Here is a 135,659-nt window from a genome sequence, read left to right on the forward strand (position 1 = left end):
GCTAAAGGGCAGGAGTGCAGGCCATAGAATATGTAAACGTGAGGCCCAGCTGTGCATGAATATCTTGAATGAATTATACAGTTTGCCAAAGATTAAGCTCAGATATAATTACTACATAATAGGGAAGAGATGGAAGTGTCAAAGTATAACATGCTACATTACACAGATACAATCATACTAATGACAGCACTTTCATTCATAGAGCCATATGATATGAGGTTTAGATTAGTTGATGTGGGTCAGAATATTCCAATGACAAAGAATTTTGCCTTACTTTTGTGTGTTTTATTCTTCCTTTTCTCTTCCATGGGAGGATTTGTAGGCTAACTTTCATTTGATTGACAAATGTATGTGCCCTTGTAACCCTCTTATTAGTTAAATGCCTCCTTGGAGAAGCCTAAAATCCTTCAATAATGACTGGTATGTATACTTTAGAACGTAGTTGATGGGTTTTGCTTTAAGATATGCTGAGGGCTAAAATGAGCTCAAGTAACATATTGCTTAGAAATCCACCTTTTCTTTACAAAAGCAGGCTTAGAAGATATTTTGGAGCACTCAGGAGCCTTATCCCTTTCATTGCTCAGTATGGTTGATTTCATCCTAAGGTTGCAGTAGACCAAGCGATAAACACTGTATTTTTTTTTAAACGCTTTACATTTGTATTCTTAATGGTGAGTAGCCTTGAAGTCTGAGTTAACTTGGTTCACCAAGTCACAAATGTACCAATAAGCAAAAGCTGGTCAATAACATATGTTTCAAATACATTAGTGAGACAGCTTCCAGAACTCCTGCTTATTTCAAACAAATGAGGAAAACATGAGGTAGCAAGGCTTGAAGACTCTTCCCAGATCTTGAACGGCAATGGGAAAAATAAGGCCATATTTTTAAAGAGCTGCATGATACCTCTGATAAAAATTACAAAATACATTGTATTTAGAAATAGTCTGCATTATATAACATATCTTCTGTGCTTGGCTTCCCTCAGAGACTAGATCCACCACTGGGACTGATCTGTACTGAGAAGACAGGAGCTATTTAGCCCAATGTCTTTCAAATTAACATATTTTTCAACACCACTTAGTACCTAATGTAGACAAAGGTGTTTTAAAAAGTGATTGCTGGCCATTCTTAACCCCAGGATGGAGGGTGTTACATCAGGTGTAAAATTAGGCCAGTGTCTGGTTTTTGAACAATTCATCTGCTCCTGCTGGTTAGTCTATAACCAAAATCATAGTCCTTTGTGAATGAGTGCACACACATGCACAGGTCTCCACTTTTGGTGGCTGCAGAAAATAAAGGAACGCTACAAGCAAAATTATGACTTCAGATGAGGAAGAAGCAAAAGATTAAAGTTTCCACTGATACATTCCAGAGAGCAATTTTCACTGTGTTCTGAACTCAGTACTGAAGTCCTTGCTCATACAAACTCCCACTGAATGGGAATTTTGCCTGAATAAGGACTTCAGGAATGAGCCATGTACAAGAGGGAAAAGAATAGTTACATCCAGAAAAGAGAAGCAGGCTAGCAGCTATGTAGGGTGATCTCAGATTTCACTGCAGAGTATATAGAAAGAGCAAGCAGGGGAATAAATTGACAGATTGTATGATATGGCAACAAAGATTTTCTGTTGTCTGGCTGACAATGAGATTTTGGAAGTTTTTATCCACATTAAAGACTATGCAGCACAGAAAGCAAGTGGAGATTTTACACAATGAGGATCAAGTGTGCCAGAAGCTGTTCTAACTTAGTCCCTTCTTATCTCGATGAGTCTGAAGTCCATTACAGAGTGGGAATATAGCAACACAAAGCAGAGTCTAATGTAATCAAGTAGACTGGTGATCAGTCCCTTTGAGACACAATCAGAATTGGTTTTCTTCTCAATTAATTGCATTGGGCTGCCATCTTATTTACAACCCGTATGGGAGGAAAAAACTGTCAAAAAAAATGAAGGTGTCTTTGACCTTCATAGTCTTAGAAGGAGGGAAATGGTGCAGCTGTTTATTTCCCATTCCATCCTAATTTCCATGACATTGCACTGCTCATTAGGGAAAATATGAAAGATGGAGGAAATGAATCAACCCTAACTTATTCTTGCAGACTTTGGACTCTTGGTGAGACACAAAGTGATTTGAAATTCTATAGTGCCGGTGGTTATTAGAAACAGAGAGCTGCCAGCTGCAGAGTTCTGGATAAAGTATAGCATGCTGGCAGAGTATACTACACTTCAGTATTTTCATCGCTGTTAGCTGTGTGTTTTTAACCCATAATATTTATATACAAGACATGTTATGTTCACAGCATGCGCACAGAGAAGCTTTTTGCAGGAGAGATACTCTTTCTGGAAGGCTGCAATGCTATGCTAGCTTTAGAATTCAGAACCCTACCACACAACCACCATAAAAAAAAGAGACAGACATAGCAAGCTGCTAGCTAAGGCAGAGAGAGACATACCAACCCACCTTGCTCTAAGTTGGCTCTTTGCAGACTGTCACTGGTAACAGATGCAGATCACATGACTTCCCCCAGAGGGACCCCCCCAACATTCACATACAGCCTGCAAGCAGTAAACCCCTTGCAGTTTAAAGGGATAGCTTGTAATTTTAACAGTCTCCAATAAATCACAAGATATATATGGTGAAAGCTTGTATGCTTACATTTGTGCACACAAAGGTGCACACATGCACATACACCCTTAAATGTGTTAAGGTGAGACATAAACCAATAAAAGCAAAGAAATTCTGTTTGCTGTGGCAATACAGACTTAGCTCTATTGTGCCCAGGACATTAATTACCTATGGTAACCCATAAGATCATCCATTGTCCTGAGAGACAACTTGGTGTAGTTCAGCACAGGGGGCTATGTTTAAAGTGCTGTGATGACATTTACAATTTCTGGGTGAATTGTGGCCCCATTAAAGCCAATGGCAAAGTTATATGGACCTCAATGGGGCCAGTATTTCTCCTATGATTTTGTCAGTGTGTCTGTCATGGGGTGTACAGACCCCATGCTGTCTAGGCCACTAAAGATTTACTAGGGCATTTGTTTTCTTTTAAAATGGTGAACATTTAGGTTCTGTCCTCCAATGAGCTCCAACCCCATGCAGAACTCATTTCAGGATTGGATCCTTAGTGTTCTTGAAGATGAGGAACTAGTAGCGCTGACTCCACTCAGCTAGGGTAGATCTTTTGCAAGCAACCCACACACACCACAAAGTTTAAGATTTCCCAGTTGGAAATGGTTCAAATTCCATCTATCATGCTGTTCCTTTAGGGCTAATGAGTGGGAGAAAGTTTGAGTGATTGTCCTCTCCCCTCAAGCTAGTCAATCAGCTTGCAGCGAGCACATCAAATAGCTGCACAGTGGGAAGAATAAAGTGATGTTGTCAGGCATCTGAATGTCTCAGCTGCCCTCCACCCACTATATATAATGACCCTGTGTGAAACCTTCTAGCCCTACCTTTAGAAAGCTCAGTTCTGCACCCTGTCAGAACTTTAATTGTGATACTAAGAATGAGCTCAACACACAATGTTGTTTTGTTAGATAATTAAGCACAGGGTGATAGAGATACAAATCCCAAGTCACATTATTGCTGTATTTTGGGAAGATTTGCAGCATGTCAAAAAAGGAAAGAGCAGTGTCTCATAAGTCATCCATATTAAGTTTTATGCTCTTATGTGAAGGTTGCTAATCTTAGCATGCTCAAAGGAAGCTCTGAATTTTGTGTCCATTAAAATGATGGGCTGAAACATACTGAGATGGGTTTGAAAAAGGGGATTCATACCAAGGGCAGCTCTACCCTTAAGGTCTGCTACTGCTTAAGTCAATCTAACATACTTAGCTCAATGATGTGAAAAAGCCACCCCCGTGAGCAACACAAGTTACAGCGACCTAAGCGCTATCCACACTGGCAGTATTCAGCAAGAGACGCCTGCCAACATAGCTTCCGCCTCTTGCAGAGCTGGAGTAATTACGCCAACGGGAGAGCACTCTCTTATTGGCATAGAGCATCTGCACCAGATTCTCTACAGCAACACAGTTGCATTGGTTCAACTGCTCTGTTGTACTGTTTCCAGTGTAGACCCGCCCCAAGTTTTGAGGCTAAAAGACACAAAACAATTAACAAAAAAGGGGGATGGTTAGCATTTTAAGTTATTAAAATATCATTCTCTCCTATTGTCTCTACTCCTGTGATTCATTGGAACCTTACTGTCATAAACAGATAGCTAAGGGTTAATGTTCTTTTACCTGTAAAGGGGTAACAATAGTAACCTGAAACACCTGACCAGAGGACCAATCAGGAAACAAGACTTTCTCAAATCTGGGTGGAGGGAAGTTTTGGGTGTGAGTCCTTTGTTCTTGGTCTGTTCCTTTTCTCGTCTCTGAGAGTGATCTTTCTATCGCCTGGCTTTCTAATCTTCTGTTTCCAAGTTGTAAGTACAAGGATAGTAAGACAATAGGTTTATATTGTTTTCTTTTGTATTTACATGTGTGTAGTTGCTGGAATGTTTTAAATTGTATTCTTTTTGGATAAGGCTGTTTATTCATTTTTTTTCCTTTAAGCAATTGACCCTGTATATTGTCACCTTAATACAGAGACTATTTTTAATGTCTTTTTCTCTCTTTTTTTATATAAAGCTTTCTTTTTAAGACCTGTTGGAGTTTTTCTTTAGTGGGGACTCCAGGGAATTGAGTCTGTAGCTCACCAGGGAATTGGTGGGAGGAAGAAGTCAGGGGGAAAATCTCTTTGTGTTAGATTTGCTAAGCCTGACTTTGCATACCCTCTGGGTGAGGGGGAAGAGAGATTAGATCTCTCGGTACTTGTGTTTCAAGGACTGGAAGCAGGGAATCTCCTAGGGTCGTCCAGGGAGGGGAGCCTGGGAGGAAGTAACAAGGAAACAAGGGGAGGGGGTTATTTTCCTTTGTTGTAAGACTCAAGGCACCTGAGTCTGGGGGTCCCCCAGGGAAGGTTTTGGGGAAGACCACAGTGAGCTAGGCACTGTATAATTCCTAGCTGGTGGCAGCGATACCAGGTCCAAGCTGGTAACTAAGCTTGGAGGTTTTCATGCTAACACCCATATTTTGGACGCTAAGGTCCAGATCTGGGAAGAAATGTTATGACACTTACTATGGTGGAAATTCCACAGAGTCCATTTGAATCTTCCCACTGACCTCTGCTTGTTTCATCTGGTCCTCGAGGCTGCTTGCTCTTTCTAGTCTTTCATGCTAGGTGCAGCAGCTACCATGCCTTTAGGAGACTGATTCCAAAAGGCACCAACCTTTTGCAAGTCCCACTGTGTTCAGATGGAGATACAGGCATTCAGCATCTCTAAAGAACAGGCCTTAAATTAGCTGGGCTCAGGGCCATCCTTAGAATTTATGGGGCCCTATGCAGTATTAATAAACTGGTGCCCCTATATTCCATTGAAGGCAGTCCCAAGCCGCTGCCGCTGACCCCAGTGAGTCAAGGGGGCACAGCCACTATCTCTGCTCACGACCCCCAGAAGCCCCCTGCTTCCCTTGACCCTCGGCCTGCGCCACTTCCAGCAGCTCCCATTGGCCTGGAGCAGCGAACCGCAGCCAGTGGAAGCCACGATTGGCCAGACCTGTGGACACAGCAGGTAAACAAAATCGGGCCGACCCGCCTGGGGCTTTCCCTACACAAGCAGCGTCCCAAGTTTGGGAAACACTGATACAGTGGCATAGGTAGTTCATGGGAATTTTCACACATGCCAAACTGCCTGCTATGAAGAGTTTACCGTATGTATTATGGTGAATAATAGCCCTAGTAATGTGGGCAAATACTGTGCAAATTTCCTCAGATGCAACACAGTCAGCAGTCTGGCTCCCAAAATCCCTTACCTATGTGTTCAACTTTAAAGTACCAGTAGCTCCATTAAAGTCAGAAGAGCTACTCACATGCTTGAAGGTGAAGTATGTATGTAAATGTTTGCAGGTTCAGTGTCTTTATTTACAAATTTTCCTGCTGTTCCACTTCTGGGTCTCCAACAGATCAGTTCCCAGCAATCCTAATGCCCATTTTTGGTCTTCTCCTGTAGAAGAGATGCATAAATATGGTCTTGGAACCCAGATGAGACTTGAGATTCATTTACACATGTAGCCAAAGTGCAGTTCTAAACCCAAGTCTCCAGAGACAGCACAGGTGCATTAACCTATTACACCATCTAGGCTTTTACTAAACTTGCTATATTGTTGATCTTTCTGTCTGCTATAAGTATACTAGAAGCTTTACTATTTCCCATAAGAATGCTTCACTATTTATTCAAGCAAAACAACTTAATCTGACCTTGAAGACTGCAGGCAAGAAGTAAAGTCATGTAACCAGTGACAGCTAAAATTAAACAAATGTTAAAGAGGCAGGAAGAAGACATGCAGCACAGGAAAAAAGGCCTTCAACCAAATTGGCTTCTCAAACTGGTAAAGCAAGCACCTCCTTTCACAGCCCAGCATGGCAAGACACAGCAGTTTTTCTCCCCTCCCCCACCCCCTGGTAAGATTGCCTATTGCAGAAACAACATTCAAACATAAGCAATTTTATATATAAAAATATAATTTCTGTTTAATATCATTGATACATATATACATTTAATTGATATTAAAACAGAAATTATCTTTTAAAAACTTAATTGGCAATATAACTCAATATTGTGCTACTCAAGCATTATTCAGACACATGCCAGTTGATATTAAAATACCAAGCTTCACTCCTAGACCAATGGACTAATTAAAATCGCTATTATGTGTCAAGTTCATTTGTTCAAATCTATCTTTCAGGGCCTGAACAATGTGATTTATCATCCATAAGCATAAAAAGATAACAGTGTGAAACCAAATGTATTAGGGAAGGGGTTTTGGGGAAGGGGAAGTATATTTTGCAAGTCAGCAGTTTTTTCCAAGGAAAATAAAAGCCTGTTTACTATCATTGTGTTTTTAGAGCATTCGCCTGGCTGGCCTAACTCATAAATAATTATGAAGCCTTGGGAACACTGACTTTTGTTGCAGCCAGCTGGTTTTATTTATGAGCAATTCAAGCAGCCAATCATTGTGCACACGTTAATGCAAGCTTATTGCTCATGAGGAGGCACTAGGGTCACTGGAAAAAAGCAAAGGGACAAGATGTTGTACCACCAGGGAGCTCAGATTTATGAACCCTGGTGGCACATATTTTATCATCACCATGAGAAAGCAACATGGCATTTGGCATTTCTCTCTCATTTCCAGATGAAACCTTTTAGTATTTGCATTTGCCTCCCACATCGAGCATTTGAGGGAGGATGGTTGCTCTTCGAAAAGGAGGTGAATTACACCACCGGATAGGACATTAAGCAACATCCCTGCCAGTCACATCCCATGTGGAGAATCACAGCATAGATGAAGATTAAAAACATTAAAAAACCAACACAGGGAAAAGCAGCTGCTGCTCAGGTGCAGAAACCACTCCGCAAAGTTAAATTCTGATGTACATGCAAACAGAGATGCCTGTGCTAAGTGACTACTCAGAGTACTGACAAAAAGAGGTTGATAAATGGAGAGTTTGGAAATGCTTTGGGGCAGTGTTGTAAAATGGGAGGCTGCCTAATAAAGATCTCTTGTGCAGGTTTCACTGTATATAAACAGACCAGGTGGGTGAAGTAATCTTTTTAATTGGACCAGCTACTGTTGGTGAAAGCAGCAAGCTCTCAAGCTACACAGAGCTGCTTCTTCAGGTCAGACCCAAGTAGGGTGACCAGATGTCCCGATTTTACAGGGACAGTCCCGATATTTGGGGCTTTTTCTTATATAGGCTCCTATTACCCCCAACCCCTTCCCGATTTTTCAAACTTGCTGTCTGGTCACCCTAGATCCGAAAGCTCAAAAACTTGTCTTTCACCAAAAGTAATTGGTCAGATAAAAAATATTACCTTGCCTGCTTTGCCTCTGTAATATCCTGGGACCAAGCCAGTTACAACACTGTAAAACAACAATGTATGAACACAGGACTGAATGCAAAGTAAGCTTTATCCAAACTTTTCCAAAGTTTGTGAGTTTTCATAGCCAGAATTTTGGTCGAGATCTCTAACACACTAGGCTAAGACAAACTTATTAAGTCCTGAAAATAGGGCCTCAAGTGATGCATAGGTCCCATTCCAGTTCTCTGCTCCTGGAAGAATTTCAACCATATTGAAGAGCACTTGTAATAATTATGGCTTAAAAGAAAACAGCATCAGGAATAATCATTGTTTTATTCATACCAGAGCAATACTTTGAACAGTTGCCATCAAAACTGAGAGGTACAGAAAATGTTTGAGACAGTGTCTCAATGAGAGAGACATGCACTCAAACTTTAATCATTTATCCTTTAAAACTTGTTAATCTCCAAAGTTAACCCCTCCAAACCAGCCCATTTGTAGGGGAGAGAGGAGAAGCACATACATCTCTATACATTTAATAATAATTTGATGCCAAAAAATACCATGCATGTTTCACCCAAAGTGGCCTGCTTCTTTGTTAAAGGGCCCGGGCATGTTTTTTCCACCCCCCGAGCTAGCAGCTGACATTGATATTGACAGGGCTTTTACTGTTTCTCCCTCCTGTGATTATATATATGACAGAGTGCATTAGGATTCTTGTTTAACTTGGTTAATTCATCATTTCGGATCTTACAAGGGAGGCCATGCAGAAAAAGAGAGTAAGTGGCCAGTAATAGAGAAGCAATTACACCAAAAAGAAAAAATATACACTTGGTAATCACTATCTAACATTAGAGGAAATACAGTTATAGAGCCAAATCACCCTATTTTTTAAACTGAACATTTATGAAAGAGAGAGAGAGAAATATTTGACACTAATATGTTTTCCATCCTCGGGTGCCCGTCTAATGAAATATGGACAGTCCCAAGGAAAAAGTTTCAGTTCTAATAGCCACATCAAGTTTCCTTTCTTTCAGAAGATCATATATGAAGCTGTGTCATTGTACTTCGAGGGGATTAGGGGACAAAATGTGGAGAGTGACAAGTATTGCTGAAAGAGAAAGGCAGGGATCATTTGTTTGCTTCTCCATTGTAGAACATGATGAGGAGTCAGAAAGCATGTTTACAACTCATTCTATTAATTACCCAGATATAAACTAGCCTGTTAGCAGGGTTTAGGGAAGCACTAATTTTGTACAAGTTTCTAACACACATGAAAATATGTACATGGGAGGTTTCCACACAGGAAAAGGGCCTGTTTTCTATTGGGAAGATGGTGGTGTGCATCCTGTTTAATTGCAATTAAGATGGCCCTGATTGTCTCCATCTAAACAACTGGCAGCCCACACAAAAAAAAAAAAAAAGATACTGTCAAGCAGCTGGTGCCATTTTCTTAGAGGCATCATCAGTTTGTGCTGTGTGGGAGATATTTGGAGAACAGAGTTTTGCTGTAAGTGATGTGCCAAAGCCTTCACACAGCAAAGTCTTAAACCCAGTGTCAATTATTGTCATCTTTTGTCAATTACTCAGCCTGAGTTGCTTGTTCTCTCCGGTGACAGCTTCATTCCCAGTAACACCATAAGTGCTGCAAACTACTGTTATGTTACCACACTTCTGAGAGGAAAGGGAAGATGTGGCACTTTGCAAAGCTTGTAGGAGGAGAAGTCCACGGACCTGTGCCACGTGTTTCAGAATGCATAATGCAGATGCCGATGCCATCAAAACAATGGATGATAATGGGCTCTGTTGATAGCACTCTCAGCACAAAGGTTAGGGACTAAGTGGGCCATGATGTCTGAACCTTACAGCTAAAAGCCGCTCATGTAGGTTATAGGTAGGGAACACTAGCAGGACAATTTGTTGCGTGGGAAGCTTGTTCTTCTGTTGCCCATGCTGTCTCTTTTTGTAAATTAAGAGAGGATTTCAGCCTGTAGCCCAGCCAAGCCAGCAATACTCAGATTAATGCAATAAAAAAAAATTAGAAAAAGGAAGAAAAAGGTGGGATAAATAAATGCGTGCATAATGCACACACAGAAATACATACACACACACAAAGATAGTCACAGGAAAGCGGCACCAGCAGCACTGAAAACCCTGAACTCCATGGGGAAAATTCAGAACCACAAGAAAATGTCTTTACCAATATTAGGAGGCAAAAATATGAAAACCAGGCTCTACACACCATCTCATTCCCCAAATCTCTAGCAAGTGTCAAAAGTAGATTATGGTTAAATGGGGTATGAATCCACCAAAGCCTTGGAGAGCATTGGGCGGACTCTTCCAGTTCAAACCTCATTTCAGACAAAGGGCGGGTCTACGCTGCTGGTTAAGTCCATCTAATTTATGTCACTCAGGGGTGTGAAAAAGCCTCCCTCCTCCCCTAGCGACACAAGTTTTACGCTGTGTCAGTGGGAAACATTCTCCTACCAACATAACTTACACTTCTCCCTGATCTGGAGTACAGTAACTCCTCGCTTAACGTTGTAGTTATGTTCCTGAAAAATGCGACTAAGCAAAATGGTGTTAAGCTAATCCAATTTCCCCATAAGAATTAATGTAAATGGGGAGTTAGGTTCCAGGGACATTTTTTCCACCAGACAAAAAACTATATATTATATAGATATACACAAAGTATACATTTTAAATGAACAATTTAATACTGTTCATAGCTGATGATGATTGTGAAGCTTAGGGCTTGTCTACATCAGAAAGTTGCAGCGCTGGTGAGGGAGTTACAGCGCTGCAACTTTGAAGGTGTACACATCTGCAGGGCATCACCAGCGCTGCAACTCCCTGTTTGCAGCGCTGGCCGTACTCCCGTTTTGTCTCGGGTGTAGAGGATCCAGCGCTGGTGATCCAGCGCTGGTAATCCAATGTAGACACTTACCAGCGCTTTTCTTGACCTCCGTGGAAGGAGGAAGCCTCTGGTAATCAAGCTGGTCTCCTTTCCCGGTTTGCTCTCTCGTTCCCGGAACCCCGAGCAAGCAGGTCTCCTTCCCTGCGGTTTGCAGGGTGGCTCCGGGAACGCGAGAGCAAACCGCGGCGAAGCTAGTCTCCTTTCCCGGTTTGCTCTCTCGTTCCCGGAACCCCGAGCAAGCAGGTCTCCTTCCCTGCGGTTTGCAGGGTGGCTCCGGGAACGCGAGAGCAAACCGCGGCGAAGCTGGTCTCCTTTCCCGGTTTGCTCTCGCGTTCCCGGAACCCCGAGCAAGCAGGTCTCCTTCCCTGCGGTTTGCAGGGTGGCTCCGGGAACGCGAGAGCAAACCGCGGCGAAGCTGGTCTCCTTTCCCGGTTTGCTCTCGCGTTCCCGGAACCCCGAGCAAGCAGGTCTCCTTCCCTGCGGTTTGCAGGGTGGCTCCGGGAACGCGAGAGCAAACCGCGGCGAAGCTGCTCTCCTTTCCCGGTTTGCTCTCGTGTTCCCGGAACCCCCCTTGAAGCCGCCCAACAGCGCTGCAGTGTGGCCACATCTAACACCACTTGCAGCGCTGGTTGCTGTAAATGTGGCCACTCTGCAGCGCTGGCCCTATACAGCTGTACTAATACAGCTGTAACAACTAGCGCTGCAAAATTTTAGATGTAGACATGGCCTGAGTTGAGGTGGTGACGTTAGGGAGTGGAAGAGGGAGGGATATTTCCCAGGAAATGCCTTGCTGCTAAATGATGAACTAGCACTCAGCTGAGTCCTCAAGGGTTAACACATTGTTGTTAATGTAGCCTCTCACACAAGGTAGTACGAACACGAGGGAGGGGAGACAGCATAGCAGACAGAGACAGACACAGCAGACAGAGACAGACACACATCTTGTTTGTGGGAGAGAGAGAGAGAGAGATGCACATTACCCCTTTAGGTAAGCTGACCCACTCTTAAGTGCATTGTCTTTTTAAGTGGATCAGGAAGTTGAGACAGCAGCTGCTGCCCCAGCTCTCTGTCTCTCTCCATTCGTGTCCCCTCTCTGCTCTATATGGAGAAGGGGTAAGCACAGTGCAGGAGCAGTGGGGAGGGAGGACACCCTGACATTAGCCCCGCACTTTCCCCCTTGTGCAGCAAGCAGGAGTCTCTGGGAGCAGCTCCAAGGCAGAGGGCAAGAGCAGCACATGGCAGTGTGGGAGGGGGACAGCTGAACTGCCCGGCAATTGATAGCCTGTCTGGTGGCTGCAGCACAGGGAACTTAGGGGAGCGAGGAGCTGATGGGGGGCTGATGATCCACCCTGGTTCCAAGCCCCTGCCTGCTAGCTCCAATGGGCTGCTCTTCCTGCAAGCAGTGGACAAAGCAGGCGATTGCCAAACAATGTTAGAAGGGAGTACTGCACAACTTTAAAAGAGGATGTTCCCTAATTGATCAGCAATGTAACAAAGAAACAACGTTAACCGGGACAACTTTAAGGGAGGAGTTACTGTAATTATGCTGATTGGACAGCTCTCTCCCGTTGGCACAGCACACCTTCACCAGATGGGTTACAGCAGTGTCAGCATACTACTGTAATGTAGACTTGCCCAAACTCTTCCTCCCAGATCCCCATTCACTCTTATGAGCAGTTACTTCTCTCCCATGCCTGAGGTCTTGATCAGCTACCCCATAAAGCAGCCCAAACCACATTAGCAGGCGTCTGTCACAGGAGAGTTGCACTGCTGCCCATTGCCTTGAATCATTGTTTCATCTACAGCCCCTGTGCAGGCTGCAACCCAAAATTCCTTCTTTAAACCCTGTTCTGTATTTATATACTATCCAAGGCTACACTGTCTAGGCACTGAGACACAGAGTTTGCAGCTTTTGTCTTGAATTTCCAGGCTTTTATCAACAAGTTCTTCAAATCTTCCTTAGCCTATGAGGCAGCTTTCTTTTTACTAACTACCTGTAATTTTAATTTAGCTCACTAGCTGGGATCCCAGCAAGAGCTTTAATGGGCTACATGCCATTTGCTGTTTGGAATAGTGATTAGTGGAACAATGCTTTTCAGTATTATATGCTGCAGGACTTCATTTCTATTTCTCTCTCATAGAACACAGGTGATTTAGGCAAGTTTGCTTTTAGTTTTAGGTTAATGGAAAAATCACAGGAGGATTGATCTAAAATGACCTGACAGCTACTTAGGCTGGTAAATGCTTCATATTGCTCTGGCATAATTAATATGTCCTTTCATTAGGCTTTTCCATCCAAAATGTTGGGGGCATGATATTCCACTATTCACTATCCAGTATTGAATTAACCACTTCCCTGCCTATGAATATGCACTGAGAAAAGCAGTAGCCCTTGTACAATCCTTCAGTTACTACCTTACCACTTTGTTCAATCCAACAAACCATTCATTTTTAAGAGATTGGGAGAGTGGGGTAGAATAATCAGGATTAGTCCTGGAAGTTTCCATGTCCTAAGCCAATGGAGGATGCGCTCTATGGAAATCAGGACCTAGAGATACATCTACACAACCATAAAGACCCGTCGCACAGCTGCAGCTGTCCCAGGTCAATTGATCTGGGCTTAGGCTGCAGGCTAAAAATTGCTGGGTCGACATTTGGGCTCGGACTGGAGCCCAGATTTTGGGACCTGTGAGGTGTCAAATTCCAGGGTCAACATGCCTTAGGTGACCTGAGGAATGAGATGAAAACTGAAGTATCCAAAGTGAGTGAACACTTTGAAGATTAGGCACTTTTCAGAAGTGATCTCTAGTAATTTTAGCTGCCTCATACTGGGCCTGATCCAAGGTTTACTGAACTCCGTAGAAGACTTTTCATGGATTTCAATGGTCTTTGGATCAGGGCCATTTTGGGTGCTCATTTTTAGACACAAGGGTAAAATTTTCAAAAGTGATGAAGAAACTTTAGTCATAGAATCATAGAATATTAGGGTTGGAAGAGACCTCAGGAGGTCATCTAGTCCAATCCCCTGCTCAAAGCAGGACCAACACCAACTAAATCATCCCAGCCAAGGCTTTGTCAAGCTGGGCCTTAAAAACCTCTATGGATGGAGATTCCACCATCTCCCTAGGTAAACCATTCCAGTGCTTCACCACTCTCCTAGTGAAATAGTGTTTCCTAATATCCAACCTAGACCTCCCTCGCTGCAACTTGAAACCATTGCTTCTTGTTCTGTCGTCTGCCACCACTGAGAACAGCCTAGCTCCATCCTCTTTGGAACCCCCCTTCAGGTAGTTGAAGGCTGCTATATAATCCCCCCTCATTCTTCTCCAGACTAAATAAACCCAGTCTCTCCTCGTAAGTCATGTGCTCCAGCCCTCTGATCATTTCTGTTGCCCTCTGCTGGACTCACTCCAATTTGTCCACATCCCTTCTGTAGTGGGGGTAGCAAAACTGGACACAGTACTCAAGGTGTGGCCTCACCAGTGCCAAATAGAGGGGAATAATCACTTCCCTCCATCTGCTGGCCTTGCTCCTACTAACACAGCCCAATACGCTGTTGGCCTTCTTGGCAATGAGGGCATACTGCTGACTCATATCCAGCTTCTCATCCACTGTAATCCCCAGGTCCTTTTCTGCAGAACTGCTGCTTAGCCAATCAGTCACCAGCCTGTAGCAGTGCCTGGGATTCTTCAATCCTAAGTGCAGGACTCTGCATTTGTCTTTGGGCCAAAAGAAATCTGATGAGGTTCAACAATCCTCCAATTTTCTAGGTCACTCTGGATGCTAGCCCTACCCTCCAACGTATCTACCTCTCCCCCTATCTTAGGGTCATCTACAAACTTGCTGAGGGTGCAATCCATCCCATCATCCAGATCATTAATAAAGATGTTGAAAAAAACCAGCCCCAGGACCGACCCCTGGGACACTCCACTTGATGCCGGCTGCCAACTAGACAGAGACATTGATCACTACCTGTTGAGCCCAACAAGCTAGCCAGCTTTCTATTCACCTTATAGTCCATTCATCCAACCCATACTTTAACTTGCTGGCAAGAATACTGTGGGAGATCATATCAAAAGGCTTTGCTAAAGTCAAGATATATCGTATCCACTGCTATCCCCATATCCACAGAGCCAGTTCTCATCATAGAAGGCAATCAGGTGAATCCATGTTGACTGTTCCTGATCACCTTCCTCTCATCCAAGTGCTTCAAAATGGATTCCTTGAGGACCTGCTCCATGATTTTGTTGGGGACTGAAGTGAGGCTGACCAGTCTGTAGTTCCCCGGGTTCTCTTTCTTCCCTTTTTTAAATATGGGCACTATATTTGCCTTTTTCTAATTGTCTGGGACCTCTCCCGATCGCCACAAATTTTCAAAGATAATGGCCAATGGCTCTACAATCACATCAGTCAACTCCCACAGCACCCTTGGATGCATTAGATCTGGACCCTATGACTTTTTGTGCATGTCCACCTTTTCTAAATAGTCCTTAACCTGTTCTTTCACCACCGAGGGCTGCTCACCTCCTCCCCATACTGTGTTGCCCAGTGCAGCAGTTTGGGAGCTGACCTTTTCTGTGAAGACCAAGGCAAAAAAAATGCATTGAGTACTTCAGCTTTTTCCACATCTGTCACTATGTAACCTCCCCTATTCATTAAGGGTCCCACACTTTCCCTGACCTTCTTGTTGTTAACATACCTGTAGAAACCCTTCTTGTTACCCTTCACATCCCCTGCTAGCTGCAACTACAATTGTGCCTTGGCCTTCCTGATTACATCCTTGCACTCTCTAGCAATATTTTTATACTCCTCCCTAGTCATCTGTCCAAATTTCCACTTCTTGTAAGCTTCCTTTTTGAGTTTAAACTCGCTGAAGATTTCACTGAAAAGCCAAGCTGGTTGCCTGCCATATTTGCTGTTCTTTCTGCACTTCGGGATGGTTTGTTCCAGTGGCCTCAATAAGGCTTCTTTAAAATACAGCCAGCTCTCCTGGACTCCTTGCCCCCCCCATATTAGCCTCCCAGGGGATCCTGCCCATCAGTTCCCTAAGGGAGTCAAAGCCTGCTTTTCTGAAGTTTAGGGTCCATATTTTGCTACTCTCCTTTCTTCCTTTTGTGAGGATCCTGAACTCAACCATCTCATGGTCACTGCTGCCTAGGTGGCCACCCACTTCTACTTCCCTTCCCTGTTTGTAAGAAGCAGGTCAAAGGAGGACCATGGCCCCTAGTCAGTTCCTCCAGCACTTGTACCAGGAAGTTGTCCCCAACACTCTCCAAAAACTTCCTGGATTGTCTGTGCACTGCTGTATTGCTCTCCCAGCAGATGTCAGGGTGATTGAAATCCCCCATTAGTACCAGGGCCCATGATCTGGAAACTACGGTGAGTTGTCCGAAGAAAGCCTTGCCTGCCTCATCCTTCTGATCCAGTGGTCTACAGCACATGCCCACCATGACATCACCCTTGTTGCTCTCGCCTCTAAATTTAACCCAAAGACTCTCAAGAGGCTTCTCTCCAATTTCAAACTGGAGCTCTGAGCAATCATACCGCTCTCTTACATACAATGCAACTCCTCCACCTTTCCTTCTGCATCCATTCTTCCTGAACAGTTTATACTCATCCATGATAGTGCTCCAGTTACTAGGCTGTTGGGTAAAAGGGCACCATCACCATTTTGTGCAGATTTGAACTAGTAGACATGCTCAGAGCACACCTGTGGAGCAGGCCACATAGGCAAGATAGGTGTGGCCTGCATAGTTTTAGGATTCCACTGGGGCTTAGGTGCCTGGGTATCAGGAGTTAGTTAGGTATCTGTGTACATGCCCAGAGGCAGACATTTAGGCACCAGTGGAAACACAGGTAAGTGAGGGACTAAAATGGCAGTTAGGCTCCTCAATTCCTTTGTGGAGCTAGACCTGAGTCACTTTTGAAAATGAGACTTCAACCCCTATGTTATCTATGCACTTTTGAAAATGTTACCCTTAATGCCTCAGCACCCAAAGCTGCCACTGACTTCTGCTGGGACCGTGGGTGTTCAGCAAGTTCTGAAAATCACTCAGGCTGGGCAGGAAAAAAAGGGGCCAAAGTTAGAAACTGCTTTTGAAAAGGTTGGACTGTAGCTTCAGCTTAAGTCCATTATCAACAGAGTAGCAGAGGATCAATGCGTTACTTAATAATTTGAGACTCCAGAGAGGTTTAAGCTCAAGCAAGGGGGGAAATGTTCGCTATTTTTTAAAGGAAAAATGAGATTTGACTTGAAAGAAATGGCTTTACTGTACTTCAGATAAAATGAGATATATTGCCACACTGCACACAAAAATGCCATTAAAGATCAGTTGTTTTGCAGAAAGCTTCAAACTGTTACAATTTTAATTTGCCTTATCAGGAATTTATAAGTACAGTTCAGAGGTAACCTCTATGGGCCATATGTTGTCTTGGTGTAAATTCTGACTAACTCCACTTGAAATTAAAAGCGTTATTCAGGGATCATACCAGTGCCACACAGAGATCCAATGCTCCTATTGTTCAAAAAGTATTTGTCATCTGCCACATACACACCCCCAAATAAAGAAGCTAAGAAGTTGAAAAGCTAAACCTAATTCACTAGCAAAGAATCAACATGGAGCCCATAACTGGCCCATAAATCCAAGCTCTAGTACTAAGTATTTATTGACATTATTAAAAGGTCTATTTCCCCTCCTATCTCTTATATTATGGCACCGTAAATTCAAATTCCAAAGTTTATTCCTACCATTTTACAATCCTGAGAGGGAGCATAACGTGGCCAGCTGAGGTTGTTGTGTAGGGAACAAACCAGAGGGTGCTGACTTAACCCTGGATCCTGCATTTCGCTGCAGGCAGGCACACTGCTGCCCCTGTCCCGAGCCTCATTAGCTTGAGCAGCGTGCTACACAGGTACATTGGTAGACCCATGTACAGTGAACTGTGGCATCAAGACTTTCTATTTAGGCAATTATCATCCACAGTTTCCAAATGGGAAAACTGGGGCATGTGAAGAGATCAACTTGATGCGAAAGCCAGGAATAGAACTCAGGTCTCCTGACTTCCAGCCTCATGCTCTAAACACTAGGTTCATTAGCTCGCTGACTTTCACCAACGAGCTAGTCTATTCACAAAAACTGACCTCAACCAAGCATTAACAAATACCATTTGCTTTTGTAGTGGATATATTATCCTGCAAGGATTGCTCAGCCTTCCATTACTTGAGCTTTTCATGATCTTACCTACAACAGGCTCCATTAAGCACAATAAAAGTAGCCCCCATCCTGCAAACTATTTTATTTCTTAATTGCGGCACTGTAGAGAACCACCACCAATGCAATCTCATGCTGCATGAGGCCAAGAGTAGCATCTGTCGATCTCCTGTGATTATGATAATTAGCAAATAAATATATAGCATTTCATACCACTCACTCCTTTCCCCTCCCCCCCCCCAATGATAGCCCTACACTTCTGCATTACATGTAATTTAAATTAGAATAAAAAACTTCCACCTTGTATGGGAGTGGCCGATTAGATATGCTCTTCAGGGTCCTGTCTATCTTGAATGTACCTGTGGTAAGAGATTGAGAAATGCTATCAGTGTGATGAAGTTTTTATTTAGCTGTCCAATTCATCCGTAAAACTTGTGTCTGTGTGCATTTGTTCCACTCCTTCCTGCCTCCTGCAATCAAAGGGATCCAAAGCAGAGCTATTTATCACAGTGTGGTCAGAAGAAATGTAAACACAATTACTAGAACCTGTGCATTCCCTAATTGCTATATTACAGAGTCCAAACCATGTTACTACACAAATAACCATAGGCATACTATAGCATACCACTGCTCCAGTCGCACCATTTACATTATCCTTGAAAGGTTAGAGACAATGAGAACAAAGGTGAAAGTCTCCACAGTTGATATTAAGATGCAAAAAGCACAGTAGGTAATTGATATATAGTTTCTACTCAGTACAACTCCATTTTACAAACACATTATTCATACAATATTACAGCTGTAGTCGGAACGTATGTTGTAATATGGTAGAATCAGAAGGCCTGAGAGTAGGTGGGCCAGCAGTCAAGGACAGTCATAAGTGGCTGATAATATTATTTGCTGTTGTGGTTGCAGGCCAAGTGGAAGAAAAAAAAAAAGGAGTTGAGATATCATTGTGGTGGCTAGATTGGACCCAGAGTTGGTGAGGTGGCAGTAAAGACGGCAGAAGGGACAAACTCATGGAGCGAGAGCGCATAAAGAGGGTAAAAGGAAAGATCAGAACCTGGAAGCAGATGAGGACTTAAAAAGAAACACCACAGGGTATAACTGTATAGAATTTTTTCTAATTATTGTTTTACGTCCAGTTAAGAGGCTTAAAAATGTCATAATTCCCCCACCGCCAACTGATTTTGGCTTTTTTCCATTGGGAACAGATGTTTTCCCTCTATGTTCAGAGTTGAAATCAGCATGGCTATTTTGATTTAACAACATCATCATCTTCTGAATGTCTTTGCACCAGCATCACAGATTAATGTCTGCATAGCTCTGGAAATGGTTGTGTCATGGCGGCTGAGAACACAGGGAGCACAAAATACTTTTCAAATAGAAGTTCCCCCCTCCCCAATGTGTCTAACTAAAGAAATAGCCAAGAACAAACGTTACTGATTCTTAGCCTGCTGTTTATTTGGGGTTGGATTGATTGACACCTTGCAAAGCAGGCAGGGTAAGAGGCAGTATGCAGCTGCATTGCTCCAGGAGTTAGAGCACTCTGTCACAATTCAGGCCCATCTTCCTCCTTTGGGGTGTGGGGGGAGTAGGAGGAAGGGGAGAGAAGTAATCTACACTAGTCCTTTTAATGGTGCCACTTACTTCACCCTCCATGCTGGCTCAGCTATTTTGGCAGGCATATAGGGGTGGGGTTGCAGTCAAATATCCACCAGCCACCTGCTTACCTGTACTTGGATGGAAAGTAGAAACCTAGCAGCAATTACTCTCCTCTGCCACCCACCCACCGAGCAATGATGAAGGTAGTACATTAAGGGGAGTGAGGAGGTGTTCAAAGCCTTTTACTCCCCTGGAGGGCATGTTACAAATGAGCCTGTCAGTCTTAACCTTTTCAGTTTACTGATCCATTACTATTATGAGGTCACTACATTATCTTAGTACTGCTATCTTCCTTCCTCTATTCTCCTCATAGTTTGGTAGGTGGTGTCACTCATTGCATCACATATCAAAGCAATCCCTTTTCCTGCAAAATGACCCATGGAACAGAGTCCTGCACCATGCTGAGCTCCCACTAAAATTCACTAAAATCTCCATGTCCATCATTTTCCACAACTGGGGCCTTAGACTGTAAGTGCTTCAGGACAGCAACCTTGTCTTTTAACTTGTTCTGTAAAATGCCCTTCAGACTTTCGGCTGCTGCAAAAATAATAATGATGTGTTACTGTCAGCAGTTAGTAATTGTAACATAAAAAAAGCTAACTCCCATGTTTAAGAAAACCCAGTTACACAGAAGGGAGCCATAGACATATGGGCCCCAATCCTGTCCCATCGTACATGCAGATGATTCCCGCACCCACATGGAGTCCCATGAACTTCATAGTCAATGAGAACATTCATTTTGTCAGAAATATTATATAATTAAGATATTTAGTTATGGCTTTGCATAAAAAGGGAGGAGTATTATTTTAGGAAGGATTTCTGGAATTGCTCTTAACCCATCCTAAACCTAAAGGGTATTTTTTAAAGATTACTTGACTAAATTAAATGTTCATTTGAAATATAGCCCATGTTCCATATCTCGCAAAGAACAAGTCAAAAGGAAATCACTTTCTGTACCTTGCTAGGAATTATGCGATGGCTCAATGTTAACATGGCCAATGAAATTCATTCAGCTGATCAGCATAGATTACACTAAGCACATAGTGTAATTTTCTCTAGGGGACATTTTTTCTATGAGTGAAACGAAAGAATCTCTTATCTGGTGCATATTCTTTGCTTGTGAACATGAAGCACACTCTGAAATTCGATATTAATAGAATTTTGAATGATCACCTGCTGCAGCTGAAAGTAACCCCCAGATCACAGGCTCTCTTTGACAAAACTCTTTTCTTATAGGATGAGCTCTGATCTCCAGTCATTACTGGAGGATTTTATGTGAGGAAAATTGAAGATGGCAGAATCATTATTTAAATCATGATCTGGCCTCTCAATTAAAGTGATATTAAAAAGCAGTATAATCTTCCAAGAAAGAAAAAAAGTGATTGCAATTCTTTCTAAAAAGAACAAGAAAGAGTTCATTATGTTGTAAAGCTGCAACAAGTGCAAGAGAATTTGAAGATGAGATAGCGGGAGAAAGACTTTTACATGTATTTTGCTGATTCTACATGGAATTTTCTCCTTGTCCAGGGCAGAATAAAAAGTGGTGGTTTAAAACTCTAATCTGCAAGAAGAGTAAAGTTTTCCCTATATGTCATAGGTTAATGATCAGAGCACCATGCTTCCAAATACAGAATGGAATCATTTGGAACTAATGCCATTTAAGACAGCAAATGACAAGAATAGCACAACGGAGCTAAAGGTGGCACTCAAAATAAGGGGACCTGCAGGAAACCAAGGTGAAAAGGACAGTCACAGGGACATAGGAATCGCCAGACTGGATTAGACGTTATGGCCATCTAGTCCAGTATCCTGCCTCCAACTGTAGTCAGTGCCAGAAGCCTCCAAGAAAATATATATAGGCACCTTACAATAGGCAGATACATTCTAGGATTATACACCTCCTCGTTCAAGCTGCTGTTACCCCTTTATACTAGCTGATATAAACAGAGATATGCTTTCTCAGTGACTATGACTTTAACCAAACGAAAGCAGCACAATCTCAAGCCCTGCTTATGTTCTCATTTACAGAGATGCAGCTCCATTGGCTTTAAGGGAAGTATTCTAGATTTACACCTGTGAGATACCTCAGCCTAGTCGTTGGGTGTTGTCATCCTTTGCTTACCCAGTGATGTCTCTGTCCCCCAGTGTGACCAAGAGAGAAGGTGATAGGATGTGTTCCTGCTGGGATGGTTTGTCTGAAAGTTTTAATATTAATTTATCCCTTACTTAACATTTTACAAGCTTCAAAACTAATACCTAAAACTTGTCAGTTAGTGAACAATGCCCATCTTACAGATAGAGAACAGCAATCCTCATTTTACAGATAGAGAAACCAAGAAGAGAGGGCCTGATGTGCAGTGGACCCTCAACTCATCTTTTGCTTGTGTGTTCATAGCTTTGCCTGCATGAATATCTGAGCACTTCTACTGTCCTAACAGATGCACAGGCAGCAGAAAGATGTTAAAACGGGGGAAGGCAGGTAATAGGTTTTGTATATGCAGAGCTCATCTGGACAAACTGGATTAGCAGAGACAAAAACCTGTCACTTGAATGTTCAGATGTTAGAATTTTCCAGTGTCCAAAGAAGGTGTTCATGCATTAGGACTGTGCAGGCTAAAGTGGAGGATAGAGTCTGAAGAAAAAAAAAATCACCTCAGAAGACCATACAGCAATAAGATTAGAAGAACTGAGACTAGACCTCAAAAGTTACAGATTTCCCTACCCTGTGAGCAATTAATGGAAAACAACTATTAGAAACCTCCCTCATCTCCAGTATTGCCTGTTCTTCGGCATATTTATTGAGTCTTGTGATGTTTGAATTTTTCTTAAAGAACCCAGTTACTGGAGTCCTATAATTATGTGACGATCTTAGCTTTTGTTTGATTTTTTTTAAAAGGAAGTTTCTAGACCTTATGGTTGCTGAGAAAAGCTTGAAAATGTACAAAGCGGCTACCTACCTTTTGTAACTGTTGTTCTTTGAGATGTGTTACTCGTGTTCCATTCTAGGGTGTGCATGTGCGTGGCCGTCAGAGATTTTTGCCTTAGTGCTAACCGTAGGGTCGGCTGTAGTGCCCTCTTAGTGCTCTGCCCCTGTGTCAGTATATTAGGCACTGCCGGCCCAATGCTCTCTCATTTCCTTCTTGCCAGCAACTCCGACACAGGGGCAGGAGGGTGGGTAATGGAATGGACATGAGCAACATCTTGAAGAACAACAGTTACAAACAGTAGAAACATTTTTTCTTCTTCAAGGGCTTGTTCACGTTGATTCTTTCTAAGTGACTCACAAGCAGTATCCCTGGTGGTGGGCTCGGAGTTCATGGTTGTGAAGCTTGCACCACTGCTCTGCCAAAGCCAGCATCGTCTTGAGCTTATTGGGTGAGCACATAATGAGACATAAACGTGTGGATAGATGACCAGGTAGCAGCCCCGCAGATATCCTTAATCAGCACCTGGACCAGGAAAGCTGCCAAAGAAGCCTGCACAGTATTGAGTGGGCAGTCAGGGTCACCAGTGGAGGTGCCTTTGCCAGGTTATAGCAGTAACCAATGCAGGCCGTAATTCATGACAAAATCCTCTGTGCCAACACTGGGCGACCTTTCATCCAGTCTGCCACTGCAACAAACAATTGCGCTGACTTACGAAATGGCTTGGTCCTATCTATGTAGAAGGCAAGTGCCCTCCTGACATCCAGAGCATGCAATTTGCACTCCTTTTCAGATTTACGATGCTTTGAACAGAAGCCGGGTAAGTATGTCTTGGCCAGTATGAAACTGTGAAACTACCTTGGGCAGGAACGCTGGATGTGGCCTCAGTTGGATCTCGTCCTTGTAGAACACTGTATAGGGTGGCTCTGAAGCATCCAGATTTCATAGACCCTATGGGTGAACATTACTGCAGCCAAGAAAGGAACTTTCCAGGAGAGGAGAAGGGAGCAGGAAGCTAGAGGCTCAAAGGGAGGACCCATGAGCTGCAGCACGAGATTCAGGTCCCAGGGAGGGACAGAATCCCTGACATGTGTGTAGAAACACTCCAGACCTTTCAAAAACCAGACCATCATGTCATGAGCGAAGACCAACCTGCCCTGGAGCAGAGGGTGGAAAGCCAAAATAGCAGCCAAGTGGACTTTGATTCATGACCCTGGAGCTTGAGCTGCAGAAGATAGTTCAGGATCACCTGCAGCAAGGCCTGCTTAGACAGGATACTCCAGTCCGAGACCCAGTACATGAATCTCTTCCACTTGGCCAGGTAGGTTGCTCTGATGGAGGGCTTTCTGCTACCCAACAAGACCTGTTGGACCCAGGCCAAGCACTCTCATTCTTCCACATTTAGCCATGCTGTCAAGTGCAGCGCTGCCAGGTTCAGATGCAGGAGATGGCTGTGGTTCTGGGACAGCAGGTCCGGCCAGAGAGGCAGCTGCAGTAGGGCGACTACTGAAAGGTCCAGCATGTTGAACCAATGCTGCCAAGGCCACACAGAAGCTATCAGGATCACCTTCGCCTTATCCTGTTTGATCTTCATAAGGACCTTGTGGATTAGCAGCACCAGTGGTAAGGCATACATCACAGCCCCCAACCATGGGAGCAGAAAGACGTCTGACAGGGAGCCCCTGTCCAATCCCCAGAATGACCAGAACATGTGGCATTTCCTGTTCTAACGGGACACAAACAGATCCACCTAGGGAGTCCCCCACCTCAGGAAGATCACACTGATCGCTTGCAGGTGGAGTGACCACTCATGGTGAGATGAGAAGGTCCTGCTGAGGTGATCTGCTACCACAATCTTGACCCTGGGCAGATGTGCAGCCATCAGATGGATGGCATGCTGCACACAGAAGCCCCAAAAGTGGAAGGCTTCTTGGCAAAGGGCTGACAACCTGGCTCTTCCCTGCCTGTTGATATAATACATTGTGGCAGTATTGTCTCTTAAGACCTGCACCACCTTGCCCTTCACATGGGTCAGGAAAGCCTGTGAGGCCAGGTGAATCACTTTGAGCTCCCTGACAGTTATGAAGAGGGACAGATCATCCCACTACCAGTGGCTCTGTGTGCTGAGTTGCCCAGGTGGGCTCCCTAGCCAGGTCTGAGGCATTGGAAACCAGGGTCAGCGACAGGGACCGGGACGCAAAGGGAACTCCCTCCAACACTGATTCGGGGCTCAACCACCAATCCAGGGACGATCGGATGTGAACCAGCACCCTGACCACTTGGTTTATATCGTGTCTGTTAGGGATGTAGACTGATGCCAACCATTCTTGCAGTGGCTGGAGATGGAGCCGGGCATGCTGGACCATTTACATACATGGAGCCCAACAACCGTAGGCAGGTGTGTGCAGTGGTGAGCAGGCCCCTGTCAAGGCTGCCAAGGCCTTGATGGTGGAAGTGACTGGAACTGCTTCCTCGCCAACTGCGAGGTATGCAGATTCAGCGAGCAAAGGGTGGCCCAAGTGTCCTTCAGTCTGTGCAGCCTTGCATCAGTCTGCTCTCTGAAGAGACCATTCCCATCAAAGGGAAAATCCTGGATCAAGGTCTGCATCTCCTGGGATCTACAGGCCAGCAGTCTGAAGACAGGAACTGTAACTCATGACCACCGCAGACGCGACCACTCTAGTTGCCGAATTGGCCATGTCCCATGCCAGTTGGAGGGAGCACCTTTCAGCCATTGTACCCTCCTCCACCAGGGCCCTAAATTCCTGGGCCAAGTCCTGGGATAATGAGTCCTTGGACTTACATATGGAGTCCCATAAGTTGAAGTTGTACCTTCCCAAGACAGCCTGGTGACGGGCCACCCGGAACGGAAGGTTGGCCATCGAATAAATCTCTCTCAAACAGTTCCAGCCTCTTGGCCTCTCTATTCTTGGGTGTCAAACTGGTTTGCCTCTGTCTGTCCTTCTCATTGGCCAGTGAGATGACCAGCAAGCCTGGAGTAGGGTGGGTATACAAATATTCAAACCCCTTGGCCTGGACGGAATACTTTCTCTCATCTCTCTTGGAGGTGAGAGGGAAGGAAGAAGAAGTTTGCCAAATGGATTTTACTATTTTTAGGACCCCATAGTGTACTGGTAGAGCAACATAGGCAGGGGTAAACACTGAGGTTTGACCAGGGTGTCCGCCTGTTTGGCCATCTCCTCCACTTCCAGCTCCAAGTTCATAGCCACCCTATAAAGCAGGGTCTGATGTTCTTTGAAATCGTCTGGCGGGCTGGCACAGGAGGGACCTGCCACTGCCTCATCTGGCGAGGAGGATGATGACTGGGTCACTGGGGGAGGCCCCAAGGGGGAAGAGGGTTTTGGGTTGGGCACTTGCTCCTCTACCTGAGCCTCTGAGGGCATCACACGGATGAAGCTCAGTGATGCTGGAGACATTTGTTGCTGCTCTGAGGCGGCAGTCAAGGAATGGACTGACTGAGGCACCAGCATCACAGGCATGCCCCAAGCACTCCAGTAGGGCCATTGCACCAGCCAGTGGCATTACTGCCACGACAGGATTGCGGAGGTCAATGCAGCCTCAGGTGCCCACTTACATCGGTGGTGTTGCAGTAAAGGACTGAATTCCCTTTCTAAACCAGAGGAAGCACCTTTCGGTGACCGTAGAGGGGCTATCTTAGCTTGCGTCTCACGGTTAACCATTGCATTGGAAGACCAGTGCCTCAAGTAGGAGAATCAATGCTGGGCCGGGGCTGGAGGGAGCTGGGAAATCAGTACCATGACAGAAACCGCTCTCACAGTGGGGATCTGCACCAAGAAGACAGCCGGCGGGAGGATATCATTGCCAGCGATATGGTGACCGGCATCTTACTCTAGGCAATCTACGTTCAGAGGGTGGAGATCATGAGCATGGTGCTGGTGATGTAGGATGTCCCACAGAAGACAGAGACCTGAGGTGTGGAGATGGAGAGCGCTGTCTCATCTCTGGAGACATGTCATTTGCCTGCCTTCTTGGGGGGTCTCTATGGCTGACTTGCCCTCACCAGTAGCCTTTGCCATGAACCTGCAATACATGTGGTGCCAGCAGCACTGGAAAAGGCCTCTGCTCTCTAGGCACCGGGAGATCCTGGGAAGGCATTGGCACTGCCACCAGTCTGGGTCCCCTACTGCTCCGTGGAGTCGGGGAGACATCCCCATGTAGCTCCGGTGTGGGCTGACAGCCCACACTGGGTCTTTTGCACTTCTTTCTCGGTGCTGGAGAGTCACTCTTCTTCGACTTCTACTTAGGCACTGGTGACCGGGAGCAGTTCCAGGTGGAGCTCGGTGCTGGGAATGAGCTGAGGCCAAGGTGCTCAGGACAAAGTGGCTGGGAAGGCTCGGACACTGGGCAGAGAACAGCCTTCACAAGGAGGGCCCCTCAAATGGATGTCTCGCTTTTTCTCAGTTCTGGGATGAAAGTTCTTACAGATGACACTTCTCCTTCATGTGTGATTCCCCCAAGCATTTGAGACAGTTGCTATAGGAGTCACTAACAGGCATAAGCCTGTTACATCAGAGCAGAGCTTAAAAACCAGAGACCCAGGCATGCCCCACTCAGACTTTAACTACAAGTACTCTAAACAATTTACAAAGCCTTAAGGCTCCAAGACTGAAGTAGAAGAACTGCTAGCCCTTGTGAGGCAAGGGAAAGGCACTCCAACTAACCACCACAGGCAGAAAGAAGAAATCGAGAGGGCATAGGGCCTCAATAGGGCACTACAGCTGATCCTACAGATACTGCTAAAGCCAAAATCTCCAACATTTGGAATTGTAAATAATGCATTTCTTATCCAAAGTAGAGTTCTAGAATCTATTCATTATAGTACAATCTTAGGCCATCTAACAAGCATGCTGTGTCCAGACACTAATCTCCCATGGTACTGACAGAGCTGTGCAAAAAGTAAATCTGCATTATGCCTGGCTTACGTAAGTGCTACAAGCCTGCCACTAGAACTTAGTTTATATGTATAACTACCAACTTGTTAGGTCCTCTCTGGAGACATGATTCTGGTCTCAGTTATGCTGAGGTAACTATGAAGTAACCACACTGAAATTGATACGTACAACAGTGTAAGTCAGGAGTAACTGAGATTAGAGTCCAGTGCTTGATAAATTATGAGGTAGTTAGTGGTGTCAACTGATGGGGTGGGGGAAAGAACCATCAGAGACTGTTTTGGGTCAAGTTTGGTGGAGAGCAGAAAAGAACAGCATGCAATAAGGCCAGTTTCACCATGACATATGCAGGCACAACTCCATTGTAGTCAATCAAGTTGCACTCCTGCAGTGAACATAGGTCAGAAAGTACAAGAGCAAATATTTTGCTAATAATTTAACAAAACACACAGCAAAAGAAAGACAAAAAATAAAAGCAAATTAACCTCTTCTTGTGAGAGAAAACTGTTTTCCTCCCAGCTACTTTGTGGGCTAGCAAATCAAATTAAATAGGCTTAAAAGCAGCTGTACAAAATTCATTCAAACACGGATAAATTCCCTAACATCCATAAAAGTGTGTTAGCTACATTCAACTTTTGTTCAGTCTGGTTTTCTTTTCAGATGGATATTTGCCATCAAGTTAACAGCTTAGGAACTCACTCTTTAAAAACATGATTATAATTGTATAGTTCATATTCATAGTTGGTTTTTGCTGGTTATCGGTTTAAAAAAATATGTTGGGAGGCAGCAAAAGGTAAAGCTGGATTTAGGCCTTTTCAAATCCTTCTTTTGTTCACCTTTAGTTTATCTGCAATTCCACTAAAACCAAAATCCCACACCACAGAGCAAAAGTGATATTCCGATGACATCTAGAAAGGCATTTCAAATCATCTCCTACAAATCCTCCAGCCTGCTCTGGCTGACAAAGGTGCTAGAAAACATGCTGTTAGGAAGCTATCTATCAATAAAATCAGAAAACCACGCTGTTCACTCTCCTGATTTCTCAAGTAAAAATAATGCACAAGTGCACTCCATTGCTGTCAAATCAGCAGCACTACTCATATCTCCCAAAACCAGATGCCACTGGCTTTCGGTCTCATTTGACTAAGTGACTGCTGTTTCTTCTTCTTCTTCCTATCAATATGATAGGCAAAGAGAGTTCTCTGACAATATTTGCCTGTGACACTGCAAAATAGCACTTATGCAGCATTTTACATGTTCAGGACACAGTACACACATGATCTAATTAATCCTCCAACCATCCCTTGGAAGCAGATGAATAATCATCCCTGTTTTCATAGCTGGAGGAACAGACAGATTAAGTGATTTTCCCAAGGCCACATAGAAAGTGATTGGTAGAGCTGGGCTTAGAGCTTAGGACTTATTTACTCCCCAGTGTCTGCTCTCTCCTATAGACCACATTTCCTGCCAGTACTGTGATCTCAGCACCAGCATACAACCCACCTCTTGAGCCATGGCTGAGAAACATGCAGCACAAGATAGGAGAGAAGAGTGTGGTGTTAAGTCACCTTTTCACAGTTCCCAGAACACAACCCAATCTGTGGCTTTACTATGCCAGCCCAGAGTTCAGGCACCTTGAGTGACGTAGCCCATAACAAGGGAAGCACCCCATGTTACACAGGTTGTCAAGTGTTTCTAGCAGCTATAAACATTTGCTATATAAGGGCCCAGTCCTTCCCCCACTGAAATCAATAGCAAAGCTCCCATTTCCTTAATGGGAGCAGGAGCAGGCTATTTTATGAAGTTTCAGTTGGATACAAAAGTTCTTCACTGTGTGTCCTAAATTGTTTTGTAGTGTTGCTGTGTGCTGTTCAAGTGGTTGTGCTCTGCCCCAGAAGTAGGTGCATTTTAGGGGTAGGTGATGCCATGCCTGTACATTATTCATAATTTGGTAGGTGCTTTAGGATCCTTCAGGATCAGAGTTGCTACATGGAAGGGAAAATTGTTAAGATATTAATTCACAGGATAAGCAACTAATAAAACACACCAAATGGCTTCATCTTTAAAAGTTCATCATTTCAGCAGCAGATAAGGGTAGGGTTTGTGCAATATGGCCCCTTTCCCAGAGGCAAATTCTGTGCCATCCCATCTGTCACCCCAAATGTTACGTTCTTGAAAAGCTACCATGAAAGGGTATTAATGAGAGAAGAGACTATTATGGATTTAGCTTAGATTAAGAATTGAAGGTGAAAGAATGACTATGGGGAGGGAATATACTGAGAATAATTCATATTTAATTAGATCCAAATCAAGTACATCTCCTTAAAAAAAAAAGCTCTTAAACTTGGCTGGACCCTCTCTCTGATATGGGCCCATCCAAAGATAATGTGTTTTGCTTATAGCATGACTCACACCCTAGCTTTACTTCATGCCAAGGCAAAAGTGATAGCCCAAGACTACAAAGAAAAGGAAGTGGGACAGATTTTAAGTCATACAGAGGGTAGCAACCCAACTGTGGGGAGCAGTGTTTTATTATATATTTGTACATTAACTAGCACAATGAGGCCCTGATCCTAAATGGAACCTCTAGGTACTAGTGATATGCAAATAACAAACAAAAATGTTGTGCCTTTAATGACTAGTTAGGGGACTAATTTGGGGGGGAGGGACTGTAGGACATGTGCTGTAGGACATGATGTGGGTGATTCTGAACTCATGCCAATGTATAGTGTTTTGTGGCATTATGTTGCTGGATTAGTCATCTTCTGGAAGAGACACGAACAAATACCAACTATTTTTGGTCTTTAAAGAACTCATGACACTTTCTCAAGATTGCGTGTTTCTCCAGTGCTCTGGCAGAGTGCATTCTGCTGATTGAAGTGAAGTGATTGCAAGCTTTTTGGGGCAGAGACTCTCTTGTCTTTTCATTCTGTCTTTGTACACCACTTAATACAATGGGGACCTGCTCTGTGACTGGGGCTCTTAGGCCCAACATTAATATACTTTAATACAATGAAACACTTTGATTCTTCAGGGTGATATCAGCACAGTGTCAGATATTTGTACTACAAGGAAACATTAACATAACATAAAGGGGATGAACATATAGGAAACATGATACTGCATGTCAGGTGTCTTCAAGCACTGGAGAAAGACCTGAAGTATAGTGGTTTTTTGGTTATGCCTTTTGTGACAGGTAGTTAATGAGCCCTGGATGATGCCAGATAGACATATGGGCAAAACCTTGATGAGTTCACCTATACTGACTTATATCAGATTCATGTGTTATAGCAGATACGTGCTTAGGTAAAACCTCTCTCAGCCAGATTCGTCCTTCAGTAATATATATTGAACAATAGATTAGTGTCTTTGCCTATGGAAGATCATTTGACAACCAAACTAGCAGGTGAGACTTTCCGTTTTACCTTTCGTTTGCCTTCTGAGCTATGAGGGTAATGCAACCCTAGATTTCACAGTATTTTCCAAAGTGACAAGCAGCTGCAGTCAGTGCTGAACAGCTGCAGTTTTAGCTCAGTGTAAGAACAAGCTAAGCAGATGCCAATGTTTCTGTGTAATCAACGTCTGATGAGATCTATGTCCCTTCTCTGAGAGGCTGTACAATAGCGATTCCTGTTATGACAAGAAAATGGAACCCATGTTAGCAAAAGAAGGGGAGAAAATTGATCCTTATAGCCCAAAAAGCGAAATTCTCACCCAGTGAATAGGTTCCAAGTAAATTCATTGCTAAAAAAGCTCCTGTATTGTGAATCCTTACAGATGATTTGAGCATCTGCCTTATTTTTTGGCATAGACATTCGTTATTGCCAACTTATTGTGGAGGGGGTCAGTGGTCCCACTAACAAATTTGAACTGTATACAATGTGTTTAAAGAGTCCCAGGTGTCTAAGGACTGTTGTGGTTTGGTTTTGTTTCTAAACTTATTCCAGGTCTTATTGCAGGGAAAGGGAAATGCATCTTGCTAATGAGGGAGAAAATGGCTACAATGGACACACGTAGGTAAAGGGTACAATGCATTACTTCTGCCACCTGGAGGCCTTTCATAAAAGTGTCACCAAGTGATTTAATCTCCAGGACTGTCAGAGCCAGTTAAACACATAAACTTAGCTTCTAAACCATTGCTTTCCCTCCCTCAGTTCATGAAGCAGCGCAATGTGAGACACAGATAACCTTTTAACACAAAGCTCTGATTGCTTGTTATAGCAAAAATTTTGTCTATTATAGACCTGTCAAATTCTCCTCCATTCCTTCGTCTCCCCCGAATCACAAGGGATAAAAGGTGAAGACACTTTATTGTAACTCTTGCTCTTTTCTGAAGGCGTTAGCTGTTTGACATTGGAATAACGGGCACTGGAGGTGGGGGAAAGCGGGGAGACCTTCCAAAATCAATACAAAAGCAAAGCTAATTTGCAGAAGCTCAGCTTGCATTTTATTCTTTGCTACAGCCATGATTTAGATTTACATGTTTCTCTTAGCATTAGCACTGATGCATGACTGCAACGTTATTGCTCTTTTAAATTGGCAAAATTATTAATATACTCACTATGGCAACTCAGTGTTGCCTATGAATGAAGATTTATATGTCCACTGATTTTGCCCCCTGCTAGTTTAAGTAGGAAAGGTTTCAGGATTCTGAGTACTGGAATGGGATTATAGACTCTAGCTCACTGATTACAACGAGAGGGAGCAGTGACTCTTCAAGACTTCTACAATCTCTCTGCAAAGGATGGAACCGTTAAAACTAGAGATATACTATGGTGTGAGGTTTGGATCCAAATCTGGATTATTTTGGGGTGCTCAGATCCATGCTTTTATAACCATTACGTTCAGAAGCTGATATGTATTTCTCTCAATTGCAATGGTGTTTGGCTCTAGCATTTTGGCTCATTATAAAATCTCTAAGAAACATCTACTTCATAAGGGTTCTGTGAGGCATAATTCATTAATTAAAGCACTTTGTCACCCTTGGTTGAAAGACTGGCCTCTAGCACAAGGTATTTTAATCATAATAAAGAAGTCACAGGAAGAAAGTCCACCTTTCCACCCATGCTGATGATACTACCCACTTGCCTGTGCATCTGTCTTGAAATAAAGATTGTGATTTTTGTGTCCATGCCAGACAGCATGCTATCTGGATCCATAGTCTGTAAATGGCTAAGCAGTATAAGCTACATACAGTGAAGCTATCAAAGTAGCTGGAGCTACTGAACCTCATGTAAATACATTATTGATTTTTCTTCCTCCAGATGGTGCAATTCAGAAAAATTGTTTTTAAATTATGCCTTGCAGAGATGCTAAAAAGTGCTGCTAATAACAGGCATATTTCAGGTGAACACTGACCTCCTTTTCCTCCCCATCAAGCTAACATATCACAAGTACTGCAAGTATTTTATATAAATTACCTGCAGTGTATGCATTTAAACTGGAGGCAACTGTTTAATTGGAACTAGTTAACTCTTGCCCACCACTCATTTGTGCTTCCAATAGCATTCAAAGATGGCTACAGAAAACACCTCTGATGATTTGTAAAAACACAGCAATTATAACGCTGTTTTATTTCTCAAAAGAAAAATAACTAAATGCCAGGGCTGCGTTTCAGCAACATACCTGACATACGAAATATTAATTTCATTGGCAGACCGGACACATTTCTCCTTTAAAATGATTATCTCAATTTCACTGATCAATCTGAAAAAACCCACTAGCTCAGAGCAGAAAGCAAGCGCCCTATGACAACTCTCTGGGGCAGATGTTGTCACACAATGTATAGCAAAAGCCCTATAATGTGCTAGAGGGGTGCCTGGAGCACCGTTTCTATTCTCACTACTACAGCACGCAGCACAAAGTGTCAGCAGTATTGTTCTAGTGGGTCATTATTTAGGAATTACCTATTTAAATTTCCTACTGCCAGAGCTAGATTCTCATCTGACCAATGCAAACCTGGTATAACTCCATTAACTTGAGTAGAAGTATACTGTAATTTTACCCAGTTGTAACCAAGATCTGAATCTGACCTCAGTTTCTACTCTCTTAGGGGACAGGAATTTGCCTTTTTTTGGTTCTTACTTCACTTCGGATAAATTCAGTCCAGAATATTCTGTTGCTGTTGGCACAGTCAATGGTTTGATCGGCTCATTACCCACTGAAATTAATGGAGACTTCCCCACTGATTTCAGTAGCTGCTGAATAGGCCCTTAATCACCACCTTCTTCAGAGAAACAAAGACAATGTGGAAATGGCACAGAGGTGTTTCTGAACCATCTCAGAAATCGGGAGCTACTTCTGAATTATAAGGTCAGGCCTAATAAGCTAATACTACTTTACTATAATTGTAAGAAAACACTTGTGCAGCACTTTATCCCAGATTACAGACATTGAGCCTAGTCCTGCTTTCATTTTCCATTGACCAGACTGAAATTCTAAGAAATTAAAGGCTTTGCTCAATTGCCAAAAGCAAAAATGAGTATTATAGCCATTTTACATATTGGTCAAAGTTACAGTAAGTTAATATGATGATTCCACATCAATATAAATAAGACATCAGCCAAAGTCCTTTCCCCAGGGAGCTTCCAGTAGGGCTGGTTGAAATTTTTCCATCAAAACTAGTGTTTTGATGGGGAAAATGGGGTTTTGGCTAAGTGAAATTTTTACTTGAAAAATCAGTTTCCTATGCAAAAAAATTTTTGTTTATAGCTCCAATCTGAAAAAGTTCGATCTTCAAATGACACTGCAGTGCTTGATGCCCCCAATCTCTATGGGTTGGGTTTGCCAGCCAGATTACACCATGACACACCATGGCTGAAGACCCCTATGATGTATTGCAGCAACCATGCAAGAAGGGACCCAGTCCATAGAAGGGAATGTGGGAATGAGCACAGCACCATTTCTGAACATATTTTTTTTTTGTCAGAGTCTAAAACTTTTCCAGGGAAATGAAATCATTTCCCAAATAGCTCTAGCTTCCAGTCTGAGGAAGACACAGTGACATGGTAACAAGAGGATGTGGGGAGAAAAGCGTGGCCATGGGAAAGCATTTTCTTTTATCAATGAATTACTATGGTTAAGGTGTCTTGTTCTGAAATATTATAATTAAAGTAGGATTGAAAAGGTGATCAAGAATCAAAATGAGAAGACTGTAGCCAAAAGAACCTACAAATCAAGGAATCCCACAACTGGCTCTAATATGTACATGGCCACTAGGAACTTCACAGCAACCACAAGGATAGAACTCAGATCCTACTCCAAACAAAAAAAACACCCACAACACAGGTGGGACAACCATTTCAGTTAAAGGGGAAATCGCTGTTAGTGAGATACAGCATATGAGACACAGTTCAGCAGTTCTGATTCCCTTCAATAGAGGGCAACGGTACACATAAACTGAAACAATTAAACAAAGCTCAGCCTCTAGCATCTGCCAGTTCTTCATAGTCTGCTCTGTAAAATGCTTTAGGATCCTGCAGTAGGAGAGGCACTAAATAAATGTAATTTTATTACCACTATTATATAAAGATGACACTGATTTTTAAAACCATTTTTTTCAAAGCAATACCACTCCGATGCTTTATTAATTTCTTTATGTTATTTGGTAGAATAATGGAACTATGTAAATTCAACTGACAATCAAAATAAACTTAAGGCTTCTCTCAATGAAACCTTAATAAATGTCACATCCAATATGTGAATGCTCCAAGCCAATGTTATCTGATATAATTTATCATTATTCTAGCTTAGTGAATGCTGTCAGCACTACTAAATATATCCCAGCCTTATGACCAACATTTTCTCCTTCTTTCATAAATAATATTCAGGATTAGTCTTTAGACTGGAGTGATCACATAGTTCTTGAGTTTAGTTTCTTCCCTGATGGGAACTGATGATTTGAGTAATTTTCTAAATTATCCCTAATTTTTTTATTATTATGATGAGAATAAATTGGTTAAGAATATTCCACTTTATGAAAAAGAACAGTGGATGGCTCGGGTAATTGATAATGACATCTGCAGCATTTCACCTCAACCCCACTGATCTTAATATGACCTAGCTACTGAGCTAATAAATGATGCTCATAGACAGCTGTGTTATTAGGAAGCCAGTCATGTAGACAACTCTCCATTGTTACACATTTATTTCTTAGGAGTCTATCACAGATGACTTTTGCCATCCATAAATCTTTTCCCTGTACATTCAGTTAAGCCTATGAAATATCCAGGGAAAGTGAACAATTCTCTGTGGATGGCCTTCACACTGCAATTGCAATGATGAAATTCTACATAGATTCTACACAGAGGTTTCTACATAGAAATTCTACACAGCGATTGCTGGCACACCCTTATGGTCTGGGAAAGCCACTTTCTAGAGTCAACAAGGAAGGAGGGGGAGGAAATCATACCCCTCATAAACATAAGAGTGTCTTAATACCCAGTAGGTGGTGTGCAGAAGTTGTCTACAACTTGCTCATTTTGATCCTGGGACAGTTTCTACTTATAAAAACTTTAAACTTTCTGATGGGGAAAGTTCTCAAAGTGCCAAGTTACTGACTTTTGGCCATGGTATTTATCTTTATTATTCCCTGTAGATTTGTCTTGTGGTGAATAATAACAGTTTAATTCTGGATTAATTAAAATCCAACAGCAGCAGCAGCAGATTTTGAATGGGAAAATACCAAATGATCTGTGAAGAGAATATATGAGACCATTCCTTCTTTTAGTGACTGATAGGACCCCTGTTAAGCAGAATGAAGTGACTGCTATATTTTCCATTTTTCAGATGAGCTCAGAATTCAAGATCCAAATACACCAAAGTGCATCCCTATCATTGAACATCCTCATATAAACCACTTGTCTCAAGTAGTCTAACTAAGTTTACCTGCCTTGCAGCACAACAAACTTGGGCTTCATCAAATCAGGAGTGAATTTTGGAATTGAAGTCTCTTCACTGAAAGTGCCCTTTCTGCAGATCCCTCTGCATCTCCCCAGTATTATGCGGCTTAGAGGCAAAATATATCAAACATCAGCTACTTGTCCTTCAGGTAGGGTGACCAGACAGCAAGTGTGAAAAATCAGGATGGGGGTTGGGGGTAATAGGCACCTATATGAGAATAAGCCCCAAATATCAGTATTGTCCCTATAAAATTGGGACATCTGGTCACCCTATCTTCAGGCCGCTTACAAGGTCCTTCATGACCTATCCCCACCCTATCTCTCACTCACTATCAAAATGTCAATGCCCACCTCTGATTGGCCTATGATGCCAGCTTCCATTACCCAGTTGCTAAATCTTCAAATATGCACTGTCATACTGTCTCCCCTGGTACCTTTCATGCTTGTGAGGCACCACCTCTTGCAAACATCCACATCGCCATTTCATTATCCTCCTTCAAATCCCTCCTTAAAGCTCTCCTTTGCCATAAGGCCTACAAAAAATGACAATGGCAAGGCTGCTTGGGTATGGAGACTACAGCCTAACATGCTGACTCATTGTTTCCTTGTACTCCTCTGTATCTCTTATCTTATACTGAGATTGAAAGCTTTGTGTGGCAGGTACTGTCTTTGTTCTGGATTTGTACAGTACCTATCACAATGGGTGCAGGTCCATGATCAAGGCTCCTATGGTCCATGATAATACAACCTCACCACCTGTTTCATTTTTATAAAATAAAAATGAAGCTAATGGACCGAAAATAATAAGCATTAAAATTTTTGGCACCCCACCTCTTCCTGTATTTTAAAAATTCTCTAAACAGGTTATTGTACAATAAAGAGTTTTCCAAATATTTGGACCTCACCACATACTGGCAGCATGTTACATATACACTGTCAGAGGGAAAGGATTTATGCTATAAGTAAAAAGAACTAGTTCACCTTTACCATGAGTACACAGACCCTCACTGCTCCCTCATCTGAGCTCAGCGTTTTTAGGTGGACCACAGGAACAGTTTTTTCCTATAGCGTTCCCGTTCCCACCCTAACTGGCTCCTCTTCACCTTAATCCCTCACTGTGCACATGGCAAGTCTGAGGATTTTGGCAAGGGTTAGTGAAAACTTCCCCCAAAACTTCACTGCTTTATGTTATATAAGAAGATATTCAGAGACCTCTGTTTCATTGTATCTGATCAGATTTAAAATCTGTCCCCAAGTATTCTCAGCTAGATCTGAAATCTGATCAACCAAAATCATGGAGACATTAATACAGCTGAGCAAATATTGATTCAGAATACATTAATTAATTTAGCCTCTTTTTTGTTTGTGTGTTGCCCACACAGAATGACTGTTTTATTCATTATTTCAGCATTGTTTGTGAATAATCCTTGATCAATAACTGCTTTGAGCAGTTCGTGGCAAATATTCAATATCCAGCATTTGAGCTATGTTGTTTAGTGTGGATTGAACAGTTGGGTCACCTGGTATTATTTCTTTATTGTAATCAGATAAGAATAACATATAGAGTCAGCTTTCTATGGCAAATATTTGTGTTTGGGGTCAAAATTCACTTTGTGAATATTTTTTAAAATGAGCTGAACTATATGAACTTTCTTGCCATAAACTCAGAGACTGAATACAGCATGAAAACCCACAGGTGAAGTGAATCCCCCTCACTTCACCACAAACCAAACATTAACAGAAAGCTCTTTGAGGTACTCAGCTAACTGTGTTCTGTACTAACTCTCCCCACCCCCTACACACACACACACTTTTTTCCCCTCTTCTTTTGAGTGACAGTAGCAACAAAGATCACAAATCCTGTGAAATTAAATTTCAGTCTCTTTACAGAGCTATCCCGGGGAGCCATGTATTTGTATTGCTGCTCAGTGGGGTTTTAAATAATGCAGTTATAAAACCAAGTGCCAAGATATATTCTTAAGTACAGTATATTTTTTTAAATGGAGATTTTTATTAAGACTATAGAAAGTCAGGTTGATTTATAGCGCAATCAGATTAAAAAAGAGAAAATAAATGGTTTATAATAGCAAATGATTAATATATTTCAAGAATAAAAAAAGGTGAAACAAGAATATTTGGGGAATAAAAGCCTTGATTCTCAACATAGTGTGCCAAATGACACAGCTGTGCTGAGTGGTATGCACACAGTGTTTTGTGTACCTTTCTGGGTAGAACAAGAAAAGCATTTATCTATCCAGCCCTCATGTACATTTCAGTTCAATCATAATATATGCAGAGAGTCTGTATCCATATTGTACTTTGAGAGATAGCAGACAAGATAAATAACGATACAAAAGATATCACATTACACTAGATGCTTCATCCAGCAAAAAGCAGTCAATTTAAATGTACACACTCTTTTGAAACAGTAACATATACAAAGACTGGAGGACGACTTAGTCAGTAAATCAGTCCTGTAATCCCCCAACAAATATTATGAAGAGTAAATTTGTATAGCTATTTTTATCTTTCCATAGTCAAATGTTTTTATCTTATTTTTAAAGGGATATATAGAGAAATATGGAAGATACAGCTCTCTAACAAATGATTTTCTGGGATTGGAGATTATAAATTTAGCACATAAAGTAATTCAGATAAAAATGTAGTTTAGGAATGCTGATAACTGTGTAAATTACATGTGGAGTGCAGGTGCTATGGTGTGTGACCTCAATGCGCAAGATTATTCTTCCAGTCCTTACCCAAAGCACACAGCTCCCAAGACATAAGCAAGCCATCTCCCATTGTTTCAATTCACCAACCAGACTAAGCACTAAAAATATATCTTGTAGGGAGGGAATTCTGGGCTGGCGGATGAATTGACTAGATGGCCTAGTAATAGGTCTTTTCTTACGTTCTAAGATTTTTAATACTAACCCATATATCATACTTAAGACATGATTTATATATTTTTCCATTGGGTTTTTGAAGTGAAGAGACACCTCTGCAAATCTAAATACTGCCTCACATTAAATTCTTTGCTACTCCCTTCTGTACTTCTTTGTCATCCCCTTCCCCCCCCCATATCCTTAATAATAGAATAAAAATAATAGATTCTTGCTTAAAGTAGTCACCCAAGAAGCAAAAGATTTACTCACCCATAAACAGAAAGGTAAGAGGAGGTGAAAGAGTCATCCTATCCTGGTATCTTGCTTCCCAGAGTGACAGTCATGAGTATTCCCTAAATGGGACCAAGGAGAGCCTGTACCCTAAGTCACAGAAAGTGCCACATTTCCTGTCCTGGATCTGTGTATAGAGTTTCTAAGATGTAAACAACCAGTTTGAACAAGGTGAAGGTAAAGAGAAAAACCTGATGCATTTAAGCTCAATCCTTTCAAGTCTGTCTGGCCTTCAGTGCCTCACCGATTTTGTCCTTAGTTGTCGGTGTTGTTCAGCATTAATTTATTACACACAGCTTGCCCCCATAAAAGTCTACCCAGGTTGATTTCAGCTGGCATTAGTTTACAAACAAGTGCTAGTTGCAAAAGCAAGAGTTTTCTTGCAAATCTAACTAACTTTGCATCTCTCTCTCATTAACTCCTGCAAACAAGGAGTTGTACTCTCATTTTTATTCAGGTTGCCAAAACAGAGAGGCTTTAACACTCATGGAACAAGACAAACTGCTCACGTCACTGAACCTCCACAAACACTGCTCATAATATTTTAAATGCAGAATGAAAGCATGTACTTGCTCACTAAAATTACAAAATGCCTTTCAAGCTGGTTGTTATGACCACCAATGCTATAACAATAAAACATTATGTAGACAGCAAGTGACACTGTATTAGGTTTACTTATCAGAAATTCTGGCAGCAGTTTTGCACATGTAACAAAAACATTCTTCAGGAAGTAGTGATGTGGATACCCACATTTTGGGGACTGTTGAAACCTTAAGATGTGAATCCGAAAGACCAGGGAGCTGTAGAATGATCTCTTTTACCATTCAGGGGAAAAAGCCTTGAGAGATCATGTTCAGTTATACATTTGCTTTTAACACTATGCCATTCCACTCTCCTACTACCAATATCTCCGCACAACACACACTTTCATTAACTACTACACCTCCCAGCATATGTAGGAGATCCCTATCTTTTCCTCACCAGGCTGCAAGTTTTTGCAGGTAAACCCCCTCCAGATGAGAAACAAAATTATAGGGCCATTGAAAATGTCAAGCGTCAGAACATACATATTGACTCATGGGGATCTAGAATTAAAGATAAATCTCTGATGACAGGGGTGACAGCACTTTCAGTAAATCTGTGTCTTTAGGGGAAAGACTGTTAGACAAATAAATGCCATTATATGGTATCTCAGAGATTATTTCCTCCTCCAAAACTTGTTTGTTATCTAGAATCAGAATAGAACCACAGCTGCAGAGTCTTCCTCTACATAAACCAATAAAAAAAAATGTCTAGGCCTCTCTCTGCTTAGATTCTTCTGCTTCCCTGTGTAAAATATTAATATAGTTCTCATGGGAAAATACTACTGAAGACACAGGAAGTTAAAGTTTTTTTTTTTTACATATCCATGTAACATGGATACTAACATTCTTATTATCCATTATTTACAGCAGGCAGTGCCCAAAATGTTGTAAGGATATCACAAACATAAGACAATTGATCACTACCATAAAGACCTTACCCTCAATAAAAACAGAAACATATTGTAACAAAGATCCTCTTCTACCTTGGTGGGTCCTGCGCTTATTGGTGGATTTGCTCACCTGAGAGATCTTCCCTTCTGGTGGAATCCACAGTCCGGGTCAACTCCTCCTGTGTCTGATCAGGAGTTGGGAGGTTTGGGGGGAATCCGGGCCCACCCTCTACTCCAGGTTCCAGCTCAGCGCCCTGTGGACTGCAGCTGTCTATAGTGCCTCCTGTAACAGCTGCATGACAGCTACAACTCCCTGGGCTACTTCCCCATGGCCTCCAAACACCTTCTTTTTCCTCACCACAGGACCTTCCTCCTGGTGTCTGATAATGCTTGTTCTCCTCAGTCCTCCAGCAGCACGCCTTCTCACTCTCAGCTCCTTGTACCTCTTGCTCCCAGCTCCTCAGACATGCACCACAAACTGAAATGAGCTCCTTTTTAAACCCAGGTGCCCTAATTAGCCTGCCTTGATTGGCTGCAGGTGTTCTAATCAGCCTGTCTGCCTTAATTGGTTCTAGCAGGTTCCTGATTACTCCAGTGCAGCCCCTGCTCTGGTCACTCAGGTAACAGAAAGCTACTCATCCAGCTACCAGTATATTTGCCCTCTACCAGACTCCTGTACCCCACTGGTCTGGGTCTGTCACGATATCTAAAGTGTTACAGAAAGGGATACCACATACAAGCAAAATGTTACATTTTGGGGGGTTGGTATGTTTTTAATTATGAAGGATGGATGTCTAGTTGGAAGGGCAATGGCTGGGAATAAATATAAAAAACAAAAGAAAAAAGTAAGAGGATCATTCAGAGACAGGTGAGGAGAGGAAGGCGAGGAATACGGAGACTGGGGAAGGGAAGTTAGCAGTGGAAGGAGAGAGTTGGGGAAAAGTCAATCAGCAGACAAAATAAAAACTAAACTAGTGTTCAGATTGTTCTATTGCCGAATGCTGATGTCTCTGGCTTCCAGGTCATCTAAAAATATGGATCCAAGGTGCTGCAGTTGGATCTCACTCCCTGTAGTAGCTGTTGCTTGGCCTGGAAAATCTCCGGGAACTGGGGTTTTCTTTTTCAATTGGAACTTCTGCTCCACCAGTGCTAGCTCATGTGGCTAGGGGAAGAAAGGGGTTTGTGGTCTGGTGCCCCTTAAGGGAAAGTGTCCCCAGATGGGAGTCCCCCTGCTCTGGTCTGGCAGATGATGGAGACCCCCAGAAGGCCTCATCCTCTGCCTGATACAGCACCAAAGTAAGATCGCCCTATGGATATTCCTCAGCTGTGTAACTGTGGGATCATTTATATGGGCCAAAGGGCAATTCAGTCTCCAAACACATTCACCCAGTGTCCCTTCAGGTGAGAACACCACTTGGCATCAACCAACACTCTGGTGGTGGCTTTTGAATTGGAGGCACTTCTCACTAGAATGGCGTAAGACCCACTGTAATGGGGAAGGGGAGCACTCACCTCTTGAGTGCTGCCTAGTGGGTGGTGCATGCTGCACTGCAGTCATTTTCTCACTCCTGGCACCACTACAAGCTGCCAGCTGACCTCGGTGGATCTTCAACAGCTCGGTCCTGCAGCCAAGTCATAAAGTCCAAACAAACACCTTTGGGCAGCTAAAGTCAAACTGACCTGCCTACCTGCTTTAACCACCTTCTTCAGCCCCAGCTCTGGGCCCTTTAAATTCAGCCATTCACTCAAGCTTTCAAATGAGCCATATCCCCTTCTTGGGGTTTAAACTGTTTAGCTAGTGGTTGGTGGGGGAACCTGGGCCTTCCCACTCACTATTCCAAGTTCCAATCCAGGGACCTATAAACCTTTCTGCTATTTTCCTGGGCCTCTTCTCATCTGGCCCCTTAAAGGGTAAAGTGCTCGGGTCCTCTCTCTTCCAAATTAAGCAAATGCAGACTAAATAAAACTCTAGTCATCCCTTGAGCTCCCTTATCAAGAGAGGAGCACCATTTCTTGCCCTTCAGCCAGGAACTGAACTGCCAAAACCCTGCAGCACCTTTTATCTGAGCCTTCTGGGCTCTAATTGCCTGCTTCCATGAGGTCTGTAGGACCCACCTGCACTGTTCCTTTCCTGGGGTGCAGCAGGACTGCATGGCCCCCTGTAGGGACCCGCAGAGGCTATGTACATTCTGTTACACACAAACACACACACTTCAGCAAGGCCAAACAGACATGATAATGGTAATTACCTTTCGTAATTTCTTACCTAGGTCAGATCTGAGCCTGTTGGGACCTACTTCAAAAATGAAGGTCTCCATTGCTTCCTAGCCCTCCCACCACACTGACTTCTTCAAATCCCATTCACTACAACAGCTGGAAAAGTTTTGCAGTTTTTATTTAAGTGAGAGAGGTTTTGAGCAAAATAATTCATTTAACAAATTTCCACTCAGCCCCACAAGGCAGCAGCACAAGAGTCTACTTTGTTCATACATTCCACCGAGAAATTGAGAAATATCTAGGAGTTGTGAAAAAACTTTAACCAAACTAAATTCCTCTCAGATACTGAAATCAACCAATACTTTTCAAACCAGCATTTTAAAAACATCCTTTGTTTTGGGGTAAGGATTGGAAGAGCGGAATAGGTGCAACTCCAGACCTTTGACTAAAAAATATATATTTCTTGTCATTCAATGACAGCCTGAAGGCAGTTCTTTCTTTCCAGGCGTAGCATCTCAACTTCATGTTCTTTTGCAATCTGTTTCTCATTGGCCAGCAACCAGAAGCAGTTTCCTTTTGGAAAACAATGGCGTTTACATTTGTTCCTTCTTTTTCCCTTTACATATTGGAGGTCTAACTCCCTTGTGCCTCTTCCAGCTGCATTGCCACCAGTGCTGCTCCGCTGGTAGGAGCAATGGTTTAGACATGCAGCTGGCATTTTTACCACAGTGTTGTTTACATCTTCAATACAGTGGCAAAAAAAGTACCAGCGGCCAGTCTACAGCACCTCTCCCCTTCTATCGTATGGAGCTGCACCTGCAGTGGGGGATCTTAGTGAAAAGTTTGCATCAAGTCAAAGCTGTGAAGAGGAGGTTTTAAAATCCTCACACAAGTCAGAAGTGACTACAATCTGTTACCATCTCATGAACATCTGGTGAAATGAGTTGGTAGTCTGTGTCCAGTTCCTGCAACAGAGATGGACACACGCTCAAAAGGTGGCTCCCTAAATCTCTTCCCAAAGAACTTTTAAGACACAGATGTCTGACTCACAAACACACACACTTTAGTTATTTATTTATTTCTAGTGGTAGGGCACTTTATATAACAGTGGAGTCAGATGGGTTAGATTAGGTCAAGGAAAACATGAGCAACTGAATAAAATCCACATTTTTAGGCACAGTAAATGTTAGTAATTTACTGCTGTGCTTTTGAACATGATTGTTATTCATGAAGTTGCCTTGCACTCCACCATCTCCTGCAGTTCAAGCTCTATTGCTATAGTAGATGGAGCAGATCTGTATTTAAAAACTCACTTTTCAACATTTCAAAACAGTTATAGTCATTCCAGATTGTTATTAATTACCACACTCATTTATTGTACATTTCTTCATTGTACAGGGCAATTAATGAATCTCTGTACTGCCTGCAGAGGCAAGCAAATCTAGACTCCTTGTTTGACAGGTAGAGGGGAATGTATGGAGCGTCCTGAATAAAATGTATTATGTTTACTTGCTAATGAGATTTATTCTGGTATTTTGTTTTATTTATAGGGCACTGATTCAGAGCCTCCATAGCCATTAAATGATAACTTTTATCTGGTCAGTTTTAAATATTTAAAATCCCTTCTCAGAGCTGTTAAGAAGGAGAAGGTTAAATACATACAAGGAAAGAAAAGTTCAGCTATGGACAAACTATAGAGAATTACAAATAAGTAACTGTCTCTTTGAGTGTGTGGCTGTGTAAACTCATTTGGATTTAGGCACAAATATTCAAAATATATTCTCAGAAATTTGACTGGAAAATGGCAAGAGAATCAAAGGCTTAAACAAGTTCTGATGCTTCTCCACAGAAGCCTTGGGGCCTGAGCATATATGATGTATAACTCCAGTCACATCAATGGGACTAATGCTGATTTACCCTAGTATGAGTGGGAAAAAATTAAGCACTTCAGATTTTGCCTCCCTTCCTATGTATCACCCTCGGAGACCTCTGACAATTCCAATGACATCCTACTCAAAATAAAAACTTACACCTGTTCCTACCTTCTGGCCTCTCCCTCATAGCCTTTGATAACCTGGCTGAAGAATTGCTCTTGGTATCAAAAGCCAGTCATTCACTGTGGAGCTTCATGGTTCTCTCCCACCTCTCCTTTCTTCCCGAGGCTGAAGAAAGAACAAATTGCTGATGGCTTGGTGCATCCAACAGCTTCTAGCAGCCTTTTTCCCCCATTCTTTTTCTGAATTAAGACTTCACACGCCAGAGTGCTGTATATTGAACTTCCATTAAACACATATTTGGCATTCCTGACAATTAAAATCAACGATTTTTGTAACATACACAAGGGATGCATGACAACTTCTAATTCAAAGCATAAATGGAGGCCCCTCGAGGGGTTTGGTTCAATTAAGCATTCAGCTCAGCAGACAGAGGTGCTGATAGATTTTGTGGAAGATCCCTCCTCACAAGGGACAATAACTTACACATAGAACTGTTGAACTCAGAGGTCCAACATTGACTTTTCCATTCCTATCTTCGATTTCAGCAGCCTTCCCACTGGAATCTCCTTGGGACGGGGAAAGGGAATAAGAATTATTACAATCCCAGAACTCTGAGCATAAGAATTTTTATATGTTGTTATATTCTGCATAGAGTAGTGAGGATAACAGGATGGGGAGAATGTTGGTAAGAGTCTAAGGAGTCTTTAGGGATTCTGTGCACATAGGTGTGCTCCATTTCCATAACGTCTGAAGAGGCTGGTAAAGTGGAATCTACAAAAGAAGGTTCAGTCATATCCCCTTCTTGACAATCCTATAGAAAGAATAACCCTTGACCTAGGAGGCAGCTTATAAGGAAAACCTACATTACAAGAGAAATGGTAGCAGCCATTAAGATTAGAAGCTAAGGTACACACTCTATGTGAGAGCCACACTCTTGAGGACATTCCCCACACACATTTCCTTTGATGTCAGTGTAGACAGAAATATGTAAAAGCAGGGTAGCTGTTTGAATAACTTCTTTCCTATTAGCAACTAGGCAGCAGTTAACATGAGCCATCAGTTTCCTCCTCTACAATCTTTGTCCTATAAGAGCACAAAACCCACCATTGGCCAAAATAAGCAGAAAGGGTGGGGAAGACAAAAGGGAAGAGGTTGTTTCTGGCCAAAGTTCAATAAACGGAGGTGACCAAAGAAAGGGAAAAAACTTTAGACTAAGCTCTGGGTAGGCAGGTGCTCTGAGACACTGGTTTAAATAAACTACTCCCAGCAGAAAGGATTATGTTTGCTCTTTGCGTAGCTGAAATTGAATGAAAAGAGGTGATATCCTAATTGTTGGCAATCTAATGGCCTAATTATGGCAATCTGAGTTTCACTAAAAATCTTATTCTCTCTCTCACACACACTATTTAAATAACCTACTTCTCATAATCTGATGAAATACAATTTCATCCAACCTGGTCTGTAATATCTTAAATAGGTCTATTGACCATGGGAGTGATGGTGCTTATCAAACTAATCCAAATCATCCAACAATTCTGAATTCAGCCTACAAGAGGGTTTAGAATAAAATAGAATTGGGTTTTCCATAAAGCCTTTTGTACCCAGTCCATCTCAGAACACTTTATGAAGCAACATTACATACTGGCAACACCATGACTATGTAGGCAAACAAAGCATCCATCGTGTTGCTAGAAAGAGCTCAGACTTTGGTAGCAATTGCCTCAGACTTTAGTAGCAGTTTCATTGAACCTTAGCGTCCTCCTGACCAATACTATCAAGAGGAGAAGTAACAAGAGAGTTTGAATTTCTACCTGGGTAGCCACCAAAGACACAGACAAGAAACTTCAGTTTTAGATTTCACTTATGATGGTGAAACACATCTTGGTTTTGATATTTACATATATAAAATGTCTGTAGGCTTTGAAACAATGCTGTACAATACAAAGTTCAGCCTGTTAACAGACAGCTCAAGTGGATTCATGTAATGTTTATGGGAGTGTGTTTTGTAAAATTTGGTGGATGAGAACTTAATTGGACTCTTTTGAAGGAGTTGCTGACTCAGCAGTGGGATATGAAATATAACTAACTGAAATTTTTCTATTGCAACTTTTTTTTTTAAATGGAAAAGCTTATGGCTCAGATTTTTTCCTAACTTTTGAGGTTTGCTCAAAACCAAAAAAAGATGTTAAAATGGAGTTTTAATTTTTGTTGAAAACCTGATGAAAAATATTAAAAATCTACAAGATCAACATTTTTATTCTGATTGGAATTTTTGGTGGAAACACAAATCTCCCCCTGACCAGCTGTAGCAGAGACACTAACTTTTTTGAGAACAGGTTTGCACCCACCTCTTGTCAAAAGGGACCAATGTTTATCATCTGATGGCTCGGATAGTTAAATCTAGTTCCCAGGGGACAATTTTCCACAATCATACTATCAGAATTGGCCCTAACTGTAAACCTAGCTGACAACCTCTGCCCAGGAACCAAGGACAGAATAAGCCAGTATGACTAAATTGTCCTATCATACACAGAGATGGCTTCTTCCAAGACACAGGCAAAAGGCATTGATGAGGCACCATGGGATAAGCTTGTAACTGCTGTGGCCTGTGCGGCACACAGTTTTCAACCAAACACAAATATTACATCCATACAAAAATATACAATTGTTTCTTTTTCAAATGAGTCTCATTACTTATTGATGGTTTTTCTTCATAGAAGCATTTGCAGAGACCTTTTTTCTGTTTTTACATCTTTCTCCTTTAGTGCCCAGAAACCCAGCTTTTTATTTACACTAAACATGAAGGAAATGCTGTAGGCTAAGAAAAATAAAATAAAAGCAAAAATGAACATGTACCTGATTATGGCTCATTACATACCTATTGTGCTCTCTCATGCTAAAAATAAATAGCTTCATATTAGAGACCAGATTACCCTTCCATTTGGCCCCCAGAGAAATAGTTGCATCATAAGATGATTTGCTTGCAACAAGAGTTGGGAATGAAGAAAACATAAGATTTCAAAGTTGCAATACGTAGCTTCCTGTTCCAAACTCAGTATTTTCATTGGCAGAATGCATGATGGGGGAAAACAGCTGTAGTTGCTGAAAGACTGTCATTTTAAAGACAAAATTAGAGGGATCTCTATGGGGTTTTTTCAGCCTGCAGGACTACACACTTGTCAGACTGAAGCATAGCTGATATGATACAAGCTCACCAGTTCACAGCTCTTTCATATACATTCATTCACATTTTTATGGGGATTGGAGTGGAATTGTCCTCAGACAACAAGTGAAAGTCCAGAGTCTCCTCTTGTTCCAAATCTCTGATGCACAGTTCACATACAAGAAGATGTTCAAAGAACTTAGAAGTTAGAGAGTGTGATCAGATGACTAAAAAGGTCTTTCCCTGTGAATGCCAGGTTCTTCCGCCTAAAGAGAATAATCATAAATAAGCATCAAAAGAATCAGCAGCATAGCTGGAGCAATGTCAGTGTAACCTTTCTGCTAATGCCTTATGAATTCAAATTCTTCCTGATCATTATTCATCCTTGGAGGATGCCTGCTTGTGACAACAACCAAAATGCCATTGAAACTGGTCTAAATGCACACACAAAGACCCACATTTGGCAGCCAAATGCATATGTACAATTCCTACTGAGGTTGACAGGTGTTTTGCAGACAAGTCTAAGGACAGAAACTGAGCCATAATAGAGGCTATGGTCTTTGGATGGCAGTGGGGGAATCACCATTGACATATTTTATGATTATTTCAATGCTGCTGCAATTTTCACATACTGTATTAGTAATGAAGATGTCAAGGTGTCTAGAGTCTTGGATAGCTTTTATTTTATAGTTTTAAATATAAATACATATAAATATTTGAAATCCATCTTTCACCCATATGCAAATTCACCATAGGCACATTGCATCATAGGAGCTTAACATTCAACAAACAGTATGCAGTCCTTATGCACAAGACCCACAAGGAGTGGGGGAATACATGTGCCTAAGGAAGAAAACGCAAAGAAGAGTTTTCACATTGTCCTATCCATGCCGATATACAAAGGATACTCAGGTGGCTAATCCAGAGGTGTTGTCTGTTCAAGTCCAGCTCCTAACTTTTGCCTATGTTGTTTTTTTCTTCTAGGATAATGTGAGAAGCCCTCTCTTAGGGCATGTCTACACTGCCCCGCACTTTGGACTATAGATGTGAATAAGCATGTGCAACAAAATGCTTCACTGCAATTCCCCCCAATCCCACCCGTGGATGGTACCAGTGCACATTAACACAGTCTTGTCTGAAAAAGACTGCATTAATGTGAAGTAGGAACACCATTTAGCTGGCATCCACAGCATCTCCACATAGGAGTTATAGAGCAGAACTTTGGTGAGCACTACTCTTCACACATCCCGTAGTCCAAAGTGTGGGGCAGTTTAGACACACCATCAGCATGTCAGTAGAATAAAATACCCCGAATCTGGTAAAATTATAGATCAGGAGGAGTGTTTGTTCAGCTTTAAAAATAAATTTTAACCAAAAAAAAAATTATTTTCAGTTAAATCACATTTTGTTCGGTGTCCTATGATTTTTGTTAAAGTACATCATCATAGAACTGAGTCATTTTTATGGCACTAGACCGTGATTTGGTCTAATTTTCCTAATATTTTTCCCATTTGTTCCCTCAGTCCAGGACAAATTGCCTCCCTAAGAGCTAAGGACAAAAGGAAATGAAATAACTACAGATTATTTTTAACTCAAAATTCATCTTACCGTTTAAATTCAGTGATGAACAATACCATGAAATAGCCAGAAAAACAGAGTAATCTTACAACTGAGTTTATAGGGGAAACTGTAGTACTTCTTATCAGCATCAATGTACTATTAATAGTTAATAACATAATATAGCCTAAATTGCAGAGGGTGGCATGGATGATCAAAAGGACTTTTCCCTCACTAATTTGTACGATAATCATGGTAATTCAGCTCAGTGATATGTTTATCTAAACAGTTAGGCAATCGCCCAGATACTGGAGGACATGCTGTGCAAGCATTGATCACATTAGGAGTTATATGGGCGGAGACAAATGGAATGAAGCTAAAAGCCAGGGCCGGGTCCAGGCACCAGCTCAGCAAGCAGGTGCTTGGGGCTGCCAAGGGGAAGGGGCAGCACATCGGGCTCTTTGGCGGCAATTCAGCGGCAGGTCCCTCGGTTCCTCTCGGAGGGAAGGACCTGCCGCCGAAGAAGAAAGCGGAGCAGTGGAGCTGCTGCTGATTGCGACTTTTTTTGTTTGTTTGTTTGTTTGTTTTTTCCGCTGCTTGGGGCGGCAAAAGCCCTGGAGCCGGCCCTGCTGAAAGCACACAAAAAAAGAATCAGATATCCCACAGAAGAGGAGCTATGTCTGTCGAAGACTACATTTATTAGAGAAAGCTGGGTTTAAGAAATTGACAATGTACTGTAAGAATAATCTAGCCTAACTATTATAGTCATGTTCTGCTGCCTCCAAAGTGAACTAATCTTAATAATCTTGACTTAATGGGAAGGTGACTATCAAACCTCCATTATTTACTATAACTGGTTGGGGGGAACGTTGCTGTGCAAGTGATTAACATTAAGGTAAATGGATTCTTATGGTGAGGTGCTTAAGTATTTTTCGTCTTTTCTTTTCTTTTTTTTGCCTTTTGAGATGTCAATCAAGAGCTTTCCTGGCCTTGACACTTTAAGTAGCTTCCTAGAGTTGTTTACGTCTGCACTAAAACCTGCTTCTGAAAAAGTTTTCCCTTTACCAGCCACTCAGAGTATATTATTTTCTTGTAAGAAAAACAACTGTATTGTGTCTCTAATTCAATAGTACAGTAAGCACAAAGAGGTGTGTGTTAGCCCCTGTGCCTTGGCCAGTTTCTCAACTGGGTATTTCCATTATGCCTGATTCTCCTAGATAAAAAGTATAAACTGCTGTTGCATTGTGTTACTGGTGAGGAATACTTGCTCTTTTTTCCACACCAGCAGCTATGGGAGCATTTCTGCAGGACAACATGATTCTCTGGAGATAGTCTAGTACCATGCTGTCCCTGGAAAAAATAAAGCATTAGGATTTGTCCAAAGGCTATTAACTTAATCCTTTCTTTTCTGACACATTTCTCTCAGAGATACTCACCCACTACCGTTATTTCCAGGTTCTCTCTCGTCTTGGTTTGCTGCAGAGAGATGGAATAGGAATAAACCTGGGAAAATAAGGCAAGAAAAAGAAAAGTGTGCACCAACAATTTAAATTAAAAAACAAAATGCAAAATTGGTTCTGAAACCATTTTTCTTGCATAAATATTCCTGAAAAGCAAATAAAAAGGCCTATGAATGCCATTGAAGCAAATGTGTTTTTAATTTAAATGAAAGTTTGTGCACACTTTTTTATTGCCAAATTTGCTCAGATCTACTCCTTTTACACTTTTGTGACTAATTTCAGCAAATAAATGGTTTTCTATAGTCTGTCCAGCTCTAACTTGCATCCAAGTTTTAAAAGACTGGCCAAAGAGCTCTCTAGACTGTTAATGTTCATTTTTAATAAGCCTTGGAACACACAGGCAGTTCCAGAGGACTGAAAGGAAGCTAATGGTTCACCAATATTTTAAAAAGATAAATGGGATAATCCAAGTAATTATAGGCCTGTCAGCCTGAAAGATCTCATCAAGCTAAATATTATTTCCATGAGATTGCAAATTATTTGATAAAGATAATAATACTGATGTAATATACTTAGACTTCTGTAGTACATCTTACTAGATACCACAGGACATTTGATTAAGAAAATAGAATACAAAAATCAACATGGCACATATAAAACTGACTAACTGTAAACAGGGAATCATAATGGAGTAGCTGTGTTTTTAGTGGAATCCAGCAGGGATCAGTTCTTGACCCTTAGCTACTTCACATTTTTATCAATGACCTGAAAGTTTACAGATAAAATTTGCAGATGATACAAGGAATGGGGGAGTGGTAAATAATGAAGATGACAGGTCACTGCTCAGAGCAATCTGAACTGCTTGATAAGATGGACACATGCAAATAATATGCGCTTTAACACAGCCAAATGTAAGATCATACATAAGAACGGCCATACTGGGTCAGACCAAAGGTCCATCTAGCCCAGTATCCTGTCTTCTGACAGTGGCCAATGCCAGGTGCCCCATCTAGGAACAAAGAACACAAGTCATACTTACAGGATGGGGGACTCTATCCGGGGAGGCAGAGACTATAAAGAAGACTTTGGGAGTTGTCATGGTTACAGATGAAGATGTGTTTGACATATGGTGATAGAGTTGGCTTCCTTCATCTCCCTCAGAAAAGGTGGAACCCTGTGGTTCAACCATTCTTGGACTGTTTCTCTGGATTGCAGACTCCTGTTTCCAAACCACATAAACACAAGAACCCATGATGGACAGTTCTTACCGCAAGCATTGCCTAGTGGTTAAGACACAAGTTCTCTACTTGTCCCTCCTCCTACATCTCTCAGTAGCCACTATTCCACACTATGGTCTGCATTTTGGTGGGTATTGACTTGTCCCTTTGATCAGCTCACCAATTAGCCTTGTTCCTCTTTGCAGCAACAGAGTCCCAAGGAAAATATTGGGTCCCATGCGTCACGACTGGGGGGAAATTCAGACTAGTCACAGCCATGGCATTTTCAAAGTCTATATGGAAGTGAGGGTTTTTATGCTCTTTGTAACAAGGACGACTGGTAGGAGAGCCTGGGCCCTCCCACTCCACCAGGCGCCTGCATCCTAGAGTACCTTATGGCTGCCTTCCTAGGCCATTTTTTACCATCTACATTCTAGCCAAAAACTCTTACAGCTTGACACAAACTGGTAAAGAAAAGGAGAACAACTGAATCTTTAGCCCCTCTAGGCTCAGCAGTTAGGGTTTTCTGCACAGTCCTTCTTCTGAAGCTCCCAGGACAGGTCTTTCTCCCTGCTCTGTCAGCCTTCATCTGAGCTGTCTGTCTCCCTTTTAAGCTCCAGCTCCAGCAGAAGCATGCTCCAGCTCCATGGCAGTGAACCTGGAAGCCTTGAAAGCCCCAGTGCAATCAGGCTCCCTGTGGCAGGGATGTTGGAAGCCCTGAGAGCCTTGCTCCTGGAACAGTCCATATGCAGAAGATGACCCAGACCCACAGACCCAGGGCCCCTGAGTCCATTGGGACCCCACTAATGCTTCACTGGAAGTTTATCAAAACAAATGTGTTTTCAAACATTTCATTTTCTACAAAATTGGCATTTTCCAATTAAAATCAGTTTCTTTGGAAAACTCCTGACCAGTTCTACTGAGTAAAGTGATTCAAAACAGTTTTGTCAAAGCAAATGTAGTGTTTATTCTCCCAAAGGTACAAAAGGCCTACATGCCTGGTTCTTACCAAAACTTTATCTTTCCTTGCAATGTTTGATTATGTTTGATTGCAAGGAATGTTTGATTCCTTGCAATGCCACTCAGTCCAGGCCCCTTTCTAGGCTGGGAGAAACAAACCATGCGGCTCCATTCTCTCGGTGTCTCTCTGATAGAATTTCACCTCCAACAGCTGCTGCTGCCTGCCTCCCATCCAGGCAGGTGGGCATTTCCCAATTAATAGTCTCCCACTCTTCCTCCAGTCCTCTTAGAATCCTTGGGGATTGTCTCTAGACTAGACAAAGGTATAACAAGATCCAATGACTGGAAGTTGAAGCTAGATAAATTCACACAGGAAATTATGCGACAAAATCTTAACTGTGACGGGCAATTATTCGAGCAAATTATCAAGGGCTGTGGTGAGTCTCATCACTGATTTTTTCTGTAATCAAGATCAAATATTTTTCTAAACATATGTGCTAGTTCAACCACAGGTGCTGAACTTGAAGAAGGAATGAATTCAGAGAATTCCTATGGCCTGTGCTCTGCTTAACAGAAGACTGAATCACACAGTTATAATTTTGTTATGATCAATAGAATAAGAGGTCTGTGCAGAAAAGGTACTCTATTAAAGATCAATTCACTTTCCCACTGCCCTAAAATGACCTTTACTTTACACCTGTGTTCCTGGGAATTGGTCTATGTTTTCCCTCTTATAAATATGTAACGCAAGTACCAGCTTGTCAGCATGCTTGAGCTCCCTTGAAATCCATCAGTGAAGTCAGGAAATAAAATTTAAGCGAGTTAAACATTACTGCATTTCAAAATGTGGAAACAGATTTATCCTTTTCATTCTCTTTAATTTTTAAGCAAAAAAGGCAAAAACAAAATTGTATCCTCACTGCAATGCCAGTTTCTTTGGGCCTCCTATTACATTTTCTAAAACCTTTGGCAGGGAGGGGGGTAGAATGCACACCAAGCCACAGGATTTTTCCACAGCTTGTGGCATTAGTAGGTTCCTTAATCTGTCACTATGCTAACACAAATGAACAAAGATCACCCGTTGCCTTGGAAGGTTAAAAGCTTTTCCATTACCAACTTTTGCTGAATGCTTTTTGTAAAAAGATAAAGTGGCATGAGAAAATAAAGCCTTGTCATTTACTTCAACAAATAATACAAGGATGCTAATGAGAGTGAATCAATCAAGGCAGAGCTATTATATGGCAAAGCCCTTTCAAGTGGGATCAACAAAGCATATAAAATCCTAGCACTAATTGTTTCGTCTGTATGGCCACACTGAAGACCAAGGTTCAAAAACAGTCTTTCCAATTCTCTTAGGAAGAAGACGGTGGGAGGTTTAAAAAGTAAGGGAATCGAGGGGAGAGGAAATCAAACAACAGCCTGAAGGAACCCCACAAGACAGGGTGAAAGAAAGAAATCAAAAAAATATCCACTGAAAGAAAAAGGGCTGTTTGAAAAGGCAGTTCCATGCATCATGTAATCCAGGGATACTCGGACTGAGGCTCTTTAATGTGTCTCTTGTGGCTCTTTGAAGCATGTTATTAAAATACTGTGTGATTTCTTATTAACCAGTCAGGAGGCTTTTACTATGTTATTAACCAATTGTAGTTGATAAAATAATAATACTTGGCCAGTCATTTTACTGTGAGAATTATATATATAAAAACAGTCAATGAAACAATGAAGTCACACTACTGTGGCTCTTTTGGGTAATCTTGAGTGCTAATTTGGCTCCTGAACCACTGAGGTCTGAGTGGTTGTAAATAGTTACCAAAATAAGTCAGTTGCCTTTGCCAAAGCCATGAGAGAGAGGCTTGGACGGCAGCTGTCAAAATTGCCTGATGGAAAATTTGAGAAAGTTACAAAAGGATGGAGACTGTTACTTTTAAAAGGAAAGAATCTTCACATCAAGAAAGCTAAAATGTGTGAGAGGCCAGTGCAAATGTGTTTCTCTCTGACCTGGAGCAGCAAACTGATCATTAGAGCCAACCACGATGCTTCTGGAAAAGTAGAAATTGAAATCTTACCTAAGAGAACTGAAGGTGTCAATGTAGTGGAGTTTTTCAGAGCTTGGGTGCCAGAAATTCTTAAAGCTAGATTGTAAAAAATGGCCTCGTCAAAAGTACGAGATCTAAAAAGAATTCCTAAAGAACTAAGGGTGCTCTAGTGCAGTGAACCTGATACTGCACAAATTCCATATACAGAACTCTATGGAAATTAAATCCAACCTTACCAGCTGTGCATTTAATGACACCATGATTTACTTCTGCATCAAGATCACGTAGTCAAGCTGCAAAAGCAAATGAAATCCTTTTTGGAACTACAACACCAACTATGAGAAAACAACCACGTCTGTGCTCTGCTTTCCCTTGCCAAACTCAGATGGATCTGCAAGAGCCCCTCCTCAGACTCCCCAGATACAAAGGAAGCTGAAGAATTCATTTTCCTCCTGTTAATTCTGAAAACGGATTCTTCTTTTCAAGTTTTCTATTAGCAAAAAGTCATAAATCTGGGTTCATGTGTTTTCTCTTATAAATTCTGACATAAAACATGCATGAAAACTTGAGTTCAGGAAGCAGATGCAGCCTCTTAGGTTTAATATGATCTGACAAAAATAAGTTGAAATATAGACACATCAGAGTTTAGCTCTTCACATACTTCATTAACGTAATTGCAAAATTAAATGCTTGGATCTTTGTAGATCCTCATGTCTTTCTGATTCCCTATAAAGACTAACCAGGAAAGTTTTATAGAAAGGAGGAGGTAGGATATGTTCAGTAATTGGTGGAATATTGCAGGACTGATTGTGACATGTACTAAGTATAGAAGTAATGGATGCTCTAGGATTCTGCAGAAGAGATGCTGAGCCTATTAACAACATTATAAAATGCATGTGCTCAGCACTTCAGCAAATCAGAACATGGGTAAAATTTTCAAAACACAGCTAAGTCCCATTTTCAAGCTATTTAAGCACTTGGAAACCTATGTGTCATTGAATGTCAATATGCTTTTTCTTCCAAGTGCCTTTTGAAAATGGGATTTACGGATAGATTTTAAAGGTATTTATGTGCCTAAAGATCCCATGAGGTACATCATGGGATTTTTTAAAGTGATTTCAATGGGAAATACTATAGGCACCTATCAGCATTTTAGGTGTCTAAATACTCTGAAATTCTGTCTCTTAAATACTTTTGAAAATTTTACTCCATGTTTATTTAGGTACCTAAATATGAATATAGGTGCCTACCTTTAAACACCAAGTTTTAAATTTTTGGCCAGAGTCGCTACACTTCCTACACATCATCCATTTACACAGCTACTGGATGCCACCTTTTGTAAAAGTTGCCAGAAAAAGAAATCACGAGTATTAATAATCTACACAGGGTAGGGACCTGAAAACAGAAAGTGTGAACCTTTAAAGAATAAAATATTTGATACTTGCGGCACACAGCGAAAAGACATTTTCTGACATTTAAAACACTTTATATTTCAAATGCCTGACATCTGGCGATAAAATCAGTGGAAATGCACAGCCTCTTCACTACAAAGACAATATTTTAGTGACCCGAGATTAGTGATGTCACCTCAAATGCCAGTAACATTTTAAAGTATTTTCTGTTGACAAGGTAACAAAGAATGTGATTTTTTTTTCTTCTATAAAACATGGCAGAATGTCTTTCTGAGTTCATCTTCATACGAGGGTGTCCTTTCGATGAATCCCTTCTAATTGGCTCCATCTAAAATGAGGAGAAGTTACTTATTTTCCTCAGGATTTACTGTGATTATCCTTTACATCTTCTAAAATACAAGAGAACTTTTTGTGAAAGAAGATGCATCACTTACTAAGTGGCAACACCACCACCCCTTTTAAACAGGTTTTCTAAATGATACAAAGAACAGTGGCAATCCACTATCTGGCCTCCCTGTTCCTCATGTTAATACAAAATGTAATGCAATGGCCCTTCATGCTCTGAACACCTATGTCCCACAGGTTTCATTCCCCTTCTGTTCCATGGATATTATCACATCAAGCCACCATGGGGTAGTGTCCTAGTCACATCAGTTATAGCTCTGAGGCTATATTATGAGACAAAACTATGTTATAGCTCTGGGGCTAGACACTGAGCTCAGTTACTTTAGTGTCAAGATGGATGCTGTCACAGTTCAGGGCAACTGCACCTGTATTCCCCCTTTATGGTCCAGCAATGACACATATTCTTTGTCCTGGTTTACACTGCAAGGGAGAAGGGGGGAATCGATCTACGTTAAGCAACTTCAGCTACGTTATTCACATAGCTGAAGTCGACCTACTCAGATTGACTTACTGTGGTGTCTTCACCACGGTGAGTTGACTGCTGCCGCTCCCTCGTCGACTCCCCTTGCGCCTCTCGTGTCGCTGGAGTACAGGAGTCGACAGGAGAGGACTCAGGGGTCAATTTATCGCATCTAGACTAGATGCGATAAATCAATCCCAGATGGATCGATCGCTGCCCGCCAATCCAGCAGGTAGTGTAGACATACCCTTCGACTCCCAGCTCCTCAGCCATCACCTTTCTTGGGCCAAGAACTGTGTCTCCCGTCCTCCTGATCAGGGTGTTTCCAGGCTGCATAATTTCTTGCCTACATTCCTTGTGAATTCCTTAGCAATCAGACTGCCTCAGCAGACCTGCTTTGTCTTCCTTCCTCAGTGACTATAAACAGCATAATTGCCCATATTCAAGTTAACAAACAGCTCTAAGAAAGCACAATTTTTCTTAAAGTAAAAGAAAGTCAAAGAACACATTAAAAACAATAAAAGAACCTACACACATCCTAATAAACTTACCGGAGATCACCCCCAACTCTGACAAGGGCTCTGGCAGGTAAACAATTCTTTAAAACCTACCAAGGGGGTTTCCTGCAGTTACAAGTCATAACCACCTCAGCTCAGAAGAAGCACACCCCTGAATCTGAGAGTCACTCCTTTATACAATCTGGGTCTTTGATCTGCCCTCATATAGCAGCTGGTCAGCCCGCAGAGGATCCCCCTTTAAGGGCAAAGGTTCAAAAGGCTGAGTTATTGCATAACCAGAGAGTTACATTTGCATACATCTCCCTCTAGAGATTTCCTGGGAAACTCATTTAGCTTTAAAAGTTCACATTGTTCCAAATAGTCCTTTGAAGCTCATAACACTTCTCAGGATTTTCATTAGTCACATCTCCTTCCTAGAGAGGTTACACACAATCACACAATAATACATACACATTTGCATTTTTAATCAAATGAATGCCTAAGATACTTAAACTTAATTCAATAAGGATTGTCGAGGATATTGCAGGAAATTGCCATATCTATCACAGATGCCAAGATATTTTTAAATGGGCGCCTAATGTGGATTTAGGAACCCCACTTTAAAGCACCTAAAGTAGTGGCCTGATTTCACCAGGAGCCACTGGAAGATCAACACTTTTGAAAAATTAAGACACTTATTTAGGAGCTTAAATAAGATTTGGGAGCCTAATTTTAGGTGCTCATTTTTTAAAATCTTTACTAGAGGGTTTTACTGACTATTGATATACTCCAAATTTACACCAGCATAACTGAGACCAGAATCTGACCCCCTATACAATAGTATAATTTCCTAACATGCTTATAACACCGTTTTATCCTATTCCTATTAACAAGATCTGACAATGTTATAAAATGGTCAGAGCATTACCATCTTATAGCATGATGCTCTGGTACAGTAAAGTTTGTAGTACAGTAGCCCCTTTACAATGGATCTTTACACTTGTTTACTAAATCATAGAATATGCTCAAGGCGCAGGTACCTAATCTTTGCAGGCTCTGAATATGCAGCTCAAGGTAGCAGTCTCCCAGGCTTACATTTTCCTCATAATTACTACATATTTCCACACATATACTTCAGTCAAAGGATTGCTGCATTCTTAATCAATCAACTAGTTTACTTTTCTTCTTCTGTTCGGGATTGCAATACTTGCAGTGACTACAGTGCTGATTCAAGAGCATGTGCCAGTACAACTCCCAAGACTGAAAGGAGAGCAGAGAATGGCCGAGATTTTCCATTCAGTGCACCCTTTTCTTATCAGACATTTTAGTTGCTGAGTTTTGGCACACTTTGCCTATTCTACTACATCAGGGTCATTGTAATAGAGTCTTAATTCCTTGTTGTATTTAAAGCACTTCCATGGTCTCAGGTGCCAGGCTCCTCTAACGTATGAGAGTATTCAATTCATGACTCTAGCAGGGGGCTGGCTAAGTAAGGATTTCAAGGTTTGGCTCTATGTGGCATTAGAGGGTTTTAATCACAACTCGGTCACCAGGTTGTTTAAAACATTGAGAAAAGTAAGCGCTTTAATCATTAAACTTGGCAGACATTTGGCACATCTTTTGTCTTCAGAAAGGTACCTCGTTATAAAGAAGAGAAAAAAACATTCAACCATTACTAAGAAACTCAGCTAGTCAACATCTAATTAACAGCTAATGGATGGCAGAATGAACATTACAAAATGATTAATTTTCCTACAGTATAATAAATGCTGAGACATGGCCAAGATGTTCATTATATTAAAGGGAGCATGATTTTTTTTTTCTCTCTGGAAGTGAATAGTAAAGAATGTAGTCATAGAAGAACAGCTTGTGTGCTTCCAAGCTGGACATTCTTGGTCATGTGAATACTACAGGTGGGTTGTTTGAGAGCAAGTCATCTGCCTGAAAATGGGCATTAGACAGACAAGGTGGGCAAGGTAATATCTTTCACTGGACCAACTTCTTTTGGAAAGCGAGAGCTTTCAAGCTACACAGAGCTCATCTTCAGGTGCAAGATGACCAGTCTTGGGACCAGCATGGCTACAGCAACTCTGCATATGAAAATGGATAGTACGTAGGCTCTTAAGACAGCCCTGTCCAATCCTCCTTGCTACTGCCCTTATCCCTTTGTGCCAGAACAGTGCAAACAGGCCAGAATCTGGACAGTTCTGAGCTGGAGTAAAATATTATAGAGGAAGTGCAGAGCAGTCTAGTGGATAGGACTGGGAGCCAGGTGTCTTGGTTCTAGTCCCAGCTCTGCTACTAACCAGCTGTGTACTCTTGGATAAGTCATTTCACCTCTGTGTGCCTCTTTCTCTCCCATCCTTTTCCTGTCTTGCCCACTGAGACTATAAACTTGTTGGTATAGCTCTAGCCCCCCATATACCATTTGTACTTGTACAGCACCTAGCACAGTGGGGCTCCCAAGCTCAGTGGGGGGCCTCTAGGTGTTACTGTAATAGAAATAATAAAACAGTAAGTGGTGGGGGAGTAAAGGGGCGTGGCCAGAACAGTACTGGTGCACTCCATCTGTTCTCAGCTGACAGCTGGCTGACCCTTTGGGAAAACTGGCATTGCTGTAGATAAGAGCCAGGCTTCTGTATCCTATGCTGGATCTAAGGCCAAGTCAGGCAGAAAAATAACAGTGTATTGTTGCCATAGCAGAGAATCTGGTCTGGTAGCTGCAACACAGAGCATGGGCTAAGTTAACAAGGGTAAAGGTTGAGGATCCTATACCTAACATAGGGATCAGAGCAAACCTCCATCTGCCATCACGAATAGGAAACTGCAGGCGAGGGGGGGGGAGGAAGAGGCTATCATGATCATTTTAATTTGGTGTTAAAACTTCTTAGGCCAGTGAAGCTGTAAACAGAATATGGGTTTTTCCCCTCATCTGCCTTCTATTGAAAGGAAGAGTTCTTCAAAGCCATAAAGGTAACTAGATATCCAATTTTCCCCATGGCCCAGGTAGAACTCGAAATAAGGTAACTGATTAATATTAAAATACCAAAGTGCATTAATCTTGGCAATGCCAAACAAAACAAGTAGCAGAATGTGCAAAACAAGAAATAAACAAAAAATACATATCTGAGTGCTGGGAATACACACAGCTTTAAACACTGGCTATCACTTAGATTGCTGCAAAGCAATTGTAGATTTAATTAATTTTCTATACTTCAGAGCTGTTGGCTTGTCAGAATGAAAATGAGCACTGAGGCTGGGGAGTACAAACTTCCACATCTGTTTTACTGTAAACACCACCACCACTATTAAATCAGATATTCAGAACATTGACTGAATAATAACAGCAATAACAAGGTTGAGCACTCGGACAGCACTTTTCATTATTGTTGTCAAGCAAACTTGGTATGAAATTGATTTCTTATTCTGTCTCCATGATGTTTCTTCCTTTATCTGTTCTCCTCCTACACGTCAGCTATTCTTCTACATTTTATGCATATTTTTCCTATGTTTACCTCAGATTAATTTTCTGTAATTTTTATGCTTTTCAATATTTTCCCCCTCGAAACTCATTTCTCTTTCTTCAAGCCACTTCCTGTTCTCCAGTCTCTTTTTGTAAGTGCTAGTGCTTTTCCTAGTTCTCCTTTCCCAATTTCTCCTCATCCTCTTTTTCTCCTTTATTGCTACACTACTCTCTCACCTCGCTCACCCTCCTTCCCCTGCCCCAGTTCTTTTCTCCTCTGGCCCGCTCTCCACAGGCAGTTTTCTACAGTGGAAGCAGGGAAGGCTCCAGGTCCTGGGGCGGCAAGCCACTGGGGGCGCTCTGCCAGTTGCCGCTAGGGCAGCAGGCAGGCTGCCTTGGGTGGCTTGCCTGCGGAGGGTTCACTGGTCCCGCAGCTTCGGCGGAACTGCCTGCGGGAGGTCCGCCAAAGCCGCAGGACCAGCAGACCCTCCGCAGACAAGCCACCGAAGGCAGCCTGCCTGCCGTGCTTGGGGCAGCAAAATGTCTAGAGCCGCCCCTGAGTGGAAGAAGCACTACAGCATATGGAATCAAAGCACTTCTTAGCCTAGTCAGTACCATTTACTGCAATGGAGGAAGAAGTAGACATGTCCAGTACCTCCTAGCATTGCAGATAGGGGTCAAAATGTGGCTTGTATAGTCTCCAACTTAGGGTAATTATGGACTATCAGAGGTGAAGAGTGCAAGTACCAGCCACCATATCTTAGTGAGCTATCAGCCTGGACATAGCTAATGACAGGCTTTCTAGCTTTCAGATGGCACCATCAGGAGAGAGGAGTGGTGGTTATACAAAAGATGGAAGGTGCTACAAGGCTGTCTGGAAATTGACAATATTACAAATACAAATTCTGTGCTATTACATAAAGGTAATTAAGGAGTAACTCCACAAAATAGAGTGGGGTTGCTCTAGATTTACACCAGTGTAACAGAACATGAAAGCATGGGGGCAAATTAAGGGCACTGTGCTGTGATTTTCCTAGAAATATGAATTCCCTGGCATATCATTATAGAATGCAGATAATATGGCCTAGACCAGTTATTTCTCAAATGTGGCCACATGTGGCCACCAGGGGCTTTTCTTGAGACCACCACCTCCTGGGCAGTGATGGGGAAAGGGGCAAAGCAGTGGCTCCTCCTCCAAGGCCACCAGCAGGGGTTGAGTCCTGCCCCCCTCTGGAGACACAAATGCTGGAGGAGCAGGCTGCTAGTGAGTTCCTCACCTTCCCTGGGGTGGCAGCAGGGCTGGCACTACCATTTAGGCAGCCTAGGCAATCACCTAGGGTGCCAGAATAATTGATGGGTGCCGTTTTGCCGGAGGGGGCGGCAGGCGGCTCCGGCGGAGCTGCCGCAGTGGTGCCTGCGGAGGGTCTGGTGCTCCGCTGCTCCAGTAGAGCTGCCGCAGTCGTGCCTGCGGACGGTCGGCTGCTCGCAGGCACCACTGCAGCAGCTCCACCGGAGCTGCGGGACCAGTGCTCGGGGCGGCAAAATTGCCATCCGCCTAGGGCGCTCAGACCCCTAGCGCCGGTCCTGGGTGGCAGGCAGCAGGCTCCGGCCCTGTGCTTACCCCCATCTATTCCCCCCGGCTCTCACTGCCTTCCCCAGCCCCTCATCCATTCTCCCTATCACCTCTGGCCCCCACTGACACCATGCCCACCTCCTCATCCAGGGCTTAATTTGTCCCTGGGCTTACTAGAGCAGAGTAAGTCTGCTGCTATGAAAAGTGATATTTGTATGTTTATTATCATATTTCACAGCCTCAGACTAACTAGCTAGCAAGTCTTTAAAAAGCAACCAACCAAAAAAGCAAAAACAAACAACAAAAGACAAGAACATGCAAAGCCCCTTGTTTGTGTTTCTATTTTGTTTAGGTCCAGTAAAGAATAGAGACAAGTGTACATTATTTTTATTATCGAGCCTGCAAAAAATTCCAACATAAATAAATTGCAATGATTTGGACATGTATATGTGCACATTTATTTGTCTTTCCTAAACTTAATTAAGAATTGTACTTAAAATTGTAATAGCGGCCACCAACAAGAGTTAGTGGCCACACTCTGAGAAATTTGTGGCAAGAACCCCTGGCATAGACTTCCCGCATTATGTACTAATGTTAATACTTCGCATCAGAGATCTGATCGCAAAGCAGACTTAAAAAAATGTCTGGATTTGCATGGTGTGATGGGAAGCCTGAAGTGACCTAGGACAGGAACAGATATCCTTACACCACCTCCTCTTGCAGCACTCACCGAGAGGGTGTGTCAAGAAGAGGGCATGGCCGGAGTACTACTGCACTTCATTCATCTCTGACTGGTTTACTGGACCTCTGAAGGCTATTGTAGTTGGTCTTAAATTAAAGGGTTGCTCTAATTTACAACAGAGACCAAACCTAGTTGCAACAGCCCCGGCACCTTGGTCTACCTCCCTTGGGCGCTTAGTGTCCAGCTTAGTGGGACACAGGGATCAGAGCCCAGGAGTTTAGTTTTCCTGACAACATGTATTGCCTGAATTAAATGAATGAACATTCCCAAACACCAAGGATGTTGGAAGGAAAAGTATGTGTAATACACATATCTGTACCTATTGACTGAAGGGAGAATGGCTCCATCCTCTCTATTTCACCATGAGGTTTTGTTTGGTACGAAGAGGCCTTCAAAATAAATAATCAGTTTTATAGCTTAAGCAAAGAAGAAAAACAAAATATCAAGCATTCAGGTACTGCTGAACCTCGACATGTACCAACAGAAGAGATGATCCTTTCACAAAATGTGTTTCAGTCACACAGACAAATAAACATTCTCAAGGGAAAAAAATTCCCAATGACACTGGCTTTGTCTGCTGATTATTTGCTTTGTCTGCTGTAACTTGCATGTGTGGATGCTTGGATAATTTTTCATGCACATTCTATTCTATTCTAGTAGAAAGCCTCAGTTGTTGATGGAGCCGCTTTTCCATGCCTAGTAGTTGGCAAGGGGGGTTAGGGGAGGGACTGTCCCTCTGTAGTTACAAAACTTAGTCCTGTAAAGTATCCACAGAAGCAGCAGGAGTGAATTCAGTGGAACTAAAGCATGAATAAGATGTACTCATGCAAGTAATGACAGGTTTCAATGTAGCAGCTGTGTTAGTCTGTATCCGCAAAAAGAACAGGAGTACTTGTGGCACCTTAGAGACTAACAAATTTATTTGAGCATAAGTTTTGGGGGCTATAGCCCACTTCATTGGATGCACAAAATGGATGCAGTGGGCTGTAGCCCACGAAAGTTTATGCTCAAATAAATTTGTTAGTCTCTAAGGTGCCACAAGTACTCCTGTTCTGCATGCAAGTAAGAGTTTGCAGGATCAGATGGATTGAAAACAAAGTTGGATCCCAATTGAACTTCAAATATGCATTTTACAAAACAGTAGCACCCAGCCCTGACAGACAGTCTTACGAGGCCAGTTTCAGTGCATCACCTCCCCTAAGACGTAACCTAGAGTATGCAGACGAAAGGGAACACAGGTGGTTTTACATTACCTGCATAGCTTGCAGAGGCACAGATCCATGGCTGGTGTAAACTGTCATAGCTCTATTGACTGCTGAACGGAAAAGTGTTTTAAACTGAAAATTTCTGCAGCAGGCAGAAACCACTTCCTGCAGAGCTCTTCAGCCACTCCCCCTCCCTTCCATCTCACCCTGCACATGAGAAATTTCCTGTGAGTTGTTTAAGGTCTGTTTACATTCCCAGAGCCACAGAAAGGCGCCTTAACAGAGCACAGGATCGACCCCACTGAGTTTGTGTGAAACAGACCACTGAGCCATTCAGCAACTAGTGAATGTTTGCAAATCAGCCTTTTTCTTGTTTTCTTTTTTAAAATTCAGACAGTCTCCCTAAAGACTCCCCATACAATAGTCTTAACTTACACTTCATCCTGGGGATTTGTTTGGATACACTATAATACAATCAATCATGCTTTTTTTGTTTCAGAAAGTGAAACATCTTTTATAAACAGGGATTTTTTAAGACCTATAGAGAGATGGCACTGCCCACTGCTTTCATTCAGGCAGCATGGTCAAAAATATTCCATCACAAATGACTGACCATGCTCTTCAAAAGGAGACAAGACATTCACAAGGCTGACAGTTTGCTTACCAGCCAATGCTTTACACAGAATTGAAGAGTTAGGTCAATCTTGATGACTGATTTGGAGGACAGTGAATTCTTCTGGGTAACTAGTGTCCTAACACTATTGAAGATTTACTTATCCCAGCCGAAAAAAAAGAAAAAGAAAAATCAATGGGTGATATTTAAGTCACCTGTGCAGATTTACAAGTAAATAGACTACAAAGTTTGATTCATTTGCCCCAGTGAACAAAGGAAGAGAACAACTAACAAATGTAACAAGCAAACTAAAGGCAGCTATAAACATGGTGAAAAAAACTTAACCTAAGAGCCCTTTCTTTTCCCCTTTGGGCTCCCCATCTATTTGAGAGGCAAACTCCAGATTCAGAACAACTTGCCCCCTCCCAGCCCCCCCGTGATGCTTAGATGCCAAGGTGATGGTGATGGCAATTTCAGAACCACATATACACTTCCAAACACATTCCAGGCACCTCTCCGCTAAATAAGTGGCAGGACCCCCATTGTCCTTACATGGATTTAATCATAGTTAACTTACACAAAGCTGAACCAGGCTTGCCCTTGCCTTCACTCAACACAGCCATAGTCAGCAGCAGGTCAACTATTGTTAAAATTAGGTCCCAATTCATACACAAGAATGATTGCTTAGGTAGACCAGGAGTAACATTTTCAGAAGCACTGAAGTAGCTGAGGAGCCTAAGTCTCATTTTCAAAATGGATTTAGCCACTTAGGAACCCAGATCTCATTTGAAAATTTTACCCCAGACCAAAATTAGACTAGACTCCATACAGCAGGGAGAGGGGGAATAGTTGAACAACAGTCAAAGATCCTGAGATGTGCTTCGTGTTATTTACATTCAGTTAGTTCCGCTTGGGATTTTTTAAAATAAATATATTGAGGTTCATACAGTGTCAGGAATGAAGGTCAGCAAAGATGTTAAAACTAATCTCAAAGTAAACAGGCTGGGGACTATTTTTAGAAACACTTTTTGTAAACAATAAAAATGCATTCTCTCTGACAGCTGGTATCCAATATTCATCTACAAGAGATAGAAGTGTCAGATATTAGACAAAGACAAGGATATTTGAATGGAAATGCTGATATCTATAATAGAACACCAACACCACTGTAATTAAAAGAATGAAATATGAACTTTCTGTATTTTAATTTATTTTTACCCTTTTGAGACCAAATATACAGTAGTTCTTCTCACAAATTTTTATAGTCTACCCTGAATTAGACAGCTGTGTATCAAGCTGCTTAAGAAAGCAGTGTGAATATAGATGAGATTGCCCTTCTTCACTTGCCCTGCCATTAAAAAAAAAAAAAAAAAGAGACTTTGGGATCACAGGCCTACCTTCCCTATCTCTTGTCAGCAAAACATTTATAGCACATGCTTAACTTTAAATGTGACACTTATTTTTTAAATGTGCCTAAGTGACTTGGAAGCCTAAGTGTCGTTTTCAAAAATAACTGAGGCATGTAGGAACCTAAGTCCCGTTTCAATGGGACTTAGGCAAGTAAGTGTCTAAGTCACTTCTGAAAATGAAACTTAATTCAGTGGTTCTCAAACTTTTGTACTGGTGACCCCTTTCACATAGCAAACCTCTGAGTGCAACCCCCCTTATAAATTCAAAACATGTTTTTATATATTTAACACCATTATAAATGCTGGAGGCAAAGCAGGGTTTGAGGTGGAGGCTGGCTCGCGAACCCCATGTAATAACCTTGCAATTCCCTGAGGGGTCCTGACCCCCAGTTTTGAGAACCCCTGCCCTAAATCCTACATCCCTGTTATAAACAGTTAAGGATTAATTCCTCTTTTACCTCTAAAGGGTTAAGAAGCTCACATAACCTAGCTGACACCTAACCAGAAGGACCAATAAGAAGATAAGATACTTTCAAAGAGGGGAGAGGGAAAAAGTCTTTTGTCTGTTTTGTGTGTGCTTTTTGCAGGAGTCTGAGGTCAGAAAACAACCATCTAACCCTAGTTTAAATCAGTGAGCATTTAGATAAAAATGTGGTAGATTTTTTTATTTTTGGATTTGGACATACCAGGAATTGGTGGGGGAAATTTTCTTGAGTCTACCCAGGAAAAAAAGTAGAGAGACTTGGGGGTGGAAAATTAGTCAAATCCTGCCAGGAAAGGGGGGATAAGGGCTGGGGAAAATTGGGGGAAGGCAGAGTTCCCAAATGGCTCTCCCTCAAACATTTTTTAAAAAACATTTGGTGGTGGCAGCGACTGTTTTGCCTAAGCTAGCAAAAATAAGCCTAAGGGTTATTCCTGCAGGTCCCCACATCTGTACTCTAAAGTTCACGGTGGTGGGGAACACCTTGACAATCCCCATACAGGGTCAAGTCCCTTTACTATATGTACACTGGCTCTGTATCTATAACAAGTTAACTGCAGTTGCTCACACTGTTTATATATAAACAAACAGATTTACTTGAGTCTCATGTACTACTCCTTATTGAAGGGAATATAGGTCTTATCTGCAGAAAGAATATTCTGGATACTGCACCTATGTAAAAACATGCACATGCTTGCAGAACACCTGAGGAATAGCGGGTGTAAACACTTGGTTCCTAAATTAAGAGGGACTGATTCTGTGGAAGAAACATGCTGCAAATAAGTGTTCCAGTTAGATCCTTTAAAAAACAAAAAACCACACACCCATCTCCCCGCCCTCTCACTCAGTTCTAGTTACAATACTCTCTAAGCAGAAGACTAAAAGTTTACTCTTCATGTTTGCAATCATTATAATGAGACAAGCAGATTTACCGAGCAGTTGAGAGGAGAGAACGATATTTACACATTCACTTCCCTCGATTTATCTCAAAATGTTTGTCTTTGTCTTGGACTGGCAATATGACTCAGACAGCCCATATAAATAAATTTACAGAGAAAAATTTGTTCCTGAAATAAGCCTCGCTGGGTTATATTGACTGAATTGTTCAGAGAGACTCAAAAATATTTTTAAAATAAAAAAAAAGTAATACTAGTCTTCAACACTCCTTAAAACTATAGTTTCCAAATGTGCTTCACAAGAGACTCTCTATCTGCTATGGCCACCAAAAATCTTCTCTATTGTTTTTCTTTGCTCCTAGCTTTATGAAATCCAGGAATTGCCATCCCTGCTCCTTAAATTATTACCTGTGAAAATATGGAAGTTTTATACCATTCACCCCACACTACACTATACTAAATGTGACCTTCTATATCCACCCCACTCCCATCTCTAGTTCCTCAGGGAAGCTACTTACAATAATCGGTCAGATCCACTTTTCTGTTAAACTCACTTTGTGGAGTCTTAAGGGACTTCTTCAGACTTGTTGACAAGAGTTTCTTTGATTTCTGTGTGACTAATGATTTTGCTCATCAGAGAAAAGGCAAAGGGTAAAGTTACAGCAAGAAAACGTTTCAACCTGCGCACTGAGGGATACAGCATTCATGAAGTCCGTCAATGCAGAAATTGTAGCAGCAGATAAAATGATAACTTTTATTGATGCACAGCTGTAAAAATTCTGAACTGTATCTTACCCATTGTTTTCATGGTTAAGAGTTCATATAGGCAAAACACACAAGCTGGACTAGACTGCATTGGCTCTATGTACTGTACATGGCTTAGATACTTTAGTAATGTGTATGGTAGAAGTGTTTCTGGAGAGATTAAAAATTAGTGTTTCTCAACTCGAGTTGTCAAGTGATTAAAAAAATTAATCGTGTTTCACAGTGCGATCAATCAATAAAGGATTACCATTTCTTTAAATATTTTTGGATGTTTTCTACATTTTCAAATATATTGATTTCAATTACAACACAGAATACAAAGTGTATAGTGCTCTTTATATTTATTTTTATTACAAATCTCTTGTTTTTTTACAGTGCATAGTATTTTTCAATTCACCTAATAGTACTGTAGTACAAGCTCTTTATCATGAAAGTTGAACTTACAAATGTAGAATTATGTACAAAAAATAACTGCATTGAAAAGTAAAATAAGATAAAACTTAGAGCCTATAAGTCCACTCAGTCCTACTTCAATTTGCAGGAGATAATGCTGCCCGCTTCTTGTTTACAATGTCACCTGAAAGTGAGAACAGGCATTTGCATGGCACTGTTGTAGCTGGTGTCGCAAGATATTTACATGCCAGATGCATTAAAAATTCATATGTCCCTTCATCTTCAACCACCATTCCATAGGACATGCGTCCATACTGATGACGGGTTCTGCTTGATAACTATCCAAAGCAGAGCAGACCGATGCATGTTCATTTTCATCATCTGAGTCAGATGCCACTAGCAGGAGGTTGATTTTCTTTTTGGTGGTTTGGGTTCTGTAGTTTCCGCATCTGAGTGTTGCTCTGAAAGCATGTTCCATACCTTGTCCCTCTTAGATTTTGGAAGGCACTTCAGATTCTTAAACCTTGGGTTGAGTGCTGTAGCTATTTTTAGAAATCTCACATTGGTATCTTTGCATTTTGTCAAATCTGCTGTGAAAGTGTTCTTAAAACAAACATGTTCTGGATCATCCAAGATTGCTATAATATTAAATATATGGCAGAATGCAGGTAAAACAGAGCTGGAGACATACCGTTCTCCCCCAAGGAGTTCAGTCACCAATTAACACATTTTTTTAATGAGCATCATCAACATGGAAGCATGTTCTCTGGAATGGTCGTCGAAGCACGAAGAGGCATATGGATGTTTAGCATACCTGGCACATAAATACCTTGCAGTGCCATGCAAATGCCAGTTCTCAGTTTCAGGTGACATTGTAAATAAGAAACAGGCATTATCTCCCGTAAATGTAAATAAACTTGTTTGTCTTTGCGATTGGCTGAACGAGAAGTAGGACCGAATGGACTTGCAGGGTCTGAAGTTTTAACTTGTTTTGTTTTTGAGTGCAGTTATGTAACAAAACAAAAATCTACATTTGTAAGTTGCACTTTCGCGACAAAGAGATTTCACTACAGTACTTATATGAGATGAATTGAAAAAACTCTTATCATTTTTACAAATATTTGCCATAAAAAAATAGTGAGCACTGTACACCTTATATTGATTTCTATTACAACACAGAATACATTTGAAAATGTAGAAAAACATTCAAAATGTTTAACAAATTTCAATTGATATTCTATTGTTTAACAGTGCAATTAATCCATTAATTTTTTTAATTGCGATAAATTTGAGTTAATTGCCAGAGTTAACTACGATTAATTGACAGCCCTATTCTCAACCTTTTCAGGCTGGCGACCCCGTACCGAAACTGAGAATTTTTCACAACCCCTTCACGTTTACTATAAAATTGTATCAATGATAAGCCTGTACAATTTATTGGTGTGTTTTTCAAGAGGTTGACCTGGAAGGGTGTAAAGGGGGATAAGGAAGCAAGATTTTCTTTGCTTTTGATTGCAATGCAATTGTCAATGGCTCACAACCCCTCAATTGCCTTTCATGAGCCCTCTGAGGGGTAGAGATTTTCTATGTCTCTTGCACTACAAAGGTCTAATTCTGTCAGTTGATAGATATTCAGCTGGATAATGTTCATATCAATATTTTGCAATTTGTCTTTGCAGCTATCTCAAAAATGACAATAACTGGAGAATACAAAAATATAACTTACCTTTATATTTGGTCTATTTTCCTGACATACACTGCAAGAGTTTTAAACCATCTACCTCCAAGAACAAAAATGTTTCAATGCACTTGTGCAGACTGAGTAACAAATGAAAATTTGGGGATTAGATCATGGTATCTGGTTTTTTTTTTTTACTCTGAACTCCCACTGATGTGTTCTGCTTTAAAAAAAAAATCCATTGAAATAATATGGCTATTGATCGAGAATCAAAATGTTAGTCACAAATTTCCAAGCAGTTGTTCTAGTCAGTGAAGGATTTTAAGTTATGAGAAATATTTTTATTGTTTCCTTCTAAGCAATACAAAGAATTAACACGCAAGAGAATACCTATAAATATTAGAAAATTGCATTTTGTGTTTGTCATTGCCTGCTTCTCACATTTCACAAATGCTTACTATTCAGTGCTCAAAGACCAAAATTATAAGAGTTCAATTAACTAGCAAAGTGGGAAACAGAACTAGAGGCAATTCAGTCCATTGTGCCAATATCCATGGATTGGCCAGGGTTCTTTCCATACAAGACATATTGGGGCCAAATTTTCAACTGATAAACTGACTTAGGTCTACTGATTTAAAATGGAGCAATGCAAATTTAAGCCAGCTGTGACTCTAGCACATGGCTTAATCCTGTAAACATGCATACACATAAAAAACTTTGCTCACACGGGTAGTCCCATTTGACTTCGGTGTAAGTACTCATAGGATCAATGCTATAGTATCCAGACTGGAAAAAGGCAATTCATGCATGGAAAGCTGATTCTCTTTGGATGGAAGAACTGGAAGGGAACCGCCCCCCCCTCCCCACACACACACACACACGCCAAGTGGTGGGAACCTCCAAACAGAACAGAACATAGTCTGGAAACAGGAGTTCTAATACATTTTATTTTATTAGAAAATTTCAATGTAATGAGGTGCACTATTTCAAGGTTTTACAGAAGCGTGATGTCATTTGCTGTTGTAGTTAGCTGACATTTTACATTTCCTTTGTGTTCAAGTAGTCTTTGTATAATCACACAGCATATGTACAATGGCATGATAATACATTCAGTATTCACAGTACAATAGTTTGCATATAAAAACACTGTATATCCAACAGTTAACATACATTCATACACACAGCATATATATATATATATATATATAAAAAAAATACAGCACCTTTCCTCATCATATGGCTAAACTGATAATGGATCACCCGGCTGAAATAAAGTCCCTGAAACATTGTTCCACATTCATGATTTTCTTTTATATGCTATAGTAGCAGTTGGCTTGGCTAAAAATTTGTATCATATTATATATACACACACACACACACAAAATTGATTGCTACTGCTTCCATAAACTATTAGCTATCTGAAATATACTAATGAGTGCATTAGCAAAAAGGACTGCTACTGCTATGTCAGGATGAAAATTTGTTAATCTATCATGATAAAGCTCATAACCACAATATAGTTAAAGACAAATGATCTACTTCATTCTGAAATACAATTTGCCCTTCCTCACCTCCAAAGACTCTCTCATTGCTGAGAGCTTAGTCATCATTTTACCTAGGAGTCTTCCAATTAGTTTTGAGTTGTTTGTTTATCTTGTTCCTTAACAAAATTTGTTTTTAACTGTGTATAAAACTTCCCCCCCCCGAGCATTAGAACAATCTACAAAAGAACAAAAAAAAAGATTTTAAAAACCAGTAATAAAAACTGCAATAAGCAACGCTTAAAGAGAATTTCTAAATTGCCTATAAGCATAGATGTAATCTAGAATGACAGAAAGTTACAGAGAAAAAATAAGCAAAAATTATTTTGTCCCAGGTGTATTGATCTTGAGTAAGGAAAAAACTTTTAACTTTTATGTAACTATTAAAAGGTGTCACTGGATGGCATATGCAGCACTATCTAGGAGAGGAAAGTTTACAACTATGAGGGAACATGACTTTAGGGGGTCCTTATGGCCAAGATTACTAAAACTGTGGGCCCAACCCAAAGCCCACTGAAGCAAATATATTACTTTCCCCTGACTAAAGTAAGCCTTCAGTCATACCCTGGAGTGCATAAAATTAGGCTCCTTGGAAGAAAAAAAAAAAATTTCCAGCCAGTTATTTAGGGACCTACTAAGGACACAGCAGGACTTTGACAATCTTGGCCTAAACATTTATAAAATAATCTATGTATTTATATACCACTACCACCATGATATATCTGAGCAACTATTCTCAATCATTAATCAGTCATTGACTACATCTAGAAAAACTTTCATATCGGGACATTAGACTAAACTTACTTATTATTTGGATAGTTTTCCCCAACCAGTCCTTTGGGTGGTTAAAGAAGGATTTTCTATCAGATCCCATATACTCTACCTATTTGAATCTCCAGAAAACATTTAATGCTGCACTTCTAAAAGAATGTTAGTTTATTCAACAAACTGATGTTATCTACAGGATTATGATCTCAGGAGATAAACAGTGCCAAGAGGGAAAAAAGCAGAGCTGTCATCCCCACAGATTAGCTCATCAGAAGCATCACTATCATTGAACCTAACAGGACACATAAGTGTCTTTTACTATATTGGTCTCTTTCTCCTACGTCGTCCAGTCCGAGTCATCCTCTAAGAGTTGGTTTGCCCATTGTATGTAAATTATTCATCCATATACTGCAAAATTACATAGGGACAAAGCCAAAATATGCACTAGTAAGATCAACAGTCTCTCTGAAGAATATAAACAATGCAAAAACTCAAAATACACCATTCCAAAATGAAAATCAAACAGAACAATTAGTTTACAGAGGTGTACTTACTATACAAAACATCAGGGTTGTATTCCAATTTATCAACCCACTTTCTCACTTACAAATGCTTGTCTTTTTAGGTCTACATTTTCCTCAGAAGTGTGCTATATGTGCTATATGCCTTTAGTACTATGAGCAATCAGATTTCTGTCATGCCAAAATATTGACCATACGAATTATAGGTTAAGGCCCAGCTTTTCAGAAGTGTAGCTTTTAGTGTTTTATTTTTTTTAAAGCGTTTGCAGAACATGTTTGTTCATTTCTGTTTCTGTCTTCACTTCATAAAGACTGAGATCCAGGAAAGCATGTCTATAACTCTAGGCACGAGTGGTCCTATTGGAGACACTGGGGCTACTCGCCACACTACTCATGTTCTTGAGTACTCTGCTGGATTGGGGCTTTATATTGTCTAGGTAGTATGATGCCATATGCCATCAGGAATCATTCATCAAACTTTTAAACATAAGAGCATCCCCTTGTTAGCAAATTCCTTTTCGGCTCAATCACTAATTACAAAAGTTGACTAAATTTTGTTATTGGACTCTACTACATTGGATTACATCCTGGGGTGCCTTAAAATTAAATTTTCCAGATAACCAGACATGTTGATTAACCTCTGAAAGCAGTGAGTTAAACATGCCTTGATATACTGATTGTAGACAGCAAATGGGATTATATTCCATGCTGCTTTAGCCATTTTGATCAAAAACTATATCTGATAGGGTTAAATTACCTATTCCAATTTTCCTCACACTGAACAAGATTTGGCTCCACACTGTTGCTACAAGAACTTTATTTAACTGACTGTTAAGCATCATTAACAACAGCTCAATATCTCCCTAATCAAATGATTCTATTGCTAGTTGATCTTGCTATTAAAAAGTGTGTACTAGGTCTACTTCCCCCCCCCACCCAAGCTGTTCCAACAAGGTGTTAAAAGAGGAGGCCCAGCCTGTTCTGCATGGATATTAAAGATCCTCTGGCATGGTACACAGTAGTGTGGATTTGCCAAAAATGCTCCCCTCCAAAGCCTCAGTAGTAAAAACAATCACACTCACGCTCAGCTGAAAGCACTTAGTACCACCTGACACCCATTGACTTCAGTGGGACTCTTTGTGGATTGAGGTATTGTTCAGCATGAGCAATGGTATCCATATCTGGTCCTAAATTACTTGTATTTTTAATAAGAGGTTTTAAATAAAATTGCTCTTTCAATATGAATCCTTCATCCACGCGAGCTCTCTTTTCCCTTAAGAATTTTACTCAGAAATCTTCTAATCCCCTTAAACTTCTCCACAGGCTCCTGTCAGGACCAAAAAAAGAAAGAAAGAAAGAAAATGTTTTGGGGACAATCAAATATTTTCACTTTAAAACTTGTAACTTTATAGCGATGGGACATCCTTTGAAATGAATCCAACCACACTGGCACGGGCATGTTAGATGGATGTTTCTGCTAAAGTCTCAGCAGTGAAATAATTAGCAAAGTTGACACTTAAATTGCCATTGCTAGGTTTCTCCTCAGTGGGGTGATGAATCCAAGTGGGTGTACAGTACAGTAGTCTTATCTCCCAGAACTACTGTTTCCGTGTTTCTATAGGCTCAGCAGGGAAGCTTTGCATTAGTTCACATTCGGAAGGACTAGACAATTTTTCTCAAAGGAAGCTTTAATTTGTTGTTTGTTTTCAGGTTTTGCAGACACATTGGAAATACCATATACCTGCAGAGAGATGCTGAGTCCACACAATTGATGGCACACATTTCCATTGATGCTTCCTTTTAGATTATGCATTCTGTGAACAGAATCACTGTCCCTAATAACTAAGCTTCAAAATAAACTATTAAAATTAATAGAGGATATTCACACCTCTCTTGGCAAGATTCAAGATAACTGGTTGACATGGTAGAAGATCTCTTCACAGCAAAAAGGGCTATTTATGTTTTTGCTGATGTTGGTTCTCTCAGTGAATGCTTAGTCTCTGGAAATTTCACCAGAAATCCACATGAAAACATTATTTCCACATTTACATCTGCTTCTTCAGGATCTCTCGGGATCAGAGTCCCTTTAAACAGCGTATCTTTCCTTAATCTTATCCAAAAGATGTATAGACTATTGTCATCTTTTCTCCAAGCTGTGCATATTAAATACTCAGTTTCCTCAATAAAATGGTACCAATAAAATTTGGATAACTTCCCTGGAAATAGTGACAGTAATAAAGATACATTGCTCTGATGACACTTTTCTTCCTGTAAAAAGCATAGAAGAATATTTATTAGGAGCTAATCAATAGCCATTTGCTCTCATTCTGAAGCTACTTTTAAAGTCGGCCAAATCTTGCCTCTATGGGCAATCTCTGAACAGATTACTTTCCTGCAAGCAATAAAGATCTCCAGACTAAGCAAACATCTTGTTTTATTAAGTCTGACTATCACTCTCATGGTCTAGTGATAGATAAGTTACGGAGGAGAAAAAGACAGCCCACAAAAGAGGTCTTAACATGATATTAAGGAACACTGCTGTATTACCAAGTTTTACAAAGCAGCAGTTCATTATTTTTTCCTGTAATCAGAATGAGTAAGTGTTGGATATAATTCAAAATGGATGATAAATTCTATATAAAGTCTGTATGTACTAATATGTGGAGTACATTAGTTAAGAAATGTATATAAGCAAAAATAACCAATTAAAAAAATCTGTTTTATAAACACATTTTGTGGGTGCAAATATATACATATTGTATTTTGAATCTTTAAATTGATGACACTTACAGTTCCTTCTCAGGAAAATGGGCACCCACACTGTTCCTGAAGAAGAGTCTCCATTATTCTAATACCCTGTAAAGAATACAGACAAATCACAACTTACATATATATCACATATATTAAAACAGACACTACAACATGCAAGCAGATGACTTGTTCAGATCATCCAAAGAACAGGACAATGGTCAAATCTGGGAAAAAAAAATTTACTATCTTATTATAAAACGGCAATAACTCCATTGTAATTTTGTCTGCAGCAATACTGGGGTAGCAGTGCAATTATATAGCTTGGTGTGTGCATATGGGGTAGTGGGAAGATGAGGAGGGGGAGGGTTTACATCATATTGTTCCCACAGCATTCTATTCTAATGGAAGGCACCTTGGCCTAGCAGCTGGAGCACTGGCTTGGGACTCCACACATCTGGGTTCTAGTCCCAGCTCTTCCGCTGGGTGAACTTTGCCAAGGCTTTTCACTTCCCTCTACCTCCATCTGTAAAATGGGGATAACACTTACCTTTGCTGTAAGGAGCTTTGAACTCTATGGATGAAACATGCTGCATAAGAGCTGGGAATTATTTTTAATAAAGGAGCATCAGATAAACACTGCTGGAAACTGGGGTAAGCGCTGCTAATACATATGACACTTGCTTTATCTACACTAAAGGACTACACCAGAGCAAAACACACAGGTTACTTGTCACTGACTGCTGAAATAGGGGTTAATCCTCAGGACAGGCAATGTCTTAGGCAACATACATTAGCCTGTTCTATTTATTGATTCATTCAAACTTTTACTAAACTATAATAATCCAATATTCTGGGAGCCCCTGAAACATTCAGAAAGAAGCTAAATAAGCAAAGAAACCCAGCTCAAGTCAAACACGTCAGTGACAAGAACAGTAAATTGGCCTCCCCATGTCACCACTAACGAGCCCTAGCCCAATATCCAGGTCCTCCCAGGCAAAGGATAAAAAGCAGGCCTTACAGCGCACCTGTATGCTAACCAACTCAGGCTGTTACAGTGCTAAGGAGGAAGAAAGCAGTAAAGATGCAGGGCCCTAATGGAGTACGCCCTGTCAGACTATGTATAATGTTTGCTACTACATGTTCAGATCCTGTTGGCGAAATCTTGGCCCCACTGAAATTAATGGAAGTTTTGCCATTGTCTTCAATGATGCCAGGATTTCACCCTGTGTATTCTTCTGTTCAACAAGCTGAGAAAATCCTTGCTCAGGTCAAGCTGCTGCGGGGGGAATGAAAAGCAATTACTAGTTTTAATAAAAAGTTTAAGAGCACTTCTTTACACAGCTCTACATTAAAATCAGGTGAAATTGTTGACTTGTATATAATAGCTCGCCTTCCATGGACTATTCTTTCTATAGGAAGTGAGAGCTGGCTAGCTTAGCCCACCAGTCTAAATTAAGCATGCCACCATTTATAGAATAGAGCACTAATTGACATAAGTGAAGACTCCGAGGTTTGCCTTGGGAATTTAAAAATGTTATTTATTGAATCAATTATGTTCACAGTGTGACAGCTGCTTTTTCTTTTCTCCTCATAGCATTGCAGTCTTTCAAGCAGAATTGTTGAGAGGTGGGGAGAGAATCTACAAAATGATTTCAAAAAACAATATATACTAAAGGGCAGGTACAAGTCATTACAGAGTAACTTTTCAGTGGAGAATGACTAAATCAAAGACTAATCAATATATGCCTTTCAACTAAAGTTCAAACACTTAAATCTCAGCCCCAGGAGATCAAGCTTAAAAGGGCTAAATTTACACCGCTTACAGTGCAATGATGCACTTGAAATGCAGAACAAACATTGCTTACCCATTAAGCTGTCCACCTTTATAGATACAGCTTAAAAGCTTTTCTGATTGACAAGCCATAGAATAGTTTTATTTTTTCCAAGGTAAAGATTCCCCTCCCCCCCCCGGCAAGAATCTCTCTTTTCTTGCAAATATCCAGATACTACTGTATTAGTTGGCATAGGAGCCAAGAGCTTACAGAGTTCTATGGATTCCAAGATGCAGAAGTGTAACTTTTTGGGTGATATGTTCTTTTAGAAGTCTCACACAGGACATCTGATATCAAAGAAGGTACAAAAACAAACCAAGAAGGTGGTTGACAAAATAAATAAGGAAAGTCTGATGAATGGCAATCTATGGGATTCTCCAACACCATAGAAACAACCACGTTAAGGAACCTTAGCTAATAATATAATGTATGGAGATATACCTATCTCATAGAGCTAGAAGGGACCCTGAAAGTTCATTGGGTCCAGCCCCCTGCCTTCACTAGCAGGATCAAGTACTGATTTTGCCCCAGACCCCTAAGTGGCCCCCTCAAGGATTGAACTCACAACCCTGGGTTTAGAGGCCAATGCTCAAACTACGGAGCCAGCCAGCCAGCCAGCCCTTCCCTTCCTGGCAGTTTATAACCTAGGTGGAAACTAATATAGTCTCCAAGCTACTTTGGACAGAGATCATGTCTGTAATGTACCACATACAACTATTGAATGGTATAATATTAATAAAATATGAGATTAAGTGGCTGTTTGGAGAATTTTATCTTAAGTAGAAACCATAAATTTGATTCTGATCGGGAAAAAAAATCCAGGTCTGAATGTCAAATTCATCCCCACTTCCAGTACAAAGATATGTAACCTAGATGTTTTTGATTAACTAGCCACTTCTTACAATAATCTCCTCTATCATGCTAAACCTCTGAAAACAGCATCCTAATATCGTGTGTTCTTTTTGTAACCACAACAAAAACATTTGAGATTAAACAAATATTTGGTTATTATTTGCATGCCAAGTACTGTAATTCCATCATTTTAGATTAATTATATCAATGAAAACATTACTCATTTATTTTTCCATCTTATTATGCTTTTTGGTTGTTCTTGGCATCAAAAATTAATCTAAAAATATATTCCAGGAATGGGAAATACTACAAATATTGCAGGGCTTAAGAGACATTGGATAAGACTCAAATCAACACACTGGTATGCATGGTCATTTTATAAAATGGTCTTAAAAACAGTTTTACTTAATATGCAAAAGGCAGATTGTGTACGAATAGCTCTGCAGATGATCAGCAACGAACCTACAAACCAATTAGATCACTTTTTTTTTGTAAAGCAGGATAAAAATAAGATGACTTGTTGCTCACCAATTCCCCTTCAAGCTAGTAAGCATTTGCCAGCTGCTATGTCTATGTCTACACAGTATTTAATAAACTAGAGACAAGAGTTCTAATATTGAAGATGCCTTCTGTCTGACTAGTGCCAGAATGACATATGATATCTGGGATGCCCAGAGCATATCTGTCCAGATTTTTGAATTATTCCTATAGATAGTCTTATTGGCTACTAGGCAGAGGCACACTAGCCACAGAATTATTTTTCCCCTGCAGAGAAATGTTCAGGGGGAAAAATTATTTACATTCTTTACTTTCTGCATTGACTGTAATAATAGGAGACATACCTATCTCCTAGAACTAGAAGGGACCCTGAAAGGTCATTGAGTCCAGCCTCCTGCCTTCACTAGCAGGACCAAGTCCTGATTTTTGCCCCAGATCTCTAAGTGGCCCTCCTCAAGGATTGAACTCACAACCCTTGGTTTAGCAGGCCAATTCTCAAACCACTGAGCTATCCCTCCCCCCTGTAATGTAGCAACTACTCAAGCAGATACACCAGCATTCACTAGATTATAAAGAAAGATTTCGGCCTCAACTCTCCATTGCTCCAATCCTGCACTTGGTGCTTTAAGCCACCTTTGCACTCCCCGAGTCTCAAAACTGCCATAACTTACACTCTGGTTGCCCATGGAAAGCAGAGAATAGCAGGAAAGTAACTCCAATGACTTCCCCTCTCCCTTCCCCAGCATGCACCCTGTGCCACCTGGTCAATTCTGTGCTAGCAACCATTCATGGTTTGGGGCTCCTTTACACTGTCAGAGTATTATAAAAAGAGCCTTAGGGCAGCAATAAAAACCCAGGCCCTCCTGCAACATCTCTCTCTTCTTTTAAGTTCACTTTCCTGTTAAAGGCTAGTTTTCAAGCTCCAACTCCTAACTTCTACAAAACAAAAGGAATAATTCTGACACATCACAGCTTATTTCCCATCACAGGGTACAATTTTTGGTCAACGTTTCACTTAAATCGAAGAAGAAATTTTAGAGGTAGGAGTCAAAGATTTCAGTCATTCCATTTTTTTAAAAACACAGTTTAACAGTTATTGAGATCATATCTCAGTAATGAAACCTACTGAAAAAAAAAAAACAAAATCACCGTCTCTAGTGCTCCATGAATAGAGAAGTGCCTTCTATTCTATTACGATAGGAAATTCAGAGACACTGAATACTGATTGTGTGGGAAAACAGACACCTGATTGTCGTCTATTCATAACTGTAAATATTAAGACAGCATTTTCTGTTGCTCCATCTGAAGCCTATGCTCTCTCTCAATGCTTTCCCCTCCAGTCCCCTCAATTCCACTTCCCACGACCCCACCATAATAACCTCTCTCATTTTAATCCCTAAAAATGTAGGATTTAAATGTGGACTAGTGGCAGGGGATCGGGGGTAAGGATGGGTATGTTCTCTGTAAACTCTTCAAAATCCTGACCGTATTATACTTCTGTTTTTTATAAGCACTACAAATACCAGGTATAATGAGGAAGTGTCTTTCTGGCTACATGATATAAGTTTGGTACAGATACAAATCTGCATCTCAAGAAGATTGATTAGGTCTTAATGAATTATTTCATACATTTCTTCTTCAATGCAGAAAAAGGCAATTCATTAGGGGTAAAATGACTCTCCTTATTAATAGTCTCAAGATTGTGTCTTTAGGATTAATTGAACTACTACTGGCACAATTCTGAACAGCAGATATTTCTATATGAATTAATCTTCACCTAGTGCTGCCTTTGGGAATACAGCAAACCCAAAGCTATAGGAATCTTTCTAACACAAGAGTGCTCATTTATTAAGTATATGTTGCTTTAACACTTCAGAAGATTATCTTTCTATCGCTGAAAGTGAGCATATATTTTAGCTGAGTATAAATGGAACTCTCTCATTCTCAGCTCTTTCTAGTTAAAAATCCCCAACCAAGCTGTGATATACTAGTAATGCGCTTAAAGTTTAACCCATTACAAAATAAAGATTTATAGTAGTTATTTCAAAAGAATAAGGCTTTTTAGTGTAGCAATAGTAACCTAAGGGGGGAAAAAAAATGAAAACCACAGTTTGAAATATTTCTCTAAGTGTAACACCTGGAGCCATATTTTTCAAATCAGTCTCTCATTTTTTTAATCAGGTTCCTGAACCACCTCAGCAGGCTCCTCTCAATCCGGAGGAGTAGAAGCTGTAACTTGAGGCTCTCCCAAATAGCCAAGCCCCTCACTGTGTCTCAGAGAGTAAGCCCAGCCACCCTGCGAAGAAACCTCATTTCCGCTGCTTGTACCCACAGTCTTGTCCTTTCAGTCACTACCCAAAGTTCATGGCCGTACGCGAGGATGGGGATGTAGAGTGATCTGTAAAGAGAAAACTTCATCCAAGAACTAAGCTTCCACTGCTCCACCACAGATAGGTATGGCGCCCACATCACTGCTGCCGCCACACCAATCTGCCAGTCGATCTCACACTACCGCTCACCGTCACTCGTGAACGAGACCCCTAGACAGCTGAACTCTTCCACTAAGAGCAGCTGCTCCCCCATCACCTGGAAGGAACAGTCCACTCTCTTCTGGGAGAGGACCATGACCTCCGATTTGCAGTTGCTGATTCTCATCCCAGCCACTTCACACTCGGCAACAAAAACATCAGAGATCACAGTCTGAACATGCAAGAAGGACATCATCCTCCACGTCCCCATACTACATACACTCCACAGCTCAGCTGTGCCTTGATATCCTATCCAGGAAAATCACGAACAGCAGTGGGGACGAGACACACCCTTGGCGGAGTCCAACGCCCACCCTGAATGAATTCAACGTAATGCCAAGAATACAAAACACTGCTCTCACTCCGAGAATGGAGGGACCTGATAGCATGCAAAAAAAGTACTTTTGAAAATCTTACACCCCAAAAGTCTATCATTTTTATCTGTTCCTAATTAGAAGTCAGCTGAATACACCTTTGACAATGCGGGTCCTTTAAGTACATTTAAAAAGTGAAATTACTCCTGGTAAAGAAAAAAAAACACTGTACATAATGGAAAATTTAGGTCAGTTACATTTTTTGCGTTATGTAAGATTTATATCCCAATATGAAAATGCAGCACCACTGGTCACCCACCCACATTTATGTACATCAAAGCAACATACCTGTCAAAACACTCAAGATGTGTATTTTTTCAGTGAAAAGGCTTAATTAAGCATCTCTTTCGTTTCTAGCTGATGAAAAATTGCATATGGAGCCAGTTGGACACCAACATTTCCTCCTCCTCAAAACCCCCACATCCAACGAATGTAAGAATTCTACATCATTCAATTTCATGGTGAATAATTTGCATGAGATTTTTGTTTGTAAACCCAGATCTTCAATATGATATGCCTTCCTCAAGCTAATGATGTTGGAATATTATTTCCTTTGGGATACACTTCTGTATACCAGAGTGGCTTATTTCCTTTCATAATTCTTACCAAAAAGACAAGATTATTGATCCATATAAAATTGTTACAAGAAGATTGACTGTTGCTATTGTAAATATATTAAGATGCCTGAAGCATCCAGCATTACGGGGGGGAAAGTGAGCCATACATGCATGTTTGTTAAGTACTGTAAGATGACTGGATGCCAGAGTGCTATAAAACGATAAGCTATTATTAATTAGTACACTGAAATGTTAGCAGGAAAAAAGTTTCAACATCTAGAGGAAATGAGAATAACGAATTTAACCAAATGATTTAAAAATACACTCGGAAAATTACTATTACATATTCAAACTGTATCCCATTTCTTGTTCTATTATTTACAATTAAAGGAAAAGACCAAAGTTATTTTTATATGATGGGTAAAGAAGCCAAGTTTCAACTCCTTAAGATTTTAAAACCAAACTGGATTATTAGGGATTGGCAGAATTTGACAGGATTTCAAATGTAATTTTAGGAACAAATATAAATAATAAATTAAACCTACCTTCTTGACTCCTTGATTTAGAAAGGTTTGAGCAAAAGCTTCCAATACACAATTGAGCAACCCTGCTCCAGTAATGGATATTCTCCCTTTCTGGATGAACTCTGTCCTATAAAACAGGAATGTAACGATTGTAATCCTCTCTTTAAATGCATGGACAGTAATTCTATTATGAACTATATTTTAGAAACAGGCACAAAAATCAAAATTCACTGCTTAGATTCAGACAAGTGGATCAATGAGGGTACTATTGTGGGCAGGGAAGAACAGTGTTTTTGTCCATCATCGGGGAAGACACATTGTTATTCCTCAAAATGGTTTTGTTATTGTTGTAAAATTAATGGTGGTGAAAGGTGTAGCAGGAATGGTGGGTGAAGCCACCACAGTGAAAGACACACACCCCTTTTCTTGGTGAGGTTGGGCCATACTGACAGCTTTGAACACTAAAGGTCCTTTGCATCCGCAAACAAGCAGCAGCAAAACAAGCTTAACTTCCACACTGGCAAGCCAGCAAGCCTCAATCCTAACCTGGATATTTCTCTTCTAAATGTCTGAGTGTAGTTCAGTCTCTACGACCTTGCTGAGGCTGACCACCAGGTAACCAATTGTGGTGATGTGACCTCGCTCAGTGTCTCTGGGTCTTAGTTCCACATCTGTAAACTGAGCTGAACCAAGCTCGTTTGCTTTTGTCCTTCAGATTGATGCAACTTAATATAACAATGTAATGGAGTCAAAGAAAGATAATTTTGGAGTGCCGAGGTGCTGCCACACCCCCTGGCTGCAAGTGGTTTCCATCGTATTCAGGGTTGACAGTTTGGTTCAACGGCTCTCAAGCTGGAACAATTTCTATAGTGTGGATGCTGAGTGTGTAGGAAAACTGTTCTCAGAAACAGGAATGTGGCCACAACAGACAAAGCCACCATGAAGACTCAACCCCATAAAGTTAAGATTTATTTATTTTTATTTCTTTTTCATGACTCTGGGAGACAACAACAAGAAAAAAAGCTCACGGAAAATATTGATCACTGATTGATTCTTGTTGCACACAGCTGGCAATGCCACATCATTACAACAACACAGTCACAGCGAGAAGTCTATTAATGAGATCTAGCTACTAAATTATTGACTAGTTAAGTATTGCAAATTTGGCCTAATTGTTTTTGTGATGGAAGTTTAATTAAAGTGTCTTTAGTACAAAAAGCCTAGCAATATTCTTATTCAGACAGTGTCAAGGAATGCTCTCACAGCTTGCTTGGGCTTTCAAAAGTAAAATTAAAATTTAGACCATGTGAGGTCCTCTAGCGAGGAAGCTTTTGTTATGTGAGAATTTATGAAAAGTGTCTACACATGGAGCAATGAGTGCATTTGAAATGAGTTTAGAGCCCTTCATTTTCAGTTTTTATTTAAATTTAATTTTTCCCAGTGTTTATTACCACAACAACAAAAACAGATGAAAAATCAGTGCTAAAAACTTAATTTTTCTGGGGAAATATCAGCATTTATTGTGGTGGATGGAAAAACATGGGGAAGTATTCAGTAGATTAATGCTTTGAATTCTGTTCATCAATGTGGTTTGCTGGAGAACTAAAACAGAATGCCACCTCTGAATAAAACACTCTCTCTAATCCCCAAACAAAACTTTTCATTTGAATAAACAAACAGTTTACTGTTTTAGACTTAGAACTATTATATTAGAACTATAATATTTACATTTAATAATTGGACCACACCATTTGCAGCACATACACTCAGCTTTATCCTTTTCTCCTTTTTGTTTTTCAATTTTTGACTACTTGTGTTCTGAAACATTCTGATACAGATTTTCATTTTCTTCCCATTTTAGTGTGTCAAATCTTTAAACCGTTATCTGCTAACAGCTTGAAGTGTGTACGTGGTGGGCATGAGATTCATCAGTACATTTAGATGTGCACACCCTTCAGAGTTTGTGTATATGCCTGTTTGCTTATTGTGTGTATCTTCTAATACATAGCCTTACTTCAACATGCAGCTTTGCATATACACAGAGACTAGTGTATTATCGTAAAACAACACATTGCATGATGTATTTTTCCTAATAAAACCAGTTTATATATAGATAAATAAAATGATATAGAAGTAGGGTAAAAAAAAAATCAGGGGAAAAAAATGAACACTTTTTGTAAAACCCAGGAATTTTTAGGTAAAAACTGGTTTAAACTGAAAACGAAGGGGCTTGCAAGTATGTACATCTTAATGGAACAAGTGTGGTTCTCCAGCCATTTCTGGGCCAAATAATCCCAGTAAGGTTCATCTGAGGGGATCTGGATACTCTTCTTGAGAGCCAAACAGCAAACAAAGTTTGTGTCGTGGGATTCCGTCCCCCTCTCCTCTTTCAAAAATCCTTCCACATTCTGGAAACTAGCAAAGCTCTTAAAAGCAGAGATAGAAGGTCAAAGTGTTTGTGCTGTCTTGCATTTCCAGTATTTATGGACCTGGAAAAATTCTTTCCACAGAATATAGACTAGGGAATGGCTCTGTAAATCTAGCAGTTCAATCCAGCACTTTTACAAACTGTAATTTCAAACGCAAGCAGCCCCATTTCTGTAATAACAAGGACAGTTTTCAGATAGTCTGTCATAAACTGATGCCAAAGTATTTTAAAATTCAGGGTGGGCAGGGGCCAAGAGATGGAAGAGAAATTAAAATTGTGAAGTCTGAATCTTGCAAAGTCTACCAGACGAGTGGTGTCCTTGATTGATTAGATGGAATACAAAACATTTCAAAGCCTTATAACATTTTGTTTTAGGAACATATGAACAACCATAGTGTAACAAGCCAGTAGACCATCCCCTGTCCTCTCTCTGACAGTAGCATATATTAGGTGCTTCCAAGTATTGGGCGGGGGGGCTTGCATCCAGCCAATTCTGTTATACAGTAACACTGAAGAAATTTCTTCCTGAGTCCAGCTGCTTACCAACTTGTCACCTGAAGCACAACTTCTCACCTGAAGCACCTGAACCCCACAACACAATCTTAATAGCCCTTATAATTTTTGTCCTGGCTGTGCTGCATATTTCATAGATTCCAAGGCAGAAAGGACCATTCTGATCATCTAGTCTGACCTCCTGCATAGCACAGGCCACAGACCTTCCCCAAAATAATTCCAAGAGCAAATCTTCTTAGAAAAACCATCCAATCTTGATCTAAAAATTGCCAGTGATGGAGAATCCAGCATGAACCTTGGTAAATTATTCCAATAGTTAATTACTCTCAAGGATATACATTTACCCCTTATTTTCAGGCTGAATTTTCCAGCTGTTCGATTGTTTTATCCTTTCTCTGCTAGACTGAAGAGCCCATTATCAAATATTTGTTCTCCATGTTGATACTTACAGATTGTAGACAAGTCACCCCTTATCCTTCTTTGTTAAGCTAAAACAGACTGAGCTCAAGTCTATCACCACAAGGCAGGTTTGCAGCTCTCCAATTTCCCAGCATCCTTCTTGAATTGTGGACACCAGAAACAGACACAGCATTCCAGCAGAGGATGCACAAGTGACAAATACAGAGATAAAGATATATCTCTATTCCCACTCAAGAGTCCCCTGTTTATGCATCCCAATATTGTATTAGCCCCTTTGGCTGCAGCGTCACACTAGAAGCTCATATTTGGATGATTATCCACCACAACCCCCAAATCATTTTCAGAGTCACTGCTTCGCAGGATAGATTACCCAATCTTGTAAGCATGGACTACATTCTTTGTTCCTAGATACACACATTTAGCTGCACTAAAAACATGTATCATTTGTTTGCACCCTGTTTACGAAGCAATCCAGATTGCCACTTGCCCTCTTCATTAATTTATCACTCCCCCAGGTTGTCTCTTTTGCGGACTTTAAACAATGATGATTTTATGTTTCATCCAGGTCACTGATAAAAAAAATAAAATGTTAATAGCGTAGTACCAAGAATGGATCTCTATGGATCCATGCTAGAAATACACTCGGCTCAATGATTCCCTGTTTACAATTAACAGAAGTCTAAGTATATTGCATCAGCATTATTACCTTTAGCAACCAAACTTGTAATCTCATCAAAAAAAGGAAATCAAGTTAGTTTGATAGGATCTGTTTTCCACAAACCTATGGTATTAATTATATTACACTCCTTTAGTAATTGAGTCCCATATCAGCCATTACATTATCTTGCCTGGCATCAATGTCAGATTGACAAGCATTTAATTACCTGGATCATCTTGTTTACCCTTTGAAAATACTGACACAATGTTCACTTTCTTCCAGTCTTCTGAAACTTCCCCCGGTGTTCTAAGACTTATTGAAAATCAACAATAATGGTCCAGTGAGCTCCTTGGCCAGCTCATTTAAAACTCCTGGCTGCAAGTTATCTAGACCTGTTGATTTAAAAGTGTCCAACTTCAGTAGCCACTGTTTAACATACTCCTTTGGATGTTAGTGGAATGGAAAGTGTATCATCATCATCATCTGGAGACTATATAATCTGTTTTTTCCCCAAAATACAGAACAGAAATATTTATTGACCACTTTTGACTTTTCTGCATTATTACTGATAATTCTGCCACTTCCGTCTAGTAAGAGGGCAATACCAAGGTCAGGAGTCTTTTTGTTCCCAATAGACCTAAACTCCTTGTTGTCCTGAACTCTGCTGGCAATAGATTTCTCCTTGTGTCCCTTTGCCACCCTTATCAATTTTCTACAATTCCTAGCTTTCAATTAATATTCACTACTATCAACTTTTTTTCTTCCATGTTATATATATTTTATTTTTTATAGCTACCTTCTCTTCCCCTCTAAGCCAGGTCAATTTTTTTAAAACTATGTGGCCTTCTTCCTTGGCTGTGGATTTTTTGGCATCTAGTAAACTTTTCTTAAACAATTTCTAAGTGTTCACATTCTTCTGATTAATTTTTTTTCCTCTCACTTATACAGTAACACAGCATTCACTGAGAACAATAGCAGGGCAGCATTTTGGGCTTTAGTTCATTTTAATGAATTGCAGAGGTTAGGTTTCCAACACTGTATTTACATCTCAGTTGGCTAGTTCATTGACTAACTTATTTCTTCTCCACAAATTCACATTAATGACAGCATATTCACCTAACCATCTGTCACTGTTCTGATGGCTTCGGTGGATTGACAAGAGATCTCAAAAGACACCAAGAAAAAAATCAAGGCTAGCCAATAATATGGTATTTCTGTACAGAAATACCAGAGAGTGTAGACTTCAGAAAAAAGAGAGGCACAGGAAAATCTTTTTCCAGTGCCCAGGAAAGCAAAGCAATGCATAGATACCATGTGTTGAAGCAGATACCTGTTGTAATTCAAAACAGGTACAGTAATTCATTTCACAATGTCTCACTCATTTGCCTGATCATGCCATTTTAAATGCTCTCTTATTTACTTACAGTGGTGCCCAGTAGGTGCTAAAAAGCTTTCCAAACTCAGGGTCCTTGCGAGTTCCTCCGAGCATGAATTTACTTTGCAAGAAAATAAAAAAAAACAGCAGTACTTAGCATAACTGTATCCATGTGTACCTGAACAGAAACATCACCTTTGCTTTTGAGAGGAAGTATGGTATTGTAGGTAAGGCACAGGAGGATCTGGGCTCAATTCCAAGCTCCACTACAGACTTTACTATTTGACCTTGGACAAGTCACTTAATCTCTTTATGCTTCATGCTTCACTTCCCAATCTGTAAAATGAGGATATATCTTCCTTACCTCCCATGAGGTAAGATAATTAATGTTTGTGATTCTCGGAATGCCTCGAAGACTGTGGCCTTGGCTACACTGGAGAGTTGCAGCGCTGGTGGGGGCTTTACAGCCCTGCAACTTGCAAGTGTGGACGGTGAGTAAGACACATACAGCGCTGTATCTTCCTGGATAAAGCGCTGGCTGTACTCGTCCTCTGCCTGGGGAATAACGACTGCAGCGCTAGTGATGCAGCGCTGCTCCGCCAGTGTGGCCACCAAAAGCGCTGTTATTGGCCTCCAGAGGTATTCGGAGGTATCCCAGAATGCCTGCTCAGCCACTCTGCTCATCAGTTCGAACTCTACTGCCCTGGCCTCAGGTGACCCGCCCTTTAAATGCCCCGGGAATTTTAAAAATCCCTTTCCTGTTTGCTCAGCCAGGTGCGGAGTACAATCAGTGAATCTTTCCAGGTGACCATGCCTCCACGCGTCAAACAAGCCCCCGCATGGAGCAATGGCGAGTTGCTGGACCTCAGTGTTTTAGGGGAGGAAGCTGTGCAGTCACAGCTGCGCTCCAGCTGTAGGAATTACAATACCTATGGGTAGATATCAAGGGCCATGCTGGAAAGGGGCCATGACCGGGACGCGGTGCAGTGCAGGATTAAAGTGAAGGAGCTGCGGAGTGCGCCTATTGCAAAGCCCGTGAGGGAAACTGCTGCTCTGGTGCTGCCCCCACGACCTGTCGTTTTTACAAAGAGCTGGACGCGATACTTGGGGGTGAGCCCACTGCCAATCCGAGGACCACGATGGACACTTCAGAGCAGGGGGGGGAGGGAGGAGGAAACCAAGAGTGAGGGTACTGGGGTAGAGGGAGACATCCCGGGGTCCCAGGAGGCATGCAGGAGCTCTTCTCAAGCCAGGAGTAAGGCAGCCAGTAGCAGCAGCTGGTACTTGGTGAAGGACAAACAGAGGAGTGGGTTCCCAGTGAGTGGCTTTTATTTTCAGGATGGAAGTGTTTCAGGAGAGGAGGGAGGGTTAGGGCTGCATGCATGCATGCCTAGATGTGGAATAGTCCATTGATGTGGTGTATCAAGTCGCAGGAATTAGCCTCGGTAATCTCTTCAAAAGTTTCAGCCAGAGCATGGGCAATGCACTTCCGCAAGTTTACAGAGAGAGCCACTGTGGTCCTTGTCCCAGTCAGGCTAATGCGTCCGAGTCACTGTGCCGCGAGGGGTAGTGGGGACCATTGCTGCACACAGGCAAGCTGCACAGGGGCCAGGGCGGAATCTGCATTGCTGTAGAAGAACCTCCCGCTCTTCCCAAGTGACCCGCAGCAGCAAGATATCTTCAAGGATTAACTCCTGTGGGAATGTTGGGAGAGTGTTCAGTGTAGGTGCCCCCCCACAGCTGTTTGCTTTCCCCCAATGACAGAAACCCCAGCACAGCCCTGAAGCAATCAGTCCCCTTACTCACCATTCAGGACTCCCGTAGGTATGTGCGCTCTATTTGGTATGGGAAAATTATGCTGAAGTGTGGGAATAACTTTCTGAGATATAAACAATGCTGGCCTCTGTTAACTGTTGCCTTTTTTTCCTTCCACAAGCGACCCTGAGTTCTCAGCTGCCCATGTTAATAGCAGCTCAAAGAACTCCAAAACCTGCGGAAGAAGCCGCAAAAAAGCAAAAAACGACCTGTAGCAAACAGTTATGGATCACTCTGCCAGAAGAGAATAAAAAACTGCAGGACTAGAGGGAAGGGAAAGCAGGATCCGCCAGAGAAACACAGTGCCAGGAAGAAAAAGTACAAAGCAGCTGATAAGCATCCTGGCGCACCAAGCGGACTCTATCCAGGCGCTCGCAGCTATGTAGCCAGAGCACTATCGCACCACCCCCTCCCCGTCCCAAAGCTCTTTCTCTTGTGCCCCAATGTCAGCTCCAAACCCCACTCCCCAGCATCCAGGTTCTTACCTCCATCAGCTGCCTCCAACACCTGTACGTTCACCAACCAGCCCTGAGAACTACGACCCTTACCCTCTGCACTCAACCCCCATCACCATGCAGCATTTTAATCCTGAAGTGCAGCAGTCATTGCACAGCACTCCAGACAGGACATATGCAAACCTGTAACTGTACAGTTCCCCACCACACCCCCCTGCCCTTTTAGGTTCCCAAAATGTTGTGTGTCTGTGAAGTTATTTTCTTTTCAATAAATGAATTCTTGACTTTGAAAACAGTCTTTATTATTGCAAAAGCAGCAAAGAATCCTGTGGCACCTTATAGACTAACAGACGTTTTGGAGCATGAGCTTTCGTGGGTGAATACCCACTTCTTCAGATGCATGTGGTGGAAATATCCAGGGGCAGGTAAGATATATGCTAGCAAGCAAGCTAGAAGATAACGAGGTCAGTTCAATCAGGGAGGATGAGGCCCTGTTCTAGCAGTTGAGGTGTGAAAACCAAGAGAGGAGAAACTGGTTCTGTAGTTGGCAAGCCATTCACAGTCTTTGTTCAATCCTGAGCTGATGGTGTCAAATTTGCAGATGAACTGAAGCTCAGCAGTTTCAAGTCAAAGATACCTTAGCCCAGGAAAGAAACAGGCACTGCAAATCAGCTTAGGAAAAACAGATTCCTACTAACACTGTAACCACTGCACTTCACTCCCATGCAAGGCATCAAACATTACTGTTGGTTTTCAGCCTCAAGTTCGTCCCTCAATGCATCCCTGATCCTTGAAGTCCTGTGCTGGGCCTCTCTAGTAGCCCTGCTCTCTGGCTGTGCAAATTCAGCCTCCAGGCGTTGAACCTCAGAGGTCCATGCCTGACTGAATGTTTCACCCTTCCCTTCACAAATATTATGGAGGGTACAGCACACAGATATAACTGCAGGGATGCTGCTTTCCCCCAAGTCCAGCTTCCCATACAGAGATCGCCAGCGCCCTTTTAAACAGCCAAAAGCACACTCCACAGTCATTCTGCACCGGCTCAGCCTGTAGTTGAACCGGTCCTTGCTCCCGTCAAGCTTCCCTGTATATGGTTTCATGAGCCAAAGCATTAACGAGTAAGTGGGGTCTCCAAGGATCACAAGGGGCATTTCAACAGCCCCTACTGCGATCATCCGGTCTGGGAAAGGAGGCCCTGCCTGCAGCTTCCTGAACAGGCCAGTGTTCCGAAAGATGCGTGCATCATGCACCTTTCCAGGCCAGCCTGTGTAAATGTCAATGAAACGCCCACGGTGATCCACAAGCACCTGGAGAACCACAGAGAAACACCCCTTCCGATTAATGTACTCGGATGCTAGGTGCGGTGGTACTAGAATAGGAATATGTGTCCCATCTATTGCCCCTCCACAGTTAGGGAAACCCATTTCTGCAAAGCCATCCACAATGTCCTGCACGTTCCCCAGAGTCATGGTTCTTCTTAGCAGGATGCGATTAATGGCCCTGCAAACTTGCATCAAAACGACTCCAACAGTCGACCTTCCCAATCCAAACTGGTTCCTGACCGATCAGTAGCTGTCTGGAGTTGCCAGCTTCCAGATTGCAATAGTCACCCGCTTCTCCACCGGCAGGAGGAGCTCTCAATCTCGTGTCCCTGCACCGCAGGGTGGGGGCGAACTCAGCACACGGTCCCATGAAAGTGGCTTTTCTCATCCGAAAGTTCTGCAGCCACTGCTCGTCATCCCAGACTTCCATGACGATGTGATCCCACCACTCAGAGCTTGTTTCCCGAGCCCAAAAGTGGCGTTCCAAGCAACGTGGTGTCGTACGCATCAGGCGACTCGCAATCATCGTCAGACTCCTCATCACTTTGGAGCTTAAGTAATAGCTCAACTGCCAAATGTGATGTGCTGGTGACACTCGTCAGCGAAGTCCTCAGCAGTTCGGGCTCCATTTCCCACAGAAATCACGCTGCACAGAAACCATTGGGAGAGTCACAATGGCACCAAACGTGGACGGAAAAACTGGGATGCAAAGCGATGCATCACGGGGCGTTGGGACAGGAAGCAGAATGACTCGCACCCTTCTGTCCCCTTCCCACAACCCACGGTGCCAAAATGGGATGAGGTGCTCTGTGGGATAGCTGCCCATAATGCACCACTCCCAACAGCGCTGCAAATGTGGCCACACTCCAGCGCTTTCCCTACACAGCTGTATGAACACAGCTGTAACTCCCAGCGCTGCAGACCTCCAAGCGTAGCCAAGGCCTTTAAGGCCAGAAGGAACCATCATGATCATCTAGTCCAACCTCCTGGACATCACATGCCACAGAACCTCATCCACCCGCTCCTGTAATAGACCCCTAACCTCTGGCTGAGTTACTGAAGTCCTCGAATCTTGATTTAAAGATTTCAAGTGACAGAGAATCCATCATTTACGCTAGTTTAAACCAGCAAGTGACCCATTCCCCATGCTGCAAAGCAAGGCGAAAAACCACCTGAGTCTCTGACAATCTGACTTGGGGGAAAATTCTTTCCTGACCCCAAATACAGCGAGCAGTTAGACCCTGAACATTTGGGCAAGAACCACTAGACACCTGGGAAAATTTTTCTGCATTGAGTCAGAGCCCTCCCCTCTAGAGCCCTGCCTTCAGTGGCAGAGATGTTTGGTAATAGCAGTTGCGAAAGAGCCATATGCTCTTGTAAGCAATCTCACCACACCATAGTCTCTAAACTTATCAAGCCCTGTTTTAAAACAATTTAGGGTTTTTCCCCCCGCACTGCTCTGGAAGGCTGTTCCAGAATTTCATTCTTCTGATGGTTAGAAACCTTTATCCAATTTCAAGCCTAAACTCATTGATGGCCAGTTCATATCCATTTGTTTTTGTGCCAACACTGGTCCTTAACTTAAATAACCCCTCTTCTTCCCCGCTGTATTTGTAGAGAGCAATCATATCTCCCCCTCTGCTTTCCTTTTTGCTGGGCTAAACAAGCCAAGCTCCTTAAGTCTCCTCTTGTTTTGCAAGTTCTCCATTTCTCTGATCATCCTAGTAGCCCTTCTCTGAACCTGTTCCAGTTTGAATTATTCTCTTTTAAAAATGAGAGACCACAGAACTCCAGATGAGGAAAGACTAGGAAGACTACAGTGATATGGGCCATATAAGAACCTACGTAGGTTTTTAAGGACTTGGCTAGCAGGAAGAGCATTTGGATAATGTGTATAAAAAGGAACCCTAAAATGCTACAGGACAGATTCTATCTAGATTATAAGCTCCTTCAGGAGGGACTATCTTTTGGGTCTGTGTTCCTATAGAATATAGCCCAAAGAACTCGATCCATGACTGTGGCTCTTAGGCACTATGATAATACAAATAATAAATCTTGATCTGAGTCACATCTCAGTCACCTTGGTATAAATCCACAGCAGCTCTACTCAAGTCAAGAGACCAACACTGTTGTTAATTTAGGTGACTTGAGTTTACACCAGCACAATGGAGATCAGAATCTGACACCAAGTATTTAACACTTAGAAGATATTTTGCACCTACTTAGCCCCCAAAGAGTAGCCATCCACTCTCAACACAGTAGTGACACCCAAGTTGCCTCTAGAATAGGCCACTGCAGAAAACATCCATCTGAAAGGAAGGGCACTCTTGTCACAGCAAAGCAATGCCCACCTTTCCAAAGGATGCAGGTAGGTGATTTTGGGGAATTCACTCAATTCAGGAGAATTTCCATGTGGGGAGGGCCTGTAAAAGAAGTCCCACTGTGAGTCAGCTTCTGACCTACGGAACCTTTAGGTGATGCAATTTTTATTTTTTTTTTAAATCAGAACAGCCCAGTGTCTTTACATTTTAAATTCCTGGGCTAGTCACTTACCCTAGAATTGCCGGCAAGGCACACTCATTGAAACCTGCTCGAAAAGCACATCACAATTCATACTAGCAAGGAGGACTTTGCTTTCATTTATTGCTATGATGCTATCATTAACTAAATCACATTAAAGCAGATTATATAAATACAATCTAGCCACAAGATGACTGAATAAGGTTTGCAATTCCATTCTTCTCTTTAGACTGTTAATGCCTTAAGGAGTTTCAGAAGAATTTGCCCATGAAAACAGTCTCTTTGTATTATTTTCTGTGGTCACATCTAGATTAAGATGGATTCTCATTCTCGGAACATCTCCCACTGTAGGCCATAATGCACAATTTTGTTACTAATCAGCACCATTTACCGTTCTCTTCACCATGCGTTGCTTTTCTACTCATTTCCAGTGGCAGGTCTCCTCCACAGATTTAAATATGTCACCTCCAAAAATTTTTCAACTTTTCATCAGAACCTTCCACAGCCTCATCTTATTAAGGTGCACTGAACTCTGAAGAGCTCATTCTTTGTATGATGGAAAAATCCACATGACTGGACTTATGCAGACAAGGGATTTAAAGGAAAATTGCAGTGATTTCTGTCTCCTAGAGGACTACAGAAAACTTCACTTATAGAAGGAAGTTATAATGCAATATTTAAAACCACTTGATATGTTTCAGAATCCCTATTGATAAACTGGCCATTTATGCACTCACTAAAGACAAGCATTTTAATTATAACTGACAGGGAACATGGCTTATAGGCAAGTAAAACAAGAGGAGCTGTAACCAAAAGGCAAAAGAACAGCATGTTAATTGCACAGCACAGATGTAGCTCTAAAAAATAACTTCCAGAAAGAAACTGAACTTTCTTTAAAAGAGCTGTAAGAGTTCACTGCAGTTCTGTGTCTGACTGCAACTCCAACATTCTCCTCTGGTAGCCTGATAATGCAGTCAATTCCCATTTTATTCTTTCAGATGTAATTATATACACACACATACATATTTTACACATATACATACAATGCCATATTTCTTATTTTATATATGGCATATAGATATGGCACTGTAATTAAATAATTATTGGTGACTTGATCACATTTGCAATGGATCAAGCAATTCCTAACTATTTCATATTCCACTGCAGTTTTCCTCCCTTGCATTTCAGCATTACTGATGCTGAGTTACCATTTCAGTCCTAGAAGACTGGGCAAGGCTATACAAGAAGGAACTAAAGAGGACAAGACGAAAGGAAAGTGGAATGGCATATATTTAAAAGAAAAAAAACATTTATTTCTACCAATTCCTTGGATATTTGAAACCAAAATCTATTCCTTTAGCGTCAACCCTGAGTGAACCGGTTTGTTATAGGGTTACACGTGGGTTCTCATTTTAGGGGAAAAAAGAGTTAGAAAGATTTATATGAACTTTAAGCATAAAGCATCTATTTTGCATCCATTTTGACAGTTAAAGTGTTTTCGAATACAATTACAACTTTTGCTTTGTAAAATAAAGAGAAAGTTTAATGCACTGAAGTTACCTATTGATCTCATATAGCAAATCCACTCCCAAGAAGAGTTACAGATTTACAGGAACAACTGGAAGCTGGGAGTCAAAGATTAATCTTTAGAGCTCAGTGTTTACTGGGAAAGGGTGGCTGAAAATAAAATAAAATGCACAAGAGGAAACACGAACAGCCATCTGAGACTTCAGAATACCAAGGACTAGCCCTGTCCTCCGGTATGATTTCACTACTGGTGAAAAGGGGAGCAATGCCTCCTATGACGACACTAAGCAGGGACAGTAGAAAGAATGACTTGTTTCATAAAAGTTACTGTTAGACTTTACAACATAGCATTTCTACAGAGGCTACTGAAGTACTTACAGAAGGCACAGTGACATTAGACAGACAAGTCTATTCATCAGAATAAATTATTAGAATGCCCATTTCAAAGCTAGCAAAACAAATTAAGAAAAGAAGGTGAGCAGTCTACATGCAAAGTTCTTGATAAATAAGCCAAGAATACACAAATACAAAGCTGACACTTTCAAAGTTTACTATAGCCCTATAGCAAAACACTGTAGAGCAGTTCAAAGTTGTGTTCATTGAATATTTCCAAGCAATGCAACCTTTGGCTCTCCCCCAAGAAATGGCTCCACCAGAAAAAGAGCTATTAGATAGACAGGATAGATATAAAGAAGGAAAGGAAGAGGAGTCAAATTTCTTGTATTTGTACAATTCATACTTCCTGGTTGAAATCCAACAGGTCCTTACAAAATGTGGCTGATACGCTTGAGTTACATGTTGGGCTGGAACCTCCACATAGCAAGTTGCACATTTAAAGTGGAAGGTACAGAAAGTGAAGATAGGACAAGAAGTACAAGTTAACCCCAACTCTGCATTAACCACAACACTGCTGAGAAGCCAACCGTGATAGGAACACATTGCTAAATGAATTCACAGGTTCTGAATATTTCTCTACTTAAAAATCACCCAAAAGACTACCTATTCCCTTCCCCACCCCAAAACAAACAAACAAAAAACAATGAAATCAGTAATTCCAGCTGGCGACATACCTAGGCATTATCCACTGGCAATTTACCATAGGTGGGACTACACGCAATGGACTTGAGGGTTACTACAACTCAGTATAGAAGAATAAATATGGTTTACCCTTACCTGGGTCCACACATACCCTCTGCTCATGTTTAAGTGCAACCACTTGATGTTCAATGCTAGATACAGCTTGTATAGCCATAACCTTAAATATCACAGTAAGGGAACAGCAGCATGAGCAGGCTCCTCATAAACTCAACAACATGACATGTTGAACAGAGAAATAAACTAATGCAGGTCCAAAACCCTCAAAGGTTAAGCGTTTATCTTACTAACCACATCCCAGTGCTTTTTGTAGAGATTGCACATTTACACATAACTGAAGTTCTTTTTATTTCCTTTGTATAAGTTCTCTACTTATTCAAATGAAAATTCCACCATGGCCATCCGACACAAAGCTGAAACTCATTCAGACAAGATCTTGCCTTTACATTTTTCTATTTCACAGGCTGGGAATTGTTAAAACTTCATGTAAAATCTACTTTCCTGATTTCTGCACAATATCCTATGGCAGCAGAGTGCAGCAGTCATCATTCGGGCTCGCCTATTCTGTTTGTGACTTATGAGAAACAGATGGATCATGTTGAGGCTGGGGTAATTTCTCAGCTTCAGCCTCTAGTTTCAAGGCCTCTCAGTTTAATGCCTGATTCAAGAGGGAATGGCTTTTATACTGAAGACTGACAGGACCAAATTATAGATACCTTTTACGTACAATGTAGCCTTCATGGCAATCTTCTTGTTCCCCAAATGTGGGATGCAATATGGGTACAGCTACAAACTACTTTTCTAGGAAACTTGAGAAACCCCAAAACAGGCTCACAGGCCCCAGGACACTTTCTACACCATTCTTGTGATTGGTAAGGACAAGAAGTTTGTCTTCTGATAGCAAGGTTCTCCTCTCCCATATTCAGTCTGTTCACATCTGCAAGGAACTGAATTTATTTAGGCTAAAGATGAGGCCTTTCTTAAATGTCTTCACAATTTTCAGCAGTAACATAGGCTGTACCAGAATACCCTGGTAGGTTTCACAGAGACCACCACAAGGCAAAATAAATAAAAAGCAATACTTACATTGCACACTAAGAGTGAATTAAGATGGAACAGTGTTAACGTAAGGGACAAATTTCAACTGGTCATTAGTAGAGATGAGACCAAGCCAAGAAGACTTAGAAAAAAGGACTTGAACATTCCCAACATCTGAAGGTGTTTGGGTGCAGAGATTTAATTTAGGCCCATCTCTAGTTACCAGCTCAAAAGGCAAAGAGGAAAACATTTTTAGGGCTGCATGTCATCTTTGACACACTAGATTGAGTATAAAACACACACTCTTACCAATTTGGATTTTCCAAGCTTTCCCTGAAGACAGATTCTTCACTTAAAGATGCATATTGTGTCCAGGTAAGGCAATGAGACTTCATAACCATATTTCTTTCCTGCATATTAAGCCAAGATTCTTCCTCTAAGTAGATGTCAGACACTTTTAAGACACTGACCTGTCAAGTGTAAGGATAACTTTCAAAACTCAGAATTTTGAGACCAAACACTTTCACATATTTAGAATTTATTTTTATCCTTGTATGCTAAAACTGAGAAGTAACACTGAGAATGAAGGCACATCAGCGGCAGCCAATCCTTAACGATACACATTGACCTTAATAGATGCCAGTGAGGTCATGCAAATGTTCAACGATTTATGCAAACTGCTCAGTCCCCAGCCAGATTTCCTGGACTGCTAAATAAATGATCTAGCTACATCATGTTTCATTTCTAACTGGTTATGGGCTATTTAAAATGATGGATTCTAATAGAGCCCATTCACTACTATTGCATGCAAGACACAATTAGCTAAAACTAAAATGTGCAGCACAAACCTATGTCTGCACCCTCCTGTTCCTGGGCTGCTCTGGGCCCCAAAATTGCTTACCCCCTCAGGAGCTACTTAAGTTACAGCGGAGTGTTCCCAGCTGCTTATGGGCAGCAGCACTGCCCAGAATCCCCACAGAGTTGTATATTGTGTCTCAACCTCCAACACACCCCTCCTGCCAAATCATGCTCTCTACCATGGGGTTTCAGAGGATCATCAGAAGCCAGCTTCCGACTGTCTTTCTCCGCTCCTACACTGGGAGAATTCCTCCTCAGCCAGACCTGATGCTTTTAGAACTCATTTACTCTGTTCACCCTTCTACACAGTGCACAAAGGACAGAACAAAAGTGAGAATCACATCCTTGGATCATTTTGCATTCCATGTCCGGTAGGTGGAAATTTACTTTTTTCCTGCATGGAAGAAGGATGTAAAATAAAGACACAGATATAATGGGCATAAATGCTCTTGTACTAACTAGAAGAAAAGTTACAAGCTGTTAATAAAATTAAAGCTAATTTTCATCAACTGACATTTAGTTGAAACAAGGTGGGTGAAGAAATATACCTTTTATTGGACCAGCTCCTGTTGGCGAGTGAGACAAGCTTTTGAGCTACACAGGAAGGGCTGTGTGCAGCTCGAAAGCATGTCTCTCTCACAACAGAAGTAGTTGGTCCAATAAAGAGATATTACCTCGCCCACCTCATCTCTCGAATATCCTTAGACTGACACACAACATCGCTGCACACAAAGAGTGAGGGCTCTCATCACTGCAGTGCAATTGAGATTCCTTAGGTCATCTATATTGAATTTGCTACACTCCCACTCACCAGGTGGGGATACCTCATATTTTCTAGACTGAATACTTCTAGGGATGGCAAAGGAGTATAGAAATGGAGTGGAGTTGAAGTGACATTGTCGGGTTATAAATGTTGGTTTTGATTGTGACACAAGTGTCTTGGATCAATCAAAATGATTTTCTTTTCAAGATAGTGTACTTTTTGCTACTTATGCGAACAAAGAATACAAAGAGCATTTCTTTCAGCTTTGACCATGAATACAGCCAATGAAAATACACTCACAGCGTTTGCAATTCAAAACACTTCCTTGCCATGTTCATTTTTCCCCCATATGTTTTTTTGGTATTTAAATAAAAATCTATGGCAGCATTTCTGGAGTGGTAGGTTTTGTAAGAGACTGCAGAAGTGCCAAACTCAAGTACTGAAAAGTCTTGCACAAGGTCTCCCTCCGCCCCACCCCAAAAAAAATCATGAGATTCACTTTAAGATAATAATTTAGGGTTATTTTTACTTGAATTTTGGTTTCTGAGACTTCAGAATATACTTGGGTCACATTTTCAAGATTCTCTCTTCTATCAAGAGGGCTAGAAACAAAAGCTAACAGTTTCAAGTAATCACAGGACTCTAGGAGCTGAGCTTTATCAAAAAAGGAAAATACTACAAGGGAGCTGGCAACCTTTAAGATGTTTCTACAAAACCTATTATTTGGGGGGTAACGTCTCTTTAAAACCCTCAGTTCACACTAAAAATGGCAATTACATAAATTTTATAAAACATGTACAATTATTCAAAATCACACTTTAGTAATAGCCACACAGATATATTCCAAGGACTTCCAGTAACCTGCTTCCATGAAAGGATAGCAGCTTGCTTTAAGAGAGAAAACAATTTAAAATAGTCAAGATGAATCCTTCAACAATTTCCCAGGTACACAAGAGATGCCACCACCCATATCTTAATCTGTGCAAGACTGCAGATTTGTCCTTCCTAACCAAATGTAAGACTTATTTGTACAGAACCTTTTCCTTATTTTTCAAAGAAAAAATTTTGTAACTTTCTTCTGGCTAAAAATCTGGTCTTTTCACGTAAATTGCATCACAAGCCTGTATCAGGATAGTTGTTTGGTTTTTGTTTTGTTTTTTTAAGTATCACTTTAAAAAAAAAATCAATATAATCCAAAACCAAGCTTAACCTGGATTTAAAGTAATTACCTTTCTTAAGATTTCCGGAATTACATTCTGACATGTTGCAATTCTCCTTCTGTAAATAATCCCTGTGGACAAATCTGATCATAAAAAAAAAAAAAAAAAAAAAAAGAATAAATAAGACAGATTGAATAGCTAGACTGGCAAATATTGCCTTTTATCTATAAAAATAAAATATCTGGAGATGTTAGCAAGAGAATGAAACTGCAGACAGGAAGGCTGGCAAACTAACGATGCATTAGACTGTGTTTTTTATTAATTATTATTATTTAGAGTAGCCACAGTATTCTTTCTCCTTTGCCAGACAAAGTGGTAAACAAGACAGATGCTGACAATCTGGGCTCAGTCTCATTAGGAGGGTATCTGTGCCCATCACTACACTATAGCACCCCCTACCAGCCAGAGAACAAATGGTATTTTACAAACATATTGGCATGTATACTAGTGTTTGTAAGGGGCACAGCATTGCACACAGCCAAACTCAGCCCTCACATAAGTGGGCATGAAAGCATTGAAGTCAGAGCTGGATTTGGAACATAGCAGCAAAGGAGTTCATTTTCAGTGGCACTATTTTGTTGATGATCTGGGAACAGAGGAAAAAGTAGAGTGCAAGTATTTCAGTCTGTATGGACTGTTTAACAGTCAGCCCATGCCTGGACCAAAACGTTGCTTTCCACTTATTTCATTCCGCCACTTAATATTCTCAAATACATCCTACGGGCACACAGAATACACTCCTTCTTACTACAGCAAGTTCTTCTGACTATTCATTTATTTTTATATTGAATTGGGCCCAATGACAAGGACAAAGCTATCTATTAAAAATCAAATGATAGTTATTTAGCATCATCAAAAACGTGACTGGCTTTCAGGATCTCTTTGCATTTTAATATTTAATGAACCAGACCAAGTACAGAAACCTTAGTATGCTGCGAAAGGAGAAGCCAAGTGGCAGATGGCCCAGTTTAAAGAAAGAGAGTTCTCCGTGATAAAAGAATGTCTTCTCAAAAAGTTTATCTGGTGGGATCTGTGGGCTGTGAAAGGGCTCTGATGGTACACTGGGTAAATATTAAATATGAGATGTTTACATGGCAAATAAACCAGTATCTCCCAAGAAAAGCCCTGCTTAGTGCATATGGGTACAATTTTACCCTCAAAATACACTTTTGCAAGTGTACCATTTTCACTATGTCGGGGCTGCTCAGTGATACCATGCTTGCACAAAGCAGAATACTAGAATTAAGACCCATCATGTAGATCTATTTTAGGTACGTACGTGGCCATTTTACAGATTGGGAATTGAGGCACAGAGACACTAAGTGATTTGCCCAAGGTCACACAAGAAGCCTGTGGCAGAGCAGGGAACTGATCTCACATCCCCCAGGCTCACCACTGGACCATCCCTCCTCTCAATGTGAGGCCAGAGTTTAGCCCTACATATTTCCATTTGACTGAAAATGGTAGCAAAATCAATAAACTTTGTTTGTATCTCTTCCCCAGAAAGTCATCACACTAATCTGGGAGACAGAGGGTCTCTACTAGAGCACTCATGAGCAGCTTGGGCCGTACGGTGAAACGCAGAAGTCCTTCTCTCACCAAAAAATGAGAGCTTGAGCGCATTTCCAAGAGCAGAAACAGAGATTGTTTTTTGTGCTGAAACAACTCTCTTTTGTATGGATGTTATTCCCCCATATTTTAAAATAAAATGGCCCAAGTCTATATACACTGTATATCAGGCAGTGTGCTTAAGTGGCAATTTTCCAGTGTGCCTACCAGTAAATCTATTTTAAATTACAAACACAAACACTATCTACCCATTAACAGCAGCAAAGGCATCCATCTCGCCACACTTCGCCACCTGAGCAAGTGTCCCTTTTCCAGACAGTATCACGAACGTTTCGCAATTGGAGAAATCTAAATGCTTTACACTATTTTAGAAGTTCCAGTGATTAAAGCCACTGGGGTGGGAATCAGGGAATCTGGCTTCAATTTCTGACTCTGCCACTGTCTTATTATAGGATATTGGGCAGGTCACTGAACCTCTGTGACTGTTTCCCCGTCTTTAAAATGGAACAATCATACCTCCCTTTCACACACACAGTGCGAAACCAAAGTAATCAAATGCCTGTTGATTTGGATCACTTAGGGTTGATCTATATTGACTTCAGTGCGCTTTAGAAATTCACTGAGAGCGCTACAGATTGGAGTCATTACAGACCTCTACACTGAAAGTAAGTAGAACAAGGAGAATAGGCAAGTCTTGCTTCTAACACCCTCTGAATTAGCTCCCAATCTAAAAAGAGAGAGTGTAAATAAATGTTAAGCTCTTTGGGGCAGAGGCTGTCTTTTTGTTCTGTGTTTATATAGCACCCTGCACAATGGGGTAACCACGGCATTACTGAAACACAATGATAATTATGACAACATGAATAGGTAGCTTACCTGTTTTCTCTTCCATGGTTTTTATAGCTGTGACATGTTTCTCCATGGGACTGGGATACTAGGTAAAAAATGAACAGTGTCAACTACTATATTTGTCACTTGGGTAAGAGAAAATTGCTAACACTCACTTGTTAAATCAATAAGCATTTTCATGGTCTCTCAGTGGATAAAAGGAGCAGGTTTGTGTCAAAAGCGTGCAGTGTTGCTAAGAGGAGAAATTAAAAATATTTTTAAAAATTTACATTTAATTTATTGTGGTGAGGTTTGCTTAGCCTGCAAAAAATACCACCCCAACCTTCAGTCTCACTACAGAACACTCATATTAAACAGAGATTTTCAAGTCTGAGCCAGCATAGAGAATACCCTCAAAGCAGAAACAGAGTAAGATTGACCTGTATCACATGGTTCCAACTGACCATAGCTGGCAAAAGTGCCATAACTCCATGAGTTAAATTCATCCCTAAGGAACTACACCAGTGATAATTTGGACCTTACGGTTCCTGCAGTACAGCACCTGTAAATGCTGCTGAGCATGCTTACAATACAGTTCATAGCCCAAAGTTAAGCAGCAAGCAGGAAACCTGGTTTACAGTGGCATCTGGAATGCAAAATACTGTATGTGAGCTTTTTATGTCCTGCAACATCTTTAAGATTTCTTCGAGAAATGAAGATGTCACTTCATACAGTAACATACCTGTGGGTGTGCACATCCCTCCGCTCCAGCAGTTGGCTTGAAGAGAGGCTAACAAAACTACCACTACTGCCTGTGGCTGCTAAGGAAAATCTCCTTTACCTCAAGTAGCAGAGTCATTTCAGAGCTGAAGAAATGAGACTCTAGCTCTGACTCTGCAAGAGAGAGTGTGTGCAAGAATTATGTAGACATTGTATCAAATGTCTGAAATATATGGACTCTGTAGGGCACGCGACCTAATACGGAATGTTTTATGTGGAGAAAAATAGAGGCAAGGCATGAGTAAGCCATTTTGGACTCCCTGTTGGCTTGAAAAGAACTATATTACCCATTGCTAAAAGCACCAACATTCACATGAATTGATGCTTTATGTTTTCGATTTCAGCAAAGATAAATCATTGCAATCCAACACGACTCAATAGGAACTGAGCTAACATAAATCCCAGATTAGTATTGAGAAAATACTGAATGCCAGATAAAGATTAGCATTAGACAAAAAATATAAAAAGAGTGAAAGGAGGTGGGAAAATTATATCTTAAGACTAAACGAGTTAAGATAATGCAGTGATTACCAACTACAGATGTTGCAACATCCTGATTTAAAGTAACCAGGAATTCTGGAGGAAAAGGGATAAAAATCCCGGAAGAGGCTAATCGACTCACCCTGCAGTACCACTACAATTATTTTTGTTGCCGGGAATAAAAGTTGGATTTAAAAAAGGAAGTATAAATCTGTAGACTCCTATTATGCAGTTAAATCAGAGGCTTCTATGCAACATGCTGCTTTGAAATGGCACAAGTAGTTGTATAATTACATTATCAATGTAACTTACACTCTGTAAGGCCCAATTGTGTGAAACAAAAAGCCATTTACATAAATCTTTCGCTAAATAGCAGACTCTATTACCCAAGTATTTAAAACAGAAACAGACTCAATTTCCTACACAGCAGAGTATAAGAAATGGTGTTAAGAGCCTATAAGCAGATGGAATGGTTCAGCGAGCGTAGCAGTCACAACAAAATAGACTTCTAAACCAACCATGTTCTTCCCCCAAGGCTTTTATTTCCTGAGGATCTTCAAGTACAACAGCAGAGAGCAAAACTCTCACTCTGGCCATTTCCTCAACCCTGGAGTGACTTCATGGGGCAGCTGCCTAGCCCCAAGGCACTGGTCCCTACCACTGCAGGTTTTGCGGTTCCAGCCCTCCTCCTGGGGCTTGGCTACACTTGAGAGTTACAGCACTGGTGGTGGCTTTACAGTGCTGTAACTTACTCCCTGTCCACACTGGCAAGGCACATACGGCGCTGTATCTCCCTGGCTACAGCACTGGCTGTACTCCACCTCGGCCTGGGGAACAACTATAGCGCTGCTCTTGCAGCGCTGGGGTGCCAGTGTAAACAGTGATTAATCTTACTACGCTGTAATTGACCTCCGGAACCTTCCCATAATGCTTTTTAAGTAAAGATAACACTCTTTGCTTTGTTGTGATGCCTCTCTTTATTTTGTTGTGAACTCGGGGCTCCCCAAGCTGCTTATCTAAAAAAAAAACAAACACAGCTCCTGTTTGCTCAAGCAGAGGCAGGCAGAGGGATCCCTTTGGAATGTTTGCTTGAGGACAGAAGCAGCCCGGAGGAGGACAGGGGAGTCCGTTTTGGAGCAGCTGCTTATCTAGTCTGAAGGCTGTTTGCATTTAGTGAATGAGAGGGTGAGGGAAGGGGTCAAAACTTTTTAAATGATTGAAGGTTGGTGCTGTGTATCTTCAAGTCCTTAGAACTTGCAAGGCAGGGAGCTGACAGTGTCAGCTCCAAAAATCCACTCTCTCTTTCTCCTCCACGCTCCCTGTCACATTCCACCCCACCCCCCTCTTTTGAAAAGCACATTGCGGCCATTTGAACGCTGGGATAACTGCCCATAATGCACCACTCTCAACACAGCTGCAAATGTGGCCACACTGCTGGTAGCTGTCAGTGTGGCCACACTGCAGCGCTTTCCCTACACAGCTGTACGCAGACAGCTTAACTCCCAGCGCTGTACAGCTGCAAGTGTGGCTAAACCCTTGGAGTCTGATTAAGCCGAGGGCTCTTGCCCTTGAGCATGAGTTCAAGGGAAAGGGGAAACTGTACTGGAGTCAATTTTCCTGCACATCAGTAATCAGGCATGGCCTATGCACCTCATCACTACAACCATTTAAGCAAACGTTATCTCCGTGTTGCGAGCTATTGCTAAATACCATAAAATAATGGAGAGGCCCCAGCTTGCTCTCTCTCATCATATTTTACTTCCAAAAACCTATCAACCCACCAACCCATCAACATTTAAACATTAAGGCTGCAAATTCAAAAAAAACCAAAGCTGCAAAGTTAAAAGTTAAGAAGTGCCAAAATTAACGTTGTCTGTGCAACCTTAATTCAGCCCTCTTGTGCATATCCATTACGATTCAATCTTTAGTCACATTAATTTTTTCCTTCCTCCAGATCCCTAGCTCCTGTCCCCTCCACTTTTGTGCCTATATGCTTCCCACCTCCTCTATTCCCGGCTTCTCTCCCTTTCCCCTTCCTCCAATCCCCGCTCCTCTCCTTCCCTCCCAGCCTCATATTTCTCAGCCCTCTACATTCCGTTGCCTGGACCCAGCAGGCAAAGCATTGAGCAAATTGCAGAGACAATCTCTTTACTTCCATTTCCCATGCATGGTGCCCCAGTGGCCTGCAGCAGTCAAGAAGAGCAATTATGGGGAAAGTCAATCTCTGCATCCCCCCTCCTGGATGGAGCATGCTCAGTACAGACAGAATCTTCAAGAGTGATGAACAATCAACATGGCATTAGAAAATGCCCACGGTTATACAGGTGAGATATGTTTGCTATGGGTGATGAAAGGGAGATAGTCATTCAATGGTCCACATGCAGTGCCTCTTCTTGTCTTTGACTTGACTGCTAGTGTCTTGGTTTTCTGGTGGTAGGATATGCAGTGCAGTAACTTTAATTCCAAGTTAAGAAAAAATTGAGTTGAAATCATTTATAAAGCATGACTGTTTCTTTTATCTTTACCATCCCCATGAAATGATTTGATGCCATCTTGTGGTTAATTCTAGAAAGGCACTGAATTGGTCCACTCGATAGTACTTTTATTGAGGCCGGAATGGGAGGGTGCAGAAGAGACAGAAGAGAATTTCGGGAGATACAAAAATTGGCAGAGGCAGGATGATTTGCATATATTGCTACTTGGTTTCATGACAAAACAGGTGGGGAGAAATGTAGTGAGACTGCTGCTATCTTTCACCTCACCCTTTAAAGTAGGTTTCAGTATATAAAGCTGAGGGCTGCTAAGATTTCATTTAAATGATTGTTTTAAAAGGGTAAAAGACAGCAAATGGATGCAGCAGTATCAAGAGGCTGGAGCAGGGACCTGGAGAGAAGAGATCTGGGTTCTATATCCTCACTTCCTTTGTGCTTGGCCAATGAACTTTTGCGTCTCAGTTTAGGCATAATATTTACCCATCACTGTAAAACGCTGAAACATGCCATAGAAACTTCAAAGTACATTTTATGGGGAGGAGTGTTTGGGTACTGGGGGACAGTAATTGATAAATACTAGTCCTCCATGAAAAGTAAATAAATGATTCATTGTAATGGTGGTTGATTGACTTGAAGTCAAGTCCATTTTTAAAAGTGAGTTTAAAATAGTTGCATATTCTACAATTGCCCTGGCCTTCCTCTGACAATTTGTATGGTTTTACAGACAGGTTTTCCTATTTTAAAAACACTGTTTAGCCCTCTACTCCCGTGTGAAAGGCCCAAAGAAATAATGAGAGAAATTAACTGATTAGGTAGGAGAAACAGTGAAACTGACTTTCACAAGCTGTCAAATGCACACACAGGGTGGGGAGAAGACTTTAAAAATGAAATTTTTATCTCCAATTAGTCCTTAGGTGTCAGTAAGACTCCAGGAAGAGTTATGGGTCCAGTTTGTAGAACAGGAGCCAAAGATGTTCGCATATAATCTTATCCATGCTGTGCTGGCTTTCACACATGATCTACAAATTCATTTGTCATTTCTAATAAATAAACTAGACATAGAATCACAGGACTGGAAAGAACCTCATAGGTCATCTAGTTCAGTCCCCTGCACTCCTGGCAAGATTAAGTATTATCTAGACCATCCCTGACAGGCGTTTGTCTAACCTGCTCTTAAAAATCTCCAATGATGAGTTGTACTAGTGATTATCCTGCTTTGTTATTTATTGAAAACTAATTCATTTCTCATTTTATAGAATGCCAACAATGCATAATGATTGCATAACTCTGTTAACTCCTAATGTTCTGTCTTTCTGCAAATCCAGTGATTTCTAAAAACAAAAATCACAAAAATTAATCATGTATATTCTTTGCAAATAGGACTTCCATTTAGAAACTAAAAAAAACCCACATACTTTGTTGTTCCTTTAAAACCGAAGCAATTTGAAATAATGATCCTAAATAACAAAGTAAACTGAATAAAGTGCATAAAAATAAGTTATGGAATTAAAGAGATATATTCTAACCACAATGCTACTTACTGGGAGTTATTTGCGGGAGAAGAGACTTCTAGGAGTGTTTAGCTGCGGAGAGAAATCCACGAAGCTTACATGTAATGGTATATACAAAAATTAAGTATTTCAAACCAAGGAAGAGTTGATTTTACATGGAAGATCAAATGGAGCTCAAATAAATCAAAATGGCAACATCAAAGGCTGGCAAAAATAAAAAATAAATAAACATATATTCTGACTGATTCTCCTTTTTTATCCCAGAGAAATGAAACACAGACATTGCCAAATCAGCTCAACCTTTTCAGGCTTCACAAGTGTTTTCGCGAATACATTTATTTTTATATATCTTTTTTTTTTTTTTAAAAAAAGGTCTAGCAAATCCCCGGCACATCAAGTAATCTGTGATAATCAGTAGCTACATAAGCCTTTTCACATATGGATATGTTTATTTTAATCACACCATTTGTCACACTTGAACAAAAATGTTTGCTTTATGGGGCAGCTGCTGAGTTGGCATCTGCGCTCACCCAAGCCTCCAAAGCACTGGAAAATTACTATTATTGCTATTTATTGTATCACCATATTCCTAAACTTACAATCCAAGTAACACAGTATTTGCACTACATTGGATAGCCATGTAGTAGAGTCCATGCACATTACTGATGCCTTCCCAGCAGCTATCCACAGAGCATCAACCAGAGAGGAGTAAGCATGGTCAGTAAATTTGAACAGTTTCAATTCTCCACTGGAAGGAAGCATTGTGTTGTGCATGCTACTGCTACCCTGCACCACAGCAGACCATGCCTAAAGCATAAGATGGCGCTGCTATTTCATTCCATGTGATTCTAGGCTTTGCTCCAATTCCTAAGCTTGGACCCAGGGCTTTGAGATCATTTTTCAGAGGTAAAATACTATGTGCCATGCTATTTAATTCACATGCAAGAACAATATAGATACACACCTCTAGCCAGATATAACACTGTCCTCAAGAGCCAAAAAAATCTTACTGTGTTATAGGTGAAGCCGCGTTATAACTAACTTGCTTTGATCCATCGGAGCGCGCTACCCTGCCCTCCCGGAGCGCTGCTTTATCGCGTTATATCCGAATTCGTGTTATATCAGGTCACGTTATATCAGGGTAGAGGTGTATTAATGTCTGCAGAAGGAAAAGGTTGTCATACATTTCTCTTTGGTCACTGGATCTTACGTTGATTCCACCTGATGATCATGATCCGATAATGTAAACTGACTAGGTTTTTAGAAGCAGCGACTTGAATTTGAATTTTGCTTTTGTGAACCAGTTTTTTGGTCTTGTAGAACTACTGTCTTGCATTACTGAGAGAAAAAACAAATTTGACTCTTTGGGTAAATTAAAGGTCATTTGTATGATCAACCTGAGATACCATATTCAAGTGTTCATACATGCACTATAGTCCATGAACTCTTAGAACCCAGCAACACATTTTCAGAAAGGCTAATGAGAATGAGGCTCCCTACATTCATTAAAAGCCAATGGGAGTTCAGTGCCTTAAGCATGGAAGCCCCCTTGACAAATCCTAACTGTAACAGCTTTGTAAGTAAGTTTGGTTTCACTTCTTCACCCTATGTTTAAGGCAACACAAAAACACCAGAGCGGTGAAATGTTTTATTTGCAAAGGATAAAAGGAGGAGGGGAAAAAAAGAAGAGGAGGCAATCTGCTTGAACTATGGGATTTATGGAGCTAACTATAACTCAAGTTATTTCTTTATCTGGATCAAGTTCCTAATTAAAATAAGGAATTCACTACTATGCAGTCACATTTAAGAGAGAATTATTTTAATCTTTCAGCTCTATGCCTTTGGCAACCATAGTTAGCTCACTCTTTACCTCCAGCGGGCTTTCCTCCGGTCATGTAGTTGTATACTACAGAATATTATTTCTATTTGCAATGTGTCTGTGGCTCAAATCCTTAACAATAAATAATGCTAACAATGCCTCTTTTCTGACCTCGAGTTGTCCCACACCTAAGAAAGTCAACTAAACAAGTAAAATCAACTCTGGTCCATGTCCCTCATTTCTACATTTCTAGCAGTGGTGCAAGTACAGTGGTATGGTATGCCATACCAGTAAGATATTTATAGCCAATACTCCGTACTGGAAAGACACAGGAGCAGCAGCTCCCCTGGCGTGCCTGTTCTGCCCCCAGCCACGTCTCCTGTCTGAAGTCTGTACAGCAAGCCCACCGAAGGACAAGGCTGAGGTAGGGCTGAGGGCAATACAGCTGCTCCTTTAAGCACTGTAGTTCCAGAGAGCCCTGCAGTTCAGAAGTCTCCAGTGCAGCTGAAAGAGCACAGAGCTCCCTCTCTGGTAATGTGGGATGGATCACGGAGAGGGGACAGGGAGAGCATGGGGACCCTGGGCTGGGGGAGGGGTCATCTGGACAGTCACATGGGGAAGTCACATACTCCCCCTTTAGCTGGTGACCTCCTCTGCCCCCCCTTTGTGTCCCTCTCATGAGTGCAGCGTACCCATAAGAAATGAAGTCTACTTGCACCACTGGTTTGTACTGAACGTTTGTATATATTGTAGATAATGGAGTACATAATTAAGCAATTTATAAACACCTAGAAGATAAAAAGGTGATAAATAACAGTCAGCATTGTGTCAAACCAACCTGATAGCTTTCTTTGACAAGGTAACAAGCCTTGTGGATGGGGGGAAGCAGTAGATGTGGTATATCTTAACTTTAGTGAGACAGTATCTAAAGCCTTACCTGACCTTCTCATAAACAAACTAGGGAAATACGACCTACATGGAGCTACTATCGGGGGGGGGGGGGGGTGGAGGAGAGGGGAGATATCTGGTTGGAAAATCATTCCCAGAGAGTAGTTATCAGTGGTTCACAGTCATGCTGGAAATGCATAATGAGCGGGGCCCGGTTCTGTTCAATATCTTCATCAGTGATTTAGATAATGGCATAGAGAGTACACTTACAAAGTTTGCAGATGATACCAAGCTGGGAGGGGTTGCAAGTGCTTTGGAGGATAGGATTAAAATTCAAAATGATCTGGACAAATGGTCCGAAGTAAAATCAGATGAAATTCAATAAAGACAAATGCAAAATACTCCACTTAGGAAGGAACAATCAGTTGCACATATGCAAAATGACTGCCAAGGAAGGAGTACTGCAGAAAGCCATCTGGGGGTCATAGTGGATCACAAGCTAAATATGAGGCAACAGTGTAACACTGTTGCAAAAAAAGCAAACAACATGCTGGGCTATTGTCATAACATTTCTTCCCAGATCTGGACCTTAGCATCCAAAATATGGGTGTTAGCATGAGAACCTCCAAGTTTAGTTACCAGCTTGGACCTGGTATCGCTGCCACCAGCTAGGAATTATACAGTGCCTAGCTCACTGTGGTCTCCCCAAAACCTTCCCTGGGGGAACCCCAGACTCAGATGCCTTGAGTCTTACAACAAAGGGAAATAACCCCCTCCCCTTGTTTCCTTGTTACTTCCTCCCAGGCTCCCCTCCCTGGGTGACCCTAGGAGATTCCCTGCTTCCAGTCCTGGAAACACAAGTACCGAGAGATCTAATCTCTCTTCCCCCTCACCCAGAGAGTATGCAAAGTCAGGCTTAGTAAATCTAACACAGAGATTTTCCCCCTGACTTCTTCCTCCCACCAATTCCCTGGTGAGCTGCAGACTCAATTCCCTGGAGTCCCCACTAAAGAAAAACTCCAACAGGTCTTAAAAAGAAAGCTTTATATAAAAAGAAAGAAAAAGGACATTAAAAATAGTCTCTGTAATAAGGTGACAATATACAGGGTCAATTGCTTAAGAAAAAAAGTGAATAAACAGCCTTATTCCAAAAGAATACAATTCAACACATTCCAGCAACTACACACATGTAAATACAAAAGAAAACAATATAAACCTATTGTCTTACTATCCTTGTACTTACAACTTGGAAACAGAAGATTAGAAAACCTGGAGATAGAAAAGTCACTCTCAGAGCCAAGAGGGCACAGACCCAAGACAAAGAACAAAGAACTCACACCCAAAACTTCCCTCCACCCAGATTGGAAAAAGTCTTGTTTCCTGATTGGTCCTCTGGTCAGATGTTTGGATCCCTGTGTTAACCCTTTACAGGTAAAAGAACATTAACCCTTAGCTATCTGTTTATGACAGCTATATTAGCAGGAGTGTTGTAAGCAAGACACGAGAAGTAATTCTTCCGTTTTACTCCACGCTGATTAGGCCTCAACCGGAGTAGTGTGTCCAGTTCAGGAAAGATGTGGACAAACTGGAGAAAGTCCAGAGAAGAGCAACAAAAATCATTAAAAGGTCTAGAAAACATGATCTAGGAGGGAAGATTGAAAAATTGGGTTTGTTTAGTCTGGAGAGGAGAAGATAGAGGGGACATGATAACAGTTTCCAAGTACATAAAAGGAGGAGGGAGAAGAATTGTTCTTCTTAACCTCTGAGGATAGAACAAGAAGCAATTGGCTTAAATTGCAGCAAGGGCAGTTTAGGTTGGACATTAGGAAGAACTGGTTAAGCACTGGAATAAATGCCTGGGGGTGGGGTGTAGAATCTCCATCACTGGCGATTTTTAAGAGCAGGTTGGACAAACACCTATCAGGGATGGTCTATATAATACTTAGTCCTGCCCTGAGTGCAGGGGACTGGATTAGATGACCTCTTGAGGTCCCTTCCAGTTCTCTGATTTCCTAAGCATGCCCCATTCTGATTGGTAAACTGTTCCTGCATCATCCTAAAATGCAAAGTTATTAAATATTGTCTATTGAGCTTGCCACCTTACAGATCAAGACTACAGGAACTGGGAACAATATATTATTTTTCTAACTTTGCAGAGAGTCGGTGTGTACTGCGTGTTTTTTTTTGTTTGTTTGTTTTTCGTGTTAGAAAGGAACAGTGGGGAAGATACTAGAACAGAAGAGGAAAGACAGACTGCACACTGTGCACTTTTGTCTGCACTTGCTGTTCACGTTCTGACATGGAAGTTTTTTGAGAAATAGATTGTGGAATAATAATTGAAAAGTTTACATAACCAAAAATGGCTTGTTACCTTTGCAGTGAATCCATGCAATTTAGTATTGAGCCATAACCTTTTGGAGGAAGGAACTATATGGTCAATAAAAATACAAGCATGACCATGTCTTTTATAGGCCCTTATTCACCTATCCAAACAGTGATTCCTTGGTGAACTACACAGGATGAAATCCTGACCCCATTTAAGTCAATGGCCAAATTCCCATTGACTTGAATAGGACCAGAAGAGCCCCCATGAGTTTTCAAAACAAAAAAAGGAACCACATTATTTCTTGAAAGGAGAGCAACAACAGTCACCCCTAACATCTCTAAGGTTTTTAAAGAGGTGGCAGCATCCTTAATAAAAATAAAAAACCCAGCCTAGAAGTAGACATCCTCTGTTCCCAGGGGCACAGGACACCTGCAGCTTTAGCAAGCACATCTTTATTTAACAAGTAGCACAGCCCATTCTTGATTCAGATAGCAGAAAGTGATTTAGGTCTCTCCCTTTTCTGCAGTTGACTATGCATGGACTGACAGTTGTGCCAGCACAGAATCCTATTAGGTCTGACAGGACTTCACAGGGCCACAGCAAGTTGCACATGCTCTGTCAGTTATAAGACTGGACTTCGGAACCATACAGTTTGTTAGCTTTCAGAGCACTACCCCGACCATAGTAAGATTTTGCTTTCTTAAGCACACGCATGGGCTTTTTGTTTCTCCTCAGGGACCATCTTTTTCTTGAGGCGACTGCAGCTGCTCTCTTCTGATGAGCCCCAAGGGATGTGCAAGTTACTGTTTCAGCCAATTCAGATCAAAATGTATGATCCCATGCTTGGCGTTAGTGAGAGTTTGCATTCTGGAAAGCAATTTGCAGAACGTTCTCCACTCTACTTCTTATCACTGTAAGATGTTCTGAAGAAACAAACAATATTATTTGTGACTGGAGTCATGGAGCTGCCCTGTACTACACAGCTGTTTCTCTGCTGTCAATGTCAAGTTAATGTTTAAAGCATATGTTGCAAAAGAGATATATATATATATATATATATATATATATAATTTTTTTTATTTTTTTTTTTTTTAATTTTGTGGGCACTGCTCTGGATTCTTATAAGAAAAGAAACACTGCTCGAGGGCAATGAAACCAGGATCAGCATATTAGACAAAGATTACAATTCAGCCCCCAAGTTCTTTTATTCAATGGAAAACAACAAGCAAAAGACGAGTTTGGGTGCACACTCAGGAATCTGTCCCTAGTCTCAGTTTGCCAGAAATTAGGAATGGATCACTTGATGATTACCTGTTCTGTTTGTTCCCTCTAAAGCACCTGGCACTGGCCACTGTCAGAAGGCAAGATACTGGGTTAATGGACCTTTAGTCTGACCCAGCATGGCCGTTCTTATGTGTACAAGAACGTAACGCACAGATGGGAAATTTGCTAGGATGCAACATGGCCAAGCCTAGCTCCGACATAGAGACAACATTTACCTGCATTTGAACACCACCTTCAATTAGTTAAAATTATTTCACTTTTATAAATCTACTTCCCATAGTAATATGTAGTTTTTGAACAGTCATCATTTTGGACAACAGAGAGAGTAACCAGTTTCACATCTCTGATGTAAAAGACTAACTGGTTTACGGGTTCTCTGGGAGGATGTCTACAGCTAAAAAAAATTATTTCACTATTAATTATTCATATCATAGCATGGAAACATTTCTACTGACCTTTGTTTTTAAAGAAAATCCAGTCTGGGCCCACTCACTTCAATAGTGTCCCTTAAAGAACACAAATATTTAAGGGCCCGATCCTGCAAATTCATTCTGTCAGCAGAACCCTATGCTCACAGTTCTTCGGATTTCATTCTGGCTCAGAGCAGCAGGATGCCCATGGGTATCCACTTGCAGGAGAGCAGCCTATGTTATAAAGTAAATGGAGTTGGTTACACTCCACAGATGTTTACATGGAGACTTGAATCTTCCACAGATGCACAAAAAAGTATGATTTAAAACATCACAATTTAGCATAGTTGTAGCCCTGAAAGCATTTTTCCTAGTTGAACAGAAATGTTTTCCAATTCCTCTTGTATGTGGCTACTTGGTTACTTATCAGGTACCAACCTGCACTGCCTAAAGCACCAGTGTAGATTAGATATGTGGGTAAGGTCACAAGAAAACAACTACTGAAAGTCAAAGAGACCTAAGGCAGCGCTGGAGAAAACACTACTCCCAAAAATGACAGACAAATCAATATCACAGGTAGGGCCAGCTCTGGCTTTTTTGCCACTCCAAGCTCGCAGCTCCTCTCCCGGCTGCACCAGCAAGCCTCTGAGTGGGCGGTGGCTGCACTCTGGCTAGCAGGACTCCCTGCACTGCAGACATGCCCCGGGCAGTGGAGTGTGCACCCCAGCTAGCGGGGAGGGGGAGGGGGGTGGAGGCCAGGGCTTCCTTCAGCCGGGGCACTCGCCACTCGGCCCCTCCCGCCGCGCCACCTGCCAGGAGGGCTCCATGCCGCTCGCACCTGCAAGTGAAGTGAAAGTTGTCAGTCGGCGGGGAGGGAAGGGGATGCCGGGCGTGCTGCAGACCTGGCACTGGCTGGGTCAGACGGAGCACACAGCCCACTCCCAGCTCCTCTGCACCGCCGCCCCCTACAGTGGCACACTGAAAGTCATCGACAAAACAAAAGGAAAAAAGGCGGCCATGCTACCCTAGGATTGGGAGGAATGCCACCCCTGAGAATCTGCAGCCCCAAGCACAAGCTTGCTCAGCTGGTGCCTGGAGGCAGCCCTGATCACAGGTCTACATAAAAGTATCCTTTCATCCAAGTGAGAAGCACATAATTATACTGAGAGAGAAAGTTACTGAATACTGAGCTCACAACTAACAGCAGCAGAAACTCTCCACTTCCTTCCATTTACAAGGCTGCATGACCCCCAAAAAACCCACCAGAACATTGAGTCAAACAAGTGTACGAGACCACATGGCCTCAAAAGAAATAGTTGAAGGAACAATAGCAATTTACAAGTCACATGTTTGTCTGAATATTTTGATGTACTACAGGGATCAGCAACCTCTGGCATGCGGCTCACCAGGGTAAGCACCCTGGAGGCTGCTGGAAGCGGCGTGGGCCAAGAGATGTGCTGGCTGCAGCTTCCTGCTGCCCCCATTGGCCTGGAGCCAGTGGGAGCTGCAAACAGTCAAACCTGCTGATGCGACAGGTAAACAAACTGGGCCAGGCCACCAGGGTGCTTACTCTGGTAAGCCACGTGCCAAAGGTTGCCGACCCCTGATCTATTATTAGTATATGGCAACCCTTCTCAAACTGTGGGTCATGAACCCATTTTAATGCGGTCGCCAGGGCCCGCATTAGACTTGTAGGGACCCAGAGCTGAAGCTGAAGCCTGAGTTCCACCCCGACATGGGGTTCTGGCTCCAGTTTCACTTCCCTCCCCCCAGTCATGTAGTAACTGTTGTCAGAATGCGGTGCAAGGCAATAAAGTTTGAGAATCCCTGGATATGGTAATAACATCTAACATTACTATGACTGAAAGAAATCAAAGAACAAATATTTCGAATCCCTGCCCCTGTCAGATTGTTTACTTTGAGCATTTGCTGAATCTTTGGGTCCAGTCAATTTCACGTTTCCCTATACAGACAAGATGTTTCCTACTACAGTAGGTGTCTTTCACACAGCAACACAGGAGAGAAAATATTTTCTTTATCTTTTATGTCTAAGTGCATATAACCAAAATAATTGGCAGAGAAACTCCAGAGATGTTGTAGTAGTACCTGAAACTATATAAAACTTTTTTTAAGTACAGTACATTTAACAATGAGTGTTCCTTTAAAAATTGCCCCTCCTCCTTAAAAGCAGGAGACAGAAGAGTCTTGCACTGCAAATTGCCTTATAAAACTAACCAATTAGGGGAAGATAGTGATCCTAAGGGTATGCTTCACGGGCAGCTCATTTGGTTATATAACTTTTAGTATATGGCAATCGCTCTTAAACTGTGGGTCGTGACCCCATTTTAAAGGGCCCCCTAACTGTACCCTGGTAATCACTGCCTATTATTTATTGTAAACTCACTTTTTTTAAAGAAAAAACTTTGAATAGTGATATTCAAGTCCTACATATGGACTTAACTTTAACTGAAGACAGAGAAGTGATTTGCACTAGAGACCTCCAAGAAAAGAGCGAATATGAATACTGGGGCTGGAAAGGAGGTTGGGAAATAGCTCTGAAGGATGAGGAATTTTCAAAAGTAGAAAAAAAAAAAAAAGTCAGTGAAACTTCACGGAGTGAAACCGGAGTCAAACACAGCCGCTAGTAGCTCTTTGTAAAGAAAACCAGCCCCCTATGTTTGGAGCTGAAGGCGGCAATGAGAACTCACTAAGCCCCACTGTCATTTGGGGGGGGGTCTTGACATGAAAGCCCCCCAGATCAGTGAGTCTCCCCAGCAAGAGGCGCAGCAGAAATGAACTAGATCACGGCCCACTACACCACGGGGACTTAAACAACCGCTTTGTGACCACGGCATTATACTGATCTCCGCTACCCTCGCTGGCTACCCCCCTCCCCTCAGTCAGCTGGCCCCAAAATGGAGGCCGTGGGGCGGGGGCGTGCGGATGGCCAGCACGGCAAGGAAGTCCCCGACAGCCCGCGCAGCAGCTGCCTGCAGCGCAGAGCGCAGCCGGTAGCAGCGCGGAGACACAGTAGCCGGCCGAGAGCGCTGCCTGCGGGCAGGGAAGCGGAGCCGGGGGGGGCGCAGCGGGCGAGCCGGGACAGAGCCTAGACTGAACCGGTGGGGAAGGGGCGGTGGAAGCGGACGGGGAGTCGGGGGTTCGAGCCCTGCCGGAGACGCCCCCTGCCGTTACCTTGCGGAGGTAGCTGGCCACCACCTGCTCGAAGGGGTATCTGAAAACCTGGTGCACATCCACCGTGACCCCCATGCTGCCCACCGGCCAGCTCAGCGGGTCCGCAACGAACTTCCCCCAACTTGCAGGGGCGGGACTACAACCCTGGCACAGGCTAGGGTTTAACAGCCAGTTATAGCACGGTATGCTTGGGCCTGGCTCCGCCCACCTGCCTTCAGACCACGCCCCTTTCCCCTAGAGCTGCGTGGGGGCGGGGACTTTCTGGGCCATTTCCCCCGGGGCAGCAGGAGTCTGTTTAGGTCTCGATAAAGGTTCCCTGGGCACTTCACCATACCCGGACTGTCACCAGTGGGCTGCCATTCTGAATTTCTCACCTGGCCCTAGGGTGACCAGACAGCAAGTGTGAAAAATCAGGACAGGATAGGGGATAATAGGAGCCTATATAAGAAAAAGACCCAAAAAACAGGACTGTACCTATAAAATCGGGACATCTGGTCACCCTACCTGGCCCAGCCTTGGCACTGGTAACCCTGTGCTTTCCTCCTGGGCCTTTTCAGTTCCGCTGCCCTGCATACTCAGGCTGTGTTCAAATGTTCCTACTTCTTCTGCCATATCATATTGTATATCTGTCCTCTACTTTCTATCCAAACAGCCCAATTCTTCTCCAGATCTTTATCATCTCTTTGTTATGTACTCTTCCTTTTCAGCCTCTACAACATGACATTTCCCCATGCCCATCCCAAGGTCCATAAAGAACACAACTGCTACGATCACCTGCCTTGGCTGTCACTATAATCACATCACTGTCTCCTTGTTTTGCTGCTTCAAGTTCAAGATTCTTTTCTTTACCTTCCAGGGCCATCATAGTTCTGCCCCTCCCTCATCTCTTATCACAAGGTCCTGCCTCTCCCAATATGCCTATAATGTCAGCCGCCTTTGCCTACTTTTCAATTTATGCAAATATCTCTGTTCTTCTTTAATACCTCTCCTTATGCATGGAACATGGAAGTGATCCTTAAGGTCGCTACCTTCTTTTCCTTCAAATTTCTGCTCAGGACCTACCTCTGGCCCAACACCCGTAAGAAATCCACAACATAACATTGGCTAGCACTGGGGGAGGGGGAGACAGCTGGCACTTATTGTAACTTTTTATAATAATTACACAAAGATAGTACCAATGTAAATACATAAAGATTTTACATTTGATTACCTCACTGACTGACCCCACCCTCCTATGTGGCTTGTCCTCTTCATTATTCTGATTCATAAAACAGGAGAGTCTACAGCTTCCAGCCAAGATCAGGGCTCTATTATTATGAATCATTATTTTTTGCATTGCTGTATCACATAAGAGCTGTAGTCATGGATCAGGGTGAACAAATAGACAGTCCCTGCCCACCTCACAGAGCATGTGCTAGGCACTGTACTATCACCTAATGAGAGAGAAGAGGTTACCGTGTAAATCAGGGGTCGGCAACCTTTCAGCAGTGGTGTGCCGAGTCTTCATGTATACACACTAATTTAAGACTTCATGTGCCAGTAATACATTTTAATGTTTTTAGAAGGTCTCTCTCTAAGTCTATAATATATAACCAAATTACTGTTATATGTAAAGTAAGCAAGGTTTTCAAAATATTTCAGAAGCTTTATTTAAAATTAAATTAAAATGCAGATCTTATTAGTTTAATGTGATCCTGGTCCTTGTTTTTCCTTGCTGAGTTTTCCAGTGTCTGGTGGTACGTATTTGGATACTTTAAACTGCACACAGGCTTCTGAGTGATCAGTTGTTAACTGGCTAGAACCCCAGATTGGCAGCTGAGGTGAGTGGAACTGGCAGCTGGCAGGGCTGAGCAGGGCCGGAGGCCTGGTCCCTGTCTGGCAGGGAGCCTGTGCCGGAACTCCAACTGGAAGCAAGGTAAATGGGGCTGCGGCGGGGACCGCAGCTGGCAAGGGGCCAGCAGCCGGAACTCCAGAGTGGTGGCAGGTTGAGCGGGTCAGCCCACCCAGCTCTGGGGTTTCAGCAGTGGGCTGAGCATCTCCGCCCGCCCCTGCTGTGGGGTCTCAGCCTACTGCCAGCCTGAGGTTCCTTCCCCCAGGCCAGCAGCAGGTGCTGAGTGGGACCAGCGGCGGGACCCCAGCTGCCAGGGGGTCAGCAGCGGGAACCCCAGAGCGGCGGCAGGCTGAACGGCTCAGTCCGCGCCCCACATGCCATCAAAAATCGGCTCATGTGCCACCTTTGGCACACGTGCCGTAGGTTGCCGACATCTGGTGTAAATAGACAAGACACACAAGGAGGGAAAGGAAGTGGGAACACAGAGAGGTGAAAAGACTCTGCTACAATCACAGAAAAATGTAGTATCAGAACCCATATCTCCCAGCAGCTAGTCCAGACAGGACAGGTACTGTATATGGTGCCTAATACAATTAGACAACTATCCGGCCAGGGTGCCTGTACACGATGGAAATATAAACAGTAAATTAATCCCACCATGTCCATCTGAATGTGGCATTTTAAGAAATAACAAACACATTATTCAGTGTTGTTTACTCAGCAAAGTAAGAGAACATTTATTAAGTTACTCAGAGCAATATGTAGCCAAAATCAGCTGAATCAATTTGAAAGGTAAAAAATTATATAAACCCAAATAATTGTACAACACAGTACTTAATATTGTGTGTCATTCATATACCTATCTCACACTGCACACAGACGCAGATCCTGAAGTCCATAGTCTTTATTTGGGCAATGTTCCTATTGAAGTAAATAGGAAAGAATAGATCTCAGTACTAGACCCAGTGTTTCAAAGAATGGAAATGTTAAACTGAGGGGTCAAAGTGAATGGGGATAGATGACAAGGAGAGGCGGGAAGAGCTGATAATAGTGCTGGGGAAGGAATCTGTCCAATGAGAAAGAACAATAAATAGTTACTTTATAAATTTACATTTTCAGCTAATTTTTATTGTAAGTATTCAGCTTATGTATACTAGGCAAAATAACTTACAGTTCATTTCTTTTACACGGGTGAAACTGTAAATAAAGCCAACGACACTCAAGAAAAGCATTTTGAAATGAAAACCAAACAAAATTTGAGGACAGACATATGCTTGACGAGAATTACAGACTTTTTTTGGAGTTGATTTTACCATTAGTCCATGCACAGATCAGGACCCCATCCATTCAAATTCCCAACATAGAATGGTAATGCACCAAGTTAAGGAAACTAAATGATCTGTGATATTATTATGCACTTTTTAAAAAGCATAGTTATGATATCAGTTACAAACATCAGAAGATCTGAAAACTAGGATGGCGTTATTTCTAATAATCCAGCTGTCTCAGAGAGCTCTTATAATAGACACACGCCAAAGTACAAACTCAGCCATACATAACTGTGTCTAGGCTTGCAACCTCAGCATGTAGAGCATGTAAGAAGCCTTTTAATTCAGAGTCTCAGAGGTAACGTGCAAGTTAAACCTTCATTAACATTATCCAAGAATATCAAGTGTAATAAGCTTTTAGAAAACAAAAAGCATTTCCCCTGTTTGCCTCCACTTTTTATGAAGCCCTTGTGTCCTGTGCTGCCACTGGCAGCCTGCTAACTATTTAACATCACTGCTTCAGCTAAACTAATTAGAGTTTATATTTTGCAAATGACTACATGGGATTAATATGAAGCAACAGGAGCCCTGTTCACCACCAGCCTGATGCGCAGCAGAGCTGAACATCCGCAATTCACATTAACATCAATGGGAGCTGTGGGTCAGCACTTCTCGGGATCAGGCTATAAAATGCTCCAGTTTTTCTATTTTTAATTTCCCCATGGTAATTTCTCAATAATAGTGTTTCAGACTGGGAGAAAGGCTTTAGTCTGCCACTTAAATCATACACTGGAAGAATTGCTGTGTATCATAAGACTATATTTGAAATCTGCAGGAAATCCACTGCAGGGTAGAGTGAATTGCACAATAAAGTATCATTTTAAAATGTCCACCACGTTCAATCTAAGAGGAGGTTGTGCCAGCATGCAGCATTGTTTTTATACAAACATTTTGTAATTTGACAAGTTACTCACACGTTTAAAGTACAGCTACTTCTGCTGCTTATTGGTATTATTTTATTACAGGAATACCTACAGGGGCCAGACAAGCAGTGCAGCCCCACAGTACTAGGTACTATGTAAACATGCAGTGCCCACCCTATAGAGTTAAGCGTGTGCTTAATTTATAAATATATGTAGTCCCTTTGACTTCACTGCATTACTCACATGTCAAATTAAGCACAATGTATAAGTGTTTGCAGGATTGGGGCCTAATTTAATTAGAAGACACAACAAGTGCATGTACAAACAAACCGATGGGGGCGTGGAGTAACAGTAATAGGAGTAGGTTTACATGTAGATTTAGGGGTGTGCACAATGCACTCTTGCCACTTTTTAATAACCTGCTGTATACACTGGTTGCTTTCTTATATAAAGAATAGACAATGTGTACTAAGGTTTCAGTGAAACATTGACCTGGATACACATAGGTAGTTGAAGAGATGGTAGATACGATTATTGGGCACAGACCTGGCAAGGCTGCAAGCCATTTTCATTGCAAGCAGGACATCGGAGAGCCCGGTAGGACTCTCTAAATCTGTTAGCCAACATTGAAAACTTGCTTCCATGGCACAGAGAGCAGGGGGCTGAACCTGATCCTTTACACTGGGAGCAATTGTGCTCAGTGTCTCCTTCCTGAAAGAAAAGATTCAAACAAACATCCTTTATTTAACACCAGAAATCTAATTAGTAACACACAAAGAAGCAGAGAACTGTCACCAGAAGAGCCCAACTTAGTGGGAAATTCTCCTCAAATCAGTACAACAGCTCATGGCTTTGATACACTGCTCTCTCTCCTGCTACCTGCTTGGGTCTCCTATCCTTGTTCTGCCTACAGGGAGCTCTCCAAGGCAGGGACTGTGTCTTCCCATGTTTGTGGGACATGCCTGTGATGCTACCACAAATAATAATTATGGGCTGTGTGGAAAATGAGGGAGAAGGAATGAAGGTTGAACTTCAAGGCTCTGCATAGCTCTCCATCTGTTTCTGCTGGCATTTCTCACCACTGCTCTCCCCTGTCTCTCCACCAATGAATCTTGCCTCATCTGTTCTTTCATCTCCTTCTTTTTCTTCCCCCTTCCACACACACCATCATGCCATCTTCCATGTTGCTCCAGGCACTTGCAACTGCCTCCCCATCTATGTGTGCCAAACGCTCTTTTTTAAATCTCTCTCAAAATTCCTTGCATCTGCAGATCCCAGAAATTATTAAATATCTTCATGGGGAAAATGCCTTACTGCAAAAAGGATGTCAAGTTCAGATATTTGCATTATTCATGGATTTCGACCTTACATAGCAATACAGATCAAATGGTGAAATTTGAGGGCCTAAGTTAAGGTGTAGTTTGGTGCCAGACACATGCTCTAGGTGCCTACCTGCTGAAAGTCCAAACAGGTGTATTTCAACTTGTAATGATTATACTAATAGGCACCTTCCAGGGTTTTGAGCTTGCACAATATCAAATAAAATCTAATCTATTCAACTAGACTGGCCCACAGTTACCCTCCAAAAAGAATCAATCCTAATCATGGAAACCTCACCTTTTACCATATTCTCTTCATCCCAGGTAACCAGGAAAATTGATGGGCTTTGCTGAGCTTCTTCAAGGTTACACTATTCAAGGACAACACCTTATGGCAGCTCCCTCTGTCTGCTTTGAAGGAGCTCCACCTTGAGCACTTCCACGGATTGCAACTGTGAGAGTATCATGTAAAGAAGGAGGTAGCCTCCCCAACTAACAAGATCCCAAACCCATTCAGAGCTTTGGAGGTTAAATGTTGAATTTAGATCCCTAAATTAGGTGACTACATTCAAAAACTGGTCTTCCCTTACCAGTTTCTAACAAAAAGAAGTTCCATGTTACTGTACATGCTACTGATTTGGGGGTGTCTGCAATTTTGGGTGATGATTTTGAAACACCCTAAGGATGCCCTGGTTTTGAGCATGCGCCCTCTGAAAATCAAGCCACTTTTAAGAACATAAAAACGGCCGTACCAGGTCAGACCAAAGGTCCATCTAGCCCAGTATCTGTCTCCTGAAAGTGGCCAATGCCCGGTGACCCAGAGGGAGTGAACCTAACAGGGCAATGATCAAGTGATCTCTCTCCTGCCATCCATCTCCATCCTCTGATGAACAGACGCTAGGGACACCATTCTTTACCCATCCTGGCTTATAGACATTTATGGACTTAACCACCATGAATTTATCCAGTTTTCTTTTAAACACTGTTATAATCCTAGCCTTCACAAACTCCTCAGATAAGGAGTTACACAAGTTGACTGTGCGCTGCGTGAAGAAGAACTTCCTTTTATTTGTTTTAAACCTGCTGCCTATTAATTTCATTTAGTGACTCGTAGTTCTTGTATTATGGGAATAAGTAAATAACTTTTCCTTATCCACTTCTCAACATCACTCATGGTTTTATATACCTCTATCATATCCCCCCTTAGTTTCCTCTTTTCCAAGCTGAAGAGTCCTAGCCTCTTTAATCTTTCCTCATATGGGACCCTCTCCAAACCCCTAATTATTTTAGTTGCCCTTTTCTGAACCTTTTCAAGTGCTAGAATATCTTTTTTGAGGTGAGGAGACCACATCTGTACACACTATTCAAGATGTGGGCTTACCATGGATTTATATAAGGGCAATAATATATTCTCAGTCTTATTCTCTATCCCCTTTTTAATGATTCCTAACATCCTGTTTGCTTTTTTGACCGCCTCTGCACACTGCATGGACATCTTCAGAGAACTATCCACGATGACTCCAAGATCTTTTTCCTGACTCGTTGTAGCTAAATTAGCCCCCATCATATTGTATGTATAGTTGGGGTTATTTTTTTCCAATGTGCATTACTTTACATTTATCCACATTAAATTTCATTTGCCATTTTGTTGCCCAATCACTTAGTTTTGGGAGATCTTTTTGAAACTCTTCACAATCTGCTTTGGTCTTAACTATCTTGAGTAGTTTAGTATCATCTGCAAACTTTGCCACCTCACTGTTTACCCCTTTCTCCAGATCATTTATGAATAAATTGAATAGGATTGGTCCTATGAGTGACCCTTGGGGAACACCACTAGTTACCCCTCTCCATTCTGAGAATTTACCATTAATTCCTACCCTTTGTTCCCTGTCTTTTAACCAGTTCTCAGTCCATGAAAGGACCTTCTCTTTTATCCCATGACAGCTTAATTTACGTAAGAGCCTTTGGTGAGGAACCTTGTCAAAGGCTTTCTGGAAATCTAAGTACACTATGTCCACTGGATCCCCCTTGTCCACAGGTTTGGTGACCCCTTGAAAGAACTCTGATAGATTAGTAAGACATGATTTCCCTTCACAGAAACCGTGTTGACTATTGCCTAACAGTTTATGTTTTTCTATGTGTCCGACAATTTTATTCTTAACTATTGTTTCGACTAATTTGCCTGGTACCGACGTTAGACTTAATAGTCTGTAATTGCTGGCATTACCTCTACAGCCCTTTTTAAATATTAGTGTTACATTAGCTAACTTCCAGTCATTGGGTACCGAAGCTGATTTAAAGGACAGGTTACAAACCTTAGTTAATAGTTCCGCAACTTCACATCTGAGTTCTTTCAGAACTCTTGGGTGAATGCCATCGAGTCCCGGTGACATGTTAATGTTGAGTTTAACCTGGAGATTCTCTATCATCAGACTCTCCCCTAAGAGAAGGCTGTGTCTGATCCACATGCTCCTCTGCAGCAGTCGGCTTTCCCCCATCTCCTAGTGCCTCAAATTCAGCACCCAAAAACTGAGGCACCTGAATCCACGAGTCACTTTAGAAAGCCTCCACCTTAAAACTTTCCAGAGAAGGTACAGCATTCGGTTTCCCTGTACACTCATACATCTGAGCCACAAGCAGATTTTGTGTTTGGAGAATTTCTGTAAGTAAAACTATACCAAGTATAAAGAGTCAGTTATTGATTTGCAAAACTTGTAATTCTCAAGAGTGTCACTGCACAGCAGCACTACATTCTGGCAACCAATTAAGGCCAGGCTAATTGGAATCCTGACTAGGAAAGAATGACCGGTGCAAAACACGGAGGACCTGAATCTGAAATATTTCTACTGATATTAAAGGACTTCTGTTACAACCTCAGGGTTGGCTCAGCCATGTAGTAATAGTGCTCTGCATGGGGAGATTCAAGTTCAACTCTAAGGCCTGTACTCTTGTTCCATTGGGAGACAGGGACAAAGGGCCTGGTCTAACATCCATAAAAGTCAATAGAAGACTGATTGACTTCACTAGGGAGAAGATTCAGGACAAACTAGCACTACAGAAGTATAGCCCCTATCCCCTGGGTGTCAGGGATGCCTTGCTGCATAAATAGTGACCTCCCACAGTCGACAGGAGAACAACATTGATGCCAATGATTTCAGCTGAAGGAAGTGGTGACCTTGCAGATGGGTGAGCTTTGAAGTGGGGCTGATGTGGGAATTCTCAGGGCCCTAGGAGGACACAGCAGGAGTGGGGAGGAAGCACTGCAGCCCATCTTGCCTTACCTCCACATACTGGTTGTCAGTAAGTTGGTTTTCTGCATCTTTCACACGCCCATTGACTTGATGGCCATCCCCTTCCTTCCCATCTCGGCACATGAAGGACCAGTCATCAGTGCCCTCATTCTGGATGATTTTTCTCATCAGCTCTTTCTTGTCCATTGGTGTGCGGATGATTTTCAGGTTGCTGGTGTAGATGACAATCTTGCCAAAATCTAAAATGGGGGAGGGCTGTAAAAGGGACACATGAGTACCTCAGCTGTACAAAATCATCACATAGTACAAGGCTGAAGCAGCAGCAGACTCTGCTGCCCTGGTGATTCCAGAGGAATAAGGCCCATAATGCTCACTGCAGTTCACTCAATAAGCTTCCTCTGCAGATTTTAAGAAAAGCTCAAAACACCGAGTGCACCCTGGGCGCTGAGCACTGTTAAAAACTTGGGACCCAATTCTGGCTGCTGAGCACTTGAAAATCTAGCCCTTAACTCCTTTGAAAATCTGATCCTATGGGCCTGATTCAAAATCCATTGAAGTCAATGAGAATCTTTCATTGACTTCAGTGGGCATTGGACAAGGCCTTATAAGCCTCGTACATGAATTGCATCTTTGGGCAGGACAGCATCCTGGAGTCCATCTGTTTGTTTCAGCCCCAACAGAAGTAAAAAATACCATGGTTTGAAATCAGCAGGACAGGATTAGTGAGGAAAACCATCTCTGCATTAGGAAATGACTTGCACCTTTTGGCAGTTGAGAAGTTTGCAGAAATTTATCACCCCATGATTTTTCATATTTCCAAGCATGTCTTCACTTTCTGATCCTGCCCAGAAATGGAAGTGCCGAATGATGTCAGGAGAGTCCGTAACTTTAGCATTTCCTAACTTAATTTTGCAGATTTAAAAAGATATAGATGAGTAGACAAGAGTTTGGGGGCAGTCATCCAAACAAAGGAATAGAAACTCACCCAGGAATAACTCGAGTCCTAGACAATACTCCCTCTCTTCAATGTAAATTCCAATATCCAAGGCTGTGCATGAGCTAAATGGGCATAAAAATACTTACCTCCCTCTTGGGGGAAGAAGTGGCTTCATTTATTAATGTTCCTAAAGTGTTTTGAGATTATTGGATGGAAAAGAAACAAAACCAACTAAATCCAGAGTCTGTTGTATTCTATACCTAACAGGGAAGAGAGGGACTAAATAAATGTTCTTGTGTTCCTTGAATTTGTATTCTTTTCTACCGATTTTAAAGCTCACCTGGGGGCTGTCAAGCACTTCTAGTAAAGCAGTAAGTTTACTCACTTAGACTCATAGACTTTAAGGTCAGAAGGGACCATTATGATCATCTAGTCTGACCTCCTGCACAATGCAAGCCACACAATCTCACCCACCCACTTCTATAACAAACCTATGTCTGAGTTACTGAAGTCCTCAAATTGTGGTTTGAAGACCTCAAGCTGCAGAGAATCCTCCAGCAAGTGACCCGTGCCCCAGGGCCCAGTTCCTCTTCTCTGTCTACAAGTATTATGGAGTAGCTTCCATATCCTGTTATTTTACACATTGTTTTGACATTTCACTCTACGTAGGTATTTGTGTCTTAACATCAAGCACTAGGAAATGTTACATTTTTAAGAGATGCCATCCCAGACCGTCAGCTGATGCAAATTGGCCAATGGAGCTACACTGATTTACCCAGCCCATCTTCTTCCCTTCCAACAGAAGCACAACATTTTCAGATTAGTTTAAGCCCTTTCCTTTTGGTGAGGGATTTTAAAAGCTGCATATTTATGATGCAAGCACGGTAACTATATATTGAATGGATGTTGATAGAATACCAGTTGCATTTTGGATCGGAAGATTACTACTACTGCTGCTTCTTACAGATGGGGAAACTGAGGCATGGAGCAGTTAGGTGACTTTCCTGAAGACACAGACCAAGGTAGTGGTTGCGATGGGTAGTATCCAAGTCTCCCAATACTTGTTCCAGTGCTCTATCCATTGGTCAAATATTCATGGTGGTTTGGCAATCATGCATTAGCTGAACACCTAGTACATAGGTTAGTGGTTTTGCACTGCTAGCCCACTTTTCTCATCTCACAAGTTTAGTTAGCAATGAGTGTTAATAGGTTCTTCTCTGAAGTATTCCTGATGGTGCATAGGGAACCATTTTACAATTTTCAACATCCTTAGAACATTTTTCCCACTGGTTCTCCATTCCTTGTTAAATAGATTGTCAGCTCTGGAATCAGACACTCCCCATTTATACACAGAACAGCACAGGCAGCAACACAAGTTTCCCCCTACTGTAACTGTCTGTCAGAGTACCTCAGCTACCCCGAAGGGGTGACAAGGTATCTCTGTCTTGGGACCCACCAAAGCCTTGGTTTCTCTGCTTGTATCTAAGGCTCAGATGCTAGTTACTTTGGGTTTCTGATTATGTCAGTCCAGTTTTTAGCAAGGAGTGCACGCTGCCAAATCCCAGCAGACACCCAACACTTGTCTGATGTCAGTAACAGCTGGTTACTATCAACCTGAGCTGGATTTGAATCAGTAACCTACTAGTGAAAGGCTCTGTATCATAATAGCAAGCCACCAAATTAGCTAGTCCCATTCACCTTTTCTGGTTATTCTTTTTTCTCCTCGGGGGAATATACATCTTACTTTTTAGATATCTACTTGTTATATCAAATACTGTACTCAGCCTTAGTGTGCTTATTAGCTTAACATAGCTATGATATTGCAAGTGTAACTACAGCATGATTCCTTATGTATTATTCATTAGTAGGCTTACCAGAATTTGGCAATTTTTAGTTCCTAATAAAAATTAAGACAAACAAACTGGTAATGAAAAGTTTGGCACACAAATAATTCATCTGAGGAGAAGTTTAACATGATCCCTGTATATTATTAATGTGTGAGTGGGTGTGTTCATTATAATATTTAAAGGGACACATGTCTAGTAATTGCTTCATCCAGTCACATGCAGGGGCCAGGACAGAGTATTTCCCATTCTCTCCCCATTCACAATTGGCCAGATGTAGTTTGGAGTTTGGTTGTTTTGTTTTTAACTTCTTATGAAGTATCAGAGATTGGTCACAGCTGGAGATGGGACACCAGACACAGTGAACCACTGCTTTGTGGTGGTACAGAGAATCCTTGTTCTAGATGTTTGGCGGGGAGTGTCTTGCTCACCTGCTCAGGGTCTAGCTGATCCCTAGATTTGGAGTAAGGAAGGAATTTTTTCCCAGATCAAATTGCCTGGGACCTAGGGGTTTTTTTTGGCCTTCCTCTGCAGCATGGGGCATTATTTGCCTTCTTGGATATCTGGGCATATCTCATCTAATCAATTCCCTGTCATTGCAGAGCCCTTGGGCATTGGTGACACCTTGGTCTCTCCCATTCTCTCTCTGATGTACACAACAGGTTAGTTTCCTTAGGACTGAAATGCTTTTATCTAACTAAAGCCTTTGGACCTAATGTAGGAGTATTTGGGTTGTTATGGGCTTGTGATTTACAGGAGGTCAAACTAGATGATATAATGATTCCTTCTGACCTTAAACTCTACAAAATGTTAATTAAATAGCTGGTGCAAACTAAGCCTAGGATTTTCAAAGTAGCCTAAGAAAGTCTTAGGTATTCAAAGCCTATTGAAATGCAACTCCCTTAGGTTCTTTGGAAAAGCCTATTCTACACAGTTGTTAAACTTCCACAAATCTATCAATCATTTGCTAATTAGTTTGTACACTGTTCTAAAAAGGGTTTCAGTTTAGCCCAGTGTCACCTGCCATTTGCACCTAGTCACTTGGACCTGCAATTCGAGTAGATAAACACACACGACCATGTAAATATTTATATAGTATCCTACCAAAACACTTCATTACACACACAATTTCCCCACCAGAGAGAGGAGGAGAGAGAAAAGGAATCGCACATAACACACATAAAAGATGTTAGTCATTACGGCAGGATGTGCAGATGCTGTGGTGTAGAACCTTACCTATATAGAATGAAATAGAATAGAATAACTGATACATATAACTTCTGTGCGCTAAACCAAACCTGCAAAGTTCAATGCAAATTTGTGAAAGCTATGGACAGTGTGACTTTATTTATTACATTTTGATTTGAGACACTTCAGGCAAAGACCCAGACTCCATAGTCTAAAAGTGGACCCATTTTAAAACCACTTTGCAGCCAGTGTGAAAACCTAGCGTGGACATTACTTACCATGTGATGACTATCACCTGCTTGGTAGTCACTGAAGAGTGGAGGGTTACTTGCTAGATTGTACTTGCTACCCTCTTTGAATACACTGATCCTTTGGGCAGTCAGTTTGGCTGACGAATGAAACCTGGATTCTGGTGCCTCTCCAACTCTGTTGAAATGGTCCCCTGACTCAAAGCTGAGGTGGAGAAAATGGTGAGGGGATTCTTCCTCTGGAGGCTCCAGTTCCTGGCCATCTTCATAGACCTGCTTTAACACCCGGCCACTGTATCCCGAAGAGATTTTGAACCTCACTTTGCGGGGTCTTGTCTCATACCTCTGGCTTAGTTTCTTCTGAACCTCATCCATTGATATGGATTTCATGCAGTGTCTCCCAGAAATCAACTCAGCAAAGAGATCTTTGGGTTTGCAAGAAAAGCCTCTTTATTTTCTCCCTACCATGCAATGTATAATTCAGGGTTCCTATTAGGTCCTCTTGTGTTACAGTCAAGCTGACACCAGTGTATTAAATATTGATGGATGCTCATGAATTGGAATGTAATTGTGGTGGTGAAATATAAGGAAAGTTTCACTGAGCTCCCCTGAATCATGGATGAGCTGGTTCACAAACATGAACAGGCATTAACTTGGGAAGAAAGAAATTGAACTGGGACACACCACACTCGGTCTATAGCCATGGGAACCCTCTCTCTGTATATTGTGATCAGAATCATCCCAAATATACCACACGGGCAGCTTTTAATAGTTTTCTGAAAAGGCTGAAAGTTGTGAGGACAAGTTCTCAGGAAAAGCAATCCATCTACTCAAATAGCATATGTAAATAGTTCTCCTTCCCATTCCCACTCTGAAACCCTAGGAGTAAAAAGCTCTATTTCATTTTAATCCAAATGTGTTTCTCTACAGTTTGGTGGAGATCTAATTAAGATTGTCTCTTTCTTTAGCTTTAAATCCCTATTTGTAATTCTCACTGGCTTGCTGGGCCTTTTAACCAGTCTGGTTTTGCTCATCTATTTTTAAAGGCAACCTCCCCGCCACCACAAGAAACCCAGGAGGCCTGATTCTCCCCTGCCCTGTACCTTGTGTAGCCATTTATGCCTGTACAGTAGGTCTGATTTGATACACTCACTTTACACTACATAAGGTGCAAGGCATTTGGAGGATCAGGCCCAAGGAGCCTCACTGCCTGAACTCTTTTCTTCAATGCAGAAAAACAGCAATTGCTATAGCTGTTATGCAGCTATTTTTTTTTCCATGGCAGCTCCAACTGTAAGGCACTGGTAACTGTAGCAAATATCTACAGTATCTGATAGGAGTCCTAGTTTAGCCTCCAACTGAAGCACCTTTAATATCCTGGCATCACAGTGCCCCCCGTCCATATTGCAGCTAGCAGCTCCTCAAGTCTCTTGCCTTTCAACACGAGGGCACTGTCAAGGATCTCTGCCTATGTCTCAGTGGCATGCACTTTACTGCTCTGGTAAAGTAAGTATTGGATCTTACTGTTCTCATTCCCAACTGTGCATTTCAGGCTTTTCTTTCATGTCCAGGGAGATGTACGCTAAGTAGCAAAATGCATCAGCAGAATAACTGTCACCTGGCATTTAAAGATCCTCTAACAATCTACTTATGTGAAGTACACGGAGCAATAGCTGCAATCTCTGCCTTTTTGCTTAGAATCCCTGATATTACAGTAAACTGTCTTCACAATTAAATGTGATTTCATTGAGTGGTGCTTAAACTAAGCTTTCTGTCTGCATCCTTCCCAGGCTATCTTCCCATGGCTGAAAAATAGAGCTTTTTAAAGCAACATGTTCTCAATAGATTCATTATATTATATTATCATGACTACTTTATGAAACATCAGGAAGACAACATATTAACGAATCACTAAGCATTCAAATGGTGCCTGGAGAAAAAATTGTGCAGTAGAGACCTCCTACAAGTATAACCCTGATGTATCAAAAGTGTCTTCCATTTTGACAAGTGCTGCTTTAGTGAGTTTCTTTTCACTTCTGGATCCTTGCAATAAGCAAATATCACCTTCACCACAGGTTTAAATGGCAAGTATTCTGCCCACAGAATGTATGCATATGCCTCATCCGTTTCAAAAACACACCAAAAAGATTGTAATATTCATCTTCATCCCAACCTCCTACTTTGCACAAAAATTAAAAATCCAATCTCTCTGCCTAGAATGAATGTGCTTTGTAATCATGCAGCTCAGATCCTAGTTCATTTCTATTTCAAATTAGATGTCACCACCTGTGTTTGAAATACATACCATATAAACAGAGCCTCAGTATTGTTCCATTTCTTTATACACAAAGACCAACTTACATTAATTTGATATGAATCTTACTTTACAAAGGCACTTTGGTCTGATGATTTTTATTTTAGATTAAGAGAACAGGAAACAAAAGTAAAGAATTGATGACACAGTGCAGTGTGACCATCCCTTCTGTAACAATCTGTACTTGAACATAAAATGGTTGCTGATAAACTCCATAGTCATTTATAGGTGCTGTCCAATTCATGAGAGAGTGATCATTATTGTCTAGCTAAATACACCATACATTCATTTTGGCCCTATTATTTTAGGAATGGAATTATAACTTCATCCTCTCCATTACTACAGCTGTTCTCAAAAACCCCAATGAGGATCAGGGCCCTGTTGCACTTGGCATTTTATCCTATGCATAGTAGATGCTATGAAGAAAGGTCTAAGATGGTTATGGGAGATGAGACAAATGGGGTATCTAGGCTGGCATCACTGGCCCAGCAGAGGGGA

General features: G+C 41.6%; 2 protein-coding genes and 1 long non-coding RNA gene across 4 annotated transcripts; all 3 read right to left on the reverse strand.

The window, feature by feature from the left end:
* Nucleotides 1–47,625: 47,625 nt before the first annotated feature.
* LOC115656599 lies at nucleotides 47,626–53,768 on the reverse strand. The gene is made up of 4 exons (XR_004001702.1): nucleotides 53,728–53,768; nucleotides 52,541–52,720; nucleotides 51,478–51,544; nucleotides 47,626–48,750 (listed from the first exon to the last, which is right to left on the reverse strand). It is a non-coding gene; the product is annotated as an uncharacterized LOC115656599 (long non-coding RNA).
* An 18,865-nt stretch (nucleotides 53,769–72,633) lies between these two features.
* PRELID2 (PRELI domain containing 2) lies at nucleotides 72,634–120,175 on the reverse strand. Of its 2 annotated transcripts, XM_030571933.1 has the most exons (8): nucleotides 120,039–120,081; nucleotides 110,150–110,191; nucleotides 104,905–104,962; nucleotides 102,469–102,542; nucleotides 99,928–100,088; nucleotides 84,474–84,579; nucleotides 77,327–77,392; nucleotides 72,634–76,804 (listed from the first exon to the last, which is right to left on the reverse strand). In XM_030571933.1, exons 3-7 carry the CDS (start codon nucleotides 104,948–104,950, stop codon nucleotides 77,336–77,338), a joined length of 444 nt encoding a protein of 147 aa, XP_030427793.1. In that variant the 5' UTR covers nucleotides 104,951–104,962; nucleotides 110,150–110,191; nucleotides 120,039–120,081; the 3' UTR covers nucleotides 72,634–76,804; nucleotides 77,327–77,335. The 2 variants fall into 2 exon arrangements, with proteins under 2 accessions (XP_030427793.1, XP_030427792.1); XM_030571932.1 differs by lacking the exon at nucleotides 110,150–110,191 and having other exon boundaries at nucleotides 120,039–120,175.
* A 4,416-nt stretch (nucleotides 120,176–124,591) lies between these two features.
* On the reverse strand, nucleotides 124,592–133,222 carry GRXCR2 (glutaredoxin and cysteine rich domain containing 2). The gene is made up of 3 exons (XM_030574030.1): nucleotides 132,878–133,222; nucleotides 128,661–128,885; nucleotides 124,592–124,771 (listed from the first exon to the last, which is right to left on the reverse strand). The coding sequence occupies exons 1-3, from the start codon at nucleotides 133,220–133,222 to the stop codon at nucleotides 124,592–124,594; spliced, it is 750 nt and encodes a 249-aa protein (XP_030429890.1).
* Nucleotides 133,223–135,659: the final 2,437 nt, after the last annotated feature.

This window comes from Gopherus evgoodei, chromosome 8, assembly GCF_007399415.2.
Source record: "Gopherus evgoodei ecotype Sinaloan lineage chromosome 8, rGopEvg1_v1.p, whole genome shotgun sequence".
In the NCBI taxonomy this organism is placed as follows: domain Eukaryota; kingdom Metazoa; phylum Chordata; order Testudines; family Testudinidae; genus Gopherus; species Gopherus evgoodei.

Bases quoted from the DNA above. Each gene is read 5' to 3' on its own strand.
- PRELID2 (XM_030571932.1), bottom strand. From the start codon at position 120,113: ATGGGGGTCACGGTGGATGTGCACCAGGTTTTCAGATACCCCTTCGAG. The intron at 100,089-102,468 runs GTAATTACTTTA...TACACTTGACAG, and splicing joins TTCCGGAAATCTTAAGAAAG to GTCAGTGTCTTAAAAGTGTC. The intron at 77,393-84,473 runs GTAGGTTTAATT...TATTCTTTACAG, and splicing joins TAAATCAAGGAGTCAAGAAG to GGTATTAGAATAATGGAGAC.
- GRXCR2 (XM_030574030.1), bottom strand. From the start codon at position 133,222: ATGGATGAGGTTCAGAAGAAACTAAGCCAGAGGTATGAGACAAGACCC. The intron at 128,886-132,877 runs GTAAGTAATGTC...TCCCTTTTACAG, and splicing joins CAGGTGATAGTCATCACATG to CCCTCCCCCATTTTAGATTT. The intron at 124,772-128,660 runs GTAAGGCAAGAT...CTTTTCTTTCAG, and splicing joins CTGACAACCAGTATGTGGAG to GAAGGAGACACTGAGCACAA.